Source organism: Copadichromis virginalis, linkage group LG13, assembly GCF_057382275.1.
Source record: "Copadichromis virginalis isolate Kocher_CV1m ecotype Utaka linkage group LG13, C_Virginalis_male_GT1.1, whole genome shotgun sequence".
NCBI classification, from domain to species: domain Eukaryota; kingdom Metazoa; phylum Chordata; class Actinopteri; order Cichliformes; family Cichlidae; genus Copadichromis; species Copadichromis virginalis.
Genome location: NC_140630.1, coordinates 564,309 through 702,037, shown reverse-complemented (window position 1 = coordinate 702,037; position 137,729 = coordinate 564,309). Strand labels below are relative to the sequence as shown.

Here is a 137,729-nt window from a genome sequence, read left to right as displayed (position 1 = left end):
CACCACCCAACTGAGGGCATGGAGCCATCTGACTGAGCCTACTCCACCTCCCGTCCCAGAGGGTGTAACAGGAAATCAGCCAAAACCATCTGTGCCTCTGGCCTATGGATCATCTTGAGCTTACAAGGCTGGGGAGCCAGATAGCACCATCTAATCCGGGCGTCGACATCATTAATTAGGTGAAACCATTTCAGTTTTCTGCACAGAGGGTGAATGGGCATGCCAGGGGGTAAGTAATGAAAAGAGTTGACCGCCCACCGGATTGCCAGACACTCCCTCTCAACTGTGTTGTATCTGGCCCCTCTCTCTTAGATAGTTTCTGGCTGATGTAGACAACAGAGTGGTTGACCTCCCTTACCTCCTGGGACAAAACAGTCCCAGTTCCATGTTCGAGACATCTGCCTGCAGAATAAAAGGCAGGGAAAAGTTAGGGGTGTGGAGCAGGGACAGCAAGCCTTTTTCACCTGGTCAAACACCGCCTAGGACTGCTCCATCTACTGAACTGGATCTGAGGCACCTTTTCAGGTGAGATTGGATAAGGCGCTGCTCAGCTTCACAAAGCCCAGCATGAACCAGCCAACCCTCAAAACTCCCTCACCTCCTTTTTGGTCCTGGGACACGAGCAGAATACAATGGCGTTAGTTTTCCGGGTCTGTTGACACACCTGCCTGTTTCCCAAGTGGTAGCCCAGATACTGTACCTCTTTCTGTGCAATCGCACACTTCTTCAGGTTGGCCGTGAGCACTCAGGTACTCCAGGGCTGCGGTCACCCAGTCTACATGTTTTGCCCAAGTGCCAATATGGATGGTAACTTCATCCAGGTAAGCATTAGCATATGCAATGGCTGGAAAGTAGCTGGGGCTCCAAACAAGCCGAAGAGAAATGCAACAAATTGGTACAAACTGTACGGGTGGAGAAGGCAGTTTTTTTCCCCGGTGGAGACCAGAAAATCTGCCTGTAGCTCTTAGTTAAATCCAGTGTCATGAAAAAAACGAGCAGCGCCTCACTGCTCCAGTGAGGGTAAGCATCAAACTGTGACACTTCCTCAACTTGTGGTAGTCCACTCAGAGTTTAACAGACCCATCTTTCCTCACCACGAGAGCTCTGGGGTTGCTCCATGTGCTGTGGCATCTTTCTATTACTCTGATCTCCAGCATAACAGCCAATTCCCTCTGAATTATTTGCAAATAGGTTCAAGTAACCTGTCTGTGAAGGTTCTCAGTCATCCAGGTCATCGTAGACTGAGGAGCTTCAAAAGAAAAGCGTCTGGACTTCTTTAAGTTACTTGAAGACGTTTCACCTCTCATCTGAGAAGCTTCTTCAGTTCTAAGGTCAAATGGTGAAGAGTCCCAGATTTAAGCCCTGTGGGAATTTCCCCCCGAGAGGGGCAAAAGGACCGCCTACTGATCCTCTGCCTAATGACACAAGCCAAGGTGTGAAACTGGGTGTGGGTCACAATCAGCCTTGGGTTTCGGGTGAGCTCATTGTGAAACCTGGCCCCACCTTATCATGCGAATTCCTGAGGTCAGTATGTCTGTGAAGGTTCTCAGTCATCCAGGTCATCGTAGTCAAAGGAGCTTGCAAGCGCATGGCACAACACAGAAGAGCCACCTCCACAGGATAAGACTCAGCAGTCCATCTGTATCTTAAGGATAAAGGACACTCTTTCGAGGATGCCAATGTTCACATTTTGGACAGAGAGGACAGATGGTTTGAAAGAGGAGTGAAAGAAGCATCTATGTCCACTGTGAGCGACCATCTTTGAACAGAGGCGGGGGTTTACGACACCAACTCTCTGCCATCTATAATCCAGTTTTGAGATCCTTCCCAGACGCCTTAACGCCCACTCACATCCTGGGCCATCTGACCTCAGGACATCACATGATAAGGTGGGGCCAGGTTTCACAATGAACACACCCGAAACTCTGGCTGATTGGGACCCACACCTAGTTTCACACCTTGGCTCAGGCGATTAGAGGATCATCAGGGGTCCTTTTGTCCCTCTGTGGGGGGTCACTCCCACTAGGTTTATATCTGGGACTCTCCACCATTTGACCTTAGAACTGAAGAAGCTTCTCGGATGAGAGGTGAAACGTCTTCAAGTAACTTAAAGAAGTCCAGACGCTTTCCTTTGCAAGCTCCTTTGACTCCTGAGGTCAGATGGCCCAGGATGTGAGTGGGCGTTAAGGCATCTGGGAAGGATCTCAAAACTGGATTATAGATGGCAGAGAGTTGGTGTCGTAAACCCCCGCCTCTGTTCAAAGATGGCTGCTCACAGTGGACATAGATGGCTTCTTTCACTCCTCTTTCAAACCATCTGTCCTCTCTGTCCAAAATGTGAACATTGGCATCCTCGAAAGAGTGTCCTTTATCCTTAAGATGCAGATGGACTGCTGAGTCTTGTCCTGTGGAGGTGGCTCTTCTATGTTGTGCCATGCACTTGTGAAGTGGCTGTTTGGTCTCTCCGATGTAGAGGTCTGGGCATTCCTCGCTGCACTGTACAGCATACACCACATTGTTAAGTTTGTGTTTTGGCGTTTTGTCTTTCGGGTGAACCAGTTTCTGTCTGAGCGTGTTGCTGGGTCTGAAATACACTGGGATGTCATGCTTGGAGAAAACTCTCCTGAGTTTCTCTGATACACCGGCTACATGGGGGATGACAATGTTGTTGCGTCTGTCCTTCTTATCCTCCCTCGCTGGTGTCTGGTCTTCTTTTCTGTGCCTCTTTGCTGACTTTAAGAACGCCCATTTAGGATAGCCGCACGTTTTGAGTGCTTCCTTTACATGTGTGTGTTCCTTCTTTTTCCCTTCAGGCTTAGAGGGAACATGTTCTGCCCGGTGGTGTAGGGTCCTAATTACTCCAAGTTTGTGTTCCAGAGGGTGATGGGAGTCAAACAGGAGGTACTGGTCCGTGTGTGTGGGCTTCCGGTAAACTTCGATGTTGAGTTTGCCGTTCTCTTCAATGTGCACCGCGCAGTCCAGGAAAGGCAAACAGTCGTCCTTTGTATCTTCCTGGTCAACTTCATGTTTTTATCTACAGCGTTAATGTGCGCAGTGAAGGATTCCACTTCTTGTGTTTCGATTTTGACCCAGGTGTCGTCTACATATCTGTACCAGTGGCTGGGTGCTCTTCCTTTAAAAGAGCCAAGAGACTAACCTATAGTCGATGTCGATATGCACCAGCACACCTGGGCATGTTTCATTACAGTGCTCTATGAGTTGGTATGACCAGGCAGGGGGGAGAACATGTCTCCAAAACGCTGTTGCACTGCAGCAACATCTGCTCTGTGGGCCTGTGTGAGATGGTCATCGCAATGGAGGTCAGGAATGGTGTTGTTTGGCACTTCCAGCCCCAACTCATTGCTCTCCCCTTCACCAGGCCCACCAAAGAAGTGGTTTCAGTCTCTCTCCATGCTTTGAGGAGGTTAAGGTGATATACCTGTGTCTCCTTTCTTGTCTGAACACACCACCTCACAGTCAGCATCCCCCACTCGCTGTGTGACCACAAAGGGTCCTTGCTACTTGGCGAGTTTTCATTCCAACATCAGTGTCAGTAGAAAAAGTTCTCCTGGCTGTTGTGGATGCTGTAGGACATGCTAGCACGTCCCATGCTGAGCTGTTGTGAGGTGGGACCCTGCAGGACTGAAGGGTCGGGATTTACAAAGTGTAAATCTCGAGGCTTAATGACCTTTTTACAAGCACTCACACCTCTTAGGAGTGCAAAGCTACGAGCACAAACAGCAGTGTAGAAAGTTCCAGGCAGCCAGAGTGTGTCTGTCCAACCAATCAGCGAGCTCATTACATCACACTGCGTGGCTAATTTGCATTGCATCAGGGTTTCAGAAATAAAATAGCTAATTCAGTAGTTAATCCAATAGTTAATCCCAAAACTAATCTATTTGCTAATATAATAGCAAATAGATTAGCAAACAGGAAAGGGAAATGGATTTTCAAATTAGGAGTGGAATTGCTTTTTTAAATGTCAGAAATAAATCTTTGATTTTTAAATCCATTTACTTATTTCTGTTTTTTAAATTGTGTTTTAAAAATAAACGATTTTAAAAATCTATTTTTTAAATTTGAAAATTGAAAATGGTTTTTGATATGAGGTTTTATTAATTGATTTGAAGTATTTATTTATGGATTAATACTTTGTTTGGAAATATTGATTTACAAGTAGTGTTTGTATTTTAAATTAAATTATTATTATTATTGTGGTCCTCCATATCAGGACACCCAATGCCTGAGGTTGATGATCAATTTTGTAATCGTATCATTAGATCTGTGGCCATTCTTGACACTCGGGTGAATGGAGGGGTGAGCTTTCAATTGATCACCACCTGGTGGTGAGTTGGATTAGGTGGTGAGGGAGGACAATGAACAGGCCTGCTGCACCCAAAAGTATAGTGGGGTTAGACTGGGAATGCCAGCAGAAGCCCCAGTCCACTAGATGTTCAACTGTTACCTCTGGCAGAGTTTCTGCAGCTGAGGGAGATTGGGGATTGTTATGATGATTTCTGATATGAGGTTCAGTTCTACGGTAGTGATCGCAGGGTGTGCACAGGTCAAGTGCCACTATGACCCTCCAGAAAATAACGAGGACAGGGGATGATCGTTCGGCTCTTTAATGGCAGATTTAGCGTGGGTGTGGGTATGTGTGTATGTGTGTGTGGTTCTACAAACTGAATGGAAAAACAGAACACAAATTACAATCAAATTATAGACAACAATAATCACCATATAACATATTACAGCCACATATTTGTCTTATAGGCCCTGCTACTAAGCTGGCGGCCTTTACTTATAGTCTGAACTCTTGTGCCTCACTAACTTATGATGCCAACTAAAGAAGGCAAATACACATAACAAATCACCAACTCAAACCGAACTCAGTTTGGCCTAGGCAAACTTAGCTTAGCTTAGCTTATAGAAAATGTCAGAGGATGTCCAGAGCGATAAAACATACAGGCTATCCTTCTTACACAAGAAATGTCCTGTAACTCACCAGTCTTATGGACGCACACTCTCATTGAACCCACATAAAACTGCTCCCGAGCATAACTTGTGATTCACACTGCCTCCATGAACACCATTTTTCATCCCAGTCAAAACATTACTCACAAAACGGCAGCGCCCCCTAGTGCCGAGGCAGAAAACTGCATCACAGTCCCGCCTTTAGAACAGGGATATTGAGTCTGAATGGACCATGTTCACCACCTCCATTGATGAGGCTGCTGCACTGAACTGTGGCTACAAAGTGGTTGATGCCTAAACTGTATGTTTCCCTATGATTACCTATGTTAACTTTTTGTCTAAATTCAAGATGGTGTTAAATAAAGGTTCCAGCATTGAAGCCCCTGCACTCCGCCTGCTCAATTTCAAACAAGCTAAGCGGAGCATGTCTGATTACTCCATAGATTTTTGGATTTTGGCTGAAGTAACCTGCTGGGGGCCGGAGGCATTTCGGAGCGCGTTGGAACTGAATGATGAATTAATCGTGCGTGACGTCCCTGCCTCTTTTGATGAATTAATGTCACTGTGCATCAAGGTGGATGGGCAGCTGCATGCTTGCCAGACGCCATGGAACGACAGCTCCCATGAGGCCGTGGGGCAACTCGGTGCGGGCTCATCGGCTGAACATGGACCCTTTCGGGCACCAGAGGGCGCTGACAGGGGGGAACCGATGCAGACTGGCAGCTCACATCTTGCAGCTGCGGAGCGCCAGCATCGCATCTCAGCCGGGGAGTTGCGTAAAAGGTCATGCCCGCCAGTGAGGGTAGGAGTACTGGTGGGCGAACTCAGCCATAATAAATCTCCTCCACACCTGACATTACCAGCCAAGATTTCTGTCCACACTGAATGTCATTCTCTCTCTGTTTTGATTGATTCCAGAACAGAACAGAATTTCATTGATTAAGATTTAGGTCAGCAACTCTGTTTGAATACGGAAAACCCTTAGCTCATGCCCTGCGTGCCACTGCTCTATCAGGGCAGCGTCTTCCTGACATCACACACATCAGCCATTAGTCCTCAACCTTTCCGGCAACCATTTTGATGGAGATTTGTTTCTTTATATTCAAAGTCACTCAGACACCGTTAGTTCTAGGGAACCCCTGGCTTCACCAACACAACCCTCACGTTAATTGGCAGAAGGGATGCATTACTGGATGGGGGGGGCTGTCACATGACCTGCCTTAAGGTTGCGTCACCTCCCAGCGCATTGATCTCCTCTGAGCTGCCTGTGTCCTCCAATCTGTCGAACATTATCACGACCTTGTGGAGGTTTTTCGTGCATAGACTATATAACATTACAATTATGAACAAATTACCCGCTGCCGCTCCTCACATCTGCCTTTGAGCTCCTCCAGGGGGCCACAATTTTCAGTAAGCTGGATCAGAGAAATGCCTACCATTTGGTCCATATTCGCGAGGGCGACAAATGGAAAACTGCATTCAATACTGACCTGGGACACTTCGAGTATTTGGTCATGCCATTCTGTTTCACTAACGCCCCAGCAGTTTTCCAGGCACTGGTGAATGACGTTCTAAGGGATTTCATCAAGCGGTTTATGTTTGTGTACCTTGATGACATTCTGATCTTCTCCAAATCCCAGTCCAAGCACGAGGTCCAGGTCAGACAGGTCCTGCAACATCTTCTGGAGAACCGATTATTCGTCAAGAGTGAAAAGTGTGAGTTATATGTCTCCACAGTTGCCTTTTTGGGCTACATAATAGAGAAGGGGGACCTTCGTCCAGATCCGGCCAAAGTCAAAGTGGTGGTGGAATGGCCTGAACCACCCAATCGGTGCCAGTTACATACGATTCCTCAGGTTCGCGAACTTCCACAGAAGGTTCATTCGGGATTCCAACCTCTGGGTGGTCTTGGGTCGATTTGTGGCTATTTTCAAATTTTGATTACCTGCCATTTGCACTGTGTTGAATGGAATATAGCGAAAGTCTGCAAAAAAAAGTTCGGTCACATTTACTGTTAAAATTTCAGTATGACTTCCGGAAATTAGCTTCAGTGGCTAAGCTAGCGATAAACTTACACTATCGGTCCTAGTGGTCGATTTGTGCCCCATTGAAACCCATTATAAACGCTATTTTTCACGGCAAAAAAATTACGGTCAAATCGATCGTGATCGGTTATGCTTCCATTTCCGTTTGCAGTACTGGCCTTAGAGTTGTAATTGTTTTATTTGTCCACCGGGTGGCGCCCTTGCTCCACATTTGACCCCGGGCTGGAAAACAGCGGGCTGCTTAAACAGACCTGCGGGAAACGAAGCCTCATTTCCGGCGTGCAGCAGCGGCTTCGCCCGCTGATTGGGCGGGACAATTTTCGGCCCCTAGGACCGTTTGAGGGTGCATTTTTTTTTTAATCAACAGGAAATGACGTATTTGTTGTGACGTGGTACCGGACATGTGTGTTGGAAAAAGGGGTCCGACGCAACATGCCCCGGTCATCGTCGGGAGTAAACCCGGGAGGATGCACTGATTTCGGCCTAGAGGAGCAGCATTTGCCGCCTGGAGACCATTTTCTGGTCCTGAAAAAAAAAAAAAAAGGCGATCGAAATGAAGGTTGGTGCCAATCTTTAGTCCATCTAAAGGCCTAATTATAATAACAATCAAATATTACTTCAAATGTTTGTTTTTTTAAATATTTCGTTTTGTTTTGGGGGGCTAAAAAAAACGGTGCGCTCACGTAATTAAACTGCGATTAAAAGGGTTAAAATCCGCGAAATGTAATTAAAACTTGACATGAATATTTCAAGGAGAAGTAGGTCTAAAAGATTGGCTAATTTAAAGTGGAAAGAAATATTAATATATAATCTTTTTATAGCACTTTTTATGGCGTGGTCGGTTTGTGGCTCTAAGACCAATAGTGTATGCATTTTTCTAGGACCTCCCAGAGGTTAAGGTTGCCTCACCTCTCACCCAATTAACCTCTTCTAAGATTCTCTTCCAGTGGAATGATGCCGCCCAGTCAGCTTTTCAAGAACTCAAGAGGCAATTTGCCTCTGCGCTCATCCTCGTCCAGCCTGACCTCACACTGCAGTTTGTGGTGGAGGTCGATGCCTCTGACTCCAGAGTTGGAGCAGTTCTATCTCTCACCGTCTCATCCCTGCAGAACGAAACTACGATGTCGGAGACCAGGAGATACTGGCAATCAAACTCGCTTTGCAGGAGTGGTGGCATTGGCTAGAGGGTGCAGCTCAACCCTTCGTTGTCTTCAGACCATAAGAACCTAGCCAACCTACAAACTGCCAAAACACTCAACGCTGGACAAGCAAGGTGGGCCCTGTTTTTCACCCGTTTCCAGTTTTCGATCTCTTACAGACCCGGATCTCACAACTTCAAGCCCGACGCCCTATCCCGTCAATACTCTGGTTCAGAGGACAAGACCGACCTCGTTCCCATTTTACCTGCCACCTGCACCGTGGCAGTCATTCCCTGGGAGAAGAGGCGGCAATTCAGGAGGCTCAGAAAATGGAACCCAACACTGGAGGAGGGCCAGCCCGGCGGCTATTTGTTCCCCATACTGTTAGGTCTCAAGTTCTGCATTGGGCCCATATTGCTCGTTTCACCTGCCACCCAAGAGTACACAGAACTATTAGGTTTCTGCAACGCTACTTCCGGTGGCCATCTCTCACTCGGGATGCTCAAGAATAGGTCTCCGCCTATCCAGTCTGCACCCGGAATAAACCCTCAAGTCAGCCGCCTGCAGGACAACTCTATCCTCTGTCTACACTCTCCAGACCGTGGTCCCATATCGCACTTGATTTTGTGACTGGGTGTTATGCCACAGTCTAGGGGTACAGGAACTAAACATAAGGGTTAGAAAGGAAGTGACCCCGCCCTGGTCTCCGAAACCATACCCAGAAGCCAAATTTTTGAAGAGAAGTGTAGTTTAGTTGTGACTACACTGAAAACTTAACCCCGGGGTGAACAAAGCCCAAAATAACAAACAAAACACGCTAAGCCAGGAAAGGAAGTGCTATCTAAAACCGTAGGTGAAGCAAAAAACAAACAAAAGACAAATGCTACACCTAAAACCCTAACTGAAATAAACAGAAGAAAACAATACAAGAAAAATTACCGCAGCTCACCCCTTCTGTTTCAGCGCCTATTTACAAGTGAAAACTAATTTACACACTATATACAACCTCTGTAAATCTCAGGAATAACACACACAAAACACAGGGTTTGGAAGCCAGGGTCAGATCTGCTCCTGCTGCCAGTTGCTGCCGCTGACAACTGCTGGTGAGGGACCTTTCAAAACAGTCACATGATTAGGGGACCAATCAGCCGCCACCAGCTCTCCAATCAGGAAGGACCTGTAGATTCTTAAAGACATAGCACGGAAGAAAACAACAGCAGCTACGCTAGCAGCATTCCATGGTTGCCGCTATGCTCACACACCCAGTACCCACATAGCAAAATTGGTATGGCCCGGATCTGGCCCACACAATGTGCTTACCCATGACCCACATACCTCAAAGAATGACGGCCCTTTGGTGGCCCAGATCTGATTTGCCAGAGGTGGCCCACACATGGGCCAGTACAAGGCCAGATGCAGACTCTTACTCTGGATGGCATTACCTTGGCCTCCAGTAACACTGTGAGGAACCTTGGAGTCATTTTTGACCAGGACATGTCCTTCAACGCACATATTAAACACATATGTAAGACTGCGTTCTTCCATTTGTGCAACATCTCTAAAGTTAGAAATATCCTGTCTCAGACTGATGCTGAAAAACTAGTTCATGCATTTATTACTTCCAGGCTGGACGACTGTGATTCATTATTATCAGGAAGTCCTAAAAACTCCCTGAAAAGCCTTCAGCTGATCCAAAATGCTGCAGCAAGAGTCCTGACAGGGACTAGAAAGAGAGCAGATTTCTCCTGTTTTGGCTTCCTGTTAAATCCAGAATTCAAAATCCTGCTGCTCACATACAAGGTCTTAAATAATCAGGCCCCATCTTATCTTAATGACCTTGTAGTACCATATCACCCTATTAGAGCACTTCGCTCTCGCTCTGCAGGCCTACTTGTTGTTCCTAGAGTATTTAAAAGTAGAATGGGAGGCAGAGCCTTCAGTTTTCAGGCCCCTCTTCTGTGGAACCAGCTTCCAGTTTGGATTCAGGAGACAGACACTATCTCTACTTTCAAGATTAGGCTTCAAACTTTCCTTTTTGCTAAAGCATATAGTTAGGGCTGGACCAGGTGACCCTGAATCCTCCCTTAGTTATGCTGCAATAGACGTAGGCTGCCGGGGGATTCCCATGATGCACTGAGTTTTTCCTTTCCAGTCACCTTTCTCACTCACTATGTGTTAATAGACCTCTCTGCATTGAATCATAAATGTTATTAACCTCTGTCTCTCTTCCACAGCATGTCTTTATCCTGTCTTCCTTCTCTCACCCCAAACAATCACAGCAGATGGCCCCGCCCCTCCCTGAGCCTGGTTCTGCTGGAGGTTTCTTCCTGTTAAAAGGGAGTTTTTCCTTCCCACTGTCGCCAAAGTGCTGCTCATAGGGGGTCATATGATTGTTGGGTTTTTCTCTGTATCTATGAAGCGCCTTGAGGCAACTTTTGTTGTGATTTGGCGCTATATAAATAAATATAAATAAAATTGAATTGAATTGAACTTTCTCTAAACTGAGTGGTTCCTTTTTTTTTCTTTTTGCCTGTCCTGTTTGCTTCTTTTGCATCAGAATTATTGTCTAAAGGCGAAGAAAGATGCCCAACGGATTTACTTTACCAAATGGACCATCCCAGCCTTGCCGTAATGGTCTATTTGATTCCCCTTTTATTGTTTATTTTATTTTTTATTTTCACTTGCTAGATACGGGACAGACTTGAATGAGGAAAAGAAAAGGGAGAAAGAAAGAGGGGAAAAAACAGCGGAGAAGAGGGACGGGGGAGAAGGGCAAAAAACAAAAACCAACAGAACGGGCAGAAAAGAAAAAAAGAAAAAGAAAATGCATATATCAATCACCTGGATCACCTGCTGAGAAAGAAAAAAGAAAACAAGCAGAAGAGAACAAGAGTAATAGAATAAACAACATCACAATGATATATGGGAATATGACAGTAAATACTAAATATTAAACATTATTGTGCAGCACATAAGATCAACAGAACACAGTGTGCTTTGAGGTAGGAGCCAAAAAGGGTGTAGTTTGTGGGTGTGATCACCCGTGTGTACACCTGTGAGCATGGACGCGCTTGTTTTTTTAAAAGGTTCCTTCATGTAATGATCTGTTAGAGGGTGTGGGGGGGCCACAGCCCCGTCCTCCAGGGCATGAAGCAGGTATGGAGGAGATCAAGACTCCAGACATCCAGAGGCCCCCAGAGCACAAGAGACCAAGGAAGACCAACAGAGGGGCAGCCGCGCCACTGTCCCAGAAAGAGCTGAGGAGAGTCCCAGATGAGAGCTCACTCAGCAGCCGCGGAGCAGAAGCCAGGGGGAGTTGCAGTGACGCGCCCGTGAGCTCACCCAACGTGGAGACAGACATAGAGAGACACTGTACACACAATCACACTCCTCAAGCGTACTCTATACCACAGATCTAGGTACCCTTGCCCCTAGAGGGGGAAACTGCACTCAGACCCAGGTAGTGTTACCCTCTTCCCTGGGGTGGAGAGAAGCAAGTGGCCACTCCCTGGGGCCAGCTCACCCGCTGACCCCAGTAGACACCCCCATACTCTGGACGCCACCAGGGCAAGGGGGTCCAGACCCATCCGGACCGGGGCCCAGTTCAGCAGCGCTGCCCGGCCCCCCAGAGCCCAGGATAGCCCACCCGACCCCACCACAGAGAAAACTGCACCCACCCCATCATCCACTCATCTCCCAGACTACACAATATAATAGACACCAAGGTTGAGTTCATCCTTCACCTCTCCTATATCTCTCCCCCACCTGCAGAGTGAGTTCCTGGTGTAACAGCCTCCCCCACCAGTTGAAGAGCCCCTCAGGTGGCTCGATGCACCGGCGGCACCAGGCACCTGGGCTGAGCCCCCATACACCCACCCGCCCACAACCCCGGCGACACACTAACCAGGACCCAAGCCCCCAAGGCCCAGCCAGGGCCCCAGCCCGGAGACAGAGCACCCCCAGAAAATGATAAGTCTTCACATATCTCGCGCCAAATCAGGCTGGAAAATAAGTATTTGGTCAATAACAAAAATACAACTCAATACTTTGTAACATAACCTTTGTTGGCAATAACAGAGGTCAAACGTTTACTATAGGTCTTTACCAGGTTTGCACACACAGTAGCTGGTATTTTGGCCCATTCCTCCATGCAGATCTTCTCGAGAGCAGTGATGTTTTGGGGCTGTCGCCGAGCAACACGGACTTTCAACTCCCGCCACAGATTTTCTATGGGGTTGAGGTCTGGAGACTGGCTAGGCCACTCCAGGACTTTCAAATGCTTCTTACGGAGCCACTCCTTTGTTGCCCGGGCGGTGTGTTTTGGATCATTGTCATGTTGGAAGACCCAGCCTCGTTTCATCTTCAAAGTTCTCACTGATGGAAGGAGGTTTTGGCTCAAAATCTCACGATACATGGCCCCATTCATTCTGTCCTTAACACGGATCAGTCGTCCTGTCCCCTTGGCAGAAAAACAGCCCCATAGCATGATGTTTCCACCCCCATGCTTCACAGTAGGTATGGTGTTCTTGGGATGCAACTCAGTATTCGTCTTCCTCCAAACACGACGAGTTGAGTTTATACCAAAAAGTTCTACTTTGGTTTCATCTGACCACATGACATTCTCCCAATCCTCTGCTGTATCATCCATGTGCTCTCTGGCAAACTTCAGACGGGCCTGGACATGCACTGGCTTCAGCAGCGGAACACGTCTGGCACTGCGGGATTTGGTTCCCTGCCGTTGTAGTGTGTTACTGATGGTGACCTTTGTTACTTTGGTCCCAGCTCTCTGCAGGTCATTCACCAGGTCCCCCCGTGTGGTTCTGGGATCTTTGCTCACCGTTCTCATGATCATTTTGACCCCACGGGATGAGATCTTGCGTGGAGCCCCAGATCGAGGGAGATTATCAGTGGTCTTGTATGTCTTCCATTTTCTGATGATTGCTCCCACAGTTGATTTTTTCACACCAAGCTGCTTGCCTATTGTAGATTCACTCTTCCCAGTCTGGTGCAGGTCTACAATACTTTTCCTGGTGTCCTTCGAAAGCTCTTTGGTCTCGGCCATGGCGGAGTTTGGAGTCTGACTGTTTGAGGCTGTGGACAGGTGTCTTTTATACAGATGATGAGTTCAAACAGGTGCCATTCATACAGGTAACGAGTGGGGGACAGAAAAGCTTCTTACAGAAGACGTTACAGGTCTGTGAGAGCCAGAGATTTTCCTTGTTTGAGGTGACCAAATACTTATTTTCCACCCTGATTTACCAATAAATTCTTTACAAATCCTACCATGTGGATTCATGGATTTTTTTTTCACATTCTGTCTCTCACAGTTGAAGTGTACCTCTGGTGCAAATTACTGACCTCTGTCATCATTTTAGGTGGGGGAACTTGCACAATCGGTGGCTGACTAAATACTTTTTTGCCCCACTGTAGCAATGGCAATAAAACTGAGAATGGTACTGCTGGACTAATATTTTTGTTACTAATTTGTCTCTCATTCATTTTTCCCTTATAATCCAACCAAAACTGATTATCTGTACACTTCCTTTTTCTTGACTAGGTTTAATTATACTCTGTGCTATATATGCTATGTCCTTTTAACTTTACTAAGTAATTTAAAGCAGTTTGGTGTCTTCTGATTTCTAGCAGTTGTTTACCCATTTTAAACTCACAGTGTGGACACTGGTGTAGTTTGAATGGCCCCACATCACAGCCTCAGCGCCTGATACAGAATTTTAATTTAAAGCTATTTAACAATGTTTTAGCTGCTGAACCACAAACCAGAACTGATCTAATGAGACCTTTATATAAAGCCTTTAATGCTGTCCACTCTGCACCCCACTCGCTGCCTTTTAAATATCTTAAAATATTCAAAACCTTTTTACATTTCAGTTATTTCCCCAATATGTGTTTTCCATGTAAGCCTTTTATTACACCAGATACCTAAATATAAAATAAATCAACCTTTTCTGTTTCATTTCCATAGAATTTGAGATTAAACTGCTAATCTACTCTCTTTTATGTCAAAATAATCCACTTTGTGTTTGTAACAGAGAACATAAATCCCCATCCCAGAGCCCAATCCTCCTCTTTTGTAGTTCTTGCTGTACTTCAGTCATGATGAACCTTATATTTCTTCCTCTCTTCCAAATGACTCCATCATCTGGAAACAATGAAACTCCCATTGATTATATTATTAAATACCTCATTAATCAATATGGAACATATTATTGGACTAACAATACTTGTGGATTACCATTCTGTACCTCATAACCTGTACTGAACTCTTTTCCTACTCGTTCAAACATTCCTGATCCATTTCTACATTTTTCCTGTCGATCTGATGCAGTCTTTCTTTCACATCCTATCATATGTCTTCTCAGTATCTACAAACACAGCTGTACTCTCTCCTTGGGTCGTCTTACTACATGTTGTAGACACAGAGCTGGATCCATCTTGCTTCTTCTTTCCTAAAACCACTATGAGAATATTTGATCTTACCATTAGTTTCTAAGAAATAATCTTTCATTCACTATTTTTTCCATTATTTTCTCCAAATGAGATGTTAAAGTTATTGGCCTGTAACTCTCAGCTAAGCTTGGATCCTTTCCTGGTTTACAGATGGAACAACAACAGCCTTTTCCCACTGATTTTTTTACTTTCACCCCATATTTTGTTAGATAATTTTACTATTCTACTCTTACCAAACTTACCAAGGTTTTCAATCATGCAGTAACTAATTAGATCTGGTGCTGGAGCTGTATTACTTTCTTTAACGCATTATGTAACTCTGCTATTGAAAACATGACAGTTATCAGTCCTTCATGTTCACCTCTTTCTTGTAGGGCCTCCTTTCCTTTGTGTTTCTGCATTATTTAAACTTTCTATGCTGTGAACTTTGCAAATGTTCCTGCCAATAGTTCGGCTTTACTTTTGTTATCAACTATTTATCTTTCATTATTGGATAACCATACTCTTTCCCGTAGACAGACATATATTTATTAGTTGTCCGGACTCTCTCCAAAGTGTTACAGTATTTCATGCAATATTCCCTCTTACTCCCATTTTAATTATTCTTCTAACTTCTGCCTGTTTCCTTTTAGAGCCTTACATTTTTAACACACATTATTATTATTTTCAGTGTTTTAAATGCTTTATTCCTGGCTTTAATTATGCTTTACATTCTTGTGTCCAACACACAAGAATGTAACACACTAACTTTTCCTTTTTGTTACCTCTTTTCTTTGGGATAGACTTTAAAGTTTAACTGATTAATTGGCTGATCAAAATCAACATCTTTATCATCAAGAGCTAACTCTAGAAATCTAGATTTGGTTTAAACCAATGTTTCTTGTGTACACATGATATCTGGATTTAAATTTAATGAACACATCTGTGCCCTGAAGCGCCTGTCCATTTGCAGCTAAGTTCCTGGCGTTCCATTGAAGGATTAACATTAAGGTACAACGTGTGAGTCTGATGAACCTTCTCCATGACTAAGATCCCAGGACAGATCCTTCATATTGGAGAACTGATCTTTTTTGTTTTGGCTCGTTCTGAACCGTTAATGACAAGTTGGACTATTTGGATTCCAGCCTGCTAAGTGCTTTTTCCATCTGGTCCTTGTTCTTTGTACCTCTACATCCTTCCTTCTCGCTGACTATTTTCCTTTCCTTCCTTTTTACAACCCGTTTGTAGTTTTGTAGTCATTTACCAAAACAACAGATGGTGAGTATTTGGCGCTTTTCCCCCCAGTAAATAAACAACACAACAACACAACAACACAACAAATAAACAACACACCCACTGTAACCATATTAATTTATTTCCTTGTAAATCCATAATCTAATAAGACATAGTACTTTCCTCAAATGACACAGTGTGTAGTGTCTTATAATCCTTATTAGACTGTCTTTGGTAGCATAAATAAGCAGGTCAACTAGTAGTTACAGTATGTAAAAGCTGTTAAAATACGGGTAATATATAATAAATACTGCGCAGTAAGGATCTGTAAGACTCCCACATGTCTAAAACCATAACTGTGAATCATTTAACCAATAAAACTCTTAAAAGTCAAAACATAAATCAGCTATGATCATTGTAGCTTAATAATAAAACGTTAGAATTATTGGGCAGTCAAGAACGTAGTGTGATTGTTAGTGTGCAGTAAACGTTTATACACAAATGCATATAGTCATCTTAATAATAAATGTAAGTTAATTTCCATCAGTTATAGTCTTCTGTTCATGCATGAGTCACTCAAACGCACCACTTCCAGTACAAGATACAGATTACGGAGAATGCCCCAGTTCACCTGAAAAGTTTGGTGCCAGTGCTGCAGAAAGTGCTGGAACTGGGAATAACTAAAGTTTCCAGTAGCTAGTGGTGCATCCCCACTGTTCTGACAAACAGAAAGATTTTTGTATTGATTTCTGGTAAATAAATGCCATTTCTAACTTTCATCCTAGAACTGGTGACGTTTGGATAAAGGATATGTGGACACCACCCAATCATTTCCTGTTCCCACCACTGAGAGGAAGGTGAGAGGTTTTGTAGGCCTGGCTGGATGGTATAGAAACATTTGTGTCCCGATTTGCAGAGAGAGTAAGTTGTGTTGAATGACCTCAGCAAGAAATTGGGTCCTAACAAGGTACACTGAACAGAGGAATGTGAGAGAAGCCATAATCCCCCAGCCTGTTCTCCACAGCCTTGACTTTGACAACAATCATCCTGCAAACAGATGCAGAAGGCGTTTTTTGTTTGCTGCTCAAAGAGGCCACTGGTGCTCTCAGAGCTGCCATGTTTGCTGGTAAACTGAAACTTTGATCAATAAAAATTAACTTGGGCTGTACTGAATTGAGTCTTTGCGACGGGGCGCCGTGGCAAAGACGCCTCTCACAGATACATTGTCCAATCTCGATCAAACTTCTCACGCATTGTAACTTCCTGAACACAATTCAATTGTAATATTTGACAATGGCCACAGCGCCACGTAGCGGGGGCAGGAAATGTCACGTATTGCATGTTGGGGTACCGTTTGAAGGTGCGTGCCCCCAGCAACCACAAATTTGTCCAGAAAAACATTAAGAAGTTGGACTTGTGTTACACTGTAAACTGTGAGCTTTCATACAAAAGATACACCCCTGGCAGCATGGAGAGCTTTGATGTTTTGCCACGATGAGCCATATTTCTATAACACATAGAAATCTAGTCCAAACTCCACAGGATGACGGTCCTGCCCTGAACACACTGATATGCCCACTCTCAGCAAAATTTAGAGCGCCCCCTACTGGAAACAAGAAATGTCAAGTCAACATGTTGCCACTTAAGAAGCATTACTCCTTCTCTTCTGTAGGGCTAGCTAGATGCTGAAGTACTGCGACTAGAACTTTTAGACATCTGCACTGTTCCGGTATCGTGCCCCCCCCCCCAAAAAAACAACACTGGCCCACGTTAACACCCGGCAGCAGCAGCGCTCTCTTCAAATGTTTGAAACCCAAAGTATTACGCCTGGTTTGAAAATGTAAAAAGTACAAAGTACAGATACTTTTGTTAAAATCTAGGATCTAGAAAAACATCAGAAAAATAAATACTCAAGTAGAGACAGCTACCTGAAAATAACGTACCTGCAGTAACGACGTATTTGCACTTCCTTACCTCTCACCTGTATTATAATGCCGTGTATACCACTTCACACAGACTGTCACAATCTGTATGGGGTATGCAGATTGTGTTTGTGAACTGGACCAAAGAGAATCACACACATGTAGAATAATAACCAAACCTAAAGACAGTTAAACAGAAGTATCCATCCATCTTATCCGGACTGGGTCGCGGGGGCAGCAGCCTAAGCACAGAAGCCCAGACCTCCCCAGCCACCTCCTCCAGCCTGTCCGGGGAACACTGAGGCGTTCACCGGCCAGCCGAGAGATAGAATCTCTCCAGCGGGTCCTGGGTCTACCCCGGGCCTCCTGAAAAACCCAAAACACAATAATAATCAGAAGACTCGGGACCATGCAACAAACATGCAAACGTTTGTTTGTTTTTTAATTAAAGTAATTAAAGTGGAGGGGGGAAACGATCGACTTGTATGAATCTAACCTGAATGTCTTTCACGTATTCACTCGTTTGGTAATTTTTTCATGGGGTTTTCGTTACACTAGTCTGAATGCTGGTACAGTAGTGGGGGGTACAGCGGTAGTGGGGTACAGTGGGTAGTACTGCATCTTTTGCGGCTGCACCGAGCAAAGCTGCCTCAGACCGGACAGGGGCAGCATTCCTGGTCAGGACAGCCATGAATGTGATGGGAGGGGCGGACAGAGCAGCAGCAGCAAATCTGGGGTCCAACATCCTCTGTGCTGAAGCTTTTCTGCACCTCTCCTGCTTCTAGACCCTCACGAACCTCAACCCTGTCCACGAATATCTCCAGGTCTTATGCACACAACGACAGGCGGTAAAGCGAAGCTCGGGGGGGGCACCGCGTTAGTGACGAAAACCACATTTTGTTTGATTTTTCCCCACTTTGGCCCGGTGCGCCTCAGCAACCAGGAAAATTGCTTGGTGTAGCTGTATCGGAGAGAAGGCTCGAGAGGAGGTGAAACTGCGGGACACGATGACCGAGAAAGACGCATCGTCAGAGAAGATAATCTCAGGTGAGTTAGCTTATCCCGTAGCCTCTACAAACACCTCTGTCGGTACAAGCCGCGGTGCTCTGATAGCAGTTGCGCAGCTGCTTTTCGGTGCAGGCGCCTGTCAGACGCGGAACTCTCTGATATTTGTCCGACGGTGGCACTCCGCGCTTCGGTCTAGTTCTGGCCAAAACGCGTATGCGACACTTTGCTGCAGTGCAGAGAGGCTGTGTGCGCTTTGAAACCCTGCCTGGGATTTCCAAGGGCACTCGTGTTGTGCAGGACCTCGCCCGCGGACTTGCCCCGAGCAGGGACATGTACGAACATGGCGATGTTATAAGTTCTCGCTTTCTCTGGCTCGTGTTTTCCGACTGAGCTCGGTGTGGCAGGTCGTTACCGCAGACACAGACCAGGTCTGTCCTCCATAACGGTGCGGGGTTTGGTCACGTGGCCCATCCCACCGGAGCTGTGACTCAATGCAGCAAAAAAAGAAGTCTGCACCACATCCTCAGGTACTGCTCATCCCCGCCCAGTCGGCGCTGGCACGGCGTGTGATGGAGCTGGAGTCCTGAGCTGTGGTTCACATCAGCGGCGTGCATAGAGCCTGCTGTGTTAAAGTTGGTATCAGTGGCTTGAAGTCGGTCATTTTATTATTGCTTGCTGAACTAACACAATTGTCAGCAGTTCTGTGTGTCGCACTCCAGATGTACATTTAAGCATACCAAGCAACATTTATCAGAATCAGCGCACTTTATTAATCCCTAAGGACATTATGTGGGTTACAGTTGCTCCACTATAGTAACAGAAATATTTAACAATACAATATGTTACAGATTTACAGACATAAGAAAGACTTTTATTTTGACAGTTTCAACCTGTGGGGTCATCCGGCACCATTTTATGCGATGTACCCCCCACCAGCACTTCTCTACCTATAGCATTTTAATGATTTCTTGTATTATATATGAGCTGAAGTTGTGCTGTTTGTGTTGTGACGAGTTTAAATTAGGCAGAAATTCCAGAGCCTGGCTGGTTAGAGTGTGCAGAAGCTCTTTCCTCACAAAAACAAAAGAAAATGAAAAAGCCTGGGCCGGAGACTTGGCAGCTCTCCAGACTTATGTAACGTCACTGAATGAAAGCCATAGAGACTCCACCCTGATGATGTCTTGCAGGAATCAGAGCTTCATAGAACACTTTGTTTGGCTTGGACTCAGCTAAAAACGACTTCTTGTGAGAGTTAATCTCCTAACTTGTGAGGTAATAAAGTCATATGACCATGTGTTTATCTTCCATCTTCACAGCAACACTTTGGTTGCTGGATGAACTTTCGTAGGAGTTCACACAGTTCCCAAAAAATGGAAAGGTTGCCAAAGATACAAACACTTCTTCATGACTCACTCAGCCATGATAGTCTGCAGCTGAATGATGCCTGATTTGCTGCTCTAGAAGATAGAAGGAAGAAAACAACACTTTGTGGCTGAATCAAAAAGACAACATTAGCCTGCTAAAAACAAAGAGTTTTGGCGTTTCAGTCAGTAGTTTACAGATTGACCTAAAAAGGAAAAGATACTTGGATCAGTCCTGGGAGAAGGCACAAATCCCTTTGGGCTATGATTCAAGGAATATGGCATAAAAAACCTTAAACATGTGGCACTACCTGCTGTGGTGGGCCACATGTTTAAGGTTTATTATATTATTAGGTTTATTTATGATGTTGTTCCCGCTGTTTGTAGCACTTTCAGTTTCAGGAGCTAAATTAGGCACAAATCGGAGCTTCTATCTGTTGGTAATGTTCTCGTGACATCACACCCAGGCACGTCTGGCATACTAACTACAATTTTACTTCCCTAAACAGTATAGACCGTGTACTTTAAAGACAGAGTTGAACATTTTCAGAAATATGTTTTTGCATATGAAGGTAAGTCTGGATTATCTGCCTTCATATCACCCTAGCGGCAATTCCAGGCCTCGAGGGCCGGTGTCCTGCAGGTTTTAGATCTCACCTTGGGTCAGCACACCTGAATCACATGATTAGTTCGTTACCAGGCCTCTGCAGAACTGTAGGACATGTTGGCTGTATCCCAATTCAGGGTCTGCAGCCTTAAAGTACGCAGCCTCAACGGTCCACAAGGGCCGCGTACTTAAAGACTGCTAAGGCCGGAAGTGCGAGGCTTGTGAAATGGGCGGTCTAGCCTCCGTCGCGCCGCCCAGGTTGCCTAGCAACCATGATACTAACAGCTGGAAACGTGTCATACAGCTTTGTTTGACAGAAATGAAGGAGAAAATCTTTTGTTCATTAGTTTGTTTCTACATGAGCTTTGATCATTCTCTGTAAGATTAAGCTCAGCTATTGAACGGCGTATATTTTAAAGTAAAGGCTTTAAAACCAAGTTAGTACAAACGTCACTAATGTCACATGACTTTGCCGACATGTGGCCAACAGTAATGTTTTAATGTTCTTCGTTATTAAACATTTGCACATAAATAAGTGACGTCATATTCAGTACTTAAAGTTCACTCTTCGGCCGCACCTCATCCACCGTTTTTTTTCGGCAAAATTATCCACACCCACCGCCGCGCTATGCATTCTGGGATATGTTGGGCCACGAAGTCTACACTGCCACATCCTTAAAATTCAGGGAAATGAAGGACGCATTTGAGGGCCGCATTTCGAGCAGCCTTCAAATTGGGACAGCCTTCGGCGCGTCGCTGTGATGTAATCAGCCTTAAAATGCGGCCTTTAAGGCTGCAGAGCCTGGATTGGGACTAGGAGCTAATTTAGCCATTTGAATCAGCTGTGTTGGTTCAAGGACACATCTAAAACCTGCAGGGACACCGGCCCTCGAGGCCTGGAGTTGCCCACCCCTTCCCTGGCCTTAGGATCCTCTGCTGTCACACCAACCCTCCGCATTTCCTTTTCCTCCTCCCCTCTCTCGTCCTTTGTCTTTGGCTAAAAGTAGCACAGTTTCCACCGTGGTGGTCATCGTTGACCCAGGCCTTGACTGATCCAGAGTGGAAATGTTAGCGATTATCAGCATGTTTGATTTGTCAGAGATGCTGGATGCCCTTCCTGGTACAACCCATGCTGGGTTTAGGAGCAATACTAAAAGTACGCTGGCTTGTGGCTCCCTCATTATATTGGGGTGGGGTCTTGGATCTATATACTAGACCAAAAACAACTTGCTAATGGGCAGCCTACCACTGGCCTGGACTCACTGTGCGAATTAATAAACAGGGGTTTCTGCCATGGCGGCTCGTATGCCTGTGTGCTGCTGAGGCCATGGAAGGCTGGCTGAGGTAACGCTGTGCAGTTATTACACACATCTGTACATGGAAGTTCAGCTTGACCGTGTTTCTGTCAGTCTGCAGCACCATCTTTACAAAACAACTGTCTGATACATTGAATGACCATATATACATTTTTCCCCCTGTGGGCCTTTTGGTATTTCAGCAGTTTTCTGAGCTCTGTGCTGTGGGGGTCACTGTGGGCTGTTTGTTATGACAGTGAGGATAACGAGTGGGGATAGCTGGGTCCTGGAGAGAGAGAAGAACCTCACACATGTAGACCTACCCAGCTTTACACAATGTTAAACTGCACATATCAGCTTTATTGCTGCTGATTACATCGTAGGCTTAACAAAGCTTCACAGCAGAATCAGCAGTTAGACAGGACGATAAAGGAAACTCACTCACGCCAGATAAGAACTGCTGGGATAACTGGTGTTGCCATTTATGCTGTTCTCTGTCTGGTGGCTGCATCAGGCATGTTTCTGCAGATGTAGGCAGTTGTAGAGTTGGATGTGTTTCACGTGTGTAGTTGATGAACGTGTCTCTGTTTTAAATTAGTGTCGAGTTTAAAGGAGCTGCTGGTTGAACAACATTAACAGTTTTCTGTCTGGGATTTAGATGCACATACTTCTAATATATCACTGAATGAAGTGTCCACCAGCACAATGGAATCCCATAATGCACTGCAACACTGTAACAGTATTTTACATCTTGAAGGAACATTATTAGTCATCAGACGGTGACTTTTACACAGACACACACACACACACACACACACACACACAGAGACACACAGAGACACACACACACACAAACACACAGAGACACGCACACACAGACACACACAGAGACAGACACACAGAGACACACACAGACACACACAGACACACACAGACACAACACACAAACACACGGAGACACACACACACACACACACACACACACACACACAGAGACACACACAGACACACACAGACACACACAGACACAACACACAAACACACGGAGACACACACACACACACAGAGACACACACACACACACACACACACACACACACACAGAGACACACAGAGACACACACACACACAAACACACAGAGACACGCACACACAGACACACACAGAGACACACACAGAGACACACAGAGACACACACAGACACACACAGACACACACAGACACAACACACAAACACACGGAGACAAACACACACACACACACACACACACACACACACACACAGAGACACACACACACACACACAGAGACACACACACACACACAGACACACAGACACACACACACACACACACATACACACACACACAGAGACACACAGACACACACACACACAGAGACACACAGACACACACACACACACATACACAGAGATACACACAGACACATAGCTTGTTTCCTCTCCTGCATCTGCGATCTCATTTTTCAAAACTAATAATAACAATAACAACAATAATAATAATAACAACAATAATAATAATAACAATAACAACAATAATAATAATAACAATAACAACAACAATAATAATAATAATAACAATAACGATAATAACAATAATAATAATAATATCAATAACAATAATAATAACAATAACAATAATAATAATATCAATAACAATAATAATAACAACCATAACAATAATAATAATATCAGTAACAATAATAATAACAATAACAATAATAATAATATCAGTAACAATAATAATAACAATAACAATAATAATAATATCAGTAACAATAATAATAATATCAGTAACAATAATAATAATATCAGTAACAATAATAATAACAATAACAATAATAATAATATCAATAACAATAATAATAACAACCATAACAATAATAATAATATCAGTAACAATAATAATAACAATAACAACAATAATAATATCAATAACAATAATAATAACAATAACAATAATAATAATATCAATAACAATAATAATAACAATAACAATAATAATATCAATAACAATAATAATAACCATAACAATAATAATAATATCAGTAACAATAATAATAACAATAACAACAATAATAATATCAATAACAATAATAATAACAATAACAACAATAATAGTATCAATAACAATAATAATAACAATAATAATAATATCAATAACAACAATAATAATATCAATAATAATAATAACAATAACAACAATAATAACAATAACAACAATAACAATAATAATATCAATAACAATAACAATAACAATAATATCAATAACAATAATATCAATAACAATAATATCCATCCATCCATCCATCCATTTTCATCCGCTTTGTCCGGGGCCGGGTCGCGGGGGCAGCAGCCTAAGCAAAGAGGCCCAGACCTCCCTCTCCCCAGCCACCACCTCCAGCTTATCCGGGGGAATACCAAGGCGTTCCCAGGCCAGCCGAGAGATATAATCTCTCCAGCGTGTCCTGGGTCTGCCCCGGGGCCTCCTCCCGGTGGGACATGCCTGGAACACCTCACCCAGGAGGCGCCCAGGGGGCATCCTTGTCAGATGCCCGAACCACCTCAGCTGGCTCCTTTCGATGTGGAGCAGCAGCTGCTCTACTCTGAGCCCCTCCCGGATGGCCGAACTTCTCACCCTATCTCTAAGGGAGAGGCCAGCCACCCTTCCGAGGAAGCTCATTTCTGCCGCTTGTATCCGCGATCTCGTTCTTTCGGTCACTACCCACAGCTCGTGGCCATAGGTGAGGGTAGGGACGTAGATCGACCGGTAAATTGAGAGCTTCGCTTTTACACTCAGCTCCCTCTTCACCACGACGGACCGGTGCAGCGTCCGCATTACTGCAGCTGCAGCCCCAATCCGTCTGTCGATCTCCGGCTCCCTTCTCCCATCACTCGCGAACAAGACCCCGAGATACTTGAACTCCTCCACTTGGGGCAGGAACTCATCCCCGACCCGGAGTGGGCACTCCACCCTTTTCCGGCTGAGAACCATGGCCTCAGATTTGGAGGTGCTGATCCTCATTCCCGCTGCTTCACACTCGGCTGCGAACCGATCCAGTGCGAGCTGGAGGCCCTCACCCGATGAAGCCAACAGAACCACATCATCTGCAAAAATCAGAGATGAGATTCTGAGGCCACCAAAGCGAAAGCCCTCCGCCACTAGGTTGTGCCTAGAAATCCTGTCCATAAAAATTATGAACAGAACCGGAGACAAAGGGCAGCCCTGGCGGAGCCCATCACCCACCGGGAACGAGTCCGACTTATTGCCGGCAATGCGAACCAAGCTCTTGCAACGGTTGTATAGGGATCGAATGGCCCGTAGCAATGGGCCAGACACCCCATATTCCCGCAACACCTCTCACAGGACACCCCGAGGGACACGGTCGAATGCCTTCTCCAAGTCCACAAAACACATGTAGACTGGTTGGGCAAACTCCCATGCACCCTCAAGTATCCTGGAGAGGATAAAGAGCTGGTCCAGTGTTCCGCGACCAGGACGAAAACCGCATTGTTCCTCCTGTATCCGAGGTTCGACTAACGGACGAACTCTCCTTTCCAGCACCCTGGCATAGACTTTCCCAGGGAGGCTGAGGAGTGTGATCCCCCTGTAGTTGGAACACACCCTCCGGTCCCCTTTCTTGAAGATGGGGACCACCACCCCGGTCTGCCAGTCCACAGGTACTGCCCCTGATCTCCACGCAACATTGCAGAGGCGTGTCAACCAGGACACCCCTACAATGTCCAGAGCCTTCAGGAACTCGGGGCGGACCTCATCAACACCAGGGGCTCTGCCACCAAGGAGTTGTTTAACTGCCTCAGTGACCTCGCCCCCGGAAATTGGCGGGTCATTCCCCTCATCCCCAGACTCTGCTTCCTCCTCGGAAGACGTGTCAGTGGGATTAAGGAGGTCCTCGAAGTATTCCTTCCACCGCCTGACAATTTTCTCAGTCGACGTCAGCAGCGCTCCGCCAGCACTATACACAGTGCAGGTAGAGCACCGCTTTCCCCTCCTGAGACGTCTGACGGTTTGCCAGAATCTCTTCGAGGCAGCCCGAAAGTCTTTTTCCATGGCCTCTCCGAACTCCTCACCTCTGGTATCCACCATTTGGTTCGGGGATTACCACCACGGCAGGCACCAACCACTATTATTGTTATTATTATAACAATAATAATAATAACAATAATATCAATAACAATAATAATAACCATAACAATAATAATAATAACAATAATAATAATGACAGCGTTAACAGAAAGTTCCAGCCTAGATGAACAGATTTCTCCACAATGATGCTTCATTTGTGACATGTGTTCCCACGCCTCATCACTTCTATTTGGAAGTGTCTGAAAAAGGTGCAGTGTATGTGTGAAACGTTTGTATCATCTGAATGTGATGAAGGGAGTTACTAATCCAGGGCCTGTGTTATTCATAGCAGTACAAACAGTGAGACTGTCATCGTCAGCACTGAGCACACCCAAACCTTCAGCTGTCAGTCAGGAGTTAGCAAACACAGGCCTGTTAATATCTTCATACAGTGACCACGATACCAGTCGAGCACAGCTGACCTTTTTATTCAAGTCAGTTCTGTTTATTTAGCGCTAAATCACAACAACAGTCACCTCAAGGTGGTTTATATTGTAAGGTAAAGACCTACAACAATACGGAGAAAACCCCCCAAAATCAGACGACCCCCAAATGAACAAGCGCTTTGTGGACACTGGAAAGGATGAACACATAAAGAAGCAAACCCCACATAACCAGTCGCTCCAGATATTTTTGCCACCATCCCTCAGGTGACGTTACACGGCTTCAACATGGAGGCGTGGTCCTGTGGATCTTATAATCAAACAAGGTTATTATAGTTAACGAAAACTAAAGTAAAAGCCAAAATTAGATGTGCAACAGCGTTTTAGTTAACTAAAATCAAAGTGATGTGATTTTGAAGCACTGGCTTTGATGGACATGTTACCAGACTGGAAGTCAGCTGCTTTGAAACAGTTTTGTGTTTTTATTGTAATACCTATATTTTTCCTAAATCTGCCCCGAGGCATTTGCCATCCATACAATAATAATTACAAGGACTAATATCAACACTGAAACTATTAAAGCTGAACTAAAAAAAGAAAACTGACTCTGGAAACAAAGTGAAACTAAGAACAAATCCAGAAGAACAAAGTAGGAACAGACTGCATCACACACATGCATCGGGGTGTTGTGGGTATCATGCCCAAGGTTACTTTGACATGTAGGTGTGGAGAGCCAGGGGTCAGATGGCCCTACAACCTGAGCCATAGCCACACCTTAAGATACAAACACAAAACTATATTCACTCTCACATGGAGAAAATCACTTATCTTCCTTAAAAGCATTTGGTCCTCAGCAGGAGCTACTGCTTGTGGAAAACATTGTCAGAAACACTTTGCACATTTCTTTCTCATGTTTAACTGTCAACTATAACTAGGTGTTCACTCAGTTATATGTCATTATAAGCTTTCAGAGCCAGTGTGTTACCTGCACTAGGCCAATGCAGGCCACACCCCATGGAGAAAGGATGTAGCGGTGATACTTAGCCCCTTCTACTTACGGTTAGAAGGGGCTTTGTGGAACTTAACCTCAAAATACATATGAAGACATTTGTTAATCAATCACCGCCCTGCCTGAGCAAAACACCAAAAAGAGGGAGAAGAAGAATCATCCCACTCCCATAAAGATGTGCCGTGGAATGCTGGAGAGTAAATGGGAGCCAGAGGCTGTTTCCAGGATTCATTCTCTGACATAATCCATGTGTTGAGGGAGGGGCTGATCTGCAGCGGAGCGGAAACAGCTCATTTGGAAACAAAACATTGTTAGGACGTCTGTGTTGTGCCGTATTCCTACACGACTCTTAACATTCTGCTGTCTTCTTTTGCACTGCCCAGTCAAACAGCATGATTCTACAAACTATACAACATTAAATGCACAGTTTCATGTGTTGTTTCATATCCTGTTGATGTCTAAAAGTCATCAGTTTGTTAGTTCTTATACCGCGCTTTTCTACTCTCCCTGAGCACTCACAGCACTTTGTACAACATGCCTCATTCACACAGGCACCTTTTTCTCGTCTGTCTAATATTCACACTCCAATCAGAGAGCTGTTTGGGTCAGTGTCTTGCTCAAGGATATTTGGAGACTAGAGCAGCCAGAGATTGAACCACCAACCTTACTAATAGTAATACTTCACTATTATGTTTTAATAGTAGAAAACCTCTAAGAAAAACCAGTTTGAAGTGTCATGTGTAGTAAATGCTAGTTTCAGCTGGTGACTATAATGAACATTGTGTATTTAACAGTCAGTGAGCACTGTGGCAGAGACCACTGCCATCAGACGAGAAAAGTTTCATGACATCTTCTTAGCAAAAACATCAGAACAGAGTTGTGTGTTGATACACACTACCAGTCAAAAGTTTTACAACACCTCATTTTTTCCAGTTTTTTTTATTGAAAATTACTCGGTTTAATGTCTCATTGCACTCTGAAATGAAAGCATGGTACAAATAAGCAACTGGAGTTAAAAAATAAATCATGGAATTAGTTTATAGACCAAAATGCTTTGCTTTCACTCTTCTGTCCAGTTCATCCCAAACCAGCTCGATGGGGTTTTAGTCTGGAGCCTGTGTTGGACACTCCGTGTTTCCAAACTTACAGTCTTGTTCTTTTTTCCTGAGGTGGTTCTGGCACAGCTTGGACTCATGTTTTGGGTCATTATCTTGCTGTAGGATGAAGCCCTGACCAACTAGGTGCATACCAGAGGGTCCTGCATGGAGCTGCAGAGTGCTGTGGTTCTGGTTCAGGGAGCGTCTCTGTACGAGTCACCGACCCTGGATCCAGCAAACAGCCCCAGACCGTCACACTTCCTCCTCCATGTTTGACAGTTGATGCCAAACACTGTGGACCCATCCTTACACCTACTCCACGGTGTACAAATGAATCGATGAACTGAAGATTTCAAATTTTGATTCATCAGTCCATAATACCTTCTTCCAGTCTTCAGTGGTCCAATGTTTCATGGCCCAGACAAGCCTCTTTGTCTTGTTCTGTCTTACCAATGGCTTTCTTGCTGCAGCTCGTCCTGTCAAACCTGCAGCTTCTCTTCACAGCTGAAACTGAGACTTGCTTACTACAAGCACTACTAAGCTGCTTGAAGCTGTTGTCCTGTGAGCCGCCTATCACTGATTCAGTTGTGTCTTAGGGTCTGCCAGACCTCTTCCTGCCAGAGTTCGTTTCTGAGTGCCTGTACTCACTGACACCTTGACTTTCTTTGCAGTCTCTCTGTAGGACAGACCGACATTTATAAGTGTTATGATGGTCTGTCTGTCTCTCTTCCATTGTTAATCGCCTTTTTCTCACCACTTCTGTACCAAAACACTACTTTCTGCAGTACAGTACTGTTCAGCTGATGCTCATGAGGGTCTGGTACCACACTGCTATATGCAGACAGAGGGGGAAGTAATCCAGAAAAGTTGGACCAGCTGTAGGAATTAGTAGCACCAGCTTACAAGACTTGATCAACCTCCATTGCTGCAGAACAGCTTTAAACTGTTAACCCATGTTGTCCCTGAAAAACGTCTTTTGTATAATTCTGAAATGTAAATAGTTTTTCAGTTTTGGGTAACCTTACCTGTTTTTTTTAACCTCTGGCAGTTCACCACTTACCCTTGGACCATTTCAAGATGTTGATTGGACCTGAACAACTTGAATTGCAATAAACAGCTGGAAGAACTGGGCTGTTCTGAAGCTTTTGACAGGTTGTGTATATATAAACTGTAAAATAACAAGTTTTGTAAATTGCTTTGTAAATTTTAGAACAGAACATTTAATTGTCAGTATATATATGCTGCATCAGAAAATAATCTTTACACTTGCAGCTACTGTTCATGTTCATACTATAACAAGTTTTTTAGAACTATACAGGCTATACTTTAGACTGATCAGTCGTTTATGCTAACCATTTAGCACACAGGTATCAGATGTTTATGCTGCCCCGGGTTCTAGTCTGTTACTTACAAAGCCGTGGACTGTTGGATACATTTAACATGTTGTGTTGTACTAAGCTATTGTTATTGTTACAGAATCCGTGGATGTCGGTTTATGTGTTTTCTTGGTTCTGTAGTACAGCAGAGCACCAACAAATACTGTCAGCTTTACCCTAACCCTACTCTAGGTTACAGCCATCGTGAATCTGTCCCACAAATGTGAAGCCTCGTTGCCTAGTTATGAATATTTCCTCAGTCTTAAATAATTCATGCTGTGTTTCAATATGCACACATTCCAGGAAATGCAGGGCTGCAGAATCTAAAAACATGCATGTGATACAGTAAGAGAAGTCCAGACATGCTAACTATGAACAGGCTCCTGTTAATGCAGGTTTGATGGAGTCAAAAATAACTCCAGGTAATGATGATATCAGCGCTCTATTTTTATCTAACCTGGGTGTAGGGAGTTATCTTCAGTGCTCAGCCCATATCTGAGTGCAGCTTTTGTTGATGTCAGTTCTTCCATTACAGACAGGCAGGAAGGAAAGCCATTGTTCTGCAGAGAGTTTGAAGGCATTTCCTTAGTGTGACCTCTTCAGGAGGCTGCGTTCTTTCTGTCTGCCATCTTTCTACGTCGTTACTTATAGAAGTCTTTATTTTAGTGTACAACAAATTGGGTCTTTCAAATCTAAATATTACACTAAAGGTTATGATGTCTGTGGCTACTTTAAGTTTTATCGTGAATCGAGTTTGAAGTACTTGGTGTAAGAAAAGAAATGTAAAGGGTAGCTGGCAGTCTCTAATCATATTACTGTGACCACTGAGCAGGTGGTGCTAAAGTTCCTGGTAAAAAGAATTCAGATCCAAATGTTATTGGACATCACCCGAAAACTTAAATGCTAATATAAAAATGTGAAAGGCTAAGAGGGGCTAAGGCCAGGAGCGCTTAGGAAGCAAGTGGGTGGATATGAGGATTTGCTGCAGACACAGACCTACACGACACCGCTGCCTCAGAGGGTGCTTTTGGTCCGGTGGTATGAGCCATTTCAGTTAGACGTGTTGGTGCCAGCCCTACTAAACATGATTGCCGATGCAGTGTAAAGGGTCATCATGCCAAACGCAGTGGTACAGGGATGCACTTTTTCCTGTTCAGGTGTGATAGTATAGCCATAGTACTGATCCAATACCAGTGTGATTCCTCAGTATGAAGAAGGCCTCAGACTGCCTGTGTTATGGCTGTTTTGGTACCATTGTCATGTCACAGGGGTTGTATTGAAAAGATAAAAAGTATGTTGTACAGCTCTCTCTCCATGCCCTTTCATATAATATGGCTTCTTGGAAAAGACCTTCAATGTCAGCTCTGACTTTGTGCTCTAATAATGAAGGTTGTCCAGAGAGGTGGGCCACAGAGAGACTGGAAGTCCTGCAGCTTCCCCTGTCATCACATCTGAGAGGCTTAAAGGCTCTAAAACAGAGTCGTTAAAAAGATTAGTGTCGGACATCTGTGTGTGTGTGTGTGTGTGTGTGTGTGTGTGTGTGTGTGTGTGTGTGTGTGTGTGTGTGTGTGGACGCGATCCAGCTTTGGCAGATTGTGTGTGTGACTGCAGAAATCACGTTTCATGTGTGAGTTTGCTCATAGTTAATTATGCATAATACTGATCAGAATATAATCAGGTATATTACAAATAATTACGTTTAACCCATTTAATAAATGAGAACATATGATCTGTGAAATGATTCTAACAGCCTCTCTGGAGCCTTTATAGAAACAACCTTGGAAGCTGTGTGTGTGTGTGTGTGTGTGTGTGTGTGTGTGTGTGTGTGTGTGTGTGCGCACGCACGCATGTCTGTGTGTGTGACTTTTAAAGTGTATGATTTAAGAAAAGGAAACTGTATTGGCTTTACTGCAACTGACAAACACGGGGGAATACTTTATTTTACATTTTAAAAGTAGGGGGGGCGTGGTCTGCGGTGCAGGGAGGGCGGACGCACCTGCACGGCATCCTTAATCACGCCCACCGAGTTAAAAACACGGGGACTCAGGGGTCGGTGTGTTGTTAAAATGAATCTTAATGTGAAAAGGTGCTAAAGACACAAACCAAATGAAACATGAAGTGAATTATATCCATGTGGTTGAATGTTCAGATGATTTTTCTTCTCACCTTTGTTGTGTTAGATTATAGATTTAATAAGATGGGTGCAGCGTCAGGCCTGGACCTGCTCCAGCCTTTGTCCTTCAAAGGACAAGAGAATAATCAGCATTAGCTCAGAGTAGGTTAATTACATCAGTGTAGTTCCATTCATTTGGCGTTTGCTTTATTAATCTGCTTTATTAAATATCCTTTAATTAAAGTGTAAACTGGGCAGCACGGTGGTTAGCACTGTTGCCGCACAACAAGGAGGTCCTGAGTTCAATTCCACCATCAGGCCGGGTCTTTCTGTGTGGAGTTTGCATGTTCTCCCTGTGTTTGCGTGGGTTCCCTCCGGGTACTCCTGCTTCCTCCCACCATCCAGAGACATGCAGTTTGTGGGGATAGGTTAATTGGTTAATCCAAATTGCCCATAGGTGTGAATGTGGGAGTGAATGGTTGTCTGTCTCTGTGTGTTGGCCCTGCGACAGACTGGCGACCTGTCCTGGGTGTACCCCGCCTCTCGCCCAATGACAGCTGGGATAGGCTCCAGCGCCCCCGCGACCCTGAAAAGGAGAAGTGGAAGCAGCTGGATGGATGTATAAAGTGTAAATTGTGGAGGAAAGAGAGGAAACAGCAGAAGATATTCATAGGCTATCAAATCAAATATCGTTAACTTGCATTTCATTTACAAAAAAGGGAACAGTTTCTTTTTCGTCATAGTTTCATTTTAGTACAGCAAAGAACTGTACATCAAAGTTATTTATTGACCTGCTCGCCGTCAGACTCATCCGGGCCTTGTTTTTGGCACAAAAGCCACATTTCTCACTGATGCAGGAGAAGCATTAAAATCTATGTGAATGTGACCCCTGAGCAGTGTAGTAACACTGTGTGAAAGAGAATTTCTCCATGCCAGTAAACAAGCCGAACAAAAAGCACAGTGACACAAATGCAAGAATCACTCGTTTCCACTTCTGCCAACTAGAGCTTATGTTCTAAGTGTTCCTTAGATGAGACAAAAATGGGAAAAGAAACAGAAAGAGGAGCGTGAGTGTGAACCAAACAGATTAGTTTGTTAAGTAAATTAGTGATGAGATGTTTAAAACGGGCAGGAACTAAACTCAGGGAGCTGTGAGGGGTGGAGACATGCTGCTAAGAGAAGATGGGAGCTGAAATCTCATGTTGCTCGTTTCATCTTTCCCATTAATAATGATGTCATGTAGTATGACTCAGGATCATCGCGGGAGAAGAGTTTAAGGAGATATTCACTCTCATGTTCATCATCTTATTTACTGAGTGATAGAGAAATATATTACAAGCTGAGAGGAAGGACCTAATAATGCCTTTGTTATGAGCTGCTTCATGGACTCATTCTTATATGGCACTTTTCTGCTCGACCTGATCCCTCACAGCACTTTGTACAACCTGCCCCATTCACCCAGTCACACAGGCACTTTCTGCTGATGGGCCACGCCCAGTCACGAAGCACAACTACAGTCTTTCACAGTCGTTCTGCTTCAAAGCCACACGGTCAATTATTTAATGGCGGTGAGCAGGAAGGGAGAAGGGACGACTAGGACCTCAACGCTATAACGTCATCATCAGATGAAGATGCAAAATTCAAAAGAGGAGACAACGTAGAGGTAACAGTGCACATGAATATAGTGATTAGAACTAAGTTAGAACTTGTTACTTTTAAAGTGCTGGACTAACCTTTTATACTAATGAGGATCTTTAATACTGTTTTTACCTTTACTGTTGTACAAAGGGTTCAGAAGGGAGTGATTTTACTTGAAGGATATTTATTAAAGTAATTTAACAAATTTAGCAACAGCAGGACCAAATAATTCAAGATTCAAAGTGTTTATTGTCATGTGCACAAAGAAATCATTTCTCTGTACAATGAAAGTCTTTCTCTGCTGTCCACACATTAATATGTACAAACAGAACTAGAACAGGTAAAATACAAATAGTATAAATAAATAAATGGAGACAAAAATTGAAGTGTTAAATAGATGTGTGTGCAAAAGAGCTATGAGCTCAATATGCTGGTTTAATATGTGAGATGACCTGATGTGCAAAAATTATTATTACTGTTAAAATAGGTCAGCTGTTCAAGAGTCTGACAGCAGTGAGGAGGAAGGAGTTGTTGAGTCGGGACATTCTGGATTTCACACTGTGTGGGGGTGTGTGGGGGTCTTTGAGGGTTTGTATTTTGGTTTGAGTCCACCTTGTTAGTTTAAAGTTGAGTCCTTGTCCTTAGGTGGTTATGGTTTTGGTTGTCGGATCGTGTCTTTGCTCCTGTATCTTCCTCTGTGTGTCTGTGTTCATATAGCTCTGAGTTCCTGTACCTTGCTATCTCTCTCCCTCCTCTCTGCATCTCTGTGTTCTTCCTGTGTTACGTTTAAGGTCCGCGTCTTGGGTCAGTATTTTCAGTTCTGTGTCCTTCCTGTCTCGTTATGCGTACTTGTCCTCAGCTGTGCTCCCCATGTGTTCCCACTTCCTTCATTACCTTCTGTGTATTTATGTCAGAATCTCCCTCTGTTCTGTGTGGCTTTGTCCCTCAGTGTTGTGGGCATTTCCCTGTGGTTTCCCCGCCTCCTTGTGAGTTAGTTTTAGTTCTTCCCAGTGTACTTTCGTATCGTCTTTGCCTTTCTGTTAATAAAGTCGTGTTTTGAGTTTGGCCTCCCGTTTACTAGTCCAGCATTCGACCTCCTCGGCTGTAATTGGTCCAGCCCAGAGTCGATCATGACCAACTGGCCAATCCAACACCTTTCATTATTTATACCCTTCCAAAAAAAAATCGATCGGCCCATTAAAAACAAAAAATCGCCAGCGGCCCACCAGGCAAATGCCCGGTATGCCCGATGGCCAGTCCAGCTATGACAGTGTGGGTCTGCAGGGTGTAGAGGATGGGACATATAGTCACAAAATAATGATTAAATCACCTAAGTGTAGTTATCTAATTAACTTACTCTGAGCTGATAGTTAGTGAGCCAACATAATCCCTCTCAATCCAGTTATATCGAAATATTTACTTCTTTAAAACTTTATCACTCACAGTTTACTCAATACAACCACACACACACACACACACACACACACACACAACATTTGAGAAAAGGAACATCATATCAACAGTGAAATGTGGTTGGTGTTATCTTTGGCTAATATTTAAACTTGTTTGATGATCTGAAACATTTAAGTGTGATCAACATATAAAAAGGAAAACAGGAAGGGGACATGTGTGTAGGAGCGCGTATGTAGGAGCGTCTACGTAGAAGCGTGTGTGTAGGAGCGCGTATGTAGGAGCGTTTACGTAGAAGCGTGTGTGTAGGAGCGCGTATGTAGGAGCGTCTACGTAGAAGCGCGTACGTAGAAGCGCGTACGTAGGAGCATGCAGTGGCTGTAATTGCTGAAAGGCTGTTCTGGCACGACCAGGACGACTGTGCGTGGGGGTCTCTGCTTAGCTTCTATGAATGTGTGCTCAGATGGTAGAAGAAACAGCACATTCTCTCCTCATGCTCATTTTGTTCTTGCCCCTGATGAATGTGGCTCTTTGATAGCTGATGTGTTTTGTGTTTGTGCCCTCTGGTTTGCTTCAGTGAATTTAATGAGGTCCCCCTTCTGCTATTGTAATGGCTGCCAATCTTTGTGTGTGTCTCATCTTTGCATTTTCATATGCTGCTATTTTCTATCAAGAATCTTCTGTTTCTGTTTAGTGCGAACTTTGATTTGTTTTTGAGTTTATGACAGTGAAAAGTGAACTAACACACATAATAGGGTCGGGTTACATTGTTGGTAAGATTGGCTGTCGAGTAAGAAATAAAGGCTCTCTAATTTCTTTATGGTATGTAGTATGGTGGAGAGATGGAACCACAAATCCAGAAAAAATGCATTTCATGAAAGTTATAAATGATTTTATAAGTATTTGAATTCCAAGCAAAACACAACTTGGCACATGGTGGAGAAACCCTTGCTGGTTAGCACAGTGGTAAGATGTTTCTTTTGTGCAGTGATCTGAGGAGAGGAGGAGAATGCTTTAAAATCAAAGTACAGAGGCAGGCCTAGTGGACGTCTGGAGCTCTGTTTCCTGAGAGAAGGGATTTCATGTTTTACTCAAGTAGACGCGGATCCTATAGAATCCACTTATTTTTCAGCTCAAATTCAGAGCTGTATAGAATTGGAAATATAGAGACACTCCCAATAACATTATAAGATCACTCCCTACTCCTCTGGAACAAAGAACACAAAGGACCAATCAGAGCAGTGGAGATAATATGCATCCACTTTAAATGATAAGGACTTCACTTCTTTGTAGCCTCATTCAGCATTGTTTACTGCCACGTATTCAACATACATGTCTGTAAACAACACTCCAGAAATGTCTCCCCTTATAATTTGGGATTGTGCAAAAACATACCTTCAAGAACGAATGATAGCGTATACAAGCCAAACAAAAAGAATTGGAGAACAATTTCGCTAGCGTCTTTCGCTACTCAGGTTAAACATGATATATAAGTCACTTAGATAACTTAAAAATGTTGTTGTTTGGCTTTTTTCAGTATTTTATTTGTTCCTGAGTAAATCGGTTTGGCTGAGATTAAAGTTATAGTTTTTACACAGCTGAATAAACGTCATAAACAGCTGGGCTCAACAAATATTCTGAAGGAACTGAGTACAGCACATAGAGAACTCAATAACTTATCCGGTCTGTAACTCATTAACCGTTTCTGGGTCCAAAACTCCGTCCGCTTCAGGTCCCAAAGTCAAACCAACACTGCGGCATCACTGAGAGTTAAACTGTCTAAATTCTTTCATCTTTAATAAAATGGTCAGCGTTGCTTCTTTACCAGGTGTAACAATTAAGTTTAACATCCAGGCATCCATGAAAACAGAATTTATTACATTTTAATATTATATAAATATTATATTAATAAATATTATATAATTATTAATATCTAATATTACTCTTATTGTTGTTTCTGGGTCACAAAATAAATGTTTAACATATTTTCAGGCGAGAATGTAGCTGTGTAAACCTCAACTATCTGCTCAGTTTATCAAGACACCGCATATTTTCAAAAGTGCTCCGACGTTTTCGGAGACGTCTGTTACCCACTAGCTCGATAGCTAGCCGGGGGCAAGGCTCAGTAGAGCCGTGAGAACACCGGACTCCCGGCAAATTGTTTTCAAACCCACCGCCGTCTTTCGCTACTCAGGTTAAACATGATATATAAGTCACTTAGATAACTTAAAAATGTTGTTGTTTGGCTTTTTTCAGTGTTTTATTTGTTCCTGAGTAAATCGGTTTGGCTGAGATTAAAGTTATAGTTTTTACACAGCTGAATAAACGTCAAGCAGACAGCTGATTATCAGAAGTGTGAGATGCTCGAGTATATACTCTAGGGCTGCCACGATTAGTCGACTAGTCACGATTATGTCGACTATTAAAATCGTCGACGACTAATTTAATAGTCGACGCATCGTTTGAAGCTTTGTAAGATCACAAAGGACGCAGGAATGAGTAGTAGGATTTAAGAGTGTAATAACGGACTGAAACAGAAGATGGCAGCACTGCATGTACAAGGATGCCAGCTGCCGTTAAACCCCGAAGAAGAAGAAGCTGTGTCCCAGAATTCATAGCGCAGCCCAGCACAGTTGTCAACAATGGCGGCAGCTAGTTAGTTTTAATATTACTCTTATTATTCTTTCTGGGTCACAAAATAAACGTTTAACATATTTTCAGGCGAGAATGTAGCTGTGTAAACCTCAAATATCTGCTCAGTTTATCAAGACACCACATATTTTCAAAAGCGCTCCGACGTTTTCGGAGATGTCTGTTACCCACTAGCTCGTTAGCTAGGCGGGGGCAAGGCTAACTAGAGCCGTGAGAACACCGGACTCCCGGCAAATCGTTTTCAAACCCACCGCCGTCTTTCGCTACTCAGGTTAAACATATATATAAGTCACTTAGATAACTTACAAATGTTATTGTTTGGCTTTCTTTAGTATTTTATTTGTTCCTGAGTAAATCGGTTTGGCTGAGATTAAAGTTATAGTTTTTGCACAGCTAAAACTGTCAAGCAGACAGCTGATTATCAGAAGTGTGAGATGCTCGAGAATTTACTCCGGTGTCCTGTTATATTTTAGAAAGCAAGGAGTTTATTAAACTTCACCGAAACAATCTGCAAATTTCATTAAAAATTAATAAACTACCATCTTGTCTTTATTTTTAGTTAGCACAAACACTTCAAGCTGTAAGCTAATGATAGTTATATAAGACCAGATGCTGCTGGTGCAATAAGCTGTACGCTGTACGTCCAATGGATGATGATCTGATTAGTCGACTAATCGCAAAAATAATCGGTGACTAGTCGACTATCAAAATAATCGTTTGTGGCAGCCCTAATATACTCCAGTGTCCTGTTATATTTTAGATAGCAAGGAGTTTATTAAACTTCACCGAAACAATCTGCAGATTTCATTAAAATTTAATAAACTGTCATCTTGTCTTTATTTTTAGTTAGCACATACCTTACACACTTAAAGCTGTAAGCTAGTGATAGTTATATAAGAGCAGATGCTGCTGGTGCAATAAGCTGAAGGTTTTATGTCCAATGGATGATGATCTGATTAGTCGACTAATCTAAAAAATAATCAGTGAGTAGTTGACTATCAAAGTAATTGTTTGTGGCAGCCCTACACTCACTGTAACGCCCTCATGAGTGTAACACCGAGTGTGTCACTCAGCTCCTCACTCACTGTAACACCCTCGGATCTCACTCACTGTAACGCCCTCGGCTCTCACTCACTGTAACGCACTCGGCTCTCACTCACTGTAACGCCCTCGGCTCTCACTCACTGTAACGCCCTCATGAGTGTAACACCGAGTGTGTTACTCACTGTAACGCACTCATGAGTGTAACACCGAGTGTGTCACTCAGCTCCTCACTCACTGCAACGCACTGGGATTTCACTCACTGTAACGCCCTCGGTTCTCACTCACTGTAACGCCCTCGGATCTCACTCACTGTAACGCCCTCATGAGTGTAACACCGAGTGTGTTACTCACTGTAACGCACTCATGAGTGTAACACCGAGTGTGTTACTCACTGTAACGCACTCATGAGTGTAACACCGAGTGTGTCACTCAGCTCCTCACTCACTGCAACGCACTGGGATTTCACTCACTGTAACGCCCTCGGTTCTCACTCACTGTAACGCCCTCGGATCTCACTCACTGTAACGCCCTCATGAGTGTAACACCGAGTGTGTTACTCACTGTAACGCACTCATGAGTGTAACACCGAGTGTGTCACTCAGCTCCTCACTCACTGCAACGCCCTGGGATCTCACTCACTGTAACGCCCTCGGCTCTCACTCACTGTAACGCCCTCGGATCTCACTCACTGTAACGCCCTCGGATCTCACTCACTGTAACGCACTCGGCTCTCACTCACTGTAACGCCCTCGGATCTCACTCACTGTAACGCCCTCGGATCTCACTCACTGTAACACCCTCGGCTCTCACTCACTGTAACGCACTCGGCTCTCACTCACTGTAACGCCCTCGGATCTCACTCACTGTAACGCACTCGGATCTCACTCACTGTAACGCACTCGGATCTCACTCACTGTAACGTCCTCGGATCTCACTCACTGTAACGCCCTCGGCTCTCACTCACTGTAACGCCCTCGGATCTCACTCACTGTAACGCCCTCGGATCTCACTCACTGTAACGCCCTCATGAGTGTAACACCGAGTGTGTCACTCACTGTAACGCACTCATGAGTGTAACACCGAGTGTGTCACTCAGCTCCTCACTCACTGTAACACCCTCGGATCTCACTCACTGTAACGCCCTCGGCTCTCACTCACTGTAACGCACTCGGCTCTCACTCACTGTAACGCCCTCGGCTCTCACTCACTGTAACGCCCTCATGAGTGTAACACCGAGTGTGTTACTCACTGTAACGCACTCATGAGTGTAACACCGAGTGTGTCACTCAGCTCCTCACTCACTGCAACGCACTGGGATTTCACTCACTGTAACGCCCTCGGTTCTCACTCACTGTAACGCCCTCGGATCTCACTCACTGTAACGCCCTCATGAGTGTAACACCGAGTGTGTTACTCACTGTAACGCACTCATGAGTGTAACACCGAGTGTGTTACTCACTGTAACGCACTCATGAGTGTAACACCGAGTGTGTTACTCACTGTAACGCACTCATGAGTGTAACACCGAGTGTGTCACTCAGCTCCTCACTCACTGCAACGCACTGGGATTTCACTCACTGTAACGCCCTCGGTTCTCACTCACTGTAACGCCCTCGGATCTCACTCACTGTAACGCCCTCATGAGTGTAACACCGAGTGTGTTACTCACTGTAACGCACTCATGAGTGTAACACCGAGTGTGTCACTCAGCTCCTCACTCACTGCAACGCCCTGGGATCTCACTCACTGTAACGCCCTCGGCTCTCACTCACTGTAACGCCCTCGGATCTCACTCACTGTAACGCCCTCGGATCTCACTCACTGTAACGCACTCGGCTCTCACTCACTGTAACGCCCTCGGATCTCACTCACTGTAACGCCCTCGGATCTCACTCACTGTAACGCCCTCGGCTCTCACTCACTGTAACGCACTCGGCTCTCACTCACTGTAACGCCCTCGGATCTCACTCACTGTAACGCACTCGGATCTCACTCACTGTAACGCCCTCGGATCTCACTCACTGTAACGTCCTCGGATCTCACTCACTGTAACGCCCTCGGCTCTCACTCACTGTAACGCCCTCGGATCTCACTCACTGTAACGTGCTCGGATCTCACTCACTGTAACGCCCTCGGCTCTCACTCACTGTAACGCCCTCATGAGTGTAACACCGAGTGTGTCACTCAGCTCCTCACTCACTGTAACGCACTCGGCTCTCACTTACTGTAACGCCCTCGGATCTCACTCACTGTAACGCACTCGGCTCTCACTCACTGTAACGCCCTCGGATCTCACTCACTGTAACGTGCTCGGATCTCACTCACTGTAACGCCCTCGGCTCTCACTCACTGTAACGCCCTCATGAGTGTAACACCGAGTGTGTCACTCAGCTCCTCACTCACTGTAACGCCCTCGGCTCTCACTCACTGTAACGCCCTCGGATCTCACTCACTGTAACGCACTCGGATCTCACTCACTGTAATGTCCTCGGATCTCACTCACTGTAACGCACTCGGCTCTCACTCACTGTAACGCCCTCGGATCTCACTCACTGTAACGCCCTCGGATCTCACTCACTGTAACGTCCTCGGATCTCACTCACTGTAACGCACTCGGCTCTCACTCACTGTAACGCCCTCGGATCTCACTCACTGTAACGTCCTCGGATCTCACTCACTGTAATGCACTCGGCTCTCACTCACTGTAACGCACTCGGCTCTCACTCACTGTAACGCCCTCGGATCTCACTCACTGTAACGCACTCGGCTCTCACTCACTGTAACGCACTCGGCTCTCACTCACTGTAACGCCCTCGGATCTCACTCACTGTAACGTCCTCGGATCTCACTCACTGTAACGCCCTCGGCTCTCACTCACTGTAACGCCCTCATGAGTGTAACACCGAGTGTGTTACTCAGCTCCTCACTCACTGTAACGCACTCAGCTCCTCACTCAGTGTGTTACAGTGTGGTTTGCTAAGCAGACAAAAAAAAAAACACCTTACCCGTGTCGTCGAGGCAACCAGAGGGAGGGAGCAATACTCCAACAATGGCACACTGTGTATGCTGACCGCTTTAAACAGAAAGCCAGCTTCATAAGCAGAGAGTCGACATACCTGGTCATCACCTTTTTACACTTTTACCTTGGGGGAATAGATACTGGACATTTAAAACCAGGAACGAGTGAAAAGCAGCTTCCTCCTCATGGCTGTGGCCTTTATTAGCAAACTGTTGGGACTGATTTAGTGCACGGGCACATGCACAACTTTGCAATCTTTGCAGTCATGTAAAAAAACAGAATGTCTGCACTTGCTCTCATAACAACAACACAACGTTTGCAAATATTCCTGTTGTTCGTACATAGCTCTTTTTATTCTTAGATCTTTATATTAGTTTTTTGCCTTTTTAAAGTGAAGTTTATCCCTTTTTGCTGGTTAATTGTCACCAAACAAAATGTCTTTGTATCTTTCTACAATGACAAGTATATGATCTTAAATGTTGAATGTGCCTGTTCAGCTATGTTATTATGATGTCAGAGAAGAGCCTCCACATTGTGGAGAGGCCAGTTGTAGTGCTGGGTGTCATCACTGATTTCTACAACTTATTCAGTTCGGAGTAACAAGATTTCGATTTGATTGAATTCATTTCAGTTTTGACTCAGACAGGCAGAAATATTACATTTATCTTGGATACGTACTGCTGAAAGAAGCTTGTAAATTCTAAATATTTAATTCCATTTTTTTTGACTGTTTCTCTGCAATTACAAACTCGGTGTAAACTATCTTGGTATAAAACAAAGCTGACACTGTGAGACTTCATCAGAGGTGTGAGCATCACAGCAGATGCCTTTGTGTCAAAGTAACTGAGGCTAAAACAGAAAAACATGATGGCCTGGCTTTTTATAGCAGGTAAAATACCATGAATCAATATGTGAACATTACCTGATGCTGCTGAAGTGAAGCAGAGCAAAGTTACAGAGGTTTGATTTGAGACACTGATAAGCAATCATTTGTAAAAGTCTTTGCTGTTAAACAGCAGAAATCAGACTTTCTTGTCAAATTCATTGAAATAAAAAAAACAGCGCCTGGTGCATAACAAGCAAATAATGCAGAAAATAGAGATTTTTTGATGGGAAACTGGAAGTACACTGAGAGACAGCTGTGTGCAAAGCACAACCCGTGCCGGCATTCCGTATTATCATTCCTTATCCATGCATGCTGACCTGTGGTTTAAAGTAATGTAATGCTGCAGCTACACCAGCTCACTCTTGTTTCTTTCTATAATGTTATTCAGCTTTTCATCCAGTGAACAGTGATCCTTAATGGTCCAAATTATGCTGAGTTTTATTTTATTTTATGATATAAAAATGCCTCAGTCTTGTGAGCACACCTGTGTGCACACAGGTGTGCTCACAGATGTGCACACAGGTGTGAACACCTGTGTGGATGAGAGCACATGTATTCAAAAGGTTTCTCCAGGCCCCAGAGTGCGAGAGCCCAAGGAGGATCATCGGAGAGGCATCTGTGCCCCTGAGACAAGGGGTCACTCAGCAGCCACGGAGCAGAAGTCAGAGGGGGCTGCAGTGGCGTGCCCACAGGCTCTGCCAGCAGCCAACTGTGCCATCCTTCTTCTTAAAGAAGAACCCAGCGGTGGCTGGGAAGGTGGCGGGTCAAATAAAGCCCTGTTGGAGAGCCTCTGTAATGTACTCCTCCATAGCCTTATTTTCCCTAGGGGATAGGGAGAGCAGGTGACCACGAGGGGATACTGCTCCATGGGGAGCTCGATGGCCATGTCGTAGGACATGTTGGTTGGACCAGTGAACATGATACTGGTCTGGTATCAGATTGGGTAGGGATCTGAAGTGTGTGTGAAGTGACAGGAATGAAACGGTCGACCGGGGTTAACAGAATGTAGAGAAGCTAGATTTTGGTCAGTGGAGTTGAGACCTCGAGAGAGGTGAAACGCTTCCTTAAGCAGGAAGCCAGAGGCGGTGCAGCTGTAGCTCTCTGGAAGCAGAAGTGTTTAAAGACCCTTCAAGGTCGTCACATAACTCGTTGGTATGTCTTTAGAGTGAGATCTACGGTCTCATTCAGTCTCAGGAGCCTCACATCCAGTCATCTCATCTCGGACGTAATCGGCCAATCCCTCCATTAAAATTGATCAGAGTTTTGAATTTCTGTAACAAACGTTTGACAAGTTTGTCTTTTCTAGTGTTTTTGAAACATCTTTGAGTTCAGCCCTTTGTGATTCTTATCATTTCCATCAAATGATGTGGCATGCTTCACATTCCTAACACATTACACCATCCATAGCAGTGAAGCATGATTATTTCACATTGACATCTGATGTGTTTTCATTGTCTTATTTACTATCACCTGATAAATTTCTTAGCTATATTGTTTTCTCCTTATTCACCTTGTTTTTATGGAAATGTGTTTCAGTGATAGCGATGCAGGAACTGTGTTGCACATTAGTGCAAAGCTGTGACAAGTTAGTAACATTTTAAGCCATGTTAAACGCAGCTTTCTTTTCAGGGGCATGTATGGATAAAAATGACAAATATGTATTTGATACTTGCACATATTGATAGCTTCTCATTTACCAAACCTAAACGTCTTTCCTTTGTGTGGTGGATAATCGTGCTCATACTGTCTCAACTCTCACAATCCAGAAATATGTACTGAACAAACTCATGACAATGAAAGGTCGTTTACAGAACGCCTGGCATTAAAGGAATGTTTGGATATACATAATAATATTCATGTCCTGATCGTTAACAATCCTAAAAGCCATTGGGGTGCTCTATGGCAAACAAATACTTTAGCTTGTGTTCCTTGAGAACAATAAAGATATAGACTCTGCCCTGCTTGTGCTTTTATTTGACCAAAAAGGGCAGTGGGATTAAAAAGCGTGCAAGAAAAGCAGGAACACTCCGACCTGCATTGTACTTAACTCGATGTGCTCTACAGTCCCTTATAGTAGTATTACCCTCTTGTAGGGCTGCTCGATTATGGCAAAAATGATAATAACGATTATTTTCACTGAAATTGAGATCTCGATTATTTGATGATATTTATTTAACAGTAACAATGTGTTGAATAATGGCTTTAAAGTAGGGCTGCTCAATTAATCGAATTTTAATCATGATTACAATCTGGGCTTTCAACGATCATTAAAAAGGACTGAGCTGATTATTAGCCCCTCCCTCGTGCTTTACTCTTGCGCTGCTCCGTGTGGCAAATCGAGCGCACCTCTCTGCATTTCGAACACGTGTCACAACAATTAAGAGGACCCGAGGGAAGCTCGGAAAGCTAAGCAGAAGTTATTTGGAGAGGAGAGTGACTGCCGTTGGTTGAAAAGAGGTAAAAAAAGCTTCAGTGGTGTGGAAACATTATGGGTTCAGTCAGACGTGGATCAAGTAGACACAGTGTGTAAACTTTGCTATGGTGTCGTAGCTGCACCACAGAGCAACACTGCAAAGTTCACTAAACATAGATGTTTACATTTTTCATTTATTTCTTATATTGCAAACATTTGCACTGTTATCAGTATTTGCACACTGTTTTATATTATTTTTTAAAGTCATTGTTCAACACATTGTTATTGTTAACCCTTTAAAGCCGGTCAGAGCAGCACGCTCCGTTTTGTGTAACTATTTTTAAATCCCTGTAGAACCTGAACCGTGTAAGCTAGCGCAATAATTTGTTTTGCATATGAAACCGGAGGAGTTGTACTTACATCTGATGCCATCAGCTTGTCCTCGGTCACGGTTTCCTTCCACATAAAGCTTTGCAAAAATTGCATAAAAAGCGCTTGCAGGAACAAAAACACAATATTCCAGAAACACGCTTTGCCGATCTGATCAGCTGTTCGTAACACTTCCCACATTGAAACAGACGTCAAGGCGAACTGTTGCATGTCCGCCATTTCCTGTCTGAAACCGGAAGTGACATCATTTTTGCAGAAAATGTAGTTTTTTTTTACTTGTAGGCCTTAAAAGCCTATACTGGTCATGTTTGACTTTTCTGAATAGTTTCTGGGATGCTTAGAACTCGAATTGCACTGCTGGAAATAGTTTATTTTGATGCACATGCTGTTTTCTTTGCAAATTTGCATCATAGGATTGTTTTTTGTTTTTCCTGCAGTATATAAAAATTGCTGTATCTCCAAAATAAAACTATGAAGACACTCAAAATAAATTTCCTGTTGTTGTAAACTATTTTTTGCAACTTTTTTGTATTTAAAGCTTTGAGGGATAAACCTCTTAAATTTCTCCAAGTAGAAATATATGTAAAAAAACAAAAACAATTTTCAATTTTTTTGTAGTTTATTGCACTTTTTTGCAATTAATGTAATTACTATGGACTTAATGCATACATATTATGGGCTATAACAGTTGTATTGATGTATAGCAACTTGAAATGCTCCCAAAAATGGCTCCACAGCATGTAAAAAAATAAAATAAGCTCTGGTGGACTTGGTTCTATAGTAGGTCTTAAAGGGTTAAATAAATATTGTCAAATAATCGAGATCTCAATTTCAGTGAAAATAATCGTGATTATCATTTTTGCCATAATCAAGCAGCCCTACTTTAAAGATTGTCATAAAATAGTGTGCAAATACTGATAACAGTGCAAATGTTTTCAATATAAGAAATAAATGAAAAATGTAAACATCTATGTTTAGTGAACTTTGCAGTGTTGCTCTGTGGTGCAGCTACGACACCGTAGCAAAGTTTACACACTATGTCTACTTGATCCACGTCTGACTCCGCCAACCCATAATGTTTCCACACCATTGAAGTTTTGTTTTACCTCTTTTCAACCAGCGGCAGTCACTCTCCTCTCCAAATAACTTCTGTTTAGCTTTCCGAGCTTCCCTCGGGTCCTCTTAATCAGCGGTCCCCAACCCCCGGGCCTCGGACCGGTACCGGTACCCGCGAAAGTTGAGGCTCAGGTGTGAAATGTATAGTTTTCAGGGTTTTTATCGGTTTTCAGCGTTATTTTGTTATCGTTTTTATAGTCAACTCTGTTTTCCTGGGTCTTTTCACGTGTGTTATGAATAAATTTTCTTTTTTTCAGTACCGGTACTAGTTTTATTTTGTTGTATTTATCCGCGACACCTTAAAGGCCGGTCCATGAAAATATTGTCGGGCATAAACCGGTCCGTGGTGCAAAAAAGGTTGGAGACCGCTGCTCTTAATTGTTGTGACACGTGTTCGAAATGCAGAGAGGTGCGCTCGATTTGCCACACGGAGCAGCGCGAGAGTAAAGCACGAGGGAGGGGCTAATAATCGTCTCAGTCCTTTTTAATGATCGTTGAAAGCCCAGATCGTAATCGAGATTAAAATTCGATTAATTGAGCAGCCCTACCCTCTTGGTTGTCATTGGTTGGCTTGAACAAAGCATGGTCATCTGGAGGGTTTTCTGCCAGATGCACAGATCTAACCCTGACCACAGGCTTTCCTGTGTTGCACCTAGAGCTGGGCGATATGAGATTTTTTCATATCACGATATGTTTTTTTCATTTCAGGCGATAACGATATCTATCACGATATCAGCCAAATAACTATATTTGTAAGATTTAAATGTGCCGTTGCTCACAAGTAAAATGTGAAATAATCAGCAGCTTGTTTTTAAATATTTATTTCCCATAATAAGTTCAACAGGGTAGATGTACTTAAGGAACATGAGACTTTTTCAGATAAATAAAGGCAAATATTGCAAACTACACAAAAGGCAGCCGCTAAAGCGTTTAAGTTTCAAAATAGAACAAACGAAACAGACTAAACTGTCAATTCCACTTAGAAACAAAATATTAATTCTAAAAATAAATCTTAGTTTGTTTTACAGAAGAACAGACAAAACTGACTTTTGTCAATATCAAATAAACTGAGAACTAAAAGGAAATTCTCAATCTCTCCTTGTTGTATAGCTGAGCTTTTCAAACAGTTTTAACAGTTACTTTAGTCTGACAAAAGCCGAATGACGAATTAGCGCTTCCAGTCAGAGACTGAGGCTACGTCCACACGTACACGGGTATTTTTGAAAACGGAGATTTTCCGTTTTCGTTTTAAAAAATAATCCCGTCCACACATAAAGGCAGAAATGAAGGCAAACGCTGCTATGAACATGCCAAAGCAGCAGGTGGCGCTAGATTCCTAACCGTGCAGAAATGTTGGCCAATCAGAAGTCTAGAAGCCTCGGTGGGAAAAAGTAAACAAAGCTGGGGCATAGAAGCAGAACCGAGTCGTATGTGTGGAGGGACAGTAACTGTGTGTATATGTAAGCATTTAAACACTGCAGAGAGTAGAATTAACAGTAACAGTATTGTAGAAATTCATTTCACCGAAACAATAACGTGGCGCACAGTGTGACGCATGCACCAGTTTATTGTATTTCCAGACTTGCTTTCGGCACAATTTACAGTGCACGCTGCTCTGTTTTTTGTCAGACTTGAAATAGCCGAAATACCTTCACACTACGGAACTTCTATGGCTCTTCGGTTCGACAATCTCTCCGGCGTTGGAACCATCATCTGTTTTCTCTTCGGTCACGCTCGGTTGATTTTTCTAGTCGGCACACTCATTTCCTCCATTACCCGCTGGCTGCTTCCCAAACAAACACACGTGCGGCTTGGCACTTGTGCTGTACGTAACAAGTCACGCGACGTGACGCTGCGGCTGTGATTGGTTCGGCTCTGCGCTACTTAGTTTGGATTGGCTGACCTTTTTTTTTTATTTTATTTTTTTATTTTAAGAGGACAAGAGCGGCGAGGTCTATCGCGATAGCTTAATTTCTCTATCGAGTAAAAGTTATATCGCGATACATATCGTTATCGTTCTATCGCCCAGCTCTAGTTGCACCTAAGCAAACTGCAGGAGGAAACTAAGAATATTTTCAAAATGAAACGATTAAAAACACATTTCTAATCTGTGGATCTCAGTCCCCTGTCACTTGTTTGACCCAGTCATCCACTACAACGTGCCCTCTGTGTGGACTCTTCATACTAATTTACCAGACTTTTGTCTCTTTGTTTAACTGGTTGATTAAATGTTAGTTTTTGCATTTTCTTGTTTGATCATTTGGAAACATAAGGGCATGACTAATAGTTTAACCTTTACTTTGGAAAATGAAATCTTAGGTTTGAACATCATATAGAGTAAATGTAATAAATAACACTTTGTTTTTAAAGCTTAGTTTCTATTTTGTCTTAAAATTGATAGATTTGTGAATTAAAGTTCAGCGACTTGAACTCTATAAAAAGTTCAATGAACTTTAATTATTTTTAGTGGATTGAATGCAGTTTAATTTAATGTGTACTAACAGTTCATCATGTTTGTTTGTCTAAAATATTTTCAATCGTTAGTTTTCATATAGATAGTATAGAAATGTGATTAATGGGGAAGAATGATGACGTGGTTGGACAAACCCAGCAGTCTTATCACTGTATGGACGACACAGGGTTGCCGCAGGATGACTTAAATTATTGTGTGATTGTCACGGATGAGAGAACGGATGAATGCTGGAGGGGAAGAATTAGAATTTCAGCGTAAACATGCCTTAGACATGAAATGAATCATTGAACAGAAGTGAACACTCTGCTGGCACAGAAAGATTGAAATATTATTTATTATAAGATTACCGTTACTTTACTTTGCTAATTGTGATGAGATTTTTCGACCCTTTGTTGGGAATAAAACTCCAGGCTGTCAAGTGATTTGGGAGAGTGGACTGTGGCTAGATGGAGTCTAGCCACAGGTGGTCTGTAATTCTGCACTGTAATTGCCTGGCAAAGTGTATTATGGGTCTTCAGACCACTCATCCACTCTGTAGGGGATGGCAAGAGAAAAGGGTGAATGAGCTGGAAAAATAGGATGGATAACACGATGTCCCGCCGTGAGACAATTCTGCCAGACACTTACAATATGTCTGGGGAGTATTATTATTGTATGCATTCAAAGAACACTTTCACTGAAGGTTATTAAGCCAGACTAATGAAAATGATGGAAGCAAATGGGTAGACAATCTCCTATTCTACTGAAATGCCATTGTGTTTTGAAGACAGGTGTAACAGACATTTTCTGCACTTTCCACACAGAAAATGTTGTCATTTGGCCGTTTGACACCCACAAAGCAGCATCCTTTCACTTCTGGGCCATTTACAGAGTTCATGGTCAGCAGCCTCTGCAGGAACACGGTTTTCTTTGGTGTTCTGGGTCATTTCTTTGGTGCTTACCAACTATGGAAGCAGCATGTCTTAGTTTCAGAGCCTTATTGCCTTCTTGTGTTCAAGAAAAAAGTCAGTGTGACCATGGAAATCTTTAGTCAGCTGGCCTTGATAACAATTTGTTATGTTTATCATAGTATTGTGCTTAAAGTGTGGAGCTAATTTAAGTCAGTGGCTAAGCTAGGCTTCTGTTAGCAGTGTCCTTTAAATTACGGTGTCGTCTGGATGGAGATCAGGACAAACCTGCTAATAGTGGCTGTCAGTTGATTATTTAACCAACAGGAAGTTTATTTTCAGGTTTAATTAAGTACTAATTACTAAGTTAATGTAAGTCTGTCATTTTTAAATAAAATAATATCTCAAAGTTGTCCCCTAACAGGAGTATGGCTGCATCGCAGGGTTGAGTCAGGAGTCGACTGATGCAGGAAGCATGCTGTGCATGTTGTTTTTGTAGATGAATGAATGGTTGTCTCCAACAATGTAACATTTAAAAAAGAGTGCGTATGGCCTCAGCCTTAGAGGCTCGTTTGTGGGTAATGTGAAAGGTCAGAAGATGCAAGGAGATACATTGAATGTTTCAGTTTGGGATAAAAAAGATGAGCAGGAGAGAAAATGAACCCTTATCATAAAAATGTTCATTTAACTAGCTCTATATCATATAGACAGTGCTGGGAAGGTTACTTTCAAAATGTATCCCACTACAGATTACATGCCCCAAAATGTATTCTGTAATGTATTCTGTTACGTTACTCAATGAGAGTAATGTAACTGAGTACTTTGGATTACTTAATATATTATCATGCTTTTTACAGCTACATGAATGTCCTATTGCTGTGTGATTTATTACTATTACTGAAGGCTACTCTCCACACCAACACCAGCTAGATGTTTAAATCTTAATATAAATGAGTAACAGTAGGTGGACATTAGGTAAGGCTGCACTTTTTGCAGCGATCTCGTGTAGAAACTATTCCTCGCGTATATAAAACAGGTCCGCGGCTCTGAACTGTAGTAAAGGGACCTCTGACTGATACGTCGGGTTCGTGTCGGCTCATAGCTGAAAACTAGCTTTACTTTGTTGTCTGGGTCAACTTTGCTAGTGAGAAACAGAGAGAGGCGTTGAAAGACTCCAACAGAACTTATTGTTTCAGAGTAGGGCTGCTCGATTAGGGCAAAAATGATAATCACGATTATTTTCACTGAAATTGAGATCTCGATTATTTGACATATTTATTTAACAATAACAATGTGTTGAATAATGACTTTAAAGACTGTCAAGCACAAGTAAAGCACGAGGGAGGGGCTAATAATCGGCTCAGTCCTTTTTAATGATTGTTGAAAGCCCAGATCGTAATCGAGATTAAAATTTGATTTATTAAGCAGCCCTATTTCAGAGGAAAACACGAACACGGTGTACAGTCGAGTCTTAATAGCTGGGCTCGTCAGGCTCTCTGTTTGGCTGCAGTGGTTATTATTATATTTACATGCTTCAAATATTTCTTTACGTCGTTATGCGGGCTGTAGAGGTGACCTGGGCCACGAGACTGAGACACAGGCACTGAATGCCACCTTTTTAAATGGTAACCTTTAAACTAACAGAATACAGTTACTCATATTGTATTTTACATACGTAACACCGGTACATGTATTCTGTTACTCCCCAACACTGCATATAGATGTATAAATGATGACCTGCAGATCTGTAGTCCTTGTTCACTACACAGTAGCAAAAGCTTACAGCTGCACAAATGCACGGCATAAAAAGAAGGTGCATAAAATGAAAACGTGTAAAAGGAATAAATTTCCTACTGATGTTCAAATAAAGACATGCTTTAAAAATGACACGACAGCGTGCAACTTTATATAAATACTCAATAGAAAGTGAACTGCATCGTAGGACTGCATAATAAATCCTTTGCTGTCTTCATGTACAGATGCAATGGCTGATCCTTCTCCAGCAAAGAGCATGGGCGACCCTGGAATTACACCTCTCTCTCCTTCACACACTCAGGTGACTCATGTGTTCATGTTTGTAATTATTGTTCCTGCAGGACGAGTGTGATCTGACACGTTTCTTCTCATTCTGGTAATCTGATTACCTTTGTATCATGCTTGAGTGCCACAACACCTGGCATTGGAGGGTCATGATCTATTTAACATATCCTACAGCAGTAACAGCAAAGTCCTTACAAACTGTTAGGTCTTCACTCATATATGTTACATAACAGCAGGACACCAAGACTGAGTAAATGCAGAAATAAACCTGCAGTCTCCATCATCACGGTGCCATCCAAAGTGAACACTGAACATCCTGCAGATATTTACTCACCTGTGATATCACTTTACCATTTTGATGTTGTTATTTTTTATTTCCATATGCTGATTGGTTGTTTTGAACTCATCATATGTCCTAACACCATCAAACTGTCTGTTCCTCTTTGTGCACAGCAGAATGATACAGACCAGGTACCGTCAGGGCCGTCCTTTGTGGTCGTAGTTGCCATTGACTTTGGCACCACATCCAGCGGTTATGCTTACGCCTTTGCTAAGGAACCAGAGTGCATTCACACCATGAGGTAGGCTGACACTGCAGTGGAAACTGAGGTGGAATGTGATGGTGGGCTGGTGGTGCACTGAACTTGATCAGTTCGGCTGTGAACAAAAATTAAAAACAGTCTTTTATCACCAAGGCTGAAGGAAGGTGTTCTGGCAGGCAAATGAAAACTAAATGTAGCTAATTGGACATGTGACACAGAAAAGTGTCAGCAAAACAGACAAAAGAAGGAAGAATATTAACCTAAAGTTACTTTTTAATGTTTAATCGATTGCGCAAATAATTTAAAAGATTCATTTCATGATGAACATCCAGCATAAAGGTAAAAACAGTGCTTTTGTTTGCCTGTTGGACTTTAATCTGTGAGACTGTGTGCGGAGACCTCTGGCAGGCACAGAGGTAACTGGAGCTGCGCAGGGCTCCGCCCAGGCAGCGCTGACACCGCGTGCAGTTCCTCGGGGGCTACCTAGCCTCTGGGGAGGCCCTGGAGTGAATAACTGTACCTAAAGCAGCTAAACTGTGAGAAACACCCTGGGTGGGAATGAGATTTTCTCCCTGCATAGAGATAATGGATGGCTGAGAGGGCGACAGAACTGGAGATTGAGCTACAGGTAACAGGGACACTGAAGACTGAGCTGAATGCTGCTGGGCACGGCCCCGGAGTAAATAGTCCCAAAGTCAGAAAACCCATGATTAACGTCTCTTTCGCTCACCACAGCCAGCAATTCAGAAGTTTCCGGGTCTAGCTGAGGCGAAGGGCGTCGGCATGATCGCCGCTTCCCTTTTGAAGGCTGGACCGACGGGCCGGACAGAACGTCCTCCGGCGGGCTGGTCGGTTTGTACTGTCACGGCTCGCGGGATGAGCCGTGTGGACCCAAGATGCTGGCAGCTGAGATGCAGGGGAATTTTATTGAAGGTGGAGATACAAACAGAAACGGCAAAGGCGTGGAGGAAACTAAGCAAAACCTAAACTGGAAAAAACTAACAAAACAAACCTGAAACGTCAACTGGAGACCCGAGGAGAAAAACATAGGAACACACAGATACACAGGTTGACGGAGGGAAATAACGCAGACGAACCGGCAACAGGCTGGAGAACACACAAGGGGTAAATACACACAGCAGTAATCAAGGGATGGGAGACAGGAGGGCAACACAGCTGGGAGAAGTCAGAGCTGACGAGACAGGGGAAACGTACCGAACACACTCACATGAGACAGAGACCTTCAGAATAAAACAGGAAACTCACAGAGCCAGACAAGACACTGAACTTAACAGATTCACAAGCAGAGTGACACCATGGACAGACGGAGGGAACACGGAGAAGTGTGAGCACAGAGTAACTCTGGGAAACCAAATAACAAAACCTAAAAACAAGGACTCAGCAGTTCTACAAAACTATGAGCTAGAAATACTGGGACAGAAACCAAAACACAAACACTCATAATTCATAATAACATCAAAAGTAAAAGTACAAAACCCAAAAACACTGGGTCACCGAACCAGGACTGTGACAACAATTGTGCCGATTAGTTGGTTAGTTGACTAGTAACGCTCAGTCCTAATATACAGATGTATATGTATATATTCATGTCTGACCTCGAGGTGATAACTTAGACAGGAAGTCACCTAGGATTTTCATGTTGGTGCCCAAACCACCTGAACTGGCTCCTTTTCATGTGGAGGAGCAGCGGCTCTACTCTGAGCCCCTCACTCTCTCTCCAAGGGAGAATCCAGCCACCCTTCAGAGAAAATTTGCTGCTTGTATCCATGATCTCTGTCTTTCCGTCACTATACAAAGCTCGAATGCTTGTGCTCTGTAATTGACAGCTAACTATTTGTGCCCTCCTCAACAAGACAGACTGGAAAGACTGGGAACATTGTACAGGGATCGTAGCAACGTGCTGGCCATCCCATACTCCCAATGCACCCCCCCCCCCAGGATACTCTGAGGGATGTTGTCGAATGCCTTCTCCATATTAACAAAACACATGTAGACAAGTTGGGGAATCCCCCTCAAATATCATTTAGAACTGGCCCAACGTTCCAGAATGGAAACTGCATTGTTCCTCTTGTATCCAAGGTCAAACAAACTCTGCACCTTGGCATAGACTGTTCTCAGAGAGGCTTAGCGTGTTGTCCCCTGGAGTTGGAGCACATACTCCGGGCCCTTATTCAAAGATAGGAACTATCACCCCAGTCTGTCAGTCCAGAGACACCGCTCCAGATCTCCTTATGATACCATCACTGTACGTTTAGGCATGCTACGCTCGGTCTGTCCAGGACTCGCGCCCACTACCTGATCCAACGCACCACCAGGTGTCTTGATGCTCAGTTCTGTGCATCTGGGAGAAACGTTTCATCACTCAGCAAAGTGACTTCTTCAGTGGCCAGTCTTTTAGTGATAAGGATGTACACGTCCTGGAGAGAGAGGAACACTGGAAGTCGCTTGGATGAGTGACTTTCAGCTTCCTATGAAAACTTCTCACCCAAGACCAATTTGTCTTGGGGAGACCCTACCAGGTCTTGGATGAGTCTTGTACTCAAGGTCAAGGTCAGAGGTTATGTTCTCTGAAAATCTTGTGACTGTGACAGCTTAGGCAGGAAGTCACCTAGGATTTTCAAATAATTCTACGCGTGCATCTTTTAGGACGCTTAAAGCTTTAGAAGCACAGCTTCATATTAGAAAGTTATAAATGTTCCTGGATGCTGGATTGTCAGCTTTGAAGCAAAGCCATGGAAAACTAAGACATAATGAATTCTTGCTTTTCATTGTGTGTTAATGAAATATTAAAAGTAACAATACAAGGAGTTTTGTTGTGATGATGGTGGGGTCGTAACTCCACAACAACACCCTGAAATGTCTTCAGTTTGATACAAAGGTTTGTGTTGAATGTCCCTCAAAATTACCAAAAAAGAAAGAAATAAGAGAGCTGTACGTGAAAGAGGATAAATCCCAAAACTTGATAAACAGTTAAAAGTTCAGATAAAACATTCACAAAGGCAAAAACATTTTGATATATTAAATTCATTTTGAAATGTTAAATATCTTCTGCATCTTTCAGCCTGAAAGGATTTTTTTTCACAGCTCTTGAACTTTTATGGGCTTCCTGATCTTGTCCTTGGGTAGCTGTAAACTGTGATTTCTGTTCAAGTTCTGTTTTTATTTGATTATGTTATTCTTGCTTTAAGTAATTAATATTACTAAGTATTAAGCTATTAGTATTTGAATAGAGATGTTTGTTGAATTTAATTGAATTAAACAGAGAAGACGCAGCCTTTAATGAGGTAAACTGGAGGTAGTGATCACTTTTGGGAATCAGATACAAAACATATTTTAGCTTGTTTACCACATAATTCAGTATGTGTTACTGAATACACAGCGGTCGAACAAAACAGTACAGAAGAAATCCTATATCACACGTGACATTACCATCATGTGAGGGGAGGCTCGAGTGAGTTGGTGTTCTGGCTAAAAAAGATTAAATAGGCTACTGTGAAGTCGTAACCACAACTTTGCTTATTACACAAAGAGATACGAAAGATTTATTTTTTTTCTGGCTCTTAAAAATCGTACGAAAACACCAATAAAATCCATTTTGTGAAAAATAAAAAATAAAAAAACTTTGAGGACATGTGTTGGAATGACCATAAAACCTCTAAAGTCCTTGACTTAGAGACACAATAATTATTGTATTGTTTAAAACGGTATGCATGTATTACGAGAGCCGTAACAGCTGAACAGCCCTTTGTCTAGACTCGTCGTCACCAGGGATTGCATTTATTTTTCCAAGCTGCTCCAACACTGCCTGCTGGCATTTACAAACAGCAGGAAATTTGCCATTTTAAAAAGTGTGATCTGTACTTGTGCCCAAATTCTGCTGGTCCTCCGGTAGAACCAGTCGCTGCAGACAAATTATATAAAGGAAAATGAAAACACCTGTAAGCGTTTAGCTTGGATATGTCCGAAGGCCAAAGGGGAAAAGGCGGAGCCAAAAGCAGACTGAAGAGATGGGAAGGTTCACAGGAATGCAAGGTTTATTTAATCTTTTCCTCAGGACAATTAATCACAGGTCCAGGGCAGAGACTAGAGTCACTGGCTTTACTAAAACAGGGAAAGAGGTCTAAAAATACTAAAGAAAGCAATTGTGGAAACGATAAGTGTTCGCATTCTGCTTGTTTTGTGTGATTTTGAGGTGGATGGGCTCAACCTTGGAGGAGAAGTGCATCAAAAGTCTGATGAAAACATGTGACCAAAGACCAACTCCTTAAGGCTTTCCTGGACAAATTTCAAGTTGCTGGGGTCAACCACCTCAAAACTGTACCCCGAAGTGTAAAACATGGCATTTCATGTTCCCACTAGGTGGCGCTGTGCCCTCTGTCAAATAAATCAGTTGAAATGTGTTCAGGGGCTGTGGTTTAGACTGACCAAATATGAAGCCGATAAAATCCCAAAAGTACAGTGGCTGGTTATGGCAAGATCGTAACTTATAATTAAAAAAACTTTGAACAGGTGTGAGGCATGTGCAAATTTTAATGAGTTTGTCAGTATGTTAAATCCTTCAAAAAGGCAGTGAAAGACAGAAAATAAAACAGTGATTACAACAGGGCCTTCACACTTTAAGGTTTAGAGGCGCAGGAACAATAGGGCCCTAATAATAGAAGTCCTCTGTTTGTCCATACGTGCCGGGGTGTGAGTGAGCCAGTGGGTTCATAAGGCCTCAGAGAACTCAAAGAACGAGTTAAAGGTTTATTTACAAGTTTGCCGTGAGTTGTGGAATGATGCTTAATTCTTCCTGGATAATCAGTCCTTACCCAACATCTGTGACAATCGTTAACAAGTTTAGCTGCTGTATTCACTTAAAAGCAGATTTACTGCACATATATTGATAACTGTCGTTTTTTTCCAGGCGTTGGGAGGGTGGGGACCCAGGCGTATCCAATCAGAAGACCCCGACCACCATCCTTCTCACTCCAGACAGGAAGTTCCACAGTTTTGGTTATGCGGCTCGTGACTTCTATCACGACCTGGACCCCAGCGAATCCAAACACTGGCTTTACCTTGAAAAATTCAAAATGAAGCTCCACACCACTGCAGTAAGAACACTGACATTAAATTTCACTTTCTAGTCTTCCTGACCACTCATACTGCTTCACAGTAAGGATAGCCAGTCATTAGCATTATTCTATACATACTACTTAAAATCACACACTAATATACAAAACAGAGGAATTCAGAGTCATTCATTGTTCAGTATTTTGCCCAACACATACTGTAGCATATACACACATTACATCATGAGCATAGCGGCTCGTTAGGTCACTCTTCTTCCAGGCGGGATCAGCACAGGCACACTCCGTCGTCACCACTCAGTGACTCATCTGATGGAAAATGTGACGGTCCTGCTGTTCGGGCAAGCTAATCGAACAAATCTTAATATCAGACAAAGATGAACCAAGTAAATACAAAATGCAGTTTTTACTGCTCAGGTGTAAAAGGAGGGCGTTCAGTGTGGACACCCAAGTTTGTGAAAGGAATAGCTCAAGAGCAAGGCAATTTTGAAATTGACACCATAGGCGTATCTACAGGCGACCACCAGTATTTTTAAAGATTTTCACTTTGGTGGCCGTATAATCTCATCTGTGATTTTTATAGTTGATGTGTTCTAGCTTGCACTGGCTCATAGTGGAGTGTGAAATGGTAGGAATGAGAATCAGCCCCTTCAGAAGCTATGGGTCCTCAGCAAGAAAAGGTTGGTGTGCCCATTCCCAATCGGTGATGAGTTGTTGCCCCTAAGCCTTACCCTCACCTGTGGTCATTAGTTTTGAGTAGTGACGGAACGGATGAGATCGTGGATACAAGTGGTGGAAATGGCTTTCTCCAGAGGGTCGCTGGATTCCTTAGAGTAAAACTGCTACTCCTCCACATCAAAAGGAACCATTTAAGGTGGTCTGGGCATCTCATAAGAATGCCACCTGCGCACCTAGTGGGCGAGATGTCCCAACAGGTGTCCGAAGATGTCCGAATGCAACAGTGTTCCCCTGTATAGGCTGGGGAGAGGGAGGTCTGGGCTTCTCTGTGTAGGCAGCTGCCCTTTCAACCAAACCCCATATAGGCATTTTTCCCGTTGGGAGGAGGAGTCGTTAACCCGAGTGAGTGGTTTTGTAGCAGGAATGGTCCGAGCTGCAAATCCAGAGCTCCGAAGCAAACGTTGGGCAGGTGAAAGGCAGTGATAGTGGACGAAATCCAAATTCTGAATCCATCCATACATCCATGTAGATGCTAAGAATGACAGCCTCAACATGGCATTTAATCTGTTATTAGACTCAATTGGCTTCTCTCAACATGTAAAAGAACCCACCCACCACTTTAATCACACTCTAGATCTTGTTTTAACATATGGCATAGAAACTGAACATTTAACAGTGTTTCCTGAAAACCCTCTCCTGTCTGATCATTTCCTGATAACATTTACATTTACAATAATTGATTACACAGCGGTGGAGAGTAGACTTTATCAAAGTAGATGTCTTTCTGAAAGCGCTGTAACTAAGTTTAAGAATATAATCCACCCACTGTTATCATCTCCAATGCCCTGTACCAACACAGAGCAGAGCAGCTATCTGAACGCTGCTCCAACAGAGGTCGATCATCTTGTTAATAATTTCACCTCCTCACTACGTACGACTCTGGATACTGTAGCTCCTGTGAAAACTAAGGTCTCTAATCAGAAGTACCTGACTCTGGATGGCATTACCTTGGCCTCCAGTAACGCTGTGAGGAACCTTGGAGTCATGTTTGACCAGGACATGTCCTTCAACGCACATATTAAACAAATATGTAAGACTGCTTTCTTCCATTTGTGCAACATCTCTAAAGTTAGAAATATCCTGTTTCAGAGTGACGCTGAAAAACTCGTTCATGCATTTATTACAGGATCAGACCAGTAGCAGAAGTGGTAAGTGAATTATGTGTGTACTCAATCCATGATAACAGGGTGGACCAGGACAAGGGGTTATGTGACAGCACGCACTGATTTAGCCTTTCTGTTTGGCTGTTGGTTTGTGGGTGGTACCCAGAGCTCAGATTGACTCTGGCGCCCAGAGCTGTGCCGAATGCTTTCCAAACTTGTGAAGTGAATCGGGGACCTCGATCTGAAACTATTTCCTGAGAGATGCCGTGGAGTCTGAAAACATGATCGACTAATAGCTGAGCATTTTCTATGGCAGTGGGCAATTTTTCTAGTACAATGAACTGTGCTGATTTAGAGAACCTCTCTACGATGGTGAGAATGACATTCCTCCCCGAAGAGGCAGGGAGACGGTGAAGAAATCTAAGCCTACGTGTGACCAAGGGCGGTGTGGTGTCAAGGTAACTTTATTCATACCCATAGCTAAATTTGCTTTACAGAAAAAATGACCGCATTTGGCATCCCTTCAAAAACACACAGACCTAATAAAGATATAAACCTCACTGTGGCACATATATAGTAATTTAATATTTCGAATCAAAAACAGTTCTTATTTAATTCAGTGACAGCAACAGGGACAAAGCTGTTTTTATAACGCTTTGTCCTGCATCTCGGAAATAGAAACCTCCGTCCTGAGGGAAGAAGCTGAAATTCACCCCTTAGCGGATGGGAACCATTTTTAAGGATTGATAAAGCCATCCTCTGTACCTGCTTGGAGTACAGGGAGGCTAAACAAGACTGTGGCTCACCTATCGGACGACTGGACCATCTCACTATCTGATTCAGTGAGTTTTTCTCTGTGACAGAGGTCTGACCAAACCATGCCACCAAACAAAAGGATTAAACAGACTCAATAAAAGAACGAAGTTAAAATGTTTTGGTCAATGTGGAAATGAGCAAGTTTCCTAAGGCAATAAAGGTGCTGGTGACCCTTTTTACAAACTGATTTGCAATTCTGATCAAAGTTCAGTTTTTCATTGATTATGGTCCCAAGATATTTATATGATTGTACTTGCTCTATTTTCTGACCTTTAGTTAAAGTGACTCCGTGCCCATTTTGTTGTTTCCTAAAATCAACAACCATGTCTTTTGTTTTAGATATGTTCAGCTGGAGATAAGACTCCTCACACCACTGAACAAAGTCATCAATGACTGGACCGTGGTTAATTTCACCCTCTTTCAGTAAGCTGACAATAACAGAGTCATCTGCATATTTAATAATTCAAATTTCAAATTCAAATTTTATTTGTCACGTACACAGTCATACACAGTACGATATGCAGTGAAATGCTTGGACAACTGCTCGTGACCTAAAGAAAACAAAAAAGGAAAAGGCTATGAATAAGATAGGAAATAAATATGAAAAATTAAAAAGGGTAAATTTAACTAGGAAGGAATAAAATATAAATTAAGGTTAAAAATGAAATAACTGTACAACACAAATTAGAATGAAGGGTAAATTTAACTGGGAAAGAATAAGATAAAATATATAAATTAAAGTTGAAAATAAAATAACTGTACAACAAAATACACAATATAGAACTATATAAGAATGTATGAAGAAATATAAATAAATATATACACAATAACAGCAGCTTTACAAGTATTAACAAGTATTAATTAGTATTAATGTCCCTGTTTTCATGTCTGCTCTGACACATGTTTGTATAGAGAGTGAATAATAAGGGCGATAGGACGCACCCTTGAGGAGAACCTGTGGAGGAGAACACTGGGTCAGACAGAACCCCATTTATTCTCACTCTTTGTGACCTGTCAGTTAGAAAATCTAAAATCCAGCCCAGCAGGTTTTTCCTGATTTCAAACTGTTCTAAAAGTCTTTTAATTAAAATATGGGGCTGTATTGTATTAAAAGCCGAAGAAAAATCAATGAAAAGAAGTCTTGCAAAAGTCCCTTTACTCTCTACATGTTTAAGAATCAGATTTAGTGAAGTCAAAAGTGCGTCCTCACTCCTCTGTTGGGCCTGTATGCAAACTGCATTGGATCCAGCTGATGTTCAGTCTCTTTCATAATCACATTTCTGATGATTTTTTTCAAAGACTTTCATGACAACTGAAGTGAGGCAACAGGCCTGAAGTCGTTTAGATTTAGGGACAGGAACCACGACTGCTTCTTTCCAAAGAGAGGGCACATGTTGTGTTTGCAAGGATTTGTTCAAAATAACCTGAAATATAGGACTGAGTTCATCAGCACAAGATTTAATTAGGCGGCCACTAATATTATCAGGACCTGGCTCTTGTTCACATTGACTGTACGAAAGGCCTTTTTAACATCGCTGAGTTCAATGATAAAGTGCTGAGTATCTCTCAGTTTCTGTTTCAGTTCAGAAATATCCTCGCTAAAATCAGAAGAACTAAAACGAGCATAAAACATGTTTAAGGCATTTGCAAAATCTCTGTCTGAATTAAAACCATCTAAAATGACCTGACTGCTGCTCTGAGGAGTTTGAAACCCTGCTATGGTTTTCATACAAGTCCAGGCAGACCCCAAATTTTTTGCAGCAAATTTGCTTTCAAGAAGGTTTTTGTAGCTCTGTTTTGCTTTCAAGAGCTCGATTTTCAGGTCCTTGGTGGCTGTCTGAAAATCAGTAACAGCCCCCTCTTTAAAGGCCTGTCTCTTTTTCCTTAAACAGGATTTGACGCTTTTAGTGACCCACGGCTTATTGTTAGCGTAGACTTTAACGCGCTTACGGGGTATAATCATGTCTTTACAAAATATTGCATAAGAGCTAGTAACATCCACCAAAGCGTCGAGATCATCTCCACAAGACTGAATAAAAACTTCCCAATCTGTAAGCACAGATTCTTCTGACCATATGTCAACATCCTTTGTCTCTCGTTTTAAGACAGTTTTATAGATGGGCAGAAGATGCACAGTTATGGTCAGAAGATCCCAGAGGAGGAAGCGGGAGGGATTTATAAGCATTCTTCACCGATCCGTAACAAAGGTCCAACATTTTATCCCGTCTGGTAGGACAGGATACATATTGATACAGATTGCCCAAAGTTGATTCAAGAGAGACATGGTTAAAGTCCCCCATTATAAAGTTTGGGCGTCAGGAGAGAGCGCCTGCAGCTTCTGCACTACGTCTGAGATGATGCTGCAGGTGGAGGCGGGGTGAGCCCTGAATGTAAGCTATGGTAATAAAAAGTTGTGGAAACTCACGAGGGAGATAAAAAGGGCGCAGCGACACGGATAAAAGTTCAACATCTGGTGTACAAATACACTCTCTAACAGTCACAGCGCTACAGTAACGTTTGTTCACATACAAGCATACTCCCCCTCCTTGAGATTTCCTTGTTACCCGTGCATCCCGATCCCGGCGAAAGGGAGCTCCAAAACCGTCAATTGAAAAATCGGCGTCCTGGTCCAGCTCCGTCGGCCATGTCTCGGAAAAAGCCATCACTCAGCTGGAACCTGACGTTTCCCTGGAGTTCATCCAGCTTGTTCCTAAGAGACTGAACATTTCCAAGGATAACAGACGGCAGGGGAAACCGACTGACCTGTTGTCTCCTCAGACGCAATTTAACACCTCCACGTCTCCCTCTTTTCCTCTTCTCACTCGTTCTGTTAGAGTCTCTATGTATAAAATCCGGCATACATGAGGTGAGGTCCTTACCATCAAGTTTTAACAGTTCGTCGCGGGAGCAAACAATCCTCAGCTGACTCACGGCCTCGCCCACATCATCGGAAACAAGCCAGCACAGTAGAAATCCAACCACAATGAAGAAAAAAGAATCCATGACGTTCTCACTGTTGTGGAGCGTCACTTTGTAAGAAAACTGTCACTTCCTTCAACCAAAACACATGCCAGCGATAGAAACGAAAAGAAACGATAAGAACTTAAACACTTAAAAACTTAGGATGCCAAGCTCTCGCTCACTGCCGGTCGCTGCGTGCGCATGCGCCCTGGATTGGTGTGGTTAATGGGTGGAGTAGGCCTGAGGTGCTTGGTGGAGGACTTGTTACAGGCGCAGGCAGGACAAATGGCAACAGACTCTCTCACATCTTTGTTTAGGGATGGCCACCAGAAATGTTGTCTGAGAAAAGTTATTGTCCTTCTCACTCCTGGGTGGCACACGAACCTTGGATAACCCAATGGGCCCAATAGATAACAGCGGTTATCCATTGGGCCAACTCTGCACATCCATAACCCAACGGATATTTCCCACATCATAATTTTGTTCTGCGGTGGGAGAAAAAGGCGCTCGGCTGGAGTTTGCCTTGGGGATCAGACCTGTGAGACAGTATGCCCCTACACCAACCAGGTGGTGGGAGGACCAGGTGAACGGTACCTTGAGTGAAGCGAACCAAGGGAGCGGAGCGGCGACTTGGCTGTAGTTTCTTATGAATTACCTGTGGGAATTGGCAAACACTAGAAAACGCTGGAGCTGTTTTCGAGACTCTGGGACGTCACCTGCCCCCTGGCCAAAATGTGACCCATGAATGAGACAGTGGTGGCATGAAACTTACGTTTTTCTGCTTTCACATATAAACGATTTCCCAGTAGTTGCTGCAGAACGCTCCTCACCTAAATCCAGTATTCCTCGAGAGATATGGAAAAGATCAGAATCAGAAGCTAATCTCGAAAACTATGAATCCCTAACTTGCCAGTCAGCTGGGAAGTATGGTGCACTTCAGTGGATGGTTTTGTGTTTGGTCAGCAACTGGAAAAGAATCAGGAGAATCAACAGAAGTAAAAACAAGGAAAGAAACAGGAGAAATCCGCAGAAATCCCCTATGTCTATCCCCTATGATTAACTAGTCTGAAAGTAAGTTACACAATAACGGTCAAAGACACACGTTCATTCATTTAAAACATTTCTATACATTTAAAATACTTATGTGAATATTTAATATAGCTACATATCAGCTCTACTGAATTTCTGAGTTTCACAAGCAGACATAGAGCTCACGTCACAAATTTTAGTGACTTTAACAATATTATACATTTTAATATTGATCTAGCTGACATTAGGTTATGTACACTGCACGCAATAGGGCTTTGGAGCCTGATGTCACGGGAGGGGGCGTGGCCAGGAGTTTTGGTCAAGGGGCCATTTGAACATGCCAAACAAAGGGTGAAAGCACACGGATAATGTGAGCCATGGTTCGTACTTGGCGTGTTGTTGGTTGTAGTGTTAGATTGCACAATCGGGAAAATGGGCTCTCTTTTTATCGTTTCCCCTTCTAGAAGCAACGTCAGGCATCACATGTATCGGATATTACCAAAAGAAGACGTCAGGCCTGGATAGCAGCGGTGAGACGAGCTGATATGGAGTTCTCTACCATAGATTTCTGTTGGTGTGCTGCTGGATAAGATAGTTAAGATTTGCTGCATTTTGGTAAATATGTGCCCAAATGTGGTTGTCAAACCTCGGTGAAATGAAACTTGCTCTTATTAAATATTCTTTAAAATGCTGTGTTGTTTGTACAGTTCATTGTAACCCATGTAACTTTCTATGAAGTGCTTTCAATAAAACGGAAAGGACATATGTTTTTTAGTTTTTTTATTCAAGACTTGTTCAGATGTACTTGAAATGCAAACTATTAACATGGCTACGCACAGCTGGCATCAATCGTGACCCACAAAATAAAACACTATTGGTTATTTAGAGCAGCCCTTCTTTTGAGAAATATTTTCCCACTAGTTCAGGAGGACACACTTTTTGGAAGAAGTCTTGTGCTTTCTTCAAACGCGGTTCCCAGAAATCCACATCAGGGAAGATGCGTATCACAGCAAACTCTCTTTGTGGCCGAAGGCAGAAGTTTGTGTCCTGTGCAGCCAATGCCTGCTTTATGCTGTGGACAGTTAATCTCCAGATACATCTTCCCACAACAGTCACACATTGTGACTCCGTCTGGAGATGCTCCGAGTTCTGGAAAATTTGTGTTCACTAAAAAACCGCATAAACTTTGCTGCCATTGTCTCGGTGTAGGCCTTTCGTGCGTCCTCTTCATGTGTAAGATCTTGTTTGCACAGTAGACACAGACTTTTCGAGGTTACACACACGATTCACAACACTGGTGTGTCCAAACTTGTAGCAAGTACAGCATGCATCACTGAAGCTGCGACTCTCCCTGCACGCCAGCAAAACCAAGCAGGGGTCTTGTGCTGAAATCTGTGTTTGTTTTGGTTCATGGCCTGCTAAAAGAGTGCCGCGCTCCCACAATGCATTGCGGCTTTACGTCAACTCCAAAGCCCTATAGAACCACATATTATAGAAGCCAAAGGTTCAAATAAGTTGGGCGCACCTTCACTTTGTTTTTCACAGAAAACAGTTCTGTATACTGGATACTAAATTGCGTTAACATCAACGGCTAACGTGTCTAACATAGTGTGAGAAATGCAAAAATAAAGAGATAACCAGGGGGCAAATATTTTTGCTGTGCTCTGTATTTCTGCCAATGGCTTTTGGCTCAGAGCCCGTTACTGCTCATAATTACAACACACTTTTCTCCCACAGTCAACAGTTACTGAAGTAAAAGGATCATTACGTGGATATTCAGGGAGTCCCTCCATCTGAGTCTCTCATAATCGGCTTGTTTTTTGTACAATATTATTATGATTAGGAGTTTTCTGAGTTATAGGCCCACTATAGGGATATGTCAAAATGTTTCACTTTCTATTTTTTTCCCAGCAAGTACAGGTACAGACGTGAGCCATGTGAAGTTTGAAAATCCAAAAAAAGACCACTGCCATTCAGCCCACCATGAGCTTAAATATGTGGCTACTTGAAACATGCTGTTACATCTGATAGACCTTTTTTTTACATACATTATGAAACTGAGTGCATCCAATGGCTGTGAGTCCTTCAGTGTCAGAATAGTTGGTGTCACTTCACAGACAGACACTTTTTTACCCCAGCTGTTTTTGTCAAGTTTAGATGTTTACCCGTGACTCATGCATGTTACAATAACTGATACGTCTAAATTGGTCATGGATGAGAGGTCGTTAAGAATGTATGGAGTAGATTGTACAGTGTGGCGTGGTAGTAGATGCGTGTGGACAATCCACAAAGGGAATAGAAAAGAAACTAGCAGTGATATATTGACTGTGATGTCTTCTCTCTGCAATCAGAACCTGTCCATCAACACTGACCTCCATGCAGCTAATGGGAAGCGTGTCAAAGCTCTGGACATCTTTGCCTATGCGTTGGCTTTCTTTAAGGAACAAGCACTGAAGGTAACACATGTTTTCTGTTCTCTTACTCATGCAAAGTAATATTTTCTCCTTTGATTAAGCTTCTGTTGACAAACATTGGAAGATGTGTAGAATTTAACCCTTTAAAGCCGGTCGGAGCGGGCACGCTCCATTTTGCGTAACTATTTTTAAATTCCGGTAGCACTGCAACCACGTAAGCTAGCACAATAATTTTTTTTGCATATGAAACCGGAGGAGTTGTACTTAGATCTTATGCCATCAGCTTGTCCTCGGTCACGGTTTCCTTCCACATATAGCTTTGCAAAAACTGCATAAAAAGCACTTGCAGCAACAAAAACATAATATTCCAGAAACACGCTTTGCCGATCCGATCAGCTGTTTGTAACACTTCCTACGTCCATTAGCGTGAACTGTCGCATGTCCGCCATGACCTGCCCGAAACCGGAAGTGACGTCATTTTGCGGAAATGTAGTTTTTTACCATCAAGGCCTCATAAGCCTATACTGGTGTTTTTAAAAGTTATGTTTGACTTTATGACTTTCTGTGTCGTTTCTGGGATGCTTTGGACTCATATTGCACTGCCGGAAATAGTTTATTTTGATGCATATGCTGTTATTTTGCAAATTTGCATTATAATATTTATTTTCGTTTTTCCTGCAGCATATGAAAATTGGTTTATTTCAAAAATAAAACTATGAAGACACTCAAAATAAATTTCCTGTGGTGGGAAACTAGTTTGTGCAACTTTTTTGTATTTACAGTTTTGAGGGATAAGCCTCTTAAATTTCTCTAACTAGAAATATATGTTAAAAAACAAAAACGATTTTCAATTTTTTTGTAGTTTATTGCACTTTTTTGCAATTTATGTAATTACTATGCACTTAATGCATACATATTATTAAAATTTGGGCTATAATGGTTGTATTGATGTATAGCAACTTGAAATGCATAAGGATTAAATGGCGCGTTTAAATGTTCTTTCAACAGGAGCTGAGTGATCAGACAGGCGGCGAGTTTGACAACAGTGATGTCAGATGGGTGATCACAGTTCCTGCCATCTGGAAAATGCCTGCAAAGCAGTTCATGAGGGAAGCTGCTTACAAGGTAGACTCTTCCCCCACTCACCCACAAATGTAGTGGTGATTTTAACATTAAGTAGAAGTACTGTTGAGTGTCGTTGTATCCATACCTGTAAATCCATACATCCATGTTCTGCTGCTTATCTGGGTTCCCAGTCACAAGGGCTAAAATCTAATCACAGATATCCAGACCTCCCTCTGCTTGGCCACTTCCTGGAGCTCTTCTTGGGGTACACTGAGGTCACTCCAGAGATATAATTACTCTAATGTGTCCCGAATCTATAAAAATCCTCCTGCCAGCTGGACATGGCAAAAACACCTCACTTAGAAGATGTTGGGTGTGCCCCACATAGCAAAATTGGTATGGCCCCGATCTGGCCCACACAATGTGCTTACACATGGCCCACATACCGCAAAGAATGACGGCCCTTTGGTGGCCCAGATCTGGTCTGCCAGAGGTGGCCAACACATGGGCCAGCACAAGGCCAGTTGCAGACACGCTGGTGGTCCTGTGCTGGCCCATGTGTGGATTACCTCTGGCAAACCTGATCTGGGCCACCAAAGGGCCGTCATTGTTTGCGGTATATGGGCCATGTGTAAGTTGTGTGCAGCCACGGGCCAGTTGCAGACACACTGCTGGCCCTGTGCTGGCCCAGACCAGTTTCAGCTCTGGCCCCAGATGTCAGCCTAATGTGTAGCTTAACCAAGACATGTGCCGGAACATAATAGTGCAAAAGTAACATGACGAAACTCTGTTCAGACAGTGAACGGACTGACTCTTATATAGCACTTTTCTAGTGTCCCAGATTACTCAAAGTGCTCTGTACGGCATGCCACATTCACCCAGTCACATAATTTTCTCTAAACAGAGTGCTTCCTAACTACATTCATGCACATTCACACTCTTGACATGCAGACTGGAGGAGTCAGGGATCGAACCACTAACCTTCCGATCAGTAGGTGACCTGCTCTACCTCCTGAGCTACAGCTACCCACTGGCAACGATGAGTAAACCGTCACTAGGTTTTGGATAAAGTGTACACTCACAAATCTGTCAAACTTGCATTTAAAACGTTGGCTACCATAGCAGTATAGTATTGCAACATGGCATTTAGGTCTTCTAACTAAATTTGCACATTTAGAGGACAACGTCTGAATGCATTGTTGAGACCATGTGTTATAAAACCAGTGTTTCAGGCTTTGCATCTGTAAAAACATCTTCTTAATGTTATGCTTAGATGATAAATTAGCTCAAGTCAGACTTGAAATACATTGTTGGAAACCCTGAAGATGATGAGGAAAATTGAAGTTTAACAACAAACTGCTTGGTTGAAACAAGTCTTAACTGTTCAAACCACTAAATGGAAATTCTTACAAAGCAGACTTTTGGTATTAAATTTGTTTCAGGTGACATTTACAAGATCTGTAAGAGTCTTTGTTGATACCACGGCATCATGTTTGTCTCTGACTGCCAAACCCGTCGTATGGCTGTAGCTCAGGTGGTAGAGCAGGTCACCTACTAACCAGAAGGTTAGTGGTTTGATCCCAGTGTGCATGCCAAATATCTCGGGCAAGGTACTATTCCTAAGTTTTTCTGATGCCATCAGGGAACGTAAATGTTAGACATTTGAAACAGCGTATTAAAAAGTGAAGGAGGTAAGTTGTGTGAAGTGCTCAGAGTAGAAAAGCGCTGTATGAGAATCAGTCCATTTACCATGGCTGAATGCGCCTGGTACATGCGCTGGACACATGTGCTGCAGCTGTCCAAGTAAAAGTTAGCTGAAGGGAAAGTTGTTGCCCTGCTGGAGATCACTAAGTTTGGGTCAATACAAATTTGGTTTCCACTGTGCCACTCAGCTCCTACATTTTCCACATGTCAGCAGCTGCTTTTAATTGGTGGCAGCATTAGTTACAGTAAAGCCACTGCTTTCGTCTCTAACTGCTTCAGTGCAGCTTCTCTGGACTTTCTGTTCAAAGCAGAGCAGCTGATTTTGTGCATTTAAAGTAGCCATGAGATGAAGTAAGGAAAGAAAACTAAAGGAAATGTGAACAACGACACAAATGTGAGATGCAGTTGTTATCACTTTCATCTTTGTTTTGGTGGACTGTGATTTGTAACAGCTGCAGTTTTCTGTTCTGTGCTTACACTGCACGTGTCATTCCTCACCAGCAGTTCTTAATCACTGCTTCATATCACAGCTAATGTGCAGCATTAGTCACAGCACATTCTTCACTCTTGATTGCAGATTTGTATAATCGCCATGTTATGCATTCATTGCATTCCTTGGCCTGTTGCTTCCTGTGAGTAGAAAAAGTTGTTAATTGAACTTTATTGTATTTAACTTGGGACGGCTGTAGTCAGATTTATTTTCAGTTCAGTTTTATTCTTATAGTCCTGATTCACAACACAAGGCACCTCAATGAACTCTGTATTTAAAGTTCGGCATATTGTTAGAGAGATAATCAAACACCTTTTTATTTTATTTATATTATTTTTTTCCCCTCATTGTATTTTGTTTTCTCTTCTTTCTTTTGCACCTTTGTGGTCCAGCTACCCAATTTCGCTGTGCAAGAAACTGCACAATGACAATAAAAAGCTCTAAGTCTCTAAGTCAGTGTTTAACAACAGTGGGAAGGAAAACTCCCCTATAAGAAGAACGAAACACCAGTAGAACCAGACTGAGGCACCCGCTGGGGGTGAGGATAAAACAACTAGAGCAGAGAGAGTGAGGACAAAAGGCGGCCTACGGGAAAAAGAGCAAGAGTTTAATATTTACTCATGATTAAATAAAGTAGTGTCGAAACAGGTGAGTGAAGGACAAATGCTCAGTGTATGATGGGAAGCCTGCCAGCAGCCTAAGCCTATTGGAGCATTAAGGTGGTCAGTCAGCACTAACTAAAAGGAAAGCTTTAAAGCTGAGTGTGTGCCTGTTTCACTAATCCAAACTGGAAACTGGAAGCTCTGCCTCCCATTCTAATTTTAAAAATCCTAAAAACCAGAAGTACAACTGCGGTCTGAGACTGAAGTACTCTGGTAGTGATGATGATCAATTAAATAATCTATAAATACATGAATTTGCTTTTTTAGCTCCACTCCAAGATAGGTGCACTAATAATAAAGTGAAATGAGTCGCCAACGGCTGCATATATACAACAGCAAACAGACCTGGAAAGAATGTGCAACAAACATGTGTGAGTGTTTGTGTAGATGTCTTTGACATCCTTATAGTGAGAGTGAGAAGCTGCAATAACACAACCAGGAGCCGCAGGACCCAGGAGACCATAGAGTACTGATCCGAGGCTACACATCACAATGACAACTTCGTGTCCACCCCAGGACTAAGAAGAGGGAGGCCCAGATGAAGCACCATGGCTAAAGATCAAGAGCCCTAGAAGACCAGAGGCAAGGGGCAGCCCACCCTGCCATAGGCCAGCCATCCCAGCATGAACGGGGCTGCAGGTGCCCAAAAACCACCCAACACCAAGCAGATCCACCTCCCACGTAGAAGAGACTGAGCCATCCCAGACCACAAACTAGGGCGCAGTAAGGAGTCAGCAAGTCCCAGACCCAGACCACATCAGCCCTCTCTGAAGTGTGGGTGAGCAGCCTGCAGCAACTGTGCTGCAAGCTGTGTCCGTGTTATATGGTCCTGCACGCCTGTCCAAATGCTCTGGCAGTGAATATGTGAAGACACATGGTTTAGGTATGGTATCCCAGCCTCACCAGCTGAGGCTCACCAGCTAAATTGAATTCTCTCTAGAAAGAGAATTCAATTTAGAATGATGTCTTTGCTAGACATGGAAGCAAATACATCATTTATACTCCTTACTTCCTTATACATTGCCAAGAAAACTGTTCTGATGAACTGGAAACCAAAAAACTGCTTATGTGTCCATCTATATAGAATTTTACTGCATGATCAAATTAATCAGGAGGAAACTTTTGCTTTTTCAAAAAACCAATGACTTTGTTTCTCTCTGGTCCCCACTGATCAGTTACATCACCTAGTGGGGGTGGGTGGCTGTATTTTCTTTTTCTGGTCAATATATTGTTGTAAGTTGGTGTTGAGTCTGTCAGAGAGGTGTTTATGCTAAACCTTTAACGCTGTTACAGGTCTTACTGCTAAAGCTAATGAAAGGCAAAGCAGAGAGTGTTACGTTTCCACAGAGTGTTTGTTCCAGCTTTGTGTTCTGGCTTTTGTTTTTTAAACTTTTATTCTTGATGGTGTGTTTTTCTATTTAAAAATCCATATGCTTGTCTAGTGACCAGTCCATAAAGGGTTTATTAGGCATCAGTGAAAACAAATAGTGGATTTTTAATTGTTGCAGCTCTCTTCATGAGTGATGTAGTCATGTACGAATAACCAGAAGAAAAACTTCTATATACGCTAAATTGTGAAGTGTCAGACTAAAAAGAGGAAGGTTTTAATTGTAAATATTTTAATTGTGACAAAGCATAAGAGACCGGATGATCTTGTAGATTAAAAGAGAAAACCCCATTTTCTCAGGGGGCTGTAACCTATCCCACCTGTCACAGGGTCAAAGGTGAGGTACAGTTGTGACTAATAATTCAGCAAACACGGGGTACCTCAGTGTATACTACATGTGGACACAGTAGAAGAAGCTGAAAAGACAAAAGAAACCTTTTCTTGTCCTTTAAAGCTGAAGCGTATTGTGTTGTGCATGCTCTTGTCTAGTCTGGTCTGGTATCCCGGGAAAACCCTGAGCAGCTGATCATCGCCTTAGAACCTGAAGCAGCATCGATCTATTGCCGCAAGCTCCGCCTCCACCAGATGGTGGACCTGGGCACCCAGACCACACAGAATGGCTTCAGCCCCTCTGACAATGTGGGCAGTGGGATGAGCCAAGGTATGTCTCACTAACAGATATAAGAGATTATTCTGAAGCCACGAGCATGTTTTCATTCATACATGCACACAGTCATGTTCAGTGTTTGATTTCCGATGGCAACATTGTTACTGGCATCATAACATTTTCCCTTATGTTGTTTTCTTTATAGCATCACCAGGTAATTATTACACAACTTTTCAAAAACGATTCAAACGTACACCAACTCGTTTCTTTTGAGTCTTCACATTTCCCTTTATGTTTGCTTCTTCTCTGAGAATTGTGTTGTACTAATCAGCTTCTTCAGATTTATTATCCATCAATCCGTACATTTTCTGTCACGTACAGTGGGGCAAAAAAGTATTTAGTCAGCCACCGATTGTGCAAGTTCCCCCACTTAAAATGATGACAGAGGTCAGTAATTTGCACCAGAGGTACACTTCAACTGTGAGAGACAGAATGTGAAAAAAAATCCATGAATTCACAAGGTAGGATTTGTAAAGAATTTATTGGTAAATCAGGGTGGAAAATAAGTATTTGGTCAGCTCAAACAAGGAAAATCTCTGGCTCTCACAGACCTGTAACGTCTTCTGTAAGAAGCTTTTCTGTCCCCCACTCGTTACCTGTATGAATGGCACCTGTTTGAACTCATCATCTGTATAAAAGACACCTGTCCACAGCCTCAAACAGTCAGACTCCAAACTCCGCCATGGCCAAGACCAAAGAGCTTTCGAAGGACACCAGGAAAAGTATTGTAGACCTGCACCAGACTGGGAAGAGTGAATCTACAATAGGCAAGCAGCTTGGTGTGAAAAAATCAACTGTGGGAGCAATCATCGGAAAATGGAAGACATACAAGACCACTGATAATCTCCCTCGATCTGGGGCTCCACACAAGATCTCATCCCGTGGGGTCAAAATGATCATGAGAACGGTGAGCAAAGATCCCAGAACCACACGGGGGGACCTGGTGAATGACCTGCAGAGAGCTGGGACCAAAGTAACAAAGGTCACCATCAGTAACACACTACAACGGCAGGGAATCAAATCCCGCAGTGCCAGACGTGTTCTGCTGCTGAAGCCAGTGCATGTCCAGGCCCGTCTGAAGTTTGCCAGAGAGCACATGGATGATACAGCAGAGGATTGGGAGAATGTCATGTGGTCAGATGAAACCAAAGTAGAAGTTTTGGTATAAACTCAACTCGTCGTGTTTGGAGGACGAAGAATACTGAGTTGCATCCCAAGAACACCATACCTACTGTGAAGCATCGTGGTGGAAACATCATGCTATGGGGCTGTTTTTCTGCCAAGGGGACAGGACGACTGATCCGTGTTAAGGACAGAATGAATGGGGCCATGTATCGTGAGATTTTGAGCCAAAACCTCCTTCCATCAGTGAGAACTTTGAAGATGAAACGAGGCTGGGTCTTCCAACATGACAATGATCCAAAACACACCGCCCGGGCAACAAAGGAGTGGCTCCGTAAGAAGCATTTGAAAGTCCTGGAGTGGCCTAGCCAGTCTCCAGACCTCAACCCCATAGAAAATCTGTGGCGGGAGTTGAAAGTCCGTGTTGCTCGGCGACAGCCCCAAAACATCACTGCTCTCGAGAAGATCTGCATGGAGGAATGGGCCAAAATAGCAGCTACTGTGTGTGCAAACCTGGTAAAGACCTATAGTAAACGTTTGACCTCTGTTATTGCCAACAAAGGTTATGTTACAAAGTATTGAGTTGTATTTTTGTTATTGACCAAATACTTATTTTCCACCCTGATTTACCAATAAATTCTTTACAAATCCTACCATGTGGATTCATGGATTTTTTTTCACATTCTGTCTCTCACAGTTGAAGTGTACCTCTGGTGCAAATTACTGACCTCTGTCATCATTTTAGGTGGGGGAACTTGCACAATCGGTGGCTGACTAAATACTTTTTTGCCCCACTGTATCTAGGTCACGGGGGCAACAGTCTAAACAGAGCCCAGACCTCCCTCTCTCCACCATCTTTCCTAGCTCCTCTGGGGGACACCAAGATGTTCAAAAGCCAGCCAGGAGATGTAATTGCTCCAGTCTGACCTGGGTTTGCTCCCCGGTCTCATCCTGGTGGGACATGCCCAGCAAATCTCACCTAGGATGTGCTCAGGAAGCATCCTGGTTAGATGCCTGAAATGGCTCCTTTCCTTTTCGAATCTGAGGTTTGACTAATAGATCCTCTCCAACTCTCTGGCATACATCCTCCCAGGGGGCTGAGAAGCTTGAGGCCCAAAAGTTGCAGCACACTCTCTGGTACACCCTCTTGAAGAGGGTCAGCCAATCCAGAGGCAGTGTCCTTGCAGTGTTGCAGATGCGTGTCAGCCATGCAAACTGCAACAGAAAGTTGGGAAAGTCAGGGTGAATCTTGGATGTTGGATAGAAAACACTCTGCTTCACAGCTGAGCATGTCAGTCCCTGCAGTCACATCCCCTCCACATTAGTGTTAAAGTTTCCCAGTATTAAATTCGGTTCTTTTGTATTCTTTACGGCCAAAAAGACACAGTTCAGAAGTGGTCCTGAACACAAAACACACAACCCCAGGTCTGAAGCACAAACAGAAGCCTAGGTATTTATGCACTTGCTCTCTACGTCACACCACACTTTACGTTTCGATCAAACAGCCTAGTTGGTTTCACTTTCTACTGCAGTTACCACGCTTCTGCAAACGCATGCAGTTTCCTGTCAGCACTTTTGGCACAGAGTATACTCAGAGTTAGGCCTTTCTTATATAAAGCAATATAATCAGCATATAAGCATTTAAGATTATAAATGTAAACCTCAACACCAGTAAGACAGTCGAGTCATCAGGTGGGACCAGTGTCTCTCGCCCTCAAACACCAGTTTGGGCGCTCTCCCACCAAAAAGTGGACGTCACATATATCTAAAACCAGTTTCAGCAACTGGGGGTTGGATCACCAATACGTCCACCCTCAGCTGCTGCCTGGTCCACAGCGCACTGGTCCCCTGCAGCCCCTCCTGTGTGAAGGGGTACAACCATGTGGCTCGTTCGGGCTGAGCATGGCTGGCTCCGCGGGCTAAGGCCAGACCACCAAATGCTTGCTCATGTTGCCCCCACTAACCCAAAACATAGGAATGTCATTTGCAATCGAAATCTGTGCAATAGTAATTAGGGGTGAAATTACATGAAATTTCAACCTCCCATCTGAGCAAAAGGACTTTAATTATGGTTTTATTAGGCCTGGAACGAGTTAAACATGTGGCATGTTTTCTATGCTTCCACATTAAAAGCAGGACAGAATCATTTCTAGTCTATCAAGCAGTGTGCCAATGATGCAAAGTGAAAATGTTAAACAGCAATGAGCTCTCTGTGCGTTCTTTCTCACATATTTAAGTTGTATTTGGTGCAAAGCATGTGTTCATCACCACAACCAAAACAGAAGACTTACAAGGTTTATCAGTCCTATTGTTAGTCTGCATAAAGACAAACTCCACATTCAAAGACTCATTTTGGCCTTGCTTGTTTCCATTTGCATTGTTGGTTCTTTTGTGTATCCATGGATACACAAAAGAACCTCCTTGAATCGCTACCTTATCGTGGTAGAGGGGTTTGTGTGTCCCAGGGATCCCAGGGGCTATGTTGTCTGGGGGCTTTTGCCCCCTGGTAGGGTCTCCCATGGCAAACTGGCCCTGGGTGAGGGAGCAGACAAAGAGCGATTCATAAGACCCTTGTGAAAAGGACACCGAGGGAACAGTTTACCCTGCCCGGGATAGGGTTACCGGGGCCCCGCCCTGGAGCCAGGCCCGGGGAGGGTGCCCGAGGGCGAGCGTCTGGTGGCCGGGCCTTAGTCCATGGGGCCCGGCCGGGCACAGCCCGAAGAGGAGACATGGGCCCATCCTCCCGCAGGCCCACCACCCGCAGGAGGCGCCATAGGGGTCGGGTGCATTGTGTGCCGGGTGGCGGCCAGGAGCGGAGGCCCTGGCGGACTGACCCCCGGCTGCCAAGACTGGCAATAGGGACATGGAATGTCACCTCTCTGGTGGGGAAGGAGCCTGAGTTAGTGCGTGAGGTTGAGAGGTACCGGCTAGATATAGTCGGGCTCACCTCTACGCATGGCTTGGGCTCTGGAACCAGTCTCCTGGAGAGGGGCTGGACTCTGTCTCAGTCTGGAGTACGTTGGGGTTTTTCCCGGTGGACGAGAGGGTTTGTTCCCTGCGCCTTAGGGTCGGGGAACGGGTCCTGACTGTCATCTGCGCTTATGCGCCGAGTGGCAGTTCAGAGTACCCAGCCTTCTTAGAGTCCCTGGGGGGGGGGGGGGGTGCTGGAGGGTGCTCCACCTGGAGACTCTGTTGTCCTGCTGGGAGATTTCAATGCTCACGTGGGTAACGACAGTGAGACCTGGAGGGACGTGATTGGGAGGAACGGCCTCCCTGATCTGAACCCGAGCGGTGCTTTGTTATTGGACTTCTGTGCTAATCACAGTTTGGCCATAACGAACACCCTGTTCGAACATAAGAGTGTCCATAAGTGCACGTGGCACCAGGACGCTCTAGGCCGTAGGTCGATGATCGATTTTGTAATTGTATCAGCAGACCTGCGACCATATGTTCTGTACACTCGGGTAAAGAGAGGGGCTGAGCTGTCAACTGATCACCACCTGGTGGTGAGTTGGATCAGGTGGCGGGGGAGGACGCTGGACAGACCTGGTGCACCTAAACGCGTAGTGAGGGTGTGCTGGGAACGTCTAGCAGAGGCCCCAGTCCGCGAGATCTTCAACGCACACCTCTGGCAGAGCTTCAACAGCATTCCGAGGGAGACTGGGGAGATTGAGTCCGAATGGACCATGTTCAGCGTCTCCATTGCCGAAGCTGCTGCATTGAGCTGCGGCCGCAAGGTGGTTGGTGCCTGCCGTGGTGGTAATCCCCGAACCAAATGGTGGACACCAGAGGTGAAGGGAGCCACCAGGCTGAAGAAGGAGTCCTATCGGGCTTGGTTAGCCTGTGGGACTCCGGAGGCAGCCGACAGGTATCGACAGGCCAAGCGGAATGCGGCTCGGGCAGTGGCTGAAGCAAAAACTCGGGTGTGGGAGGAGTTCGGAGAGGCCATGGAAAAAGACTTTCGGACTGCCTCGAAGAGATTCTGGCAAACCGTCAGACGTCTCAGGAGGGGAAAGCGGTGCTCTACCTGCACTGTGTATAGTGCTGGCGGAGCGCTGCTGACGTCGACTGAGAAAATTGTCAGGCGGTGGAAGGAATACTTCGAGGACCTCCTTAATCCCACTGACACGTCTTCCGAGGAGGAAGCAGAGTCTGGGGATGAGGGGAATGACCCGCCAATTTCCGGGGGCGAGGTCACTGAGGCAGTTAAACAACTCCTTGGTGGCAGAGCCCCTGGTGTTGATGAGGTCCGCCCCGAGTTCCTGAAGGCTCTGGACGTTGTAGGGCTGTCCTGGTTGACACGCCTCTGCAATGTTGCGTGGAGATCAGGGGCAGTACCTGTGGACTGGCAGACCGGGGTGGTGGTCCCCATCTTTAAGAAGGGGGACCGGAGGGTGTGTTCCAACTATAGGGGGATCACACTCCTCAGCCTCCCTGGGAAAGTCTATGCCAGGGTGCTGGAAAGGAGAGTTCGTCTGTTAGTCGAACCTCGGATACAGGAGGAACAATGCGGTTTTCGTCCTGGTCGCGGAACACTGGACCAGCTCTTTATCCTCTCCAGGATACTTGAGGGTGCATGGGAGTTTGCCCAACCAGTCTACATGTGTTTTGTGGACTTGGAGAAGGCATTCGACCGTGTCCCTCGGGGTGTCCTGTGGGAGGTGTTGCGGGAGTATGGGGTGTCTGGCCCATTGCTACGGGCCATTCGATCCCTATACAACCGTTGCAAGAGCTTGGTTCGCATTGCCGGCAATAAGTCGAACTCGTTCCTGGTGGGTGATGGGCTCCGCCAGGGCTGCCCTTTGTCTCCGGTTCTGTTCATAATTTTTATGGACAGGATTTCTAGGCGCAGCCAAGTGGCGGAGGGCTTTCGCTTTGGTGGCCTCAGAATCTCATCTCTGATTTTTGCAGATGATGTGGTTCTGTTGGCTTCATCGGGTGAGGGCCTCCAGCTCGCACTGGAACGGTTCGCAGCCGAGTGTGAAGCAGCGGGAATGAGGATCAGCACCTCCAAATCTGAGGCCATGGTTCTCAGCCGGAAAAGGGTGGAGTGCCCACTCCGGGTCGGGGATGAGTTCCTGCCCCAAGTGGAGGAGTTCAAGTATCTCGGGGTCTTGTTCTCGAGTGATGGGAGAAGGGAGCCGGAGATCGACAGACGGATTGGGGCTGCAGCTGCAGTAATGCGGACGCTGCACCGGTCCGTCGTGGTGAAGAGGGAGCTGAGTGTAAAAGCGAAGCTCTCAATTTACCGGTCGATCTACGTCCCTACCCTCACCTATGGCAACGAGCTGTGGGTAGTGACTGAAAGAATGAGATCGCGGATACAAGCGGCAGAAATGAGCTTCCTCCGAAGGGTGGCTGGCCTCTCCCTTAGAGATAGGGTGAGAAGTTCGGCCATCCGGGAGGGGCTCAGAGTAGAGCAGCTGCTGCTCCACATCGAAAGGAGCCAGCTGAGGTGGTTCGGGCATCTGATAAGGATGCCCCCTGGGCGCCTCCTGGGTGAGGTGTTCCAGGCATGTCCCACCGGGAGGAGGCCCCGGGGCAGACCCAGGACACGCTGGAGAGATTATATCTCTCGGCTGGCCTGGGAACGCCTTGGTGTTCCCCCGGATAAGCTGGAGGAGGTGGCTGGGGAGAGGGAGGTCTGGGCCTCTTTGCTTAGGCTGCTGCCCCCGCGACCCGGCCCCGGATAAAGCGGATGAAGATGGATGGATGGATGGATACGAATGAGTTTGCTCTAGTTGTGCACCTTTGCAGCACACTTTTATACACGTGCACAAGACCAAATATACTGCATATATACTGCATGTATACTGCATGTATACTGCTTGTATACTGCATGTATACTGCATGTATCACAGTGCCAGAAAACCGATTCTGTTCGTCTGAAGATGGCAGTTTCAATGTTGACAGTTTACCTACCAATCATTATGAAATTGAAGCCATTGTTCATTATTAAGTAAATAGTGCTAGTTTATTGTGTATAATGGGGGGAAACTTGAATCCAGCTGAGTCTCAGGCTCAGTCTTGGATGTGTGATGAAATGTTTCTGACACTGACGACGTCCAGATGAATAAAATCAGCGTTCTGGGATTTCCTCACCTGGATGATCGAGCACGCATCATCATATCGCTCTAACACCTCACTTCCTAAAAGGCATCATCAAAGCTTTAGAGTAACATATGTTCCATTCAGTTTGTAGGGTTAATGCTAAACAGTACACTGCCTGTGCAACACAAGCATGAGTTCAGAATAGAAGAGTGTGAGTGCTGGCACCGCCTGCAGCTCAGACCTCGGCTACAGGCAGGCATGCTATAAAACACAGAAATGAATAGAAAAATCACAGAGTTTGTGCCATAGCTGTGTGAAGGCAGGAGGGAATGGTGAACCCAAGAGCAGGACTCACGGAGGCGAATGTGAAAACACCCGGCTTTATTGGGAGATTGCATACTGAACAGAAAACTAACTAAACAAAGCAAATAAACTAACAGGCAGGCAAACAGAACACGGAGTCGAATGAGGGACGACGCAGACACTAAATACAAGAGGTGAACAGGACTAAGAGGAAACAGCTGGGAGGCACGGCTGACACTAATTACACAGATGAGACAGGGAGAGCACAAAACTGAACACACTGACATAAGACACAGACCTTCAAAGTAAAACAGGAAATGCACAGACTGGACTCAGAGACACGGTACAGACAGAGAGCAGAGGGACATGCATCAAAACACAAAAACATGATCAGAACGAACTAGAACACAAGATCATAATAATAATAAACACAAAATGCTGAGTCAAATGACCCAGGACCATGACAGTTTGTAATCGTAGAGAAACCATTCATTGGTTTTGTCATATTCAAGCAGGAAGCACTCAGGGCTTCAAAGATTCAGAGCAATTGAAAACGGACCTTTGAAATGTGCGTTTTTGCAACAGACTGTACAATTCAGGTGACAATGAATACATCAGGAAACGAGTGTCACTGCATTTGGAGAACATATTTCTAGCTGTAACTGGATGCCTTGGAAATGGTCCCCCAGTACAAACAACAAAAATAACTAATAATATTAACCCTGTTGACATGCCTAAATGCAGTGAGATGCTGCCATGAGAATGGCTGATTAGAAATCTACCTAACAAACTGTCCTGTAAGTGGTGACGGTCACTCCTCGGTGAATACGTCTCAGAGTAGTATTATTAGAAACAATGGTTTAAAGATGATTTAAAGACTTGGGTGTCAGTTCTGTCATTTTCTGAGCTTTCCTTGGAGATAGGAGAGTCCGTTAGTCCAACACTCTGTTGGAGGATCCCTGTGAACAGTCAGGTGCATGCATCTCATCTCATAGTACACACATGAGTCCATAATAAATAAGCTGTCAGAATATTAAAGACTATTGGAACACGACTGCAGTTTCCTTTGGATGTGCATTCCCACTGAAGCATATTCTTCCTCACATGGTTTAGTCCAAATCACACATCTGTAATGTTTTGTAATGTTTATGTTATTTCTATATTGATTGGTTTGGATTGATCTTTCAGGTATCATTTAGCCTGAGATTCTTGTACATAACTACTGATTGTCCATCCCTCTCTGCATCATGTGTAATTAAAATTCTTTATAGTTGGACTGAACATTTTCATCGTCAAAGGGACCTGCTCTGGTAAAAATGAAAGTTTACACTAAATGTTTTTAGAACGATGAACTCAGATAGCACTGAGTCTCTCTGTTAACAGGTTAAGTACCACAGGAGGGTGCAGGAATTAAACCTTTACTTAAAAAGCATCATTAGCTGTCTCAGCTAATCACAGAACGATCTCTAAGCTTCCTGTTAAACCTCAGTGTTTGTTACTACTCACAATAACATTTTATTAGAGAAGTAGCTGCATGCTGCAGGTACTGCGCTGCAGTGGTTTGTATCATATCTATCTAATAGACTCCAGTTTGTTCATGTAAATGGAGAGTCCTCTTCACACACTGAGGTTAATTATGGAGTTCCACAGGGTTCAGTGCTAGGACCAATTCTGTTTACATTATACATGCTTCCCTTAGGCAGCATCATTAGAAGACATAGCATACATTTATATTACTGTGATCTCTGGCTCTGTTTCAGCGTTTGTCTTTTTGACCTCGCCCCTCTTCCCCAGCTGGTTGTGTCAAATGAGCCTCATTCCCAAGCCTGGTCCTGTTTCTTCCCATTTGTAACACAAAAAGGACCCATCCACACAGTGCTGCAGGATGAGTGATTTTATTTACATGGTCTTTCTTTATAGCAGCTTTTCAGCTGCACATCTCTTTCTTCCAGGCCACGCCACCTTTTAAAACAGGAAAGTGTGATGGATGTCAGGTCTGCTGGCTGGCCTTTACACCTACTCATGTGCTAACTTTAGGCAGTCCTTGCTAAAGTCAGTTAAAAACATTTGTCAGAGCTGGGAACGCACTTAAATATTGCTCTAGGTCATGGGTTTCACACGATGTAATTATTATGTGTGAGCCGAATCTTCAGCCCTGCTGAGAATCCATGCAGGTTAGGGTGAGACTTTGACGGACACATCATGCAGCTAATCACATGCAAAGGCAGACTGGAATCATACCATTGTGTGAAAGAAGGAAGTGGGGCAGATATTCCAAAACAGCAGGTGTAGTGGTACAGGCCAGGTACACAGAGACACTGAGGCATTTAAACCCAAGTGGGTCGGGAAAAAGGCAACGAGCGAAAACATAAAGTGAGCGGAACCTGTCTGCATTTCAGTGACGTGGAGACTTGATCGAATCAGGAGCTAAAGTCATAACCATTTTTATTTTCAGCAATTTTCCATAATGGAGAACAAAAGGTTTGACAATTGTCCAGGCCTTAAACCTCAGCTTAACAAAGTAATTAAGCAATAAACAATTAACTTGTTGAACCTCCATTCCCCTTACCGGGGGTAAAAGGGAGAACAGCTGGTTTAACAGGATGTACAGATATTTAAACATAGATGTGTGGTATCCATGGAAACATCAGAATCTCAGCTAAAACCCCACAAAACCATGAAACAACCATGAAACAACAAAAACAGCTAAAACAGCAAACAAAGTTCAGGTAAACAGAGAAAAAGAGGATTTTCGCCCACAGAAAAGTCTTTAGTGGGACTGTCGGAACAGCTGTGACGTTTTCTCTAAACACTGTTTGAACCCCATAACACGGTGCATCAAAACTGGTCCACACATGACGGATCGGGACCCGGCACAGAGTGATATAGTATGCACGGTGACGTGCCTGGATGATCGCCATGAATTATACATCAGGGAAGCTGAATGGTCTAAGCTAAGTAGATGACACAACACAGAAGAGGGCCCCTGTAAAGGACCCTGCAGTCGGTTTGCTAAAGCTAAATGTGTGGTCGAGCAGAGAGAGCGCTCGGGTGGCCGCCCTGCTCCAGGGCCCGTCTTCTGTTGTCATTTGGAGGCAGTGCACAAAGTATGTGTTACTGCTGGTTTGCCACTCTTACTTGTGCTGCTATTGGTTATAACATACAAAAAGCTGGAGTGTAAGCGAGAGTTAAAAATCTGCATTTTCATGCTTTATTCTTTTATCGTCTTTCCGGCTCATTCCAAACCAAACATGTGGATGGACACATCTGTGGGACTTCAGATCCCAACTGCATGTCGCTGGCAGTGGATCAAGTTTGCGACTGCAAATGCTGATTGGTTGATAAGACCTAACCTCCCCATTATGCAACAATCACTGGTATGCAGCACCTGTAGTTCAGGGTTGGTGACATCACCAACACGCTGCAGACCGTCTGTGGTGATAATGGAAAATACATAAACAGAGTTAATCTGCAGACGAAAAGGGAGTTTTGCCTTCCCACTGTCGCCAAACTGCTTGCTCGTGGAGCGTTGTCCAATTGTTTGGGTTTTCTCTGTATTCTTGTAGGGTCGTTAACTTACAAGCTAAAGTGTCCTGAGGTGACTGTTGTGATTCGCATCTATATAAATAAGACTGAATAGATCCATTTTCCACTTAGATTCTGTGCATGACGTTGTATATCATGTTCTGTAGTGACTGTATGTATGTATGCCAACCAAATGACCCATTTAATAAGCATTTTAATGAAACTGTTCCTGAAAAGATCTCTATAGAGATCCTGCTCATAGTATGGATTCATCTTAGGCTGCTGCTTGTCTCACACTCCACTGTATATGAGCCCCACAACTTCTCATAGCAACGCTTCCTGCCTTGGTCAGACTCACCAGAACACTCTCTTTCTGTTAACAAGCAGCTAAGGAGCATGTACGGCGCAACCGGCAGAGTCGCACGTTTTTGGTGGAAAATGTCATAGGGGAGCTTTGGTCGGAGCTGGAAGAAGGTAGAGTCTCTCTCTTCTTTTACTCATCTGTTCTCTTTTACTTTAGGCTGCCTCCTTTGGCTCTTTCATGTACTGTCATCCTGTCATAGATTAAGAGATTATGATGCCGATTAAGAAACCAGCATCATAAACCTAATATTTAGAGAATTGGCACCAAACGTATAAAGAAATAAAAAAACTCAAGTGTTCAGAAACACCGACATAGTTTAAGCATCGTTCAGCTGCTGGCTTGGCAGAAGGTAGGGCCACACATTTGATTTGGCAGTTTCTTACCCTTCTGACACAACCACAGCGGGGATGTGTGTCCAGCATGGAGCCAAATAACACTGATGCAGTTTGCTAAATAAGTTCATTTGATTGCACTAACTGGGAAAGGCTGGATCAGCCAGAGGGACGCATTGCTGTGGTTGGTTGTTATGTTGTTGGTCATATCAGAATAAACAGTCACCTGACAGGATATTACAGCCTCCCTATAAAATTAGTTTCTGTTCCTTCAACACACACATGTGGTTTTAGAGCCACTTTAAACTGAGCTCATTTATTTTACAAACCTTTCCTTTTAGGTGGGAAAAGAGCCCAGCTGAAGAGGTTTTAAGGCTTATTCGGGATACCCATCAGCGGCACATGTGCAGCTCTGCTAAATTAACACATAAACCATTTGACTGGTTAGCAAACAACCAATCACAGCACAAACCACTGGAAACCCTGCTTTACAGGCTTGATAGCTCATTAGCATCTCTGCTCTTGAACACTGGACAAATGCTTACCTGCAGCTGACAGTATCAGTCTGCTAAACGCCGTCCTGCTAGCGAGCTTTAATAACCACGGGAGCTGTGGTTTCTGTGCTGTTCCCATGTCACAGCCGAGTGGCTGTGCTGTTACACACCCTTCATCTTTAAAAGTTCTAACTAAAAATTGAAGACTGACTTTAATACAAAGACTATAATTATTGCTTTCAACATGGATACATATTAACTTTTTGTATCATATTTGATACATGAGTTTCTGAGACCTGCATCAACATGATCAAGATTTGCCATCATTTCAAAATGTTATGGACAAAACTCTTTTTTTGTCTAAAATTAACATCGTTGTTATCAAACAGTTGTCAAAAACACTCAATGTATCAAATGCAATACAAAACATACACATAATAAAAATCTATCAAACACAACATGATAAAGCAATAAACACATTTTGTGGATTTTGTTATAAGGGTTCATAAACATCTCAGTTCTAAAAAATCTGAATTTTCTGGCTATTTTGTGATGGGTCTTACAGGGTTAATAGAGGCTATTAAACCTGTTAGCTCCACCTGTCCTGAGTGGTTTGCTTCCTTCTACACTGCCTTAGAACTGAGTTTACAAGGATCAGGTCAGCAGTGCTCTCTGTGGCCTCACTCCAGAAGCAGGAGTGCCAGACAAAGTCATGTTCCTGTAAACAACACAGTGCATGCACTTTGTCTCATGCCACGCTTCTCACCTGCTCACTTCTCTGCACAGGTGACCGATATGTGGTGGTGGACTGTGGTGGAGGAACAGTTGACCTGACTGTCCATCAGATCCGTCTTCCAGAAGGACATCTGAAAGAGCTCTACAAGGCTTCGGGTACAGCACGTGTAGCGTAACACTTTGCTAAAGCATCAGACCGTGTTCATGTGACTCACAGCTGTCTGTTTTCTCAGGTGGCCCCTATGGGTCCATTGGGATTGACTATGAATTTGAGAAGCTGCTGTGTAAGATCTTTGGCCAAGATTTCATTGACCAATTTAAGATAAAGAGGCCAGCTGCGTGGGTGGATCTGATGATTGCATTTGAGTCTCGAAAGAGAGCTGCAGCCCCTGACAGAACCAATCCTCTCAATATTAACCTGCCCTTCTCCTTCATTGACTACTACAAGAAGTTCAGGGGCCACAGTGTGGAACATGCTCTGCGCAAAAGCAAGTGAGTGTAAACAGAAAACCCAATCCTGGACTGACATGAGCGTCTCTATAATCCTGACACCAAAAAGATGCGCTCGTTTGCTTTTGATACAGATTTAATCTGAATTATATTGACTCTGTGATTTCATGTTGCAATATTTCTTGATCACATTTGATTCTGTACATGATCCAAAAGGTTGATTCTGTTCATCTGGACGTTTTCAGAAACGTTTCATTATCATCAGGGGGCTTCTTCAGTCTCAGCTGACTGCAGGTTTCCAACCTTATGAACAGGACATCAGGGGACATCTCCTAGCCCACTGATGAACAATGGGCTGGGAGGCCAGTTCCTCAGTACCATTCTAAACGCTAAGTCCAGATGAGCTGCCTTTTGGGATTTACTGACCTGGATGATTGAGCATCCATCAAGACAGATTAGGCACATATTAGTTTTTTTTAGCTTGTCAACATCTTGACTAAGATGAAATTTTAAAAGTGTGAAAAGTGTTTGTCCCCTTTATTCAGTTGAATTACTCTAGCAACCGCCAGGCCTGATTTCTGCCACACCTGTTCTCAATAAACCACTTAAATAGGACCTGCCTGACAAAGTGGAGTAGACCAAAAGATCCTCAAAAGCCAGACACCATGACGCAATCCAAGGAAACTCAGGGACAAATGAGAAACAAAGTAACTGAAATCTCTGTCTGCAAAATGTTATAAAGCCATTCTAAAGCTGTAGAACTCCAGCGAACCAAAAATGACAGATATTATCCACAAATGACGAAAACACGGAACAGTGGTGAACTTTCCCTGGAGTGGCTGGCCAACCAAAATGACCCCAAGAGCACAACAACAACTCTTGCAAGAGGTCACTGAACCCCAAAACAACATCCAAAGAACCACAGGGCTTACTTGCCTCAGTTAAGGTCAGAGTTCATGACTCCACCATAAGAAAGACACTGGGCAAAAAATGAGTTCCAAACCACTGCCGAGCAACAGGAACATAAAGACCCCTCTCAGTTTCTTGATCTTGAATCATCTTGATGAGTCCCAAGACTTTTGGGAAAAGCAACATGTTGCCAGCAGTAAAATAAGGTGGTGGTAGTGTGATGCTCTGGGGCCGTCCTGCTGCCTCAGGACCCAAAGACTTGCTGTGGTAAATGGAACCATAAATTCTGCCGTCTACCAAAACACCCTCAAGGAGACTGTCCAGCCATCAAGACCTCAAGCTGAAGCACACTTGGGTTCTGCAGCAGGACGATGATCCGCAACACACCAGCGGGTCCACCTCTGAATGTTTCAAGGAAAACAAGATGAAGACTTTGGAGTGGCCTAGTCAAAGTCCTGACCTGAATCTGATGGAGATGCTGTGACATGACCTTGACAAGGCGACCTCGACAACCCTCCACAGCACTGTAACAGCCAGTTAGCAGAAACGCTTGGTTGCAGTTGTTGCTGTCAGGGTGGCCTAATCACTTATTAGGTTTAGGGGGCAATTACTTTTTCATACTGCTGTAGCTAGTGGCTGTCTGTAGGCTGTGCTAACATGTTAAGAGCCTAAGAGATGCTTTCATTTTCTGGACCATCACCTGAAGCAAAAGTCTTTTTTTGATTTCTATCTCTGACTTGCATTAATAAACAGTTAAACTCTTGCATTTTTAGTCCCATTTGTAACAAACATGTTGTATCTGGATGAGAATAAAGTGAACAACAGTTCAGTTGTATCATTAGTTACATTTTGTGCTGTCATTTATAAATATGAGTCTTTGCCATTTTGTGAAATTTGACAGTTCAGTGATGTTTTGATTTGATAATTTATTGTAACTAACTAATGATCTGCCTGTGAACTGAAATGAATACAGTGTATGTAACAGATGTTCTCCTCTCTTTCCAGTGTGGACTTTGTGAAGTGGTCATCTCAGGGGATGCTGCGGATGAATCCAGATGCTATGAACTCCCTCTTTAAGCCCACCATAGACCACATCATCCAACATCTCAGTAAGCTACATTATAACACCTGCATAAACACATATCGCTCACCTTAGAGTCAAGCAAGTTGCAAAGTAAATAATAGTATTTGTATTGCTAATAATAATACATTAAAACTGCAATGCAACTTTTAAGACAACCTTTAGTCACTGTGCCACTACTCTCAAGTAACTAATGGGAAAAATGACCCTTACGTGTACAAAAGATCGTATAAGTATTGAACAATGAGTGTCAAAAATCTTCACTGGGATCAGTAACATTCTGTTCAATGTGTTGTTGTTGCTCAGTTTCAAACTGACAGGGTTGGTCACTCCCTAACTCCAGACAGCCTAGATCAGGGGTGGGCAACTCCAGGCCTCGAGTGCCAGTGTCCTGCAGGTTTTAGATGTGTCCTTGATCAAACACAGCTGATTCAAATGGCTAAATTATCTCCTCAACATGTCTTGAAGTTCTCCAGAGGCCTGGTAATGAACTAATCATTTGATTCAGGTGTGTTGACCCAGGGTGAGATCTAAAACCTGCAGGACACCGGCACTCGAGGCCTGGCGTTGCCTGGCCTAGATAATCCACAGTTTGCTCAACCACATGAAATTAGGTCACATTTCTTAAGGATGGATGGGCCTGCTTCAATACAGATAGTGATTATAGCAATTTATTATAGCATAACATAAATAAAATAAAACCCCTGTTTTTCTGTGACATTTGTAACGCATTTGAAAACACTGCAAAGACAGTGCTACAACTGAATTTAATTCAGTTTAATGTATAAAGTGCTAACTCACATCAACAGCTGCCTCAAATTGTAAATATGTTACAGTAGTGGAGAGAAACCCAGCAGTGAGACAATCCTCCATGAGCAAGCATTTGGCATCAGTGGGAAGGAAAAACTTCCTTTAAACAGGAAGAAACCTGCGGCACATGCACTTGTATGTGAGGAGAACGAGTTTGAATTCAATTCTGGATTTAACAGGACGCCAAAGAAGAGAAGCTAACGTGGGAGAGACCTGCTCTCTGTCTGTTCATTAAGCCCCAAAGTGAGGAATCTAATAAACAATCTGCCTAATATCCATACGTTGTCTCAAGAAAGACATCAAAGGAAATCCACAAACCTTAATGAAGTTTAAACACCAAAACGGGTAATTGTATTCTTGCTCCCGTGTTAGAACCAATTTAAAATGAGTAAGTCCTGTTTTTTCAGCCTTGCGTGACAACTTCCTGCCATCATCGTGTGTATGAATCGCACTGATGAGCGAAAACACTGAGAGATAATAACATCGATTATCTGATTGGAAGGATTCTCTAGAAATGGGAAAGCATGAAGACTTTTACAAGAGGAAACCTGCTATGGCCAGATGATGAGGATCTGTAGAACAGCAAGGCCAAGCCTCATAAACCATGTTATTTTGGTGACAGGTTCAATTCGATTCATTTACATAACGCCAAATCACAACAGTTGCCTTGAGGTGCTTTATATTGAAAGGTTAACCCCGTGCAATACACAGAAAAGCCCAACAATCACATGAGCAACAGTGGGAGGAGAATAAGGCGTCCTTCAGAACCAGGCTCAGAGACTGGTGGTGGTCATAAAATTCAAATTCAGCTGTTTATCAGTGAAAGGAAGATATAAACAGCTGTGTATCAGTGCACTCACTGGGTATGAATAAAAGGCATTTCTGTGTTTCTCCTGCAGCTGAGCTCTTCGAGAAGCCAGAAGTCAGTGACATCAAGTTCCTGTTTTTAGTGGGAGGTTTTGCCGAGTCTCCCTTGCTGCAGCAAGCTGTCCAGAACATGCTTCAGGGCCGCAGCCGCATTATCATTCCCCATGACGTTGGCCTAACCATCCTGAAAGGCGCTGTTCTGTTTGGCCTGGACCCCAGTGTGATTAAAGTCCGCCGCTCGCCACTCACATACGGAGTTGGTGTCCTCAATCGTTTTGTGGAGGGGAAGCACCCACCGGAGAAGCTGCTAGTTAAAGATGGAACGCGCTGGTGCACGGACGTCTTCGACACCTTCATAGCTGCGGACCAGTCTGTGGCGCTTGGCGAGATGGTCAAGCGGAGCTACACGCCGGCTAAACCTTCCCAGCAGGTTATTGTCATCCATGTTTACTGCTCTGAGAAGGAGAATGCGAGCTTCATCAGCGAGCCCGGTGTCAGGAAGTGTGGGACACTGCGCTTAGACGTGAGCGGAACAGAAAGTACAGCGGCACGCCGAGAGATCCAGACGCTCATGCAGTTCGGCGACACGGAGATCCGAGCCATGGCAGTGGACGTGTCTACCGGACGCACTGTCAAAGCTAGCATTGATTTCCTAAGCCATTAAGTATCAAAAGAGAAGTCGTGCTCCAGTCCGGAGCTGTGGAGACGGACGCTAACAGCTTACACATACATACAAACACACACCTGTAGGGGCGTGTACCGGGAAGGTTCAGTCGCTCTTCATTTAAGCACTAAAGTGATGATGTGTGCAAACTTAACTTAAACTCAGACATTCAGCTTTAGAATCCGCGTATCATCGAGGTAAGAGAGGCACTAATGAGAGCTTAGTATGTTTTAGGTTCGTCACTTCACCACATCTGTCAGGTTTCGTGGATAAGCAGCATTCTAGTGGTCATTCCCTCCAAGGAAACCCCTGAACCCAGTGATGAGGCTTAAAAGCTCCTGACAGAAGCTTCTCCATACTTTAATCTATGTTATGCAGATCTACTGCCTCTGGCACAGAGAGGAACACATACAGTGAATTCATCTTTGTTTGTTGTTGTTCTGTTCTGAGACTATGAAAGGGTCAGTAAACATCCTCAGAAGAGCTACACAAAAATATCTTAATGTTCTTCTATATAAACTCGTGTCATGTTAGTAGTTCTGCAATATTCAGCCCTTTGAATGGTTCCCTCGAGGGCAAAACACACAGTTTTCCTTATACATGGCCAGTCTGCCAAATGGACGACTTGCAGTCATCTTCCATTTGTGAGATTGCTAGCTTAAAAATAACTAGCATTACTATGTAAAAATGTTCAGCTATGGAGGATTGATGCAAAGTGTTAACGCTGTGACATCTTTGGGTAGCCGCTACAAGTGAAACCACGCTGACTCGCTAACATTTACCAAAACTAAAGTTACAAATATACACTATATCATTCTTAATGCGTTGAGAACGCACGCAAAAATATTAATTTGAGTCATTTTGCTCTTTTTTCCATTAATGGGAGATGTGAGAGTAGTTCATATTTTTAGATTGAATTCAGCTTCCAGCATGGGCGGACTCTCACTGTCAGGCTCATTCATTCATAGATTTCATTATTACAATCTATGAAACACGTGTTTTACATCCTGCATAGACATTTAATACTTACATACATAAGAGATCATATTTGTGCTTCGCCTGTAGCAACATACTTTATGTTTACAGCCTCATGTAGGGTTTGGTGCACTCATGGTAGTCACTGTACCATCTGTAGAAATATGGGTTTTTACTCAACCGAGGTTGCTGATTTTTTCAACTTTTATTAGCCTTTGTCCACCGCTGGAGTGGAAAGCTTCTTCTACCAGGAAAAACATGCTGTCCTCTTCATGCTTTGGTTTCATGATCAAGCCTTTAGACCCAGTACTACACAGACGAAGGGAACCCGTGTAAAGGCTGAAGGTGTGGTGATTCTATTGCAACTACATTTATAGTAGTATATTTATAAAGTATATAGCCACTTTACCATTAGGCTGAATCATGCAAATGCACCAGCTTGGCCCTTTGATGTAATCCAGTGTTATATCTGATTCCAGTAATGTGAAATGTGCTGCAAGCTCAATCCTAAAGAAAGAACAACCATCAATCTGCTTAACTGTGGCCTTTATTAGTTTTTGCTTCTGATTATCAGCTGTGGAAAGAATGACCCCGCCCACTCGACCTCTTTGATTGCACGTATAAGGTGCAGCAGGCCAGTTGAGGCAAACAACAGTGTATTTATTTCTGTAAATACAGTATTTAAATATTGTACAGATTTTTAGCATTGTACGAGCAATTTCAAAGCCAAGAGTGCATATGTCTGTGTTTTTGTGTACGTGCACATGAAGGAGAGAAGAAAGCTCATGTTCTGTCACATGGACATCCTCAACATTTCTTTCTCACCAGCCAGAACGTGAGAGTTAGAGGCTTTGTTGTGTTCCTTCAAAGACTGGATGCGTCACCTTACTGTCACTTTGCAATCACACAAAAAAGCTTGAATACCTTTGTCCTTAAAAATATTTCAGCCCGTAGGGTTGCATGGTTCCACGATCTGAATGTGCACGGCCCAGTTGGACCGCACACATTCAGATTCTCTTCATTAAAGTGTGAGGCACAGTCACCAATAATCATACAGGTAAAATCTCCAGATCTCCAAAAAAGTCTCAATCATGATAGTGCCTAGCATGAATAAATGTGATGTTCAAATTCTGTCACCGCCAAGAACATACAGTGCTTACTTTCACCTGCAGCTCGGTTCATAAAGACATCCGTTCGTCCCTGCAATGGAGGAAGATCCGTATTTGAATAAGCAGAAAACGATCGAATTGGAACGTGCAAAACCTGATTTCATAGCTTCGCCTGTTTTTGACTTAAGATTAATTTGTTGAAACGTCCATAAGATTCAGACGTTAACTGTTGGCCTTTCTAGTCTCAGTGTTGCACAGATGTAGGAGGCAGTCTGCCCTTTAACAGTCGTTGCATTAGGGCCACATTATTGTTTAAATTTCATGCTTTGGAAAGTTACAAATACATACTTTAAGAAAAAGTACAAGTACTTTGACGTATACTCCGTATACATCAGCACCCCCAGGTGCCATCATTAGAGTGGCACCTGTGGAGCACACTGACAGTCAGCAGGAGATTTAGGAGGAAAAACACTCAGTCTCAGCTGCAACAAACTCCCTTAAATTATATAATCACACTTTTGAATTTCATTTTTTCACTGCCATGGTCCAGATATGCAGCAGTTATGAGTTATGTCTGAATTATTATGGATTTCCTTTGATCCTTTGTTTAAACTGTGAATTAAAGCTGGTCTCGCCTTTCAGTGTAAGTGTACAAAGCTGCACAAGCTCCAGTGCCCTCTGCTGTCTTCAGCACTCTTTCTGCGATGCACGTTTTGCATGTGTCACATAGGAATGGCTGCTATTACTAATACACAAAACCACACTTAACTACTGGTTTACTCTGGTAGTGTCCTCTTTTTGAGCTCTGGTGTTTGAGCTCAAGCGATGGCAGCTCATAACAAACATTACTGATAACTGAACTAATAACCTTTTATTTTACACGTCTCTGTGTTCACAAAGCATAAATGTAAGACTCTAATAGCACCGTGGTTTTCTTGTTTAACATTAGATGATTGCTATGTGTTTTGTACACCTTTGAGTGTTATGTGATGCACAGGGTACTGTTATGTAGCAGCTTTTTACCTAAAGCTATAACAAGATTAGCAAGATTTAGCTGACTAGCTGACTTTAGCTGACTTTATTCTTGGTGTGTGAAGCATCATTTTTGGTCAATGAGTGAATGATTTCAGGTTATTTGGATGTGATTTGAGTAGCACTCTAGTCAGCTTGCGTTGTCTTTAAGCATCTCCTTAAGACTCTCTAGAAAATCCAAGAATTCAGAAGATTTCGCAGCTAAAATCACAGAGCTTGTTGTAAGGATCACCTTAGCCACTCTGGAACGCAAAAACTAAGCAAACTTTATTGTTTAAGCAAAGACATTTTTATGTTTATTATTTTTCATGCAGTACTATGTGTATTTTACCAATGCCAGATATTCACTGTCACTAATAAAATGTTTATTTCAAATTGTTTGCTGTACTTTCTTCAGCTTAGTTAAAATGGGGTCATTTCATAGGTCTTAGTAGCAGAGCCAAGGCAACCAACAATTAAAATGTTAAAGTTACGCAAAGTGTGTTTATCTATGCTAACATGTGCAACCACAGCCTGCGTGTTACTTGTATGATTAGCTATCTAATTTTAGATTTAGACCTTTGTATTTCCTAACACACCGACCAACGCTTTAAGGTTTTATCAGCAGGTCTGTTAGAGCCAAGCTGACACAATCTGAAGAACAATGGCTACATGTTTGTGAAGCAACACTGCCACCAAGTGGCTCTAATGAGGAATGAGCTGGCTCTACCCTGGTTTTATTATTGTGAGACGTCAAGGACTCCACTTTTTTTAAAAGAAAAAAAGTTTGCTCGTAGGACTAGCATGTTATTTTTGACATGAGTTCTCAAAGCACTGCAGACCTCATTTTAAAGGCTGCAAGTAATTTCCATTTTCATTGAATTTAGTTAATTATTTAGGAGATTATGTGGGAACTGCACCAGAAGTGGGAAGTTACAAATTAAAAATACTTTACTGTATTTAAGTGTAGGGGAAAGTGGTCTTGTTTCTGCAAAGCCATAGAGGAAATTGGTCATGTGACTGCACATTTTTGAAGAGTCAACCATTTTACTCATCCTGCAAGGAAGAGAGCCTCATTGCAACAAAGCCAAATCCTACGACTACGCTGGATTGGTTGAGATGGTTGATGGTTCCAACAGTGGTGCAAGTTTTTAAGGTCAAGTAGTAATAGGTCTGTGAATGGAAAGCCCAGCTTCACTTTCAAAGAAGATGATGATGGAGTCATCCCTAGTGTATAAAAACACTACCCACATCACAAAAACTTGGTGGTAGTGGGTAGCATCAAAGAGTGGGATGTTATGAAGTAGGCCAGATCTGTGAAGACAATTGCAGTTCATTTCGTCTTCATTTGAATTTCATTTTGTTCTGAACATGTGGCCGTGTGGCGCTAGGCCTTGTTTAATAAAATTGACTTTGGATGTGCTCATGTGGCGCAACTTGCTTTTATAACTTACCCCGCACTGGGGGCAAGGTGTGCCACAAGACCACTTTGTTTTGGATCCACAGTGATTGTTCCCAGGGATGCACAACATCCTGAAACATCCTGAAATATAAGTACATGTTTTAGTTGGAAGCATTACTGTCATGGCCTCACTGTAAGTAAAAACTGGCACAACTCACCCCACTCTCTCCTAATTTTAAAGGCTCTTTAATTTATTTGTCTGAGCCTTCTAATACTTAAAAGTATTTGTTGGGCAGGCAAAAAGTCACTGATTTTGATTCTAGCTAACAAATGTCCGGTTGGTTGGCCATCACCATTTTGTCCATCTGTAACTGGAAATCTCAAATTATCTTAGATGCTTGCTGGCATCTCCAATCAGGAATTCCCACACCCGCCGATCCAAAGTCCCCCCGCCCATTCCCCGCCCAGTACCTGTGTGCGGAAGGCACTGAAGAAGATGAAGAATGGAAAGGCAACCGGACCAGATGACATCCCAGCCAAAATATGGAAGATGCGTTCCTAGCTGATCTCCTTAATCGTATTGCAGCCGAGAACAAGCCTTCCCAGGCCTGGACAACCAGCACCACCATGCCAATCTGGAAAGGCAAGGAGAATGTCAGCCAGTGCACCAACTATGCGTCGATTCGACTACTCTGTCATGCAATGAAAATCTTTGAGCGAATCCTGAATAAATGCCTTCGTGATATCGTTGAGCTTACCCCAAACCAGTGTGGATTTGTCAAGGGCTCCAGCACCACGGATGCCATTCATGCTGCTCGACTGCTTATGGAAAAGCACAGGGAGATGAACGGGATGGCGCATGTGGCATTCTTGGACCTGGAGAAAGCTTTCGACCACGTCCCACACATCCTTATCTGGAAAGCACTTAGGTCACATAGCATCCCAGAAGAATAAGTGCAATGGATGCAGCTGCTCTACCAAAATGTCACCAGCAAAGTCATATGCCCTGCAGGTACCTCGTCACCGTTTAGCATCACCATCGGCGTCCACCAAGGTTCAGCCCTGTCACCCCTGCTGTTCATCCTCTGCATGGACACAGCAACGGCCGACCTACAATCACGAATACACTGGAGCTTCCTTTACGCTGACGATGTTGCATTTGCTGACCCAGACCACCTGCCCCTCCAAGAGCAGTTGCAGGAGTAGAAGGACTGGCTGGAAGAAAGTGGAATGCACCTGAACACCAAGAAGATGGAGTACCTAAAATGTGGCCCTCGAACTCTGGGATTGATCCAGATCGATGGCCAGGAGTTAAAGAAGACCACTGAATACCATGGTCTGCGTGGACAGTGAGACCCTCGCGGATGTGCTCTTATGAGTCAACGCAGCATGGCTTAAATGGCGTGAATCGACCTGCATCCTGTGTTATCAGAGGATGCCCGAACACCTCAAAGCTAAGATCTAAAAGGCAGTCATATGGCCGGTGGCCCTATAGTACCAGAATGCTGGCCAGCCACCAAGAAACATGAGCAGATCCTCACTGCTGTGGAGATGAAGATGCTCAGGTGGATGGTGGGCTTAACTTGCCTGGATTGTGTGGGGGAGATATCATCACCCCCACCTGAGATTGGGTACCACGCCCCAAGTGCAAGAGGAGAAGGATCATTGAGTGTGAGAGGAACTGACCTGAAAGGTAGGATCATGGCCAAGCTTGAAACCTGGCCGGTTACCAAGACTGCGTGAAGTAATTCAATTCAATTCTATTTATACAGCACCAAATCACAATAACAGTCGCCTCAAGGCACTTTATATTGTACAGTAGATCCTACAATAATAGATACAGAGAAATTCCCAACAATCATGTGACCACCTATGAGCAAGCACTTTGGTGACAGTGGGAAGGAAAAACTCCCTTTTAACAGGAAGAAACCTCCGGCAGAACCAGGCTCAGGGAGGGGCGGGGCCATCTGCTGTGATTGGTTGGGGTGAGAGAAGGAAGACAGGATAAAGACATGCTGTGGAAGAGAGACAGAGGTTAATAACAGATATGATTCAATGCAGAGAGGTCTGTTAATACATAGTGAGTGAAGAAGAAAAACTCAATGCATCATGGGAATCCCCGGCAGCCTACGTCTATTGCAGCATAACTAAGGGAGGATTCAGGGTCACCTGGTCCAGCCCTAACTATATGCTTTAGCAAAGAGGAAAGTTTGAAGCCTAATCTTGAAAGTAGAGATAGTGTCTGTCTCCTGAATCCAAACTGGAAGCTGGTTCCACAGAAGAGGGGCCTGAAAACTGAAGGCTCTGCCTCCCATTCTACTTTTAAATACTCTAGGAACAACAAGTAGGCCTGCAGTGCAAGAGCGAAGTGCTCTAATAGGGTACCCTCAGAAGGTCTGCTAGATGACATTAATACAGCACTACGGACGATACCTACAGCTACCAATACCGAGACTAACAAGCTGATCTACAATATGGTAGCAGTGATCAGTGAGATGCTTGGCTACAAAGTTAAATGGCCACAGGGGGCAGTACCCTCCATGGAGAAGGCTAGAGGCTAAGCTCAAGGTAAGCTGCAACCACCAAGTACCCGCAGAGGGTCAGCCAAGTCCTGAGCAGTCAGCTAAACGTTAACAATGAGATCCGGCCTATCAACACCTACGCCCTGCCCTGCCCGTGATCAGATACCCTGCTGAGATAATAAGCTGGTCAAAGGAGGAGATAGAAGCCACTGACATCAAGACCAGGAAGTGCCTGACCATGCATTTTTAAATACTTTTTTAAATCATAAAGTAACTATGAATCTAATGTAATGCTGTGTTTTTTATATTGTAAAATGTCCTGCAAAACAAACTGAAATATATTATGTTATTCAAAACACTCAGCAGTTCAGTGCGGGACAAATAGCTTTGCTTGCAGTACTGTGGTGAATTTACAGTAAAGCACTGTGTTGCACTGCTGCATAGTGGCTGTTGTGTTCATGGGCAGAGTTAGGTAACATCAAGTGTAGCAGAGATGAATTTAAACTAATGACGCTTAGATTAATTCACTGAATTCAGTGTGTGTGTGTGTGTGTGTGTGTGTGTGTGTGTGCGCGCGTGCATTCTTTGATATTGTTATGTTACAGTCTTAGAAATTAAGTTCAATTCAATTCAATTTTATTTATGTATTGCCAAATTACGACAACTGTCACCACAAGGCAAGATTGTATCTCTTTGTATCTTTTCATATGGCAAATCTATTCTAATCCAGTGTAATAATGTTGTGTTGCATTTACAGGATATGGAGGCTAAGATGTGGGCCAAATCTAACAGCCTAAACATTTTGTTAGCTAAAGGATTTCAACCTGCATACAACCATCTGAACCAAAACATTACAGTTCTCTGTACAGACCAAAATGACTACACTGACATTTACACAATATCCACAGATGTGAGGAGCTCAGTATAAAGGCTCATGGGTGTATTTTCCGTTTTAATAAGAAAGACATGGTCGTAAGTAAATCTGACTGCTAAACAAGAAAGAACAAAACAAGCTGTTGTTTCTGCTGTGCTTTAAAGGTTACAAACCCCCATAGAGGAACCAATTTTCCATTAAATTCAGCTTTTTCTCTTTCAGTTCTCTTCAAACACCACCACCAGTGATTCACTCAGCTGAATATAAAACTAAACACAACCACTTATTCAGTAACCAGAACACATTTATGCAGAGTGTGTTATTCTTACACAAGTGCAGGTAGAGAGCTACTCGACCCTTTACAGGGCAAGGTTGTTTTTAGCTTGGGTATGGTGTTTGTGTGTGTGTGCCAGGGTCAGTAGAAGGGGCCTGTAGAGAAAGGGTGAGAGAGTTGGATAGGTGTGGCCAACTTCCCTCACGTAACAATGAAGCAGAGTAGTTGCTACAGCAATGTGGAGGGACCCAGACTCTCCAAATGGCCTTTTAGTTGCCAGCTTAGCTGCCCTCTCACTTATGCGTTCTCTTGCAGTTAATGGCAGAGTTCAGAGCAATATGACTAACCAATGAAATCACAGGACAATAACAGGCAGCTTGACACACGTGTTCGTTAATGATTCCTGTCATGAAAAAAAGACAGAATCTAAGTTCAACAACCTAATGGAAAATTTGTGTAACCTTCTTAAATTATCAGGAAGTTTTCACCTGTAAAGGAACCAAACACAGGCTCACTGAGGGAGAAAGACTGTGTTATTATCTATTAGAGAGCACCACAGGTCATAGTATTAAGAGGTGAACACAGATGAAGTGAAAAAGCACATACATCATATACTGATATTAATTATTTCACATAGTTACTGTTGGATTTATTAAGAAAAAACTGAATCAAGGTACATATATAGGTCAAAATTGTAAACAAGCTTCTGACAGGGTGCAATCTTCTTAGCTTGCTCTTTATTGGATAGACAGACAGGAAAGTGAGGAAGCAAAGGGTGCAGGTTAGACTCAAACCCAGGCCTCTACTTCATGCAGCATGTACTTGCCTGCTCGCCCACTGAGCTAAACTGGCACCTTCCAGTCTAAAATCGGTTGACATAATCACATGCATTGATTCTCCACAGTGTCACAAAGACATTTATTTGAATAATCTAATGTATACTATTTATTTTTTTCAATGACTTATCTGCACTTCAGGTTGACAGTGATCAGTAAAAATGTTTTTTCATGCTTCATGATTATATTACACACATAATGTGTAAATGTTATTTCCATTCTGTGACCTTCTCTATTGTTTAGATTGGCAGTAATCAGTGAAAATATTTCTTCAACAAGAACCAGCACTAGCAAACCTGGTCAGTTCTTGCAAAGCCTTTCCCTGTTTGTTGCCTAGCAACATGATCATCAGAAATTCTGAGGCTCTTAATATTTTCAGAGGCACTTATTTTGAACCCAATTTCAACCCAATGAATGAGGACAGAGCCTGCATTTCTATGGCTGGAGGTATGTAACAAGTGCATCTGTAGAATCTCATATTTTTTTAAAAAATGTAAAAAATAAAAATGCCAAAAGCCCTCATCTTCTCCTCCTCATGCGTGCCGTCACAATCATCCCACAAAGCAGAAGCTTCATGTTAATTCTAATAAATGTTCTCATTCTTTCAAGCGCTTTAAGTGCTCAGAGTAGAAAAGCGTTACATAAGAAGCAGTCCATTTACCATTTGATTGATGTTATCTATACAATAAGCCAAGATTGCCCTCAATGAAATCTTGCATCAGTGTAGCAACATGATTGATCCATATGTTTTCCATTTTTACTCCTGATTGGTTCCTTTGGTGCAGGGGTGGGACAACCACCAGCTTTGCCCTTACCCCTGACTGTACTAACATTTATATAGTACATCACTAGTTTTACCATCCACTCAAAGCACTTTAGGAGGAAGCTGTTTTGCTTGAGTTCTGTGCCCCCTACTGGGCCTCGTGCACATTTGCTGAAGGTTTCCTGCAATTATCTGCTGCAATCCTCTTTGTTGCTCGTGCCTTTGAAAACATAGTCTCTGAAAACTTGTAAACTTTGGTATATAGAGTAATTTGTTAGTAATATTTTTAGATCTTGATTGATTTTCAAAACGTAATGATCATGAAACTGACCTCAGCCCATTGTTGGTCAGTGGTGCTAGCTCACAGCTATGACATTAGTAACCCCATACACCAACACTTTTATGAAACATGAGCTATCTTAGTTTTATATACACTGCACACACATATAATATTATATATTTCTGGTTTATATTATATTATATTATACTTGACATTGTTGAAATTAGTTACTTGTGTATCTTATTTCCTCTACACTCCACGTCTCTTTGTCATCCAGCACAGAGTGCAGACATCATTTTCATATTAATGATCATGAAACTGATCTTAGCCCATTGTTAGTCAGTGGTGAACATTTCACTCATTAAGCTCATAATGTTGGAAACCTGCAGTCAACTAAGACTGAAGAAGTCACCTGATGATGATGAAACGCTATGTCCAGATGAAGAGAATGAACTTTCTGTGATACTTTTGTTTGTAGTGTGCACATGTCATAGGGTGCTGTGTATTAGTTGGAGGGACCAAAAATGCAGGATATCTTAGACAGAGGTAAATTCAAAATGCAGCTTTATTAGCTAGCACTGGGAAGCTTAGCAAAAACTCAAGGCAGAGTTACCTGAAGCTGACTGACTGAGAGACTGACACAGACACTGACAGACTGGAGCCCACACGACATGAAGAGTTATGATGATAATCTGATGAACAACAGAGGGAAACGGAGGACTCTAAAACACATGAGGTAAGTAGGGAGCTGGAACACAGCTGCGGAAACCATGGGCACAGGTAATTAAGAAAGACTAACCACAGGGGAAACTGAACATAACACACACAGGACAAGAGAGTATCAAATAAAACCAGGAAGCTTACGTTGAGACTGAGACATACAGACTTCCCAAGGTGAAAATAAACAAAGTAATTTATCTTAAATGTGGTATATTTTTTTTGACTTATGAGTTGCCTTTTTACTTCGTCTTATGGTTAAATATTATTAATTCAAAGTAACCATTAATCAAACTGTTGGTTCTATTTCTGTGTTATTAGAATATTTTGTTAGTATTTTTGTTCCCCTATTTGACACTTTTATGTCATGTCAGGATGGTCAGCAATGTGATTATTTGAATAAGTTTATAAAACCATTCTAAATATAGCAGAAATAGACTTGATGAAATTTTATATATATCTTAGTTTATAAGAGGGTAGTACATACAAAAAGATGGACAGCTGTAGCGGTTGTATCTGATGTGTTTAACATGAAACAGGAAATGTTAATCTGGTTAGAATGAATCCCGGTGGGGGTGTCACCTGTTAATCACCTGTGTTAATCTGGTTGGACTGTCACACTGACAGTGTAGCACGAGCGGATTAAAGTGTGTGCTGTAGTTGTAGTGCTGACTATCCTCACATCATGTCAGAGTATGCATGCAGAATAATTATAGCAAAAACATTAACCGAACACTTTAACATTGTTGAAATTGCATACAGTGGCTTGCAAAAGTATTCAGCCCCCTTGAATATTCCCACATTTTGTCACATTACAGCCACAAACATGAATCAATTTTATTGGAATTCCAGGTGAAAGACCAACACAAAGTGGTGCACACGTGAGAAGTGGAACGAAAATCAGACATGATTCCAAACATTTTTTACAAATAAATAACTGCAAACTCCAAAACACAACGGAAGTGCTCCAGGACGCTAGGGGCAGTGTTGAGCTTTTGTTACCTAGTAACTACACAAGCCAGGAAGCACTAATGACCGGATTTGGGGTCTGCAGCCTTAAAGGCCGCATTTTAAGGCCGATTTAAAGCTTTCATCCTTCCATAAGCAGGTCCTCTTAGCGTGGACCCTCATTTATAAACACAACTTCTCACCTCACAAATACCTTATCTGGAACAACAGAGATATTTTATAGAAAAATAAATCACTTTTCCTGGAAACTTGGATCCAGAATGGGATCCTATTGATGGCTCAGCTGGTTAATAAAGAGGGACAACTACTTACATACGACGACTTTATTGCACTATATAATTTTCCAATCAGTGTTCAGGAATTCTCAATGGTGCTTGGTGCCATACCCTCAGGGACTTTAATGTTATATAAAAACACTGACAGCTCGATCTCTACCTCAGTCACTCTCCCTGATCCAGCTGAGTCACCAACAGGAAAAATCTGCTTTTCACAGGAACTTGGTAATAGCAATAAGAGAATACGTAGTTTATTCCAAGAAGATATCATGTCTCTCCCATATATAACATCTTATTGGAACCGATATGTTCCAGATATCAAGTGGAAGACAGTCTGGATGGTCCCCCATAAATATTTGATTGTAAATAAGGTGAAAGAAGTCTCATTTAAAATTCGACAGAAATGTTATCCAGCCAGTCACTACATGGTCAAATTTAAAAGGGACATAAATACTAATTGTACTTTCTGTGGGGATCATCCAGAAACTGTGACACATCTTTTTTGGTACTGTTCTTTTACACAGAGATCCTGGAAGGAATTTAGCAGCTTTGTTATTGTCCATATTTTAAGGGAGTTTTCTTTACGATGGGAAAATGTTTTATTCTGTTTCTTTAAGTTCCCCAAGAAGTATGAGAAATGTTTTTTATGATAAATTTGTTAATACTTTTAGCTAAAGTTTTTATCCATAAATGTAAGCTTACTAATAAAACACCATATTTCTGTCATTATTTTAAGGATGTGGAAATGTACATACAATCAATATCAGACTCCACCAACAAAAAGCCTCTCAAAACAATATATGTATGTGAATCTTATAATTGTTACCTTTTTCTTTTACCCTTGGCTTTTTGTGTTCATGTTCTGTTGTTTTGTATACTTCATCTGTTCGTATGTTGTATACTCATTGTTTGTTAAATAAAGTAAAAAATTTAAAAAATAAAATAAAATTTTTTAGGGCCGATTACGTCACAGCGACACGACGAAGGCTGTCCCAATTCAAAGGCTGCTCAAATCAAATCAAATCACTTTTATTGTCACATCACATGTGCAGGCACACTGGCACAGCACATGCGAGTGAAATTCTTGTGTGCGAGCCCCACAAGCAACAGAGATGTGCAAACACAACAACACAAACGAGCAAAATACAAGAATGGCCAACCTGAAACTAATAAATATATGTACAATATATAATAGTGTATGCATTTCTGGATGTGTATACTAAATATTTTCCTACGTGTGTGTGTGTGTGTGTGTGTGTGTGTGTGTGTGTGTGTGTGTGTGTGTGTGTGTGTATACACATTTTTACAAATTAAATAGTAAAAAAAAAATAAATAATAATAATAATAATAATAAAATATATAAAATATACAGAGTTGAATATGTGCAAAACAAGTGGCATTTATATACAGTGTGGAGTGCATAATGTTGAAGTTCCAGTAGTGAAGCTGAGGTGTCTATGACGTGTTCAGCAGTCTGATGGCCTGATGGAAGAAGCTGTCTCTCAGTCTGCTGGTACGGGACCGGATGCTGCAGAACCTCCTTCCTGATGGAAGCAGTCTGAACAGTTTATGGCTGGGGTGACTGGAGTCCTCGAAATGCGGCCCTCAAATGCGTCCTTAATTTCCCTGCCTTCATGGCCCAACATATCCCAGACTTCATAGCTCGGCGGTGGTGTGGATAATTTTGCCGAAAAAAAACGGCGGAGGCGGAGCAGACGAAGAGTAAACTTTCAGAAGTAAGTACTGAATATTATGTCACTTATTTATGCGCAAATGTTTTTATAATGTAGAACATTAAAACATTACTGTTGGCCACATGTCGGGAAAGTTATGTGACATTAGCGATGTTTGTACTAACTTGGTTTTAAAGCCTTTACTTCAAAATATGCGCCGTTCAATAGCTGACTTTAATCTTACAGAGAATCTGATGATTTTATGGATAATTAAAGTCAGATATATATATACACAAACACAACAAGCTGAAAGTCAGTGATGCTGCTCGGTTTGCAGTCCTGAACATCACGGCACAAGCAGGATCCACTGCACTGTTAATGTTAGCTATGTTACATTGCTGCCTCTGCTCGGTGGTGTCGAGCCAAACGGACTTTAACGTGTGTTTGAACGAGCTGACGGTTCACTCGTTAAGCTGAAAGAAAGATGCTTTAATCACAGCAGTCACACATGTGTCCACTGCACCATCTGGAACTCTTCTTGTTTACACTCGTAATAACACAAACACTAAATCCTGCTTCTCTGTGCTGTTGTGTAGCAGTGTGTACACCTGAGACTGTCACCTGTCTGTCTGTCCTGCACTCTCTCTCTGTTTCTTTCTCTCTGATTGTGGAATAAAAGTATGAACATGTGTTTATAAGTTACACTTGTGTTTGAATCCTGCAGCTTATCACACATTTGATTTCCATGTGTGACGACTGCAAGTGTCCAGAGTGAGGACAGACTGAGGGACCCACTGCTGCACATCATCTGTGAGGCTTTGCAGCCCTGATGATCCACCAGGACAAACTCAGCAGTGTGTGAGGAAGAGGAGGAGGAAGAGGAGGAGGAAGAGCCAGCAGCAGCTGACAGATGGAGAGAATAGACAGACTGTTCCCTGTTTGTGAAGGACTGCTAGGAAAGTTTAACATAACTGTCTGTGCTGAATCAGTCTTATTAGGTAATGTTCAAATAATGTTATCCTCCCAGTGTTTCCAGTGTGGGAGAAAGTACTCAGGGCCTTCAAGTTACACACTACAGGGAGTGCAGAATTATTAGGCAAGTTGTATTTTTGAGGAATAATGTTATTATTGAACAACAACCATGTTCTCAATGAACCCAAAAAACTCATTGATATCAAAGCTGAATGTTTTTGGAAGTAGTTTTTAGTTTGTTTTTAGTTTTAGCTATTTTAGGGGGATATCTGTGTGTGCAGGTGACTATTACTGTGCATAATTATTAGGCAACTTAACAAAAAACAAATATATACCCATTTCAATTATTTATTTTTACCAGTGACACCAATATAACATCTCCACATTCACAAATATACATTTCTGACATTCAAAAACAAAAACAAATCAGCGACCAATATAGCCACCTTTCTTTGCAAGGACACTCAAAAGCCTGCCATCCATGGATTCTGTCAGTGTTTTGATCTGTTCACCATCAACATTGCGTGCAGCAGCAACCACAGCCTCCCAGACACTGTTCAGAGAGGTGTACTGTTTTCCCTCCTTGTAAATCTCACATTTGATGATGGACCACAGGTTCTCAATGGGGTTCAGATCAGGTGAACAAGGAGGCCATGTCATTAGTTTTTCTTCTTTTATACCCTTTCTTGCCAGCCACGCTGTGGAGTACTTGGACGCGTGTGATGGAGCATTGTCCTGCATGAAAATCATGTTTTTCTTGAAGGATGCAGACTTCTTCCTGTACCACTGCTTGAAGAAGGTGTCTTCCAGAAACTGGCAGTAGGACTGGGAGTTGAGCTTGACTCCATCCTCAACCCGAAAAGGCCCCACAAGCTCATCTTTGATGATACCAGCCCAAACCAGTACTCCACCTCCACCTTGCTGGCGTCTGAGTGGGACTGGAGCTCTCTGCCCTTTACCAATCCAGCCACGGGCCCATCCATCTGGCCCATCAAGACTCACTCTCATTTCATCAGTCCATAAAACCTTAGAAAAACCAGTCTTGAGATATTTCTTGGCCCAGTCTTGACGTTTCAGCTTGTGTGTCTTGTTCAGTGGTGGTCGTCTTTCAGCCTTTCTTACCTTGGCCATGTCTCTGAGTATTGCACACCTTGTGCTTTTGGGCACTCCAGTGATGTTGCAGCTCTGAAATATGGCCAAACTGGTGGCAAGTGGCATCTTGGCAGCTGCACGCTTGACTTTTCTCAGTTCATGGGCAGTTATTTTGCGCCTTGGTTTTTCCACACGCTTCTTGCGACCCTGTTGACTATTTTGAATGAAACGCTTGATTGTTCGATGATCACGCTTCAGAAGCTTTGCAATTTTGAGACTGCTGCATCCCTCTGCAAGATATCTCACTGTTTTTGACTTTTCTGAGCCTGTCAAGTCCTTCTTTTGACCCATTTTGCCAAAGGAAAGGACGTTGCCTAATAATTATGCACACCTGATATAGGGTGTTGATGTCATTAGACCACACCCCTTCTCATTACAGAGATGCACATCACCTAATATGCTTAATTGGTAGTAGGCTTTCGAGCCTATACAGCTTGGAGTAAGACAACATGCATGAAGAGGATGATGTGGACAAAATACTCATTTGCCTAATAATTCTGCACTCCCTGTATGAAAGGCAGCAACAAGTTTCATGTTTAGAAACCTAAAGTATGTATCAGCAGCAGAATGGAGCTAAAATAAATGTTGGTTTCAGTTCTATGAAGCTTTGAGTATTTTGGATCAGTAGCTGCTGTGTTTGTTGCATCATATTGCTGTAACTGTTTATATGCTTTATATATTCTGAGCTAAGTTGATCTATAGTGTTACATCATATTCTATAAGGATGTTATGTGTTTGTAGACTTTCTGCCCAGTTTGACCCATTTAGCAGACGTCAGCCTGTTTAAGGCTCTGATATCTATTCTGTGTGACTTACAGCAGTTATGACATGGTCTGATTTTCTCACCCAATAAAGGAATATTTCATATATCAGTCTACTCTTCATTTTATCAGAAACAGTTATCACAGCTCCTACATTTGCTTTTTATAAATATATGTAAGCAATGAGCCAAATTTAGTAATGCCAACATACTGAAGGAACAACATTTGTCTCTTATATATGATACACCTATATATGCACTGTCAAAGACACTTGTCTTTGAGTGAAGATTTAAGATGATAAGACGTGTAAATAACTGCAACTTGAATCTGTACTGAAGCTCAGTATTTGACACAGAGTTCATGTTCACTGCTGTAATAGCTAATAATGATAAATATAATAACTATAATATTGGCCATATTATATTTACATTACCACAGTGAGATGACTTTAGTCTCATGAACAACATGAACTAATTGTTATTTACTAACTAATCTTAAATGACTGTTCAGCACAGGAATGAAGCCCAACAATCATGTTTTACAGTCCTGTGGTCTCAGCCTCAGATACTTATCAAATCACACAAAGCTCTTGTAGAAACAAACAAACAAATGAACAAAATATGTTCTCCTTCATTTCTGTCAAACAAAGTTGTTTCCAGCGGTTAGTATCATGGTTGCTAGGCAACCTGGGAAGCGCGACGGAGACAGACAAACTTGCCGTTTATTTTGCAAATCGAGCTCAACACTGCCCCTAGCGTCCTGGAGCACTTCCGCTGTGTTTTGGAATTTGCACGTGTTTTTTGGGGTTTGCAAGTGTTTTGGAGTTTGTACGTGCTTTGTCTCTAGGGGCCACCGTAGTTGTGTGATGCTTGTATACAGTTTGCCAGTGGTTTGTATAGCCACGAGCAGAGATGGGCAGTAACGCGTTACTTGTAACGCGTTACTGTAATCTGATTACTTTTTTCAAGTAACGAGTAAAGTAAGGGATTACTATTGCAAAATCGGTAATTAGATTACCGTTACTTTCCCGTAGGAACGCTGCGTTACTGCGTTACTAAAACCATGATTTTTTTTGCGAGATTGTGTCTCATGACAGTGACGTAAGCAAGTGCGACGTTGGTGACAGCAGCTGTGTGCAGATCAACAATGGATAATATATCGAGTGCGGGAGAGAGTATGAGCGTGCAGCGTTTAAAGTGTGGAAGTACTGACCTTACTTTGAGTTTGATTCCATAAAAAGTGACAAAAACATTAGCGTCCATCGTGCGTGGGAAGAAAACTTATTTTTACAGCGAAAAAAACCCCTAAACTTCCGAGCAAGCACCGAGTAGCTACGACGTGATGGGAAACTCACAGAGACACTCGCGCGGATTCTTCAACTGACCGCAGCACACCTGCACCAGGGTAACCCTCCGCCTACCCTGCTCCTGCTTTACAGGTGAAAATAGAGCAAAAGGACCGCTGAGTCTTTGACTTTATTTATTTTCTGCTGTGTTTTACTTGCATCTGTTTGAAAGAGTGAGTGAAAACACAAAAAATATTTTATTTTATGTGCTGGAATGTGTAGAAAATAGGTTTAAATGTTAAACTAATTTATTCAAGTCAGAAAATGTTGCATATAATTAAATGTTTTGCTTGATGCATAAAGTTAAAAGATTAAAACTGATAAAACAAGTTAAAAAAAGAGACTTTTCCATTTGATTACATTTTGTATGATGGATTATGTAGAAAAAGTAGAATTGGGCTGAAAGATCTATCACTTTATCACCTCTTCAGGTTGTAAATCGTGTTTTTAAAAAGTAACTAAGTAACTAAGTAACTAAGTAATTAATTACTTTTGAAAATAAGTAATCAGTAAAGTAACGGGATTACTTTTTGGGGGGAGTAATCAGTAATTAGTTACTGATTACTTTTTTCAAGTAACTTGACCAACACTGGCCACGAGACACTGTAGTTACTCATGTTGAATTGACCAAAATGGCGCCACCCTTGTGGACTGAGCTGCCCAAAGTAAAGATGGAGTCTATCCCTGTGCCGCATCCCATGTGTGTCCACCAGGGGTGGTGTTTATTCATTTTTGATTTAGATTTTCTGTATTATTTAGAACAGTTTTGGTTTACTTTAATTGTTTTCTAATTGTAATTTCTGTTATTTTACAGAACCACACACACTCACATAGATTCACTTAATCATACGAAGATTAAAGATCGCAAATGTTCCGAAGATGTTTTTGGATTAAAGGAACCCATATTATCATTGCTGTGGACCCCTCTTTCATCATATAAGTCACCTTCTGACCAAGGATAGGAATATCCTGCTGTAATTTGCCAGTTTATTAAGCACGCACATGTCCAGTTCAGACAGTGTTCTTTTCTTGATAGGCTTCATTTGTCTGTCTGTGAACAGCTGATGTGCTTTGGAAGAAAGTTCAATTCTGGTCTCATCTGTCCACGGGACATTCTCCCAGAAGCTTTGTGGCTTGTCAACATGTAGTTTGGCATATTCCAGTCTGGCTTTCTTATGATTTGTTTTCAACGATGGTGTCCTCCTCGGTCGTCTGCCATGTAGTCCAAACAACGACGGATGGTGCGATCTGACACTGACGTTCGTTAAGCATGAAGTTCAGCTTGGATCTCTTTAGAAGTCTTTCTGGGCTCTTTTGTTACCATTCGGATTTTCCGTCTCTTTGATTTGTCATCAATTTTCCTCTTGCGGCCACGTCCAGGGAGATTGGCTACGGACCCATGGATCTTAAATTTCTGAATGACATGTGCAACTGTAGTCAGAGGAACATCTGCTGCTTGGAGAGGGTCTTCTAGCTGTTACCTTCAACATGCTATGATTTTCTTTCTAATTTAGTTCCTTCACTTTCTCTGGTCCATGTTGAGTGTGGTACACAGTGACTACCTGGAGCCCTATATATAGGCCCACTGACTGATTACAAGATTATAGACACCTGTGATGCTGATTAGTGGACACACCTTGGATTAACGCGTCCCTTTGGTCACATTATTTTCAGTAGGGGTACCATCATTTTTGTCCAGGCTTGTTTCATGCATTTATTTTTTTAAATAATTCCCTTGAAGCATGATTGAAAAGCAATGTCTGACTTTCACTGGTAAACATTTATAGAATTTTTATTTATTATTACTTTGTGACCATTGTGAGTTTTTCTTTCATTGACCGAAGGGTACCAACAATTTTGTTCACACCTGTATGTGCTTTAGCAAAAAGGAAAGTTTGAAGCCTAATCTTAAAAGTAGAGATAGTGTCTGTCTCCTGAATCCAAACTGGGAGCTGGTTCCACAGAAGCAGCACAAGAAAGACTTTTCAGGGAGTTTTTAGGATATTCTCACAATAACTTACAGTAGTCCAGGCATAGTCTGGAGAACGGTAGTTTTTGCCATACATTATCTTCAATGACATAAAGATCAGCACAGATATAAGATTATATATATCTAGACTACAGAAATGTGCAGCCTTACATACCCTCATGTGTGAATGAATTGCAGAAGCACAGCAACGGTTGTCTTCTCAAGCTGTCAAGTATCAGCACAAAACAAGTTAAAGCTAATGTCAGCAGCTGCTGTAAAACACTGCTCTGACTGTGTGTGACATTTTATTCAGCCTCTGCTCACTATACAGACTTCTTAGTGTATCTCATATTACTGCTGGAATCATTTATTATGAAGGTCGAAACACATTTTGGTATTTAAAATTGTTTTATTATAAGGGTAACACAGACCTAATCTTTCTGCTGGCAATGTGGGAAGACAGTGAACAGTTGAACGTTTTGCTGTTCAGTGTGAGGTCTCTGCTCCTTTCAGGTTTGTCTGTGAGCATAATGTGTCCTGTTATGCTTTTAGTCAACATTCATTTATTGGTTGTTCCTCAATGTTGCACCCTCCTGCAAAAATGCTCTCTCGTTACCTCTCCGTCAGTGTTGAATTGCTCCTGTTGCAATAGACACTAACGGCCAGGGGTTAAGTTTGTTGTGCAAGCATTCCACAGGGAAGCTATTTTTCTTGCCACCTACATCTATACCTCGCTAATTCATGACCTGTCTATAAATGCTTTGTTAGTAACAATGCCACCCCTCACAACTGGCTTAAAGATTAGAAAAAGAAGCACTGTCATTCCAAAAATTCCTCTGACAAATACAGATAATTACAGGAATTAGCCTGCTATTTTGTCATTAGCCTTCACTTTCAATGAGCCAATAATGAAAAGAGAAACAAGAGTCGCAGACAAAGATGGATGTCTTTAGAGGATTAAGACGTTTTCTCCCCCCACCTCTGAGCCCACATATTCAATTTGCTGTTTTATTAATATTATTAATGTAGTCAAGCTTGAAGCTTTGAAGCCGAGAGTTTTTTCTTCTGATTGGTATTGTGCAAGCACTCACGGCTCAGCTCAGGGGAAGTCAAAGTGATTTCAAATGCACTTTGTTAGTGCCATGATGAAAATGGCAGCTCGCCTTTTTAAAGCTGTATATTTGCAAGCGTGATTATGGGGTGTGTGTTCAAATAAATGAAGCCAAAACAATGACAAACAATCAGCACTTCATAAGCTAGGGAAAGGCCATGGACAGATTAATAAGTGCTTTGCAGACACACTTGCATCCACACACATACATGCAAAGGACCTTTGGAATTACAGATATATGTGACACACTAGACAAGATTTAGTCTGGCACCGTTCTGTATCCAAACGAACAGGAGAAAGCAGCGACCTCACCGTATAATCTACTGTTGATTTGTGTTTGCACAAACGATATCGCAACATTAGGAGGATGATATTTGCCCTGACAGGCATCAGCGGGCCGTTGGCTTTGTTAAGCAGAGAAGGAGCAAGTTGGACATGTGCGGTGTGTACTCTGCAGTTGTTGAGGTGGTTAAAACGACAATGATAACACTGCAGTAATGGCACTATAAAAAACTGATGCATGTAAGCTCTGCTGCTCATTTTAAAGGTTTTGTTTTCAGGTATCAAACGGCAGAGTTTTCAAATTTTAAAACGAATGCATCAACATGTTTTCTATTACAGGGTGTGCAGAATTATTAGGCAAATGAGTATTTTGTCCACATCATCCTCTTCATGCATGTTGTCTTACTCCAAGCTGTATAGGCTCGAAAGCCTACTACCAATTAAGCATATTAGGTGATGTGCATCTCTGTAATGAGAAGGGGTGTGGTCTAATGACATCAACACCCTATATCAGGTGTGCATAATTATTAGGCAACGTCCTTTCCTTTGGCAAAATGGGTCAAAAGAAGGACTTGACAGGCTCAGAAAAGTCAAAAATAGTGAGATATCTTGCAGAGGGATGCAGCAGTCTCAAAATTGCAAAGCTTCTGAAGCGTGATCATCGAACAATCAAGCGTTTCATTCAAAATAGTCAACAGGGTCGCAAGAAGCGTGTGGAAAAACCAAGGCGCAAAATAACTGCCCATGAACTGAGAAAAGTCAAGCGTGCAGCTGCCAAGATGCCACTTGCCACCAGTTTGGCCATATTTCAGAGCTGCAACATCACTGGAGTGCCCAAAAGCACAAGGTGTGCAATACTCAGAGACATGGCCAAGGTAAGAAAGGCTGAAAGACGACCACCACTGAACAAGACACACAAGCTGAAACGTCAAGACTGGGCCAAGAAATATCTCAAGACTGGTTTTTCTAAGGTTTTATGGACTGATGAAATGAGAGTGAGTCTTGATGGGCCAGATGGATGGGCCCGTGGCTGGATTGGTAAAGGGCAGAGAGCTCCAGTCCCACTCAGACGCCAGCAAGGTGGAGGTGGAGTACTGGTTTGGGCTGGTATCATCAAAGATGAGCTTGTGGGGCCTTTTCGGGTTGAGGATGGAGTCAAGCTCAACTCCCAGTCCTACTGCCAGTTTCTGGAAGACACCTTCTTCAAGCAGTGGTACAGGAAGAAGTCTGCATCCTTCAAGAAAAACATGATTTTCATGCAGGACAATGCTCCATCACACGCGTCCAAGTACTCCACAGCGTGGCTGCAAGAAAGGGTATAAAAGAAGAAAAACTAATGACATGGCCTCCTTGTTCACCTGATCTGAACCCCATTGAGAACCTGTGGTCCATCATCAAATGTGAGATTTACAAGGAGGGAAAACAGTACACCTCTCTGAACAGTGTCTGGGAGGCTGTGGTTGCTGCTGCACGCAATGTTGATGGTGAACAGATCAAAACACTGACAGAATCCATGGATGGCAGGCTTTTGAGTGTCCTTGCAAAGAAAGGTGGCTATATTGGTCGCTGATTTGTTTTTGTTTTGTTTTTGAATGTCAGAAATGTATATTTGTGAATGTGGAGATGTTATATTGGTGTCACTGGTAAAAATAAATAATTGAAATGGGTATATATTTGTTTTTTGTTAAGTTGCCTAATAATTATGCACAGTAATAGTCACCTGCACACACAGATATCCCCCTAAAATAGCTGAAACTAAAAACAAACTAAAAACTACTTCCAAAAACATTCAGCTTTGATATTAATGAGTTTTTTGGGTTCATTGAGAACATGGTTGTTGTTCAATAATAACATTATTCCTCAAAAATACAACTTGCCTAATAATTCTGCACTCCCTGTAGTAATCAGAATATAATAGCAGAAAATGTTACATCTACAACTATGAGCATATTTATGAAAGGCTTTCCATTTTAACCACATGGCGGGAGGAATGACACAAAACAGTTTTCTCTGTATATTCTTCTACATGTTTCTTTGGTTGTACTCTCACTAAAAGTTTTCGGTACATGTTTAGACCAAGATCAGGTTGAGTTTTCCTGTAAAGAAAGCAACTGTTTGGTGCTTTCCAGTGAACATTAGTAGAATGCTTATTAATAATTTTGATTATTCTGTTGGGTTTTTTAAACAACAAAGCTTTAAGCATTTCCTGCTTTTGCACCCAACCTCAGGACAAAGATGCAGTAAGGACGTTTGTTTATGTGGACTGACTTTGCCTTTTTCGCTGCACCCCACTGTCATTGTGTCATTGTGCAGTAACTGTATAAACCTACTACATCCATGAGGTTGAAACTCAGACTGCACATTATGTTTAAATGAATTATCTTAAGCTAAAGTGAAATGGTGATTGTGGTTGGTTAAGCATGGCTTGGAAACACAGGCTGGATTGGATTCTCAACATTTCCTGTTCCACTGTTACAGGAAAAATGATTCTATGTTTCTTTACCTTCTTTTAAATGTACAAAGATGCCCTTTGTCTATGGTTAGATTAGTTTAGAATTATCCTTTTAGACTTTCCCAGCAAAGACATATTGTTTTGGGGACATATTGTTTTAGATTGTTTTATCTCTCACAGCTCTCTCCCAGCTCTCTGCTGACGAGACTAGCACCACATATGGAGTTGTTTATTTTATCTGTTTATTATTTTCTTATCCTGTTCTCACTGTCTCTCCTATAAAAAGTGCCAAGCCTCTGTTCATGGTGTGAGTTGTTCTCAGCAGCTCACCCGTGTACACGTTTAGCAAAGAAAGTAACTTTGTCTCATTGTGTCTTTATTTCTCCTGGGTTTTTTACAGAGTTTTCTCCCAACATCCACAAAAGAAGAAATTGTGGAATAAAATGAGATATACACAGAGACCGAATAAGACTTTGCAGCAAAGAATGTGAATATTTTAATTTACCTATCATGTTTAATTTACTGTTGTATAAATAGCAATGGAATATAATAATACACTGACATTTTTATGAGAAATAAATCTAATTATGCAGTAAATGTTTGAAATATGCATGTGCTCACAATCTGAGATGTAATAACTCAGATAATTATAAAAATAACAAATGCACCTTTAATTGAAATTGATTTGTTCTAAATCTTTTCCCCGAGCATTTCTTCTTTAACTGAAAGTGTACTGTAACAAAAAAGTCACCAATGAAATTAAATCATGAAAACTAATCAACCACCCCATCCCCATCCTGTCCTCCAGCTCCAGTCACCACTAGGTGGCAGTAGAGACAGTCCCATGCTGCCCTCTAGTGAGTTCATTTGACAGAGCACTTGCTGCAGTTGGACACAGAGTCAGTGGGGCTCTGTCAGGATTTCTGTTTACACATCCCAGTTTCCCTTTCCTACTCCATAGTAACACGTTGGTGTTTCACCAACTCAGAAGTGCATGACTGCTCTAGATTTCATACAAATAGTGTTAGGATATTAATATTAGGATAGTCATTACTTACTTTAGTACTTCTGATGTTGCATGTTGTTTATGGAAAAAGTACCTTCACTATATTCCAAATAAATCTATTTGTGTTGCTTTCCTTACAGTTATCAGGGTGCTCAGCCTCTCTACAGCCCAGGTGACCTCCAGCATTAGGACACAAACATGCTGGCTGTGTGTTGTCTCTGACTTATTGGACCAACAGCATCCATGTACATTTGTTCATACAAGGGCATGTAAGAGAAACAAAATCATAAAAAACAAAACAAGCAAGTCATTATTTAATGAGATAAGGGCCTGAATCACATCTTTAAAATCTCCATTCTGAAATTATTCCTGACACCACTAGGAGGCGTACTATCAACATTAAATGGATGATGAGGACACAGCTGATAGCTATAAAAGGTTAAAAGAGAAAAAAGCAGATACAAAATAAGTTTTCCACTAATTTTAGAATAAGCAGTTGCACTCTTCTTTGGCCGAGTAAAACTCGATAACATTGTTTTATTTATTATTATTCATTGCTATCCATTTTTAACATTTCCCAAACATTTGGGCATTTTGCTTTTTGTTCTCAGGTTATTATGCAGCAGGTGACTGTGTTTTCTGTTTTGGAGATCAGTGGGCTGAATGTGGCCATGGATTAAAATGAGAAAAAGTGTGTTCGTTTAATAAATGATGGATTTTTTCCTCATTGCAAAGTAAATCATTTTTTCAATTCTATATCCAAACTGTAAAATCTCTTCTCTTCATCTTTAATCAGGGTTTGTTTTCACTCTGTGACATGAAGAGAAAAGACAAAGTCACGTCTTATTTCCTTTGCCTATCTGCAGCTCTACCTCGGAAGCACTGTACCTGGGTTTCGGGGGATTGACACAGAAAGTCCCATACACCTGAGCCCTTTTGTTCTCAGTCACTCTTGGTGGCGTCTCCCGCTGGGACTTGTTGTCCACATACAGCACAGATCTTCTTGTACACTATCCCAGCCGCTTGGCTGTGCCTCTCAGTGTCCCCTGCCTCAGTTTGCATCTCACATCCTGCTGCTATGTGTCAGATAGTCTATAGCGTACCTTTGTACAGTCTGCAACCTGCGTCCTGTGGGATGTGGTTTGCCTATGCCTCCATAGATCTGGTGCCTGTTCATGTGCTGCCATTATTAGAGCCTTTGTTCTAACCTTTTCTAGTCAATGATGGATTCATTCATCACTGCCACTTCCTCTATGTGTCAGGGGTACATACCCCTTTGGGATCTTAGTTATCCTTCATATCGTAGGGTTACTGCAAGGCAGACCAAGACAAGTGTTAGTGGAACAAACATGAAGCTCTCCTCCCAAACAAAACACCCTCTCTAATGACAACTGGCAGCCTTAAATACCTTCAGCTGTCACAGACATTGTTCCACTCACAGGTAAATTCTTAAATCCCAACCTTCCACCACAGTATACAACACAATTTGAATAAAGATATACATACATTTCATATTTCCATATTATTAAATATTTTACACTTTAATCAGACACCACACCCATTATTATAAAACCCCCAAAACCCAAGCACCAGAGATTCCCCACACTCTCTTAACCCATGGTGTCTGGACCCCCGGGGAAGAATTTGCCCAAACACCAGGAAAGAAAGGTGCGTAATCACATCTTACAATCATTTCTTTGCCCCCCCTTTAATTCTAGACTTCTACACACACACATGCATTAGTTCTCCTTACTGGTAAACCTTATTTACTCTCAATCACAACCTTTGCCTTTTTAAAGACAACCACCACAATCCTTGATAAGCAGCAGCTGTGCAGGACCTGAAACAAGGCTACCAACTGATTTTAAAATACCCAATAAATATTCAATAAATAATTAAACTCCTTGTGTGCAACTGTTCTTCCTGTGCAAATCTATGCTTAAAGTGCGATGCTAAATAAAGTGCTAGATAAGGTGCTTCTAATAAAGTGAAAGGTGCTTCTAAGGTGCTGAACAGATTATTTTCATTCATTTCATTTCATTCATTCATTTCATTTATTTATTCATTTTCAGGCACAACAAATACCTATATTGAACATAAAATACACAAAACAAAAAACAAAACTTGCCTGAAAAAGGAGTGGGACGAAGAAAACTTATTAAATCCCACCCCTATACTCACTCATCAACAAAAAAAACCCAATAAACTTCCCGCAGCTACGCCCATCATTGCATACAGACCCATCAACAGCCCCGGGCAGATACAAGCATCTAAGCGGCAGCTCGCAACCAACAATTAGAGCCTTCATAACTGAATACAGAATATATAAATTATAAATTGCATTACCACAGGTAACAGGCAGTAATAACTACAAGTAACAGACACACATACATATACATACATATATATCTACACACACAAGTACATATATGTACATACATACGCACACTTTATTTTTTATTTTTTATTTTGGAATCCATACCAGCAATGGTAAGAGGACAGACATTACAGAGCACACTAAAACCCATCATTGAGTATACTGTGACCAGACCAACTGTTTGTAGAGAAATTTAAATCTATGAATATTTTTGCATTGTTTCAATTGTAAACTCACACTGTTCCAGATTTTCACACCACATACAGACACACAAAAGCCTTTACGGGTTGTTCGAGTTCTGGGTAATTTGAATTCTCCAAAGCCTCTCACATTATAAACCTTTTCTCGAATTTCAAATCTAGTTTGTAAATTTGCCGGTTTAGTAAAAGCTTTATACAAAATTATGGATGTATTGTAATTAACCAGATCCTGGAATTTAAGTAACTTTGCCTGAAGAAAGAATTTGTGAGTATGATCTAGATAACCAGCCTTGTGAATAATACGCAGTGCTCGTTTCTGTACTGTGACTAATGGATTAGTTGTATTTTTATATGTATTTCCCCACACTTCCACACAATATGTAAGATATGGAAGAACCAGGGTACAGTACAGAGTACGAAGTGCATCTTTATCAAGGAATTGTTTCACTTTGTTCAAAACTGCGAGGCTTCTGGAAATTTAGGTTTTTATGTGTCTGACGTGGGGTTTCCATGAAATTTTGTTATCAATTATAACTCCCAAAAATTTGTTTTCACTCACATTATCAATTGGTACACCTTCAATGATAATTGGTAATTCTATATTATATTTTAAATTACCAAAAAACATTGCTTTAGTTTTATTTATATTTAATGATAATTTATTTATGTCCATCCATTTTTTTATTAATTTTAGCTCCCTGTTTACGGTCATTACAAGATCAGTATAATCATCGCTACTGAAAAATATGTTGGTGTCATCTGCGAACAGTATGAGTTTAAGTACTTGAGAAACATCAAAAATATCATTTATGTATACATTGAAAAGTTTTGGTCCCAACACTGACCCTTGGGGAACACCACATGTAATACCAAGTTTCTCTGAATGGTAATGCCCTATGCTAACATATTGTTCCCGACCTGTTAGGTAACTTTTTAACCAGTTACCAGCTTTCCCTCGAATACCATATCTTTCCAATTTATCCAGTAAAATTGAGTGATTGATTGTGTCGAAGGCCTTTTTGAGGTCAACAAAAATACCAACTGCATATTTATTTTTATCCAGTGTATCAGTAATTTCTTCTACTGCCTCAATTATCGCCATTGAAGTGGTTCTTTGCGTTCTGAAACCATACTGACCAACATTTATTATTTGATGTTTTTCAAGGAATTTTTCTAATCTTGAATTAAAAAGTTTTTCTAGAATTTTTGAGAATTGAGGCAGTAGAGAAATAGGCCTATAATTGGTAAAACTGTGTTTTGTACTTTCGCAATTTTCATTTTTTTTGGAAAACAACCGGACTGAAATGATAAATTACAGATATATGTTAAGGGACTAGCAATATTCAGAATAACCTGTTTAACTACAGACATATTTATGTCATGATAATCCATTGAAGACTTACTTTTACATTTTAATGTGATATTTATTACTTCTTGCTCATTTGTAGCTGAGAGGAACAGTGAAAAGGGATTTGATTTTATATTACTGATATTTTCATTTTTATGACACGGGATGTCCGCTGCTAGTTCAGGGCCAACATTTATGAAGAATTTATTGAACCCATCGACAATATTACTCATGTTGTGATTTTCACCATTTGCATCAGTAAAATATTCAGGATATGATGTTCCAGAAGATCCTTGTTTAATTACGTTGTTTAACACATCCCAAGTTCCTTTTATATTGTTTTTATTTTCATATAATCTTCTTCTATAATAAAGTTGTTTGCTCGTTCTTATAATATCAGTCAATTTATTTCTATATGCTTTATATCTTTGTTCCACTTCTTTTGTTTTTACTTTGATAAACTGTTTATACAGATTGTTTTTCTTTTTGCAAGCATTAATAATTCCTTTTGTGAGCCAAGGACTTTTTATCTTTTTTTTCTTTGTCATGTGTTCGTTTACAGGACAATGTTTATTGTACCACATAGTAAAAATATCTAGAAAATTATCATAAGCCTTGTCCACATCTGACTCTTCATACACCGAACTCCAATCTTGTTGTGCTAAATCGAAATTGAAGGCATGAATTGCTTCTTCATTTATTGTTCGCTTTGCTATCATGATCTTGGTATCTATTTTTTTTAAATCACAGTCACACAAAGTAAAAGCTGGTAAGTGGTCAGTTATATCACAGACAAGCAGGCCACTATTAATTTGGAAATCCATGACATTAGTAAAAATGTTGTCAATAATAGTGGCGCTATGTGAAGTTATTCTGCTTGGCTTTGTTATTGTTGGATATAGTGATAAGCTGTACATTGTGTCAGTAAAGTCATCAATGGCTTTTAACCTTGTTGGATTTAGCAAATCAATGTTAAAATCACCACAGATAAATAGTAATTTTTGGTTCACCGAAGCAAACGTTTTTTCTATCCATTCATTAAAAGTGTCAATACTTGAACTGGGTGTCCGATATATACAACTTATTATAACATTTCTCTTTTTTTCATTCATAATCTCAATAGTCAAACATTCCAAAATTCCATCAATAGCCATAGACATAGTTGTTACAACATTATATTTTATAGAGTTATGAACATATATAGCAACCCCGCCGCCCGCCTTATTTAATCTATTCATGTATTTTAAATCATATCCATTCAAACAAAAATCTATTCCTTTATCGACATTGAACCAAGTTTCAGTGATGGCTATAACACTAAAGGGGCGAGAAAATTGTTGCAAATAGTCCTTAATGAAATCAAAATTAGAGTACATACTTCTGCTGTTAAAGTGAATTAATGAGAGCTTCCCGTCTAGGTTAATTTCTTTTTCATATTGTTCCTGAGTGAAATAATTACAATTTTTAACAAAAGAAGAGAGAAAGTTACTTTCAGAATCTATTTCTGGATCTATTATATTATGCTCCTTATATTCACAATCTAGATCAATTACTTTCTGTTGAAGAACTAATTTCAACGTGTCCATGTCATTTCCTGGTGTAATTGATACATTGGTGTCAGTTATACTTGTCCAGATCCTCCATGTTCCTCACTATCAGTACTTTTGCCTCTTCTGGTGTCCCGTTTAGCTTAATGAAAATCTTACAGTTTGTTACCCATGTATGTTGTATTTTACCGTTCTTCTTCAGTTGCCTTGCCTTCCTCGCGATGTCTGCGTTTTTTCGTGTCAGATGCTCATTAATGAAAACGTCCGTGCCTTTCAGTTTGCGTCCTTGTTTCAGCAGTGCGACCTTGTTCTTCCGATTGACAAATCTCATAATGATGGCCGGCAGTCTGTCACTCCTCCTGGGCAGTGAGTGACATGCTTCTATGTGCTCCAGGTCCATCTCTATCCCCTTGCTTTGGAGGAAGGACGCCACCTGTTGCTCTACCGAGCGGGTCTCCTCGTCGCTGGGCTCCCCGACGTTCCCGGCCACCGCGCGCGCATACGAGCGCGGCTTGATTTTAATACCGCTGATGACCACGTCGTTCGTACGGGTGTACTGCTCCAGCTCATCCACCCGCCGCTCGAGATCCATGATCTGTCTGTCCTTCTCGGCATTTTGGAGGCGTAGCTGTTTTACCTCCTCCAGAAGCCCCAGAAGCAGCTCCTGCTGTGCCCTGACTGCGGCCACGTCTCCGCACAGCGCTCCGAGGGAGGTTTTAATGTCCTCAACCTCCTCTGGTGTTGGGCCTTTCTTGGGTGGCATACTGAAGCGAGAGCACGAGGTTTAATAGAGTAATTTTTCTACCCCTTAAATCCAGATCACGTTCCAGGGCTGGGCTGGCCCTAGAGACCGGCCCACCAGGTTTACAGGAAAAACCATAAAGCCTTTGAATGAAAACAAACGCTGTTGTGACAGTGATGTACAGTCTTGTTGGTATTTATGTATGATTTCTATACAGTTCACACCAGATGGCCACTTAAGGACATCTCCTGGGTTCATTTTCATGTTTCCCTCTCACCACATATCCAAACCGACATCATGACCAGCAACTTTAGGGCTGTGGCTCCAGCAAACATCAGCTGATACTAGACAGTGATATTAAATCAATTCTAACAACAGCTTATTAAGCTTAAACGTGCTGCTGTGGTTTATCCGCTGGTTTCCTCTTTCTGACGCAAAGTGGGCAATAAACAAATGAGAGAGAAAAGCCGATCAGCTGATCATTAATCAGTTTCATGATGTATGAACAGGAGAGGGAGGGGGGGAGAAGAAGAGGCAGCAGCGCAGCAAAGACAGAATAAATCCAGCTTTGTGTCTTGGTTTCATTCTAGCTGAAGTACAGGACCAATCGCTTCCTCTTCACCTCAGTAATGATGTATTGTAATTGGTCCTGCCCAGAGCCCATCATGACCAATTGGCAAATCCACCACCTTTCATTGTTTATACCATTAAAGAAAACAAACAAACATAAAAAATCAGTCCAGCTGTGTTGCCTTCCCTCTCTTTGCAACCATTTGGTGACACTTATCCAATTCAAATGCCCTCCCGGATCCTCGATACAGATGGTGACATGATGGATCAGTCAGTCGAAATGTCGCTCAGTCCTGGCTTACAGCTTAATATCATCCATGTACAGGAGGTTTCTGATGGTATTCAAACAGTGCTGGTGTAAATGGGTGAATGTGGCATGTTGTGTAAAGCACTTTGAGTGAAAAAGCACTCTGTAAGAATCAATCCATGTCCTCTCCTGAATCGATATCTCTATCCATTCTTGAGTTGGCCTCCAGTGTTGTCTTCACAGTCCCATTGAGTGCTTGATGAATGCCATGAGTGCACTATTTGCCTTGTATTCCAATATCAGCGTGAGCCACTACTGGTCTTTCTTGTAGTCTGTCCAGTGTTCAGGTTGGTCTGCCTGGTGTGCTGCTCTATCAACCAGGAGCTGGTGCAGTGGCTCACAGGGTGTCATTATCAGGGCCCACAAATCAACACCCACAAGTCCTGCTAGCCTGCAGAATTCTCACAGCACAGGCTGAGGAGGGCAGCAGCTTTTACCTCCAGCACTTTGATCAGAAACCTCGATAAAATTTATATTCATCTGAAAGCCTGACCAGAAGGGTAACACACACCAAAATAAAGAATTTCATGCTTCAATAATGAATTGTGCAATAAAATATGCATTAGTGAATTTATTTAAAATAAATTTTTTAATTCTTTCATTTACATTACTTAAGTAATGTATTACTTAATAATGTATTTAAAATCACTAATTATAAATCAATATTTTGATGTAATTATTACTCCATTAATAAATGCTTCAAATGGTGCATGGATTTCACAAAAAACAGGATAAAGCTCTCAATAGTAACCTCACTTCAAAAACCATTTTCAGATCTATACTATAAAGACACATCTCACATCTCAGTGATGTATCCTGGGGTCATCAGGTGTTTCGGGTCTCACAACATCATACACCCTCGCCCAGGCGACCCAGCCGGGGGTGATCAGGCCCCGACTTGCGTACCAGTAGCTACCCACGGATCAGCCCTCTTGATCCACAACCACCTTGTGGCTTTCTCTGCCGCTTCACTCACAGCCTGGATGGCCCTCTTCTTGGCTGCCCCAGCCACGCCCAGCCGGCCTAGGACTTTGCAGAGTGATCGTCCTGCAAAGCCCCTACAACCCACTTCTATGGGCTCATAGAAAGTCTTCCAGCCCCTTCCCCTGCACTCCTGCACTAGTTCCTAGTACTTTCCTCGTTTCCTTTCATTGGCCTCCTCAATCCGCTCTTCCCAGGGCACTGTGAGTTCCAGCATGATCAGCTGTTTTGATGCCTCAGAAATAATTATCATGTCTGGCCAGAGTGATGTTTTTGCAATGTTCTGAGTTAGTTGTTTACCCAGGTCAGCCTGTAGCTGCCAATCAGAGGCTGTGTTGAGGAGGCCAGTTGTCAAATGTGGGCGCACCTGGGGTTTCTCTCCAGCCTTAATAAAAGAGATTGCCTTCCTCGGAGCATGATGATGCTTGCTGGTGCTGATTGCTGAGGCAATCTTTTCAGCAACTACTCTGAGCACCTGGTCGTGCCGCCAACGATGGCGACCATCGGCCAGGGCCCTTGGGCAGCTGCTAAGGAGGTGTTCTAGGGTCCCTCTTCCAGAGCACAGGGGACAGACAGGTGTCTCGCTCTTTCCCCACAGATGGAGGTTTGCTGGGCTTGGCAGAGTGTCGTATACTGCCTGCACTAGGAATCGGATCCGGTGGAAGTCTGCCTGCATGATGTTTGCCCAGGTGACCTTGCGCTGCAAGGTGCTCGCCCACCTTGTCCATGCTCCCTGCCACTTAAGGCCTACAGCTCTACTTACTCACTCCTCCTCCACACCTGATCGGACCTCTTCCTAGAGTAGCTGGTGTGTCTCCTTTCCCTGTGCCCTGCTGACCTGGGCCTTTGAGACGTACCCCAAGCCTGCTCCCCCTGTTGCTAAGACCCTCACCAGTGTTTTCTGCCTTAGGCGTGACTCCGCCACTTCAACTGCCTTCTCAGCCTTCCACTTTCTTCCTGTCCTTACCTCAATACCTGCTGATGCCACCTTGCAGTCTTTAGAATCTCTGTACTGTAGGGCTTCTCGTGTGCGAGCCACCTTGAACTCTTCTGTGAGACCACTGAAGGGTAACTGCATGCTGTTGCTTGCCCCATACAAGGCAGCGCTGGTGAGACTGCGGGGAAGTCCCAGCCACTTACGAAGAAAGCCACTGATCTTTCTTTCAAGGGATTCCACAGTAGTTATTGGAACTGTATAGACAAGCAAGGGCCACAGGATTCGGGGCAAGATGGAATGCTGGTAGATCCAGGCTTTAAATCTTCCAGGCAGGCCGGACTTATCCACCTTAATGAGCCACGCTCCCAGCTCCTCATTTGCCTTCTGAATAGCAGTAGAGTCTTTCAGGCTGGAGTCTAAGAGTTTCCCCAAGCTCTTAACTGGTTGTTCCGTTATGGATCCTGAAATTGAGAACCGGAACTTGTCCGTCACCTTGCCCTTCTTCAGTACCATCGATCTTGACTTGGAAGGTTTAAAACTCATCCTTGCCCATGAGATGAGTCTCTCAAGACCTTGCAAGATCCACCTACACCTGGGAACTGATGATGTTGTAATGGTGAGGTCATCCATATAGGCTCTGATAGGGGGCTGACGAACACCTGACCTTGTTAACGGCCCTCTGCACTCCACCTCCGCAGCCTTTACCACCATGTTCATTTCCAGGGCAAAGAGCGTAACTGAGATGGTACAGCCTGTTATTATACCTTTCCCGAGTCGGTGCCAGTCTGACATAACTGCCCTAGAAGTGACCCTAAGCCTGAAATTGGCATAATAGTCCAGGATCAGGTCCTTGATCTTGCTGGGGACATGGTGGAGGTGTAAAGCATGCTCAACCAGTTTGTGTGGGATCGACCCATACGCATTAGTCAGGTCCAGCCACAATACGGTTAGGTTGCCTCTGTTCTCATGGGCTTCTCTTATAAGGTGTGTAACTACACCAGTGTGCTCTAGGCAACCAGGAACTCCTGGGATCCCCCCCTTCTGAACTGATGGATCAATGTAATTGTTTCTAAGGAGAAACTCGGTCAATCTCCGGGAGACAACGCTAAAAAACACCTTCCCCTCCACGCTCAATAGCGAGATGCTCTGAAACTGGTTTATGTTTTTCGAATCCTCCTCTTTGGGAATCCAGACTCCCTCTGCGCACCTCCACTGATCAGCAACTCTCCCTCTCCGCCATATCACCTTTAAGATCTTCCACAGGTGGAGAAGCAGCTCTGGGCAGCACTTATAAACAAGGTAGGGTACGCCACTGGGACCTGGGGAGGATGCTGAGCGGGCTGCTTTGATGACCTCACACACCTCCTTCAAACTTGGCTCCGTCAACTTGAACTCTACTGATGGTGGGGCAGGGTTGATGAGAGCTTTGTTTGGTCCCAAGTCTTGTTCCCTCAGTGGGTCACTCATGGTCTCATGAAGGAAGTTATTCACCTCCTCTGCTGAGCACTCCAACTGCCCGCTTCGCTTAACCCCAAGCAATTGTTTGGAAAAGCGAAAGGGATCAGCAATAAAAGCTGCACGTTTCCTGGCTCTCTCTCTTCCTCGCCTCCTGTGCCATTCTGCTCTACGGAGGGTAATCAGCTTCTTCTGCAAGATGTTATGCAGTTCCTCTAAAGCTTGCTTCTCCTCCACATCAGCGTTCTTGAACTGCTTCTTAAGGCTCCTGAGCTCCTGGCGCAGTTGATGAATCTTCATGGCCCTGCGGTTCATGGTGTAAGGGGTCTTGTTGTTACACTTCTCGATCAGGCCGAACCTTTCTGAGGCGTAGCTGACTATGATGGTGGTCATTGTTTTAAGCCTGCTGTCGGCATCTCTTTTGGCCACAGCTTGTATGATGTTGGAGACATCCTCATCAAACTTCTGCCACTCGCTCCGGCTGCTGGCTGGGGGCCACTTAATCTGCTGTTGTGGAACTACACTGCTTGGATTGGAAGAGTCCAGTGCATGGAGGGACTGGGCTCTGTGGGGTGCCTCCTGGCCGGGCTCCTCCTGCATCTCACCAGGTTCAGGACCTGTGCGTTGCACCTCACTCTCCCGCTCCAAACATTTCATTCTAGCCTGATGGACCTTTAGGCCAAGCTGGTTCTTACACAGCTTGCCGCAGATACATGTCTTACTCGTAGTCCTTTCCATTGCGTTGGTCGTTAACCTTGAGTCCGTCCGATTGGAGACCTCATCCTCCCCCCCTCTCGGGATCTCCTGGGGGTATCTTTCTTTAGGGCTTTCCGTAGCTTTTTGGGGTGCTTTCTCACGAAAACTGCAGACCGGGATGCTAGCCCACCCTACCCCTGGAGCCGTCTTTCGGAGCTGTCATCTGTCTCTCCAGTAGTCACCAAACTTTCTTGGTTGTCACCTAGACTCTTCCTAAGCGTCACTGGCTCAGCCAGAGTTTAACTATAAAGACACATCTCCTAGATGCACTGGTATGCATCTTCAGTGATGTATCCTATCAGATAAATCCATTTCAAAATACAATTTTACAAATTACAAATAAATTTTTAATGTGATTAATCTGTCTTTTTTAGGGGCTATGTAGCTTATAATTTAACCCATTACTTAAAAAGGCCTTTATTTGGCCCTGCTGTTATTATAAACCAACCTTCAGCTTTCCTTTTATATACAAAATCTTGAAGTTTCAGAATTGGTCACAGTATAGAAACAGCACTGGTGAAAATTACTAATATCCTCTTTATGGTCTCTGACCATGGACCTCTGTAGACTGCACTGCAGCATTGATGCCACTGACCACAATATTTTACTACAGATAGTACAACATACCATAGCTATTAAAGGAATTGTGCTTCATGTGTTGACTCATATCTAATAAACTTCATTCACCTCTTTTTCACTTTCCATACGTCAGTACACCACGGAGCACCATGTGTTACACCAGGTGGAAATGGGGAATCTCTTAACCCAGAGGAGTTAGTCGTGGAGGAGCTCACATGCTTCCCTTGGGCAATATTATTAGAAGTCACAGCATACATTTTCACAGATGCACACATATTATTTAAGCTATGGGCATGTCTTAAAGATATCAAGGCCTGGGTGAGCTTTAATATCTTGATTCTAAGTTCAGATAAAACTGAGGTCATTGTAAACCTTGAACCTAAAAAATTTCAAAACACAATATCTAACCAGACCCTTACACTGGATGGCATTACTTTGGCCTCCAGTAACACTGTGTGAAAGTGTAGTCATTTTTAGCCACCATATGTCCTTCACCTTGTGGCTCTAGGAAAAATCCACTGGGAGGTCCAGGGCTATGACACAACTCATATATTAAAAAAATATATAGGGGAGCTTACTTGCATTTAGGCAACATCTCTGAAATCAGAAATATCCTGTCTCAGAGTGACGCTGAAAAACTAGTTCATGCATTTATTACTTCCAGGCTGGACGACTGTAATTCATTATTATCAGGAAGTCCTAAAAACTCCCTGAAAAGCCTTCAGCTGATCCAAAATGCTGCAGCAAGAGTCCTGACAGGGACTAGAAAGAGAGAGCAGATTTCTCCCGCTTTGGCTTCCTGTTAAATCCAGAATTCAAAATCCTGCTCCTCACATACAAGGTCTTAAATAATCAGGCCCCATCTTATCTTAATGACCTTGTAGTACCATATCACCCTACTAGAGCACTTCGCTCTCGCTCTGCAGGCCTACTTGTTGTTCCTAGAGTATTTAAAAGTAGAATGGGAGGCAGAGCCTTCAGTTTTCAGGCCCCTCTTCTGTGGAACCAGCTTCCAGCTTGGATTCAGGAGACAGACACTATCTCTACTTTCAAGATTAGCCTTCAAACTTTCCTTTTTGCTAAAGCATATAGTTAGGGCTGGACCAGGTGACCCTGAATCCTCCCTTAGTTATGCTGCAAAAGTTTTAGGCTGCCAGGGGATTCCCATGATGCACTTGAGGTGTTTCTTCTTACCTCTTTTCATTCAGTTATTTATTCCTGGACAGCGTGTCTTTTGTCCTGCCTCCTTCACCCCCAGCGAGGTGAGACTGGCGTGTAACCCGGCTGAAGGAAAAAAAATGTCCATCCCGGTTTTCCCTCCAAGGCACGAGCGATAAGCAGAGTTCTGTCCTTTCCTTCTAAGATTCCTAATTATTTAAAGTAACACTCAGGTATGCCATTCAGCGTGTTAGTACGAGCTCGGGAGCAGCTTGGGAGAACAAGAAAACAGAGACTGCTTTAGGTTGCCTTCCCAATCGACTCAAAGGTTTATTTAGTACATAACAGCTTATATAGAGGAAAAAAAGGTTCGTGTGTCAGCATGTTCTCAGTTCAAACCGGTACAGACCAAATAAGGAAACGTCTTCCTGCCTTGTGAGCAAAGAAGTATCCTGTGTGTAGTTTATCAGTTCAGCTACAATTTATGATCATCCCAGCAAAATACACTCATAGACATAGAATACAGAGTTCTTTCATTAGTGAATTCTGAAACAAACCACCTGGCCTTTAACAAGCCTTTTTCTAAGAGATAAAGAAGGGAGGATGGGAGTAAGGAAGTGGTCTCGTCTCTGTGGTATTTTCGACCTTGGGGTACCAGCCTGTGATTCTTACACATCAATTCTTGGGTCAGAGAGAAAGAGAAAAACAACTAGTAAATGGGCCTTATTGAGTAACAGTTTCATGTATGATATCACTATAAAACAATATCCTGTAAATGCTATCATGGTATCAAAATATCACAACAGTTCCCTCCTTTTATCATGAAATGATAACATAGTATAAAGACAGAATGTAGTAACATAATATAAAGACAAATCATAACTGTAACTGGTCCTTCGAGAAAGCTTAATATCAAAAGTTCCGAGAGCGTATACATGGTATCACACAACAGACAATAATCATCAAAAACATGCTGCAACGGTTACAAAGGCTACAATTAGTTCCTTCCATTTTCCAAACGTGTCCTGTAGCCACTTATCTAGCCACTGACCATGGCCTGTATTGGCAATTAGTTCTATCTGTAATGCTTCAAGTTTATTCATAGCTTGTGTGAATGAACCGTTAGGGGCGGTGTTATTGGGAATGAAAGTACAGCATACATCAACGGTCACTAGACCACAGGTACCGGTCCAATTAACAGGTAGGGCTAGTCTAAGAGTATTGTTGCACAACCAATAACTGTTAGAGATTGCTCTAGTTAGGCGCGTGACCATGTGTGATTTAACTAACTCCCCCCAGTCAGTATCATTTAAGACACCCTCTGGGGGAACAATGATCGAGTCTCTGCTCGAACTTGAACTGTGTGTGTGTTCCTCCAGATATGATAAAACTTCAGCCACAGAGACAGCTAGCCATGTCTCATTACAGCGTGCACCTGGGGAGTCAGAGAAGAATGTATAGTTATCCTTTGTATAATCTATGTGTGTGTCTGGGCCAGTTAACTTTAGTCTGCGCAGACATATCATACTAGTATTAAAATGGAAAGGGATCTGTCCTAGGGGCAGTGAGGGTTTTAACCTATTCTTAGGGCGTTTCATTGGGGCGCAGGTCCCTGCGGTGTCATTAGATAACTTCAATAATTCGCCTAATGGAGTCTCAGGGTTAGTTGGTGTGTGTGTGTGTCTAAGTAAGCAGTCGAGAGGGCTCAGAGTCAACTGTAAAGTGTCTTTAAGGAGAGCATTATCTCCGCCGATTTCCTCTAGTCCCTCAGTGAGGGGGAAACCGGATATGGGGTATCCTACTATTACCTGTTCTGGATTAGCCTTTGAACAGACATAACAGTTACTGTTTCCTAAATCACGAGCGGCTGTTCTGGCATTTTCATACCAGGAGTTGACTCCTGTTCTAGAGGGCACATAAGATGGTTTATTAGTGGCGTCTATGTTGCTATTTACTGATTTTAGGGAACGTAATGAGTGCATTAAGTAGGTGTCTTGCAAAATAGAGCATGAGGTATAGTCAGCAAAATATGACCTGCAGAAATGTGAACATGGTTGCAGTTTACAATACAAAATAGCAAAGAGAAATCCTAAGGTTAATGCGATAGATATGATAAATAACCTAAATATATAAGAAAAACAGTTCTTCAGTCGTCTTCTGGCCTGGTCCCAGGTTCGAGAGACACAGAATAAGCGTCGTATGATGACAATGGGCATTTCATTTTCTCCATTATCAGGATGGAATGAGTCTAGCTTTATCAGGTTAGACATCATGTGGTACTTCCGGCTTTCTGTTCCTGCTGGATGTTTGAGTACCTTGTTGTTGTTCAGGTGAAGCATCAAAGCGCTCTCTGAGTCTTGGCTCTTTCAGGCGTTGTGTGTTAATCAGTGATTGTGTGTGTATGTGGATTGAATTGGATCCTGGCGCTGGCCCGCCGGAGATGTCATCTGCTTGATCGACGCCTGAGATGGTCCGATTGGGCTGGTCTTAACCTTGCTGGCATGAATCCACTGAGGTTGTCCGTCTGTGAGGATGCTGGTTCTTCGTCACTGCCAGTACAGTCTGGGGCTGGAACACGCGCGGCCTCCCAAAGTGTCCTTGGTTTTAGCGACTTCACCAACACGCATCTCCTTGTCTCCACTGGTGGAACTGTGGAGGGGAAAGGCTGAGAGAGACAAACTTTCTGATAGTTATTATTCAGTTTTTCTACCAAATTGTAGACATAGTCGGACAATGCAATATCTACATCACCTTCTACTAGCGGTGCCCCTCTGGAAGCTGACCATGGTGTTGGAAATAGTCTTATTTCAAATGGAAATAATTTGGTTACTGCAGATGGAGTCATAATGTATGAAATGGAAAATCTGGTTGTGGTAAATGCTGATGTTTTGCTTTTGAGCTACCTACATTAGTTCGCGCACATGTTAGACAGGTTGCTAATATGCTTTTTACTGCATGTGATGTTTTCTCAATTACAAATCTTGATTTTATTGCCCCTCTTTGTCCGACATGACTCACACAGTGAAAATGTCGGGCAAGGACTGGCATCAGGGAATATGGGAGGGCAATCAAACCCTTAAGATTTTGTATAAGCCATCTCTGTCATCTAAGGTACAGTCATTATTCTCCCAATAGGTGTAATCACATGCAGAGGCTTGCTCTTGTATGAATTTTAAATCAACATTTGTTTCTAAATAGTCTGGGAGTGTAACAAGTGGCAGCTGTAGGGGCACAGATAATACTTCCTGCGGAGGTGGGAGCTGTGATGCAGCTGCAGCCTTGGCTGTCACGTCTGCTAAGGCATTACCTGTTGCTTCGTCTGTGTCAGCTGTACTGTGTCCTTTCGTTTTTACAACTGCAACGGCCGATGGTAGCTGTATAGCCTGAAAAAGTCTTTGCACAAGATCAGAATTAGCAATTGGTTTTCCATCAGCAGATCTAAATCCTCTTTGTCTCCACAATGTGCCAAAGTCATGCACAACGCCAAATGCATAGCGGCTGTCTGTGTAAATCGTCACATGCTTATCCAAATGTAGCTCACAGGCGCGTATTAAAGCCATGAGCTCTGCTTTTTGTGCTGAGTGAAATGGTAATGAGTGAGCCTCTAGTATAATGTCAGGCAATGTTACCACTGAATAGCCACAAAGAAATGAGTTGTCACTCGGCCTTGAACAGGACCCGTCCACATAAACCGTGGCTGAGTCTGAGATAGGTGTTTGCTCTAAATCTGGACGTGGTGCTGTGGATTCCTGTATACGTGTCATGCAGTCATGAACATCAAGCCTGTCTGAGCCATCCTGTCGGTCAGAAGAACACAGCATAGGATCAATAAATGTGCTGGTGAATCAGGTGTGCTGCTCGCTTTTATAGTGAGATTTGCATATGTTGTGTAGTTATGTTTGCTAGAATGGTCATGACCTGGTGATTGGTGTGTAGAATAGTGTCATGTGAGAGTGTGAGCTTCTCGCAGTCCCTTATCATGATAGAGCAAGCTGCTACTGCCCTCAGGCAGGCCGGCATTCCCTGAACAATTCAGGCAGCACCTTTGAGTGGCGGAGGTCAGCACTCCCTGTAATGCATTGAAAGAGGCAGTCATTTCTGTGGACCACAGTATTCGAGGAGGCTTCTCTTTTTTACAACAGTCACGCAGAATGTGGTCATGAAAAGAACAGTCTGGTATCCACTGTCTGCAATAGTTCACCATGCCCAGGAAGGACAACATTTCCTTCTGTGTAGTGGGACGAGGGACGGAGGTCACAGCTTTGACCCTGTCTGCAGTCATGGAACGTTTTCCGTGAGACAGTGTGAATCCCAAATATTGAACAGAAGTCTGACAGTACTGCATTTTCTTTGCTGATGCTTTGTGGCCAGTCTTTTGGAGGTGCTGGAGAAGCATGTGTGTAGCAGTTTGACATAGTTTTTCACTTTCAGCACAGAGGAGGAGGTCATCCAGTACAGCCCTGGAGGAGTGAAGCTGTCCAGGGTAGCACGGACCACCATTGAGAAAGCAGCAGGGCTGTCTACCATGCCTTGGGGCAAACGAGTCCAAGTGTACTGCTTATTTCTATGTGTGAATGCAAATAACGGCTGTGTGTCTTCATGCACAGGTACTGAGAAAAAGGAGCGGAGCATAAATCCACCACGGTAAAATGTGTATGCAATGCATGTCAATATGCTGTGAACATCTGAAACGAGAGGTGGCAGAGGAATGTTGACTGCATTAATTTGCCTTAAGTCTTGTGTGAAACGCCATACGCCAGGTTTGTTAGGCTTTGGCACAGGATTGACAGGAGTGTTATATGGAGATACTGTAGGCTTTATTACTCCTGTAGTCTCTAAATCTCCTATGATGACATCTAGGGCTGCGGCTTTTTCCGTGGAAATGGGACATTGCTTGACATATACTGGCTTGTTGTATTTAAGGTATAAAGTCAATATAAGGTAGGTTACATCTATGTGTCGACATATTTCGTAACCTATGTCTGAGTTATGTGACAAAATCACTGTTTGACCTTAGAGAAACAAAAGTGTGGCTCCCAGTCATGGGATTACCTGGTAGTGGCGTCTGTACACGTTTTTTTGGCACAGTGTGTGACATAGAGTACCGGACAAAAAGGATGTTGAGTTCATTCTCTGCTGAGGGTCCAGCTGACACAGAGGATGTTCCTTCATGTCGGTACATAGGGCAGAGAAAACATAAGCTGTTATCAGTGTCAGCAAACATTTCACCCTTTATGTTAAATGAAATACATAAATTCATTTTTGCTCTGGGTGTCTGCGGCTGCTGGAAAACTGAGCCACAATAAAAACACATATCTCTACTTTTATCCTTCCGTCCTCTGAAACTTCCTTGCTGTGCTGGAGCGGGTAATCCTGCATACATTAGTTTCTCACTTTCCTCTGAGCCTTCTACATCAAAATTCAACTTTATCTTAACACTTTTAGCTTTTGTGGTAGTATCTGCACTGGCCTTCAGTTTTACTGACCTGTTTTCTGGCGATAATCGTTCGGGATAGGGCTCCGGAAAAAAATTAGAATGCATTGAACTTCTTAAGTTGTAGACAAAGTCAGTCCCGTAAGCACTTCCGCATGTTCTGGATACGTGATCATGGACGTCTTCACCGATTCGCGGACGTAGGTTACACGTAACCGGAAATGGGAGTTGTACTGAGCCGTTATTTGAGACTTTATTTTGTATTTTATTAATTTTTGGTTTTACAGGTACTTTAGATTTTTTATCGGACCTGTCTGAGGTCTTTGAATAATTCTGACCCATGTTCAGTGATTTCCAGAGGGGTTTACACGCTAGGAGGATTTAGGTTAGTATTTTCGCTGCGGCACAGCTGAGGTCACTTTAAATTTATTGCTAGCAATTTTTGTTTGGGTGAGCAACTCTCACTTAACGAGCAACTTCTCGCTTAACGAGCAACTTCTCGCAAAACAACAGGCAACTTCCTGTGTCTTTCTGCTTTTAATTTACTGCTTTTAACCCTTGAGACCCGTGTTTTTGTTTTTTTTTTTCAAAAGAAAAATTAAACAATTAATTATTTATTTATTTTTTTTACGTATAAATGTGTTGTGTCTTTCCACTCACTCCACTTGATTATAACTGATTTATTTATAACATTTTATATAAAAGAAAAACGAGAAGCACATTAATTCATAGTAATTTAACATAAAATTGTTTGATAGTGTTAATTTGGAAAGCCACAACTCTAGCGGGTCCACCAACACCACACAAGGGTTAATTTACTTTATTCGGGGACTGAGGAAGTCGTCAGTGTATCTCTCTGGATCACTAAGTGAAACTTCGTCAGCATATCCCGTTTTTTTATGGATCGATCACTGAGAGAGGTATAATACGGTCTTTATATAAATATGAAAGACGCATATTTACCTTCTGTCAGTCAATCCCACTTCTGACACCAAATTGAAGGAAAAAAATGTCCATCCCGGTTTTCCCTCCAAGGCACAGGAAAGGACAGAACTCTGCTTATCGCTATAAGCAGAGTTCTGTCCTTTCCTTCTAAGATTCCTAATTATTTAAAGTAACACTCAGGTATGCCATTCAGCGTGTTAGTACGAGCTCGGGAGCAGCTTGGGAGAACAAGAAAACAGAGACTGCTTTAGGTTGCCTTCCCAATCGACTCAAAGGTTTATTTAGTACATAACAGCTTATATAGAGGAAAAAAAGGTTCGTGTGTCAGCAAGTTCTCAGTTCAAACCGGTACAGACCAAATAAGGAAACGTCTTCCTGCCTTGTGAGCAAAGAAGTATCCTGTGTGTAGTTTATCAGTTCAGCTACAATTTATGATCATCCCAGCAAAATACACTCATAGACATAGAATACAGAGTTCTTTCATTAGTGAATTCTGAAACAAACCACCTGGCCTTTAACAAGCCTTTTTCTAAGAGATAAAGAAGGGAGGATGGGAGTAAGGAAGTGGTCTCGTCTCTGTGGTATTTTTGACCTTGGGGTACCAGCCTGTGATTCTTACACATCAATTCTTGGGTCAGAGAGAAAGAGAAAAACAACTAGTAAATGGGCCTTATTGAGTAACAGTTTCATGTATGATATCACTATAAAACAATATCCTGTAAATGCTATCATGGTATCAAAATATCACAACACCGGCGAACGCGGGTGAACCGCCAGGGGAACACAGCCTACCAAGCCACTCGAGCACAGCAGCTGGCTATCGCTGTGACAGAAAGCCGCTATATGCGGATGACGCGCCATACAAAAAAAAAAAAAAAGGATGACGCTCCATACGGGAAGGCTGGAGATGTCAAGTCACAACAGATACCCACCTGGCACTAGGCAGTGACACAGTGCCAGGGAGAGAGAGCCTTTTGCAGCAGCTCGGCCACTCAGTGGATGGCCGAGGTAGGACGAGACCCAGGGCCTGTCCCAGGAGCAGAGCAGCTGACCTGCACCATCCACGACACGGGAGGGGCTGGTGGCTCAGACCACTGAGGGCCCAAGTGAGCGTCATAAATATCAACCTCCTGACAATCAACCTCCACCAGCCCAGGCCTCACAGAGGCAGGGCCATGGGAGGGAATGCTGTCGGAGGGGCCCGGAATCAGGCGACCCAGAAATGGGTTCACTCGTCTGGGGCCCCACTCCAGTGATAGCCAGAGGGGATGGAAGCTTCTTCAACATCCACCTCACGATAATCAACCTCCACCAGCCCAGGCCTCGCAGAGGCAGGGCCATGGGAGGGAACGCTGCAGCCATCATCCTCATTTAGCCTGAGAGGCACAGGATTGGGGCAGGCTCTCCATGCCCAGTCGGCCTGCAGCTGTCGTGTCAAGCTCCACCCCATAGAGGGAGCGACAAAATGGCCACCAGCAGGGCATAAGCAACCCTCACGCCCTTGTTAGGGCATGCCACCCTGCCCAGGGAAGGCCCGAAGGGGAAACAAGGGACCGGGGGAGGGCTATCTGGGGAGGGGCCAAAGGTAACTACTCCCACCATGCACGGCAGCAACCAACTGCGGGCAGGGGACCATAAATGCTGGGAGGCAGGGCACTCAACTGCCTGCAACCAGGCCAACCAGGCAGCAGCAGCACCTTAGACAGGAGGCGTTGAGGCAGCGTGACAGCATCAACCTTGAGTTCCACTCTACTAGATGGCACCTCAGGAAGGGCTAATTCCCACACCCGGCATGCTCCAATCAAGAGCTGAAGGGACCCATCTCACCCGACACTGTGCCTGGGGACCAGCAGGGCGCAGCCCAGGGACAGGTGGGCAACACCGGAGGAGAGGATGGAAGCTTCTTCAACATCCGTCACCTGATAGTCAACCTCCACCAGCCCAGGCCTCACAGAGGCGGAGCCATGGGAGGGACGCTGTGGGAGGGGCCAGCAGTGAATCAGCAACAGGTGTGGGAGGGAGGGGACCCAACCCATGGCCTGCCTAACTGGTGGCACAGCAGTGGCAGCCATGTTCCCCATAGTGGCCTGCTCTCTCATTTTTGGAGGCAGGAGAAGGGGGAGGGGCGGGCCATTTAATGATGTCAGAAGACCAAGCATGGTCTGCCTAGTTCGTGCTGGCAACAAAGCAGTGCATGCAAGCCTCAGTTTCTTTAGCCAGCACAGCATGCTCTAGGCTGCTTTTATGTAGTTAGTTATTTTCCCTTTTTCACCCAGGCACAGCAACACTGCTCATGCCTATCGTCAAAAGGCAAAAGTGCCATACACAGACATGTTTGGGACGTGTGGGCTGCCATACTTCTGCTACCGAGCAGTGTCGCTAGTGCCGGCGACACGCCAAACAGGCTAACTGGCTGGAATGCTACTCGCAGGCCGGCTAACAATTAGCCAGCACGAACCGTAGCCTAATTCCCCACTGTTCATTCCCCACAGTTTTAAGCAGGCCAACAGCGAACACTTGGAATGCTGAAGCCCCTCTGTGTTTACATACTTTGCAGCCGAGCTGCACAGTGCCCGGGCGACAGCGTATGCTTGAACGCTGAAGCTGTGTCCCTGCTGTGTTTGCTCACTGTAACCGAGCTACTCGCTAGCCAGCAGCCGCACAGCGTGGTCCGACCGGCGCATAAGCCTATTTTTCTTTTCTTTTTTTTTCTTTTTTTCTTTTTATTTCTTTTTTAAATGTCATTTAAAAAAATAAGCCTATTTTTCAAGGCAATAAGCTGGGGAAGAGAGACCAACCAAGGGGAAGCAAAGGGCCAGCTAGGGGGAACCAAGCTAAGGAATACCAGGGCATACCGGAAATACCGGGGCTACCAGGGGAATACCGGGGGAGAGGCAGTGCCCACGGAGGATGCCGAAGCACGCTCCTAACGGACGCACATACATACAGCACTCTCAAGGCACACACACACACACACACACAACACAAGTGGAGGTCAAACAATCACTGGTGTCATGTCTGCACAGCCGGGTGTCTTAAAGAAATATCCACAAGCCACGGACAAGGGGGCTCGTAACCCGTACATATGGAATATGTAACGGTGTGGAGAGATAGGCTGTGTCCCAATTCAGCGACCGCACGCTCC

At 43.1% G+C, this 137,729-nt stretch overlaps 1 protein-coding gene and 1 pseudogene across 4 annotated transcripts; one reads left to right on the top strand and one right to left on the bottom strand.

Moving 5' to 3' along the window:
- Positions 1–18,449: 18,449 nt before the first annotated feature.
- hspa12a (heat shock protein family A (Hsp70) member 12A) lies at positions 18,450–94,009 on the top strand. Of its 4 annotated transcripts, none has more exons than XM_085476776.1 (12): positions 18,450–18,807; positions 52,083–52,159; positions 52,597–52,724; positions 57,613–57,799; positions 66,774–66,878; positions 67,845–67,961; positions 72,634–72,805; positions 84,197–84,286; positions 85,789–85,893; positions 85,971–86,229; positions 88,102–88,205; positions 89,887–94,009. In XM_085476776.1, exons 1-12 carry the CDS (start codon positions 18,768–18,770, stop codon positions 90,516–90,518), a joined length of 2,016 nt encoding a protein of 671 aa, XP_085332902.1. In that variant the 5' UTR covers positions 18,450–18,767; the 3' UTR covers positions 90,519–94,009. The 4 variants fall into 4 exon arrangements, with proteins under 4 accessions (XP_085332902.1, XP_085332904.1, XP_085332905.1 ...); XM_085476778.1 differs by having other exon boundaries at positions 18,451–18,807; positions 52,600–52,724; XM_085476779.1 differs by having other exon boundaries at positions 18,452–18,807; positions 52,600–52,724; positions 84,200–84,286.
- Positions 94,010–120,790: 26,781 nt separating this feature from the next.
- LOC146694826 (uncharacterized) lies at positions 120,791–126,226 on the bottom strand (annotated as a pseudogene).
- Positions 126,227–137,729: the final 11,503 nt, after the last annotated feature.

Coding starts and splice junctions, on each gene's coding strand:
- hspa12a (XM_085476776.1), top strand. CDS start 18,768: ATGACCGAGAAAGACGCATCGTCAGAGAAGATAATCTCAG. Junction 52,725..57,612: donor GAGTGCATTCACACCATGAG/GTAGGCTGACAC, acceptor GTTTTTTTCCAG/GCGTTGGGAGGGTGGGGACC. Junction 66,879..67,844: donor TTAAGGAACAAGCACTGAAG/GTAACACATGTT, acceptor TTCTTTCAACAG/GAGCTGAGTGATCAGACAGG.